At 43.0% G+C, this 144,179-nt stretch overlaps 2 protein-coding genes and 1 long non-coding RNA gene across 4 annotated transcripts; 1 reads left to right on the top strand and 2 right to left on the bottom strand.

The window, feature by feature from the left end:
* Positions 1 to 44,098: 44,098 nt before the first annotated feature.
* On the bottom strand, positions 44,099 to 73,723 carry LOC129812001 (prostaglandin E2 receptor EP2 subtype-like). The gene is made up of 2 exons (XM_055863870.1): positions 72,425 to 73,723; positions 44,099 to 49,680 (listed from the first exon to the last, which is right to left on the bottom strand). The coding sequence occupies exons 1-2, from the start codon at positions 73,238 to 73,240 to the stop codon at positions 49,411 to 49,413; spliced, it is 1,086 nt and encodes a 361-aa protein (XP_055719845.1). The 5' UTR covers positions 73,241 to 73,723; the 3' UTR covers positions 44,099 to 49,410.
* Positions 73,724 to 78,727: 5,004 nt separating this feature from the next.
* LOC129812000 (uncharacterized) lies at positions 78,728 to 101,104 on the top strand. Its single transcript, XR_008752969.1, has 2 exons — positions 78,728 to 80,006; positions 83,045 to 101,104. It is a non-coding gene; the product is annotated as an uncharacterized LOC129812000 (long non-coding RNA).
* A 1,129-nt stretch (positions 101,105 to 102,233) lies between these two features.
* On the bottom strand, positions 102,234 to 125,548 carry LOC129811999 (RNA transcription, translation and transport factor protein-like). Of its 2 annotated transcripts, none has more exons than XM_055863869.1 (8): positions 125,368 to 125,548; positions 124,664 to 124,788; positions 123,610 to 123,709; positions 122,884 to 122,961; positions 112,818 to 112,906; positions 112,503 to 112,571; positions 111,844 to 111,892; positions 102,234 to 106,095 (listed from the first exon to the last, which is right to left on the bottom strand). In XM_055863869.1, exons 1-8 carry the CDS (start codon positions 125,426 to 125,428, stop codon positions 105,941 to 105,943), a joined length of 726 nt encoding a protein of 241 aa, XP_055719844.1. In that variant the 5' UTR covers positions 125,429 to 125,548; the 3' UTR covers positions 102,234 to 105,940. The 2 variants fall into 2 exon arrangements, with proteins under 2 accessions (XP_055719844.1, XP_055719842.1); XM_055863867.1 differs by having other exon boundaries at positions 122,884 to 122,972; positions 123,612 to 123,709.
* Between the last annotated feature and the right edge of the window lie 18,631 nt (positions 125,549 to 144,179).

The following is a 144,179-nucleotide window of genomic DNA, read 5'->3' as shown; positions in this document are numbered from 1 at the left end:
AAACATCATAAGGTAGTTAATTTAAACCGTTTTATAGCAATTTATATCCGTTTAGGGCGATTTTATGGCATTTCTGTGTGACGCACTTCGAGGAGCTGGGCACTTTTCTAGTACATGGTGAACGTTAGTGGCCATTTCGACGGGACAAGGGGACATATTTCGACCAAAAGACGATTAGACCCGCGAAAGGATTCATTGCCCAAGATTCTGATGGCAGTTCAGCTAATAGTAAGAACTATTTATGATGATAAATCGTTGTTCTGTCGAAAAATGTTAAACGCTTATGCCGCCATTTTCTTTGGGGTAGCTTCGCTTTGGCGCAACCTGTATTGAACAGTAAGGATAATTTAAAAAATGTAATTCAGCGATTGCATTAAGAACTAAATTGTCTTTCAATCGCTGTCTACCCTGTATTTTTTTGTCAAGTTTATGAGTATTTATGCATTAGACAAGATCACTGTCCAATATGGCGCCCGACATTTTCTGACCAGCTTGGCTACTTTTCTCATTGTATAACCACGATTTTGGTGGCTAAATATGCACATTTTCGAACAAACTCTATATGTATGTTGTAATATGATGTTACAGGAGTGTCATCTGAAGAATTCTGAGAAGGTTAGTGAAAAAATTAATACATTTTGGTGGTGATAATGCTATCGCTCTTTTTGCCGTGAATCAATGCTGGGGTAATGTTTGCACATGTGGTATGCTAATATAACGATTTATTGTGTTTTCTCTGTAAGACACTTAGAAAATCTGAAATATTGTCTGGATTCACAGGATCTGTGTCTTTCAATTAGTGTACGCTGTGTATTTTTAAGAAATGTTTTATTATTAGTAATTAGGTAATACACGTTGCTCTCTGTATTTATTCTAGTCGAGTTGTGATGGTGGGTGCAATTGTAAACTATGATTTCTACCTGAAATATGCACATTCTTCTAACAAAACCTATCCTATACAATAAATATGTTATCAGACTGTCATCTGATGAGGTTTTTTCTTGGTTAGTGGCTATCAATATCTTTATTTGGCCGAATTGGTGATAGCTACTGGTGGAGAGAAAAAATGGTGGACAATGAAAAATGGTGTCTTTTGCTAACGTGGTTAGCTAATAGATTTACATATTGTGTCTTCCCTGTAAAACATTTTACAAATCAGAAATGATTGCTGGTTTCACATGAAGTGGATCTTTCATCTGGTATCTTGGACTTGTGATTGAATGATATTTAGATGCTACTATTTACTTGTGACGCTATGCTAGCTATGCTATTCAGCTTTTTTACTGGTGGGGGAGGTGGGGGGTGCTCCCGGATCCGGGTTTCTGAGGCGGTAGAAGAGATATGTGATTCTGCGGCTCGCCTTGCTCAAACTGATCCTTTCTTACACATTAAGTCTATTTGTATCCAGGACAGATATTCCAAGCTCAGGTTCTGTCGTGTAATGAATTGTGCCTTGCCACATGGGAACAGAAAAGGATTTTTGGAACATCTGTGCATCTACCAGAAAATGTATACACAGACCTATCCTGATAGTTAAGGCTACAACTACAACCACAATGGTGCCGGAGGAGATGGCTGCCATTTTACGGCTTCCTAAACAATTGTGCTATTGTGTGTGTTTTTTCATATTATTTGTAACTTATTTTGTACGTAATGTTTCTGCCACCGTCTCTTTTGACTGAAAAGAGCTTCTGGATGTCAGGACGGCGATTACTCTCCTCGTACTGGACAAAGATTTTTTCTTTAACGAGTCAGACGCAAAGGATTTACTTCAGACACCCGACAAGGCCCAAATCCCAGTCATTCGCATGAGAAAGAGAGATCGGGTAAGTAGGTTGGTGTGCCTTGTAAGGATCCGACGGCGACTGGGTAATCTGCCTCTACCATCAGTCCTATTAGCAAAATTAGCAAAATTAACAAAATAGATGAGCTACTATCACAAATATCCTACCAACGGGACATTAAAAACTGTAATATCTTATGTTTCACTGAGTCGTGGCTGAACAACGACATGGATAACATACAGCTGGTGGGTTTTACGCTGCATCGGCAAGATAGAACAGCTGTCTCCGGTAAGACAAGGAGTGGTGTATTTGTAAACAACAGCTGGTGCACGAAATCTAATATTAAGGAAGTCTCGAAGTTTTGCCCGCTGGAGGTAGAGCATCTCATGATAAGCTGTAGACCACACTATTTACCAAGAAAGTTTTCATCTGTATTTTTCGTAGAATTTTATTTACCACCACAAACCGATGTTGGCACTAAGACCGCACTCAGTGAGCTGTATAAGGTCATAAGAAAATAGGAATACGCTCATCCAGAGGCGGCGCTCCTAGTGGCCGGGGACTTTAATGCAGGGAAACTTAAATAATGAGCCTTTTGGACCTAGACTTGACGCTCCGGTACCGCGTGTCATGCGGTAGCAGAGAGAACAGTCTATGACTTGGGTGACTGGAGTCTTTGACTTTTTGGGGCCTTCCTCTGACACCTAGTATATAAGTTCTGGATGGCAGGAAACTTGGACCCAGTGATGTACTGGGCCATACGCACTACCCTCTGTAACGCCTTAAAGTCAGATGCCGAGCAATTGCATACCAGGCGGTTATTCAACCGGTCAGGATGCTCTCGATGGTGCAGCTGTAGAACTTTGAGGATCTGGGGACCCGTGCCAAATCTTTTCAGTCTCCTGAGGGGAAAAAGGCATTGTCCTGCCTTCTAAATGACGTGTTTGGTCCATGATAGTTTGTTGGTGGTGTGGACACCAAGGAACTTGAAACTCTCGACCCGCTCCACTACATCCCCGTCGATGTGAATGGGGGCGTGTTCGGTCCACATTTTCCTGTAGTCCATGATCATCTCTTTTGACTTGCTCACGTTGAGGGAAAGGTTGTTGTCCTGGCACCACACTGCCAGGTCTCTGACCTCCCTATAGGCTGTCTCATTGTTGTCGGTGATCAGGCCTACCACCATTGTGTCATCAGCAAACTTAATGATGGTGTTGGAGTAGTGCTTGGCCACGCAGTCGTGGGTGAACAGGGAGTACAGGAGGGGGCCGGTCATGCACCCCTGAGGTGCACGCAACCCTGAGAGGCCAGTCAGGAAGTACAGAATCCAGTTGCAGAAGGAGGTGTTTAGTCCCAGGGTCCTTAGCTTAGTGATGAGCTTTGTGTGCACTATGGTGTTGAACACTGAGCTGTAGTTAATTAACAGAATTCTCACATAGGGGTTCCTTTTGTCCAGGTGTGAAAGGGCAGTGTAGTGCGATTGATTTTACGTCATCTGTGGATTTTCCGGTGGCAGTATGCGAATTGGAGTGGGTGTAGAGTTTGGTGGTACGCTTGAAACATGCAGGTAATACAGACTCAGAGGTTGAAAATGCCTGTGAAAACACTTGCCAGTTGGTCCGTACATGCTCTGAGTACACGTCCTGGTAATCCATCTGGCCCTGGGGCCTTGTGAATGTTCATCTGTTTAAAGGTCTTGCTCACATTGGCTACGGAGAGCGTGATCACACAGTTGTACAGAACAGCTGGTGCTCTCCTGCATGCTTCCGTGTTGCTTGCCTCGAAGCGGGCATAAAAGGCATTTAGCCCGTCTGATAGGCTTACGTCACTGGGCAGTTCTCGGCTGGGTTTCCCTTTGTAGTCCGTAATAGTTTGCAAGCCCTGCTACATCCGACGAGCATCAGAGCCAGTGTAGTAGGATTAAATCTTAGTTCTTTATTGATGCTTTGCCTATTTGATGGTTCGTCTGAGGGCATAGCGGATTTCTTATTAACGTCCGGATGAGTGTCCCACTCCTTGAAAACGGCAGCTCTAGCCTTTAGCTTGGTGCGGGTGTTGCCTGTAATCCATGGCTTCTGGTTGTTATATGTACGTACGGTCACTGTGGGGACGACGTTGTCAATGCACGTATTGATGAAGCCGGTGACTGAGGTGGTATACTCCTCAATGCCATTGGATGAATCCCGGAACATATTCCAGTCTGTGCTAGCAAAAGAGTCCTGTAGCGTAGCATCCGCGTCATCTGACCACTTCCATATTGAGCGAGTCACTGGTGCTTCCTGCTTTAGTTTCTGCTTGCAAGTAAGTTTCTGCTTCTTTGTCCAGTTCGAGCTGAGTAATCACTGTTCTGATATCCAGAAGCGGTCTTTTCGGTCACAAGAGACAGTACCATCAACATTATGTACAAAATGATTTAAACAATGTGAAAAAACACACAAAATAGCACAATTGGTTAAGAGCTTGTAAAAAGAGCCTGCGATGAATCGGTTCAATGGCGTAATGGGCATTGTATGGTCAATTTTATGGTCCATTGTGGTATTTAAAGAAACACACTGGTAAGTAGTATTAGGGTTCTATTTAATCCATATTGCGGAAGGTGAGTGTTACAGTGAGATTGGAATTTAAAGGCAATATTACCACGCTTAAGGAGACTGCAGTCAAGGTAAACACTGCATATGTCGGCTCAATTGGCAATTACCTTTAAATTACTATCGCACAATCTGTAATGCTTCAGCGATACAGATTGAATAGAGCCCTTAGTCAGGCTATGAAACTCCAGTTTCTTTATTTTCTCTTGGGCCATCCTACAGTATGTCACCTCGGAGATCCTAGGGCTTTTTATAGGTCTGTGGTTCAAACTCAGGAATGAGGATTGAGAGGACATTCTTTGGCCCAGCTGGGTGTGTGTACTTGTGTGTCTAAGAGCACATCTTTTATTGGGTAAGCGGCACACAATTGTGGGAAAGAGAACACAATACCTAGGGATCAGTGGAGGCTCCTCAGAGGAGGAAGGGGAGGACCATACTCCTCAGTGAATTTCATAAAAATACAAATAGAAATATTAAAGAAACATTTAAGTTATCCTTTTTAGATAAAATTATACTAAATCTATTTACAAATAATTGCTTAAAACACACTGTTTTGCAATGAAGGTCTACAGTAGCCTCAACAGCACTCTGTAGAGCAGCAGCACGGTGTAGCCGAAGGACAGCTCGTTTCCGTTCTTCTCTGGGTACATTGACTTCAGTACAAAAACTTGGAGGCTCATGGTTCTCACGGCCTTCCATAGACTTCCGCTGATTCTGTTGAAAAAACGTTTCTTAAACAGAAGCAAACGGAGCGAAACAGAGATAAACATACCTACATTTGTCCAATAGAACTCCCCTTTGCAACTGTTGGACTAATGATTACACCCTAGATCGCCTCAATGCAGACAAGAGTGTGCAAGGCGGTATTGGAAGTGTCACTGTCTGTCACCTTGATTACTCCAATGTTTTTCTCGACATGTGCACCTACATTGTAAACTTTCATTCATAGGCTAGGTTGTACAAACCTCATGATGGGTATAGTAGCCTAAACCTATCGATGTTACATTAAGCTGGGTGAATGGAATATGAATGACAGTCATCCAATATGATGTAATAGAAATAAGACCATGCTCATAATTTTTTTTTTGCCCTCCCTTATGCCCTCATCTTAAACGTCACCGACCGCCACTTCTAGGGATGCAGGTGGGTACCTAGTGAGGAGCCTTGCTTCGAGACTTAGTGGCTGTGTGGGTACAGTAAATGGAAATCTGTACATTATTTCAGTGAGCTCACAGGGGACAACAAGTGCAAATAGACGTAAATATGATGTCACTTCCCGTCCCCGTGGTCAGTGTGGCTTATAATCACAGAGGATTTGAGCTGTGTCTGAAAACATGACTAGCTGTCAAATCCTTGCTTTCTCTATTATTTTTTCCTCAATTCCTCCCAAAGCTCATTGGTGGAGGATGTCCGATGGAGGGAACTTGGATCCTCTCCTCCAATGCGCTTTGAAATCAATAGAGGAAACAAAGACGGAGGAAGACAGGATTTGACAGCAAGCAAATCCTCTACGGGCTAGATGCAGTTTCCATATACCAGTTATTTCCTTTCAAATCAATCAAGGCAACTGAACAAGTGCACATTTTGGGAGAAAGGAGAGATTGGGATGCAACCAATGTCTCCCTCTAGACCAGAGGTGCACAATTGGCGGACCTCGGCCCGGGTTCGGACCGAGTGAAGGTTCTCTCTGGACCTCGACACATAACTCATAAATAATTGATAAATTAAATACTGATGAAACATCCCTTTTTTTCAATGTACACATATGCGCTGGCTCAGCGCAGCTGGGAAGGTCCCAGACAGCGCCCCATACTACTGTGTGTTGTCCAATCACGTGCATTATTTAAATCACTTCGCGAAACTGAGCCAATCAAAGCGAATGTTTACAATGCATGTTAGGAGACTGATGTCAAGAGAGAGAGACAACGAGAGAAGCAAAGGCGGAAGCGAGAGGAGAAATTATAGAATGGCGTGCTCAAAAGTCAGGAAAGTTGATACAGAAAATCGAGCTTTCAAAGAGGAGTGGACAGACAAATATGCCTTTATCCTTCCCACAGCGAGTGTCAAACCACTCTGCCTGATATGTTGAGAGACCGTGGCTCTAATAAAAAGTGCCAACGTGAAGCGCCCCTACGAGATAAAGCACAGATCTTTTGAGCAAACATATCCACAGAAGTCTGAGGTGAGGGCACGCAAAACAAACCAACTCAAAGCGCAGTATGATTGGTCCACCAGAGTCCTCTCCCATGCATTCACTGCCCAACAATATGCAAACGAATGTTCACTAAAAATAGCTTGGATTTTGGGTCAACACCAAAAGCCATTTACTGACGGGGGAGTGGTGATGTAGTGCATGAATGCTGTTGCTGAAACTTTACTTGACGGTAAACAAAAAGATGAGCTGTGTGAAAAGATCAAGCAAATCCCAATGTCACGTACAACAAAAAAGAGTGAAATACTAACAGAGGATGTTTTAACACAGCTTGATGAAGCTATACGGAGTGCACCCTGCATAGCATTAGCTGTAGATGAATCTATTGATGTGAGTGATAATGCCCAGCTTGTGGTGAATGTTCGATTTTACCACACAGAGAACAAGGAATTATGTGAAGAACTGTTAGGTACCACTCGAGACACATACAAGAGGAAAGGATATAATCATGTCCATAAAGGAGATGCTGAGAAAGAGGGGGATAGGTCTATAACAAGTGGTCTCTATCACCTCAGACGAGGTGGGGCCCTGCCATGATAGGAAGTGAAGGAGCTGTGGAACGGCTGAAAGAAGACAACCATGATCCTACAGCTTACCACTGCATCATTCATCAGTCTGTCCTGTGCACCAATCTGTCAGAAGAGTATGCTGAAGTGATGAATACAATGATGAAACTCATCAACTTCCTCAGGGCATCCTCATCTCATCAACATCGCCTGCTGAGAGAACTGAAAGAAGTTGAGGCAAATGCAAATGACCTACTGCTGCACAACAATGTAAGATGACTCAGTAAATGTAGGGTGTTGGAATGCTTTTGGTCCATTCGAAAGGAAATAACAGCTTTCCTAGTACAGCTCAAGAGTCAGAAGGCAACCAAGTTTTCACTTTTTTTGCAAGACGAGAGCAAAATGGATATTGTTGCTTTTTTGGTAAACATCACATCACACTTTAATGAGCACAACGTGAAACTACAGGGCAAGAACAATTCAGTTTGTGATTTGATGACATCTGTCCTCTCCTTCCAGAGGAAACTGGAAGTGTTCAATGAAGATCTTCAAGGAGACTGTGCACACTTCCCAAAAGTGCAGGAACAGATTCAGGGTGAGAGAGATGTTTCTCCTCATGTTGACTTCATTGATAAGCTGATTGGAAACTTCAGAAATCGCTTTGACAGCTTCAGCCTTGGACAGCAGCTCCTTCTTCTAATTGAGAATCCATTCCTCATCACAGATGTCAGGGGATTTTCAAAGGATGTGACACAGACCTTCAAGTGGGCACATGCTGGATCTCTACAGATGGAACTGATTGATCTGCAAGCAAATGTTGCACTAAGAGAGCACTTTCAACTAACTGATCATGACACTTTCTGGCTGCAGCCTGTGTCTGAGACTGTTTCCCCTTGTCTAACCAAAGTAGAACTACACACCTTGACCATGTTTGGCTCAGTTGTGAGTCTTCTTTCTCCACTATGAACATCATTAAAAATAAGTACTGTTTTAGACTCACCAATGAGCACCTACATACAGTATGTGCATGAGAATGGCACTGACTGATTCCATTCCAGCCAAGGTTCAAATTACTGGCAGGGCAAGCAAAAGCCTACTTCTCTCACTAAAGAAGAGAGATGGAGAAGTGAAGTGGGAGAGAGACGGAAAGGTAAATATTAAACCTGTGGTATATTAAACCTGTGGTTTTTTATTTGTAAAAAAATCTCAGCACTTTTTTCAGAAACAGGCACTTTTGTTATTTTTTTGTGTGAAGATGCTTGAAATAGTTTTATTTATGATTAGGCTGCATATTTATTTTATCTCATGTTTAATGTGTCTGCATTAAAATTTGCAATAAATATTGTTGAAATGTTATTGAAATGTAGTACTTTGCTTATTAGCTATACATATACAAGAACTACATATGCCCCCAAATCATAGCGCACGTTAGACATTTTAATGGTTTGGACCTATTGGGGAAGAAAATGTTAGTCACTGGACCTCTTTGAATTCTAATTGTGCACCCCTGCTCTAGACGTCCATGTTGACTCACTGTGATGATGAATATCTGAAGTGGAGAATCCTTGTCACTTCCAGAACGAGACATTAGTACTGTTATTCTTCCTGTGGCTAACCGCACTTTAGCCTGGGAAAACCACGTTTTCCAGCTGCTGTCCTCCCTTCGTCTTCCAAAATGTAATGTCAGAGATATTAACAGCCAAAGCAGTCTGGAGACGGTTCAAATGCTACTATAAATCCCCAAGGAGTAGTCAATGACTATTCATCATTTACACTGTGACTTTTTCCCACCTCTACTCTCCTATAATTGTCCATAACCCTGTTATTTCAGGCCCAGTTACATGTTTTACAGGCTTCGCACTGTGACTATTCTCTTTAAAACCCACGCCGAAACGCATGCACACATACACAAACACTGGGCACGTTCCTCTGCCCAGGCGTTGCTGAGACATGCCAGATCTTACTACACCTGGATAGCTCTGTTCGTCATAGTTTGTCAACATTGTTACATTCTACTCGCATTACTGGTCACAGTCACAGAATCACACAGACACAATTACAGGTTTAGTCCAAACGTATTATTTTGTTCAAGTTTACAGCCAATGTATTTCACTATAGTAAACACAGACACTACCGTTCAAAAGTTTGGGGTCACTTAGAAATGTCCTTGTTTTCCATGAAAACATACATAAAATGAGTTGCAAAATGAATAGGGAATATAGTCCAGACTTATAGTCAAGGTTATAAATAATTATTTTTAATTTAAATAATAATTGTTTCCTTCAAACTTTGCTTTCGTCAAAGAATCCTCCATTTGCAGCAATTACAGCCTTGCAGACCTTTGGCATTTTAGTTGTCGATTGGTTGAGGTAATCTGAAGAGATTTCACCACATGCTTCCTGAAGCAGGTCCCACAAGTTGGATTGGCTTGATGGGCACTTCTTACGTACCACACGGTCAAGTTGCTCCCATAACAGCTCAATAGGGTTGAGATCCGGTGACCGTGCTGGTCACTCCATTATAGACAGAATACCAGCTGACTGCTTCTTCCCTAAATAGTTCTTGCATAGTTTGGAGCTGTGCTTTGGGTCATTGCCCTGTTGTAGGAGGACATTGGCTCCAATTAAGCGCCGTCCACAGGGTATGGCATGGCGTTGCAAAATGGAGTGATAGCCTTCCTTCTTCAAGATCCCTTTCACCCTGTACAAATCTCCCACTTTACCACCACCATGGTGTCAAGTACTCCTCCAGCATCTTTTCATTTTTTCTGCGTCTCACGAATGTTCTTCTTTGTGATCCGAACACCTTAAAATTAGATTCGTCTGTCCATAACACTTTTTTCCAATCTAGCTTTGTCCAGTGTTTGTGTTATTTTGCCCATCTTAATCTTTACTTTTTATTGGCCAGTCTGAGATATGCCTTTTTCTTTGTAACTCTGCCTAGAAGGCCAGCATCCCGGAGTCGCCTCTTCACTGTGGATGTTGAGACTGGTGTTTTGTGGGTACTATTTAATGAAACCGCTTGTGAGGCATCTGTTTCTCAAACAGACTGTCCTCTTGCTCAGTTGTGCACCGGGTCCTCCCACTTCTCTTTCTATTCTGGTTAGGGCCAGTTTGCGCTGTTCTGTGAAGGGAGTAGTTGTACGAGATCTTCAGTTTCTTGGCAATTTCTCGCATGGAATCGCCTTCATTTCTCAGAACAAGAATAGACTGACGAGTTTCATAAGAAAGTGCTTTGTTTCTGGCCATTTTGAGCCTGTAATTGAGCCCACAAATTCTGATGCTCCAGGTACTCAACTAGTCTAAAGAAGGCCAGTTTTATTGCTTCTTTAATCAGAACAACAGTTTTCAGCTGTGGTAACACAATTGCAAAAGGGTTTTCTAATGATCTATTAGCCTTTTAAAATGATAAACTTGGATTAGCTAACGCAACGTGCCATTGGAACACAGGAGTGATGGTTGCTGATAATTGCCCTCTGTACGCCGGTGTAGATATTCCATTCAAAATCAGCCGTTTCAAGCTACAATAGTAATTTACAACATTAACAATGTCTACACTGTATTTCTGATCAATTTGATGTTAAAAACAAGGACATTTCTAAGTGACACCAAACGGTAGTGTACTTCCTGGTAGCCTCCACTGTGAATAGTAAATGCATGGCCGCCGGTCTGATGCAGGGTGTTGTCTAGAAGCTTTTGTCAAAATGTACTTTACGTAGCAGGTTTAGGAGAACTTACACAGCAGGTTAGGAAAATTAACTTAGCAGGTTAGGAGAATTAGGTTATGGTTATGAAAAGGTTTAGGGTTAACTAAAATTCTAAATAAATCAACTTTTGGTGTCAATTTGACAAAATCTGTATCCCATCTAGACATGACCTAGATGCTGTGGTTATAGGGAAGGTGACATTATCACTTTCTGTAAAACGCCATTAGTTATGCCAACTAAAGGCTTTTTCATAATTATTACAGTCTGGAAATGTTGGATATGCTTACCCGAATGTCGATTATTCCTGTTGTGTATTGATTATGTGTAATTGTGTTGAACTTACCTGTTTACTACTGTAGGGGAAGTTGAGTCGTCTGCTGTTTGTGAGACTGCATAGTCCTAAGAAGGAAAAGGCAGTCTCACTCTGTTATTTAACCAGTCCATTTCAGACCTTCAGGACATTGAGTAGCACTATGTTGTTGAAGCTCTGTCCCAACTCAAAGCTGTTATGAGCTAGATTCCAATGTGCTGTGTGAACTATAAATGTTTTCAGGCTGACTTGGTAAAGTCATTCTTTATTGTTTTTCATTTTTCCATTGTGAGATTTTTCACTGTAAATATTTTTGAAACGGATTATTTCACCTGGTACTAAAAATGGCAAACTAAGAACATTGTTGTCCTGCGTTTCTCTGACATCTCCCTAGGCTCTCAACATGATACTTTTCTATACAAACAAAGAGGAATTGTGTTAATAATTACCTCCAGGGAGAATCCGGCACCGCTTTAGACAAGAGAGGAAGTTGGCGAATGTTATTGTCCTGTTACCGCACTACTGTCACGTTCCTGACCTATTTCTGTTAATTTGTTATATGTTTAGTTGGTCAGGACGTGAGTTTGGGTGGGCATTCTGTTTTCTGTTTCTGTGTTGGTTTTGGGTTGCCTGGTATGGCTCTTAATTAGAGGCAGGTGTTTGGCGTTCCTCTAATTAAGAGTCATATTTAGGTAGGCGTTGTCACAGTGTTCGTTGTGGGTGATTGTCTTCCATGTCTGTGTAATTGTTTGCGCCATACGGGACTGTTTACGGTTTGTTCGGTTTGTGTAGCTTATGTTTCCTATTCGTGCGTTCTTCTTGTTTTATGTAAGTTCGTCGTCTAGGTCTGTCTACACCGTTTGTTGTTTTTTGTTAGTTTAATCAAGTTCGTGTTTTTTCGTTAAATAAATATGTCATTTCACTTCGCTGCGCCTTGGTTCCCTCAATACTCCTCCTCTTCCGAAGATGAAGAGGAGGAGGAATGCCGTTACAGAATCACCCACCAAGAATCCAGAACCAAGCAGCGTAATTTGGAGCAACGGGGAAGTATACAGGACTTGTGGAGTTGGGAGCAAATATTTAACGGAGAAGGACCATGGGCTAAAGTGAATCACCTTCCATGGGAACAGCTGGAGGCAGCTCGGAGAGTGGAGGAAAAGAGAGAGAGGAACCGGAGTTATGAGGGAACGCGTCTTGCACGGAAGCCCAAAAAGCCCGTGAGTAACACCCAAAAATTTCTTGGGGGGGGGGCTAAGAGGTAGTGGGCCAAGGGCAGGTAGGAGACCTGCGCCCACTTCCCAGGCTTACCGTGGAGAGCGGGAGTACGGGCAGGCGCCGTGTTACGCAGTAGAGCGCATGGTGTCTCCTGTACGAGTGCATAGCCCAGTGCGGGTTATTCCACCTCCCCGCATTGGTAGGGCTAGATTGGGTATTGAGCCTGGTGTCATGAGGCCGGCTCAACGCGTCTGGTCTCCAGTGCGTCTTCTCGGGCCGGCATACATGGCACCTGCCTTACACATGGTTTCCCCGGTTCGCCTACATAGCCCGGTGCGGGTTATTCCACCTCCCCGCACTGGTCGGGCAACCGGGAGCATTCAACCAGGTAAGGTTGGGCAGGCTCAATGCTCAAGAGAGCCAGTACGCCTCCACGGTCCGGTATTTCCGGCGGCACTAGGCTACCAGTGCGTCTCCTGAGCCCTGTTCCTCCTCCACGCACTCTCCCTGTAGTGCGTGTATCCAGTTCGGTGCCTCCAGTTCCGGCACCACGCACTAAGCCTCCTGTGCGTCTCCAGAGCCCTGTACACACTGTTTCTTCTCCCCCTACTAATCCTGATGTGCTTGTCCTCAGTCCGGTGTCACCAGTGCCGGTACCACGCACCAGGTATAGAGTGGGCTTTGAGAGTACAGTGTGCCCTGTCCCTGCTCCCCGCACTAGTATGAAGGTGCGTGTCCTTAGCCTGGTGCCTCCAGTTCCGGCACCACGCACTAGGTCTACAGTGCGCCTTATCCGGCCAGAGCCATCCGTCTCCCCAGCGCCATCTGAGCCATCCGTCTCACCAGCGCCATCTGAGCCATCCGTCTCCCCAGCGCCATCTGAGCCATCCGTCTCCCCAGCGCCGTCTGAGCCATCCGTCTGCAATGAGCCTGCAAAGCCGCCCGTCTGCCATGAGCCTGCAAAGCCGCCCGTCTGCCATGAGCCTACAGAGCCGTCCGCCAGACAGGAGCCGCTAGAGCCGCCCGCCAGACAGGAGCCGCTAGAGCCGTCCGTCAGACAGGATCTGCCAGAGCCGCCAACCAGACAGGATCTGCCAGAGCCGCCAACCAGACAGGATCTGCCAGAGCCGCCAACCAGACAGGATCTGCCAGAGCCGCCAATCAGACAGGATCTGCCAGAGCCGCCAGCGATCCATGAGCGTCGAGAGCCGTCAGCCTGCCATGAGCGTCGAGAGCCGTCAGCCTGCCATGAGCGTCGAGAGCCGTCAGCCTGCCATGAGCGTCGAGAGCCGTCAGCCAGCCATGAGCGTCGAGAGCCGTCAGCCAGCCATGAGCGTCGAGAGCCGTCAGTCAGCCATGAGCGTCGAGAGCCGTCAGCCAGCCATGAGCGTCGAGAGCCGTCAGCCAGCCATGAGCGTCGAGAGCCGTCAGCCAGCCATGAGCGTCGAGAGCCGTCAGCCAGCCATGAGCGTCGAGAGCCGTCAGCCTGCCATGAGCGTCCAGATTCGTCAGTCAGCCATGAGCTGCCCTTCAGCCAGAAACGGCTATATACCCAGAACTGCCCCTCAGTCCAGAGCTGTCTCTCTGTCCGGAGCTGCCTTTCAGTCCGGAGTTGCCCCTCTATCATGATCTCCCTCTCTATCTTGATCTACCTCTATTTTCTGAGCTATCCCTCTGTCTTGATTTATCTCTCTGTCCCGGTGCTGTCCATGTTATTGATGTTACTAAGAGGATTTTGTGGGGGTAAATTGAGGGTGGACATTTTTAGGGGGAGAGGGAGGTTAGGATTGATTATGGTGGGGTGGGGACCTCGCCCGGAGCCTGAGCCACCACCGTGGTCAGATGCCCACCCAGACCCTCCCCTAGACTTTGTGCTGGTGCGCCCAGAGTTCGCACCTTATGGGGGGGGTTATGTCACGTTCCTGACCTATTTCTGTTAATTTGTTATATGTTTAGTTGGTCAGGACGTGAGTTTGGGTGGGCATTCTATGTTTTCTGTTTCTGTGTTGGTTTTGGGTTGCCTGGTATGGCTCTTAATTAGAGGCAGGTGTTTGGCGTTCCTCTAATTAAGAGTCATATTTAGGTAGGCGTTGTCACAGTGTTCGTTGTGGGTGATTGTCTTCCGTGTCTGTGTAATTGTTTGCACCATACGGGACTGTTTACGGTTTGTTCGGTTTGTGTAGCTTATGTTTCCTATTCGTGCGTTCTTCTTGTTTTATGTAAGTTCGTCGTCTAGGTCTGTCTACACCGTTTGTTGTTTTTTGTTAGTTTAATCAAGTTCGTGTTTTTTCGTTAAATAAATATGTCATTTCACTTCGCTGCGCCTTGGTTCCCTCAATACTCCTCCTCTTCCGAAGATGAAGAGGAGGAGGAATGCCGTTACAACTACTGTCTGACGTGAGGTCATATCCACGGGGCGATAGCAAAGATTATGTATTATATTGACAAGATAGTCAAGTGACCACTCAAACAATGGAAATACATGTCCTCAAAGATGGAAGGCATGCGGGAGGAGGCGCGATTATGCGTGTGACCAACAGGCACAACTCTGATATAAAGTCGGATTTTTCAAAGTTGCCGAAAGGCCACGAGCCTGTACTTACATGAGTGAATTCATAACAACTTAACTATTACAAAACTTCTATTAGATCAAATAAGCCTCACGTAGCAAATTAGCAATTACATTTTTTGTTGACCAAATTCAACACTCTCTCATTGACCTCTATTAAAAAAGTCCTCACTTCGTGATCTTATTTTCATGGCCAGATTTGGAGTTAACTCTCTCGCTTTCCCCTTCTTCTCTCTGGTGATAGGAACTGAAGGGTCAAATGTCAATATGTCAGTTGATTTACCCAGGGGGGGAAATGTGTGGGAGTACGTTCTTTAATTATGAAGTGTTTGCGTTTCTGGTAATCACGTGAATAAACTATGAGTCATGATGTATGATGACATGTGTGAGTCAATAGCATCTTAACCAGTGACAGCATTTTACACAAGAGAGACATCTGGGCATGTTGAGAAAATACTGCACGAGCAGTGTGGGTGCAATGATTGAATAACATGTATGTGTACATTTATTTTGCAACGCTCGCGCACACGATGATAGCGGTGTAGGTCAGCATGTAACATGCGATGCGAGCGGTGTGGTCAGCCTGTTAAATGTACACATACTATACATGTTATTCAATCATTACACCTACACTGCTCGTAGGTGTCAACGAGCGTTTGCGTAGCCAGGCGCTAAAATAGAACTTGGTTCTATTTGTGACGCTTGACATGCTGCAAGTCCCGCCTCTCCCATCTCCTCATTGGTTTTCAGGAGCATATACCCATGTGGGTGATTGAAAGATGAACTGAGGTCCACACTCCAGTCCAGTTGTTAGTGGTAATGCACCTTAAAGTTGGTTGCCAACCGTCATATAAAGTTCAAAGAAGAAGAAGTAGCCTGAAGGAGGAGAGATCAATAGAAACGAAATCGGTTTACCCTTTCCTGTTTGAATTAATTGTCGGAGTAGAGGACATTGTGCATTTCAGGTAAAATAACAACCCAACATTTACATCCCAGGACAAATGATCTTAACAACAGCAAGCTAGCTAGTTAAATTGCCATAAATGTTTAATGCTTTTCCTAAGTTAATATAGTTGGTTCAGAGTTCATTTTGATATTTCAACCTGTGTGTCCTGATCGCGTCTGGTGTGGGTGGACAAAATCAACATGCGCGCCCGATGGTGCACACGGACTGTCTGGTCAGCATGTGAGGTATGGTACGGACAAAAGCAGCAGCCAAGCCAGCAGCACGGCTGTTGCGTGTTTACAGCCGTCTCTAACAAGCAGAAGCTGATGGGTTTCAGTGGGAGTTTTGTGTTAACATTTTTCCACCCCTCGAAATAACAGAAACCGAGAGGAGGGTTGTTTAGACAGGGTAATTTAATAAAATGAAACCTCAAGCTCTGGCAGTTAATGAATTCCTTGCTCAACACCCTGTAATCAACAAGCCTTTATTAGTAATTGTCATACAAGTACCCTGAGACTAAGGCCTCCCTGTGTTATAGAATGACTGAGACTGGAGAGAGAGTTATAAGGTCATCTTCGGTGGAATCCTCCGGTGAACTTTGTTTGGTAACACTTTATTAACTGTAAGTGTAATAAGGCTTTGGGCCCGCTTTCCTGATAGCAATGGAATTTAGGCTTATGAGTGCTTTAACAATGCGTCTTTCCCACAACAGCCAAAGATGTGACATGTGTTTCCCAAAACACCACGCAGGGAGAATGTTGTTAACTCTTTAGAACACGTGGCGGACGTCGACGGCCTTTCTTTAAATTACTATAGGGCCGCGAATGGCCTTGTTTTTCTAACAATAATATCCGTGTCAATATCGCAAAATGCTCAACATTGCCATCATAAATGCGTACATTGGCTCCTTCCCAAATGCTGCTGGCGCTGATCTCTGAAGGCATTCAAAATGCAGCTCCTGCATTCACTTTGTGATATGGCTACAGGGGCAGGAAGAGGGGAGCCAAGAGTGTGGCACCAGGGTGGACTGAGATGTAACTCGTTTGAAAGCAGGTGAAGTTTGAAGGGCGCAAGAGAGGGTGTGTGGTGTAGAGAGATGTGTAGAGACCTTATTTGGGTGCTCCATGTGTTCTGTGCCACTTTGCAGGATGGAGCTGTGCATCTTAGAAGTTCCATGACATGTTGCAGGCTAAATGTAAACATTGCATTTATCCTACAAATCTTTTATTGTCTCTGTTATTGTTATCTGTCTCTCTCATACTTGTTGCATTCACTGAATTGTCAAAGTGGGACACTATTTCAAAATGTTGTGTCAGGGCCTAGTCTGTACTAAATCTTATTGAGAGAGGTTATCTAGATTTTTAACGTCTCATTTTTACAGAAGTAAGACTCATTGTCAATCAAATCAAACCTACTTTGTGTGGGTTTTGAAATAGTTTGAATGTTGTCCTCTGGTCAAATTATTTGTTGATAATTTTTTAATATTTATATATAAATAATATAAGTATAATATATTATACTTGGTACATTTTGAGGGAATAATTTAGTCAAATTTACTACAATTTAAATACTCTAGGTTTTTTTGTTGTTAAGTGTTAATTATTTTTTGATGGTGTTTTTACACAATGGAAGACAACATGAGTGTCATTCCTATTGACATGAATGTGGTGTCATATTAAAACTAAGTTAATTATCATTTGTTCTTTGTTTTTGAGCTATGTTTGTTTGTTTGTTTGAAATGTGTGAGAAAATGAGATGAGCTTTATCTTGAACATTTTCAATAATCTACATCAGTATTCTAGAAGTCTATTGGGGTCTAAAGGGTCTGTCATTGGAGCATGTGTGGATACTGATAGGATCGAAAGAAAGCGAGCGCTGCTCTCGGATCAGCTTTTTCCATTAAAATATTTCCTTAACATTATAATTATTTCACAATACTGACACCGGATCAGCTCCCAGAGAGATGTTACCACCTACGGCTGCAAATATTGAGGCAGCTTATTCTAATGCTTACCCAATAACAAATGCACTAAACCACCGATTTGGCACATCATTGCACACACGAGTAAATATTTATTGCATTTTCCTTTTTCAAATGGGCGGTAATTTAGAATGCATTACAAATGCAATTTGTAATCAATGTATGATCCATTCTGTGTAGATGTAATTCTGTGTGATTATTTAGTAAATAAATAATTAAATAAAATGTTGTATTGCTGATTCAACTTGTTAGCCAGGGTTCGTGAAGATAATCAAGAATTTTACAACTTTCAGATAAGACTAAATAAAGTGACGATTAAATATTGACTGCTACTGATGTAAAAGATTACTAGGTCTTTAAGAGTTTATTCGGAAGATAACAGCTCTATAAACGTTCTTTCATGGTGTCCCGACTTTCTAGTTAATTACATTTGCATGATTAGCTTAATCAGGTAATATTAATTACAGAGAAATGATTTTATTGAATAGCATGTCATATCACTTAATCAGGCATTGTCAAAGACACGACAGCAGCCAGAACAAATCTATCCTTTGTCTGGATAGGCCAGAAAATTGTGACTTGTCGTTCTCCATGAAAATGAGGTGCTAGATTTAATTTCACAGATTTCATACACACTGCATCTCATAGCAGGGGACACACTGGGTGCGTTCCTCTGCACAGGCGTTGCTGACGCCTGCCAGATCTATAGCAATCTCTCAGTCGATGACACAGTCGATTACGTGGCACGCAACCATTGGTTGATGCATGCATTTTCTGAGCAGAGGTATGCGTGAAACCCATCAGGGTGGGTTTCAAAGTGCAAGGACTGTCCCATGCAGGACCACATTCAACCGAAAATCATCTGCCTGGGACCTCGTTCATAAATTAAGGTTTATACTTTATAGTTTACAATTGCGCTTTCATATTTGTACATCATTTTGCTTTATTTTAACTGATGATCGCTATCTACCAAGTAACTGGACGAGTTTTCCCAAAAGTGAACGACGTGTACAGTTTGTTTAGTTCATCAACAATAGCTATGGCGAAAAATACTCGTCAACTACAATAGCGAGACAAGATGGCCTGTGTAAAAAACGCTAACTATTAGAAATTACTGACGAGAAGCAAATGTCACGAGACGCAAATTTCACGTGAGACTAATAGACATTCATTTGACATGAAGCTCATTTTGATCAGTTTTGCCCAATCCTAAGCATGCATGCAGAGTACTGTATTTCATGCAATCTTTCAGTTGCATGGTCTGAATGAACTGATCTGCCTGCCTCTCCCACCCAGCTCCCAGGCAGTCATTTCAGTGATTTGTCAATCTTTTGAACTGATGCGAAGCCAAGACACTTGACTTGTAAGTAACCTCAACTAGAAACAAACACGTTCACTCTCTCTCTTACTTTTATGTTTTTTTGTTGCTTTGATCACATCAGAAGCTCTTTTCCCAATGTTCAATGTTATTCACTCATCTGTGTTGCTGCTCTCGCACAACGGTTGGCAAATGCGAGTGCTATTGAATATTAGGAGTACAATAATACTTTTAGCATTTTTGGAAAGCTCATTCTCCTCTTTTCAAGGAAACAACTTTTAATTACTCTCCTTGATGGTTATGATGGGGGAGAAAAATAGAGCTGTAAAATGGTTTAACCTGCAGCCAAGGCCTTATAGCCTATATAGTTAACAATGGCTGGCATTGGTTACAATCTGCCACAATATACATTTTGCCAGCTAAGGTATCCGAGGGGATAGTATGCCTAGTTGGACAAGGCTATTTGAATGTGCACATGATGGAAGTTAGAGGTAGCCTAGCTATTCATTATTTAATAATAAAAAAAGAACTTGCTAATATGTGACTTAAATGGTGTGACAGCCACAGTACATCACTGGGGCCAAGCTATCTGCCATCCAGGACCTCTATACCAGGTGGTGTCAGAGGAAGGCCCTGAAAATTGTCAAAGACTCCAGCTACCTTAGTCATAGACAGTTCTCTCTGCTACCACACGGCGAGCGGTACCGGAGCGCCAAGTCTAGGTCCAAGAGGCTTCTAAACAGCTTCTACCCCCAAGCCAAAAGAATCCTGAACATCTAGTCAAATGGCTACCCAGACTATTCACATTGCCCCCCCTCCCCACCACTGCCACTCTCTGTTGTCATCTATGCATAGTCACTTTAATTAACTCTACCTACATGTACATACTACCTCAACTAACCGGTGCCCCTGCACATTGACTCTGTACTGGCACCCTACTGTATATATTGTTATTTTTTACTGCTCCTCTTTAATTACTTGTTACTTTTATCTCTTATTCTTATCCATATTTTTTTAAGTTGCACTGTCGGTTAGGGGCTTGTAAGTAAGTAAGCATTTGTTGTATTCGACGCATGTGACTAATACAATTGGATTTGATTAAACAGTGTACAACTGGCGACCGTGTCAGCATGCATGCACCTGGCCCGCCACAGGAGTTGCTAGACCGCGATGGGACAAAGACATCCCGGCCGGCCAAACCCTCATCAACATACTCATTGATGACAAAAATAAATGAATATGTGAATTAAAAACTCCACGGTTCATCATTTTAGATTAGTTGGAAAGACAACAAAGCCTATTTATAAAGATTTGGGTTCCATCCCAAATGGCCTGTATAGTGTCGGAGTCACGATGATAGATAGCAGAAGGCATGGGATCAAGTTTTGATGTCGACGCTGTTCGACTCAACTCTCACCCATCCTTAATTCAATGAGCCACTACAGTCCTTTGAATTTCATCCACTCCCCTCTAATTTTTTTACATTTATGGCGTAGAATTTCTGCCACGTCTTTACCTGTTTAGTCTTTACCTGTGCTCCTCAGTCTTGGATGAGACAAACATGCTTTAATCCATCACACGCAGATTGCGCAATCTGTGTATTTTCACATGCCTGTTAATCTTCCGACAAGGGTATAGAGGGTACGTGTTCCCTCGACCTCGCTATCATCCTCCCTGACTACAGTGCGTTCTTCTATGTTGGCATGGTTTGTAGACTCTCTCTTTCTCTCTCCTCTCTCGCTTCTATCTATTATCTAAATCTTTGGACAATAAAATGGAGGTTTTATGTGTGCTCTCGATCTCAATAGCGTCCTCCCATTTAAAAAAATACTGTCGTTTATTCCTAGCGTTTAAAGAGGTACTTCATCCCTGTATTTATCCCCACCCTATTAGCCCACCCAATTCTAGGATTGGAGGAATGCACAGAAAAGCAAATCCGGTATCTTATTCGGTCAGTAACATATTTTTTCTCACACAGTGGTTTTGGCAAACCATACATCAAATCTAACGACTAACGAGTGCTGTCATGTTCCCTGGTGGAATGTTTTCCTATGGGTTTGTTGTGTATTCCTTAAAGAGAGCGTGAGCTACTTAAGTTTCTCTGATCATAAATCAGATGTAAAATTCAGGACATGTTTTGTTTTGGAACGTGTAAGATTCTAAATTAGTACCGTCTCTTGAGGGGAGGTTGAACTGTCCTACAGGATACAGTCGAGAGGTCTATCCGGACAGACAAACAGACAAACTGGGTAAAGAATTATAACCCCCTGAGAAAGAGGAAGCGGTACAGTCACTCGTAGTACTGTCTGTAATAAGGAATCAATTGTGTTAATAACATGAGTAGGAATTCATGAATTAATCATCATGCATTTACTCATTCATCATGACTATATCCTTATGTATCATAATGCATGAACAACATGCTAAACATATCTGTTTACTTTAGCCATTAATAAGGCAACTGGACCACTGGGCGAAGAGTGACATCCTCTCAGGAGGAAAGGAGGAGAGGGAAAGGGGACAAGAGGGGAGGAGAGGTTACAATTCAGGCTATTCCCACATTAATACACAGCATCTCCTCCCCTCTAACCCACATTAGTTCCCTTGCCACTTCCTCTGTTGTCTATTGAGATGCTTTGAAGCCACCGGTCGGCCATATTGGCACTCCCCAGTAGGAGCAGTCCTCCATAGGAATGAATGGAATTCTACAGTATTTCAATTAAATGTTTCAAGGACAAAATAACATGTATTTAAGTATTTTTTTGTTGTACTGGGGACAGTAACATTAGTAATCGGTTTAATATATTTTAAATGTGTATGCTTAGCTCACATAATATAATTTAAAAGTAGGCATTAAGGTGTCTGTAATAGAATACATATGTAGACATTAACAGCAAATACTACTGCAAAGCTGTAGACAGCAAATACCAATGTAGACATTAATAAATGCATTTCTATAGCTTCCAAAATGTTTTTTACTCTGAGGAGTACCAAGATGGAGGCGTGTTAGCTTCAGCACAGCGCCCCATAATAGTCATCTAGTGTATATATAAATGATTGCATAGACCTGACGCTATCAAAAGGAGAGAGAAGTATGGGAGCTAGGGGAGTTCTGTCCTGACATGAGCCCGATCTTATCTCAGACTCAAGAGTTCTCCCTGAAGCTTGTTCCCTGTTTAATTAGGAGCCAAAAGCATTCCATTGATGAGGTACTGGGGTGTAACCAATGAAATTCACCTCCATGTTAGATGCATCTATATTCAACATGAGAAAGACAGGTGATACGTCACCAATGTAAATTCCATTGCACATGTTTCATTCCGTCATCATGACTGGACATGTGACATGCCCTCTAAGCATGTACTTACTTAGTTGTTGGAATTACTCTTGTGAACTCCATGAGTGGACAAGCAATTCATTATAATATTATAATATAATAATAATAATATTATATTATAATAATTCAACTCTTGTCATACTGGTTTTCAAAAATGGATTTCAGATTTAAACATGGGGGTCATTGACTTCGCACCCTATTCCCTATGTAGTGCACTACTTTTAACCAGGGCGCATAAGGGGTAAAATGATCAGTTTAATGGATGCTTACTTGCTAAAGAAGTATTGAGAGTTGACCTTGTGATTGTTGTTTGTGAGCGTTGTTCCACCCGCGGGGAAACTGATGACGTCATCACGTTTTATTGACTAAAACTGTGCGTTTACACCAGAGACTTCCTGTTTTTTTGCATTGGCTGAGGCGCAGTCCCCTGATTCCACTGGTATAGCCCTTCGCCTATGCAGTAGACAGGCTTGTCAGACATTCAGTGTTGCTCTACGATGCCCACAAGCTTTACACGACTCATCTCAAGTTAACCCGGAACTGGGATGAAACATTTTATGGATCTGAATTGTGCATTTCCAAAGGTCCTTCCACTGAAAAAAAAAAATGTTTTTCTTATATTGCATATAGAACAGACACTTCAAAACATACCTTCTTTTTATATATTTTTTGACTCATTTTGCTATGCATGAATGTGTTTCTATGGGCTGATAGCAGCAAGGTCAAAGTCAATGTTTCATCAAATAACTACATTTTAGGGGTCCTACAATTCTAAACTAAATAGCTAAATGATCCATGGTATGATCATCTTAAAACAATTCCATATGTTTGCTGTATTAGTTCTTCTAAGCTGTCAGCCAACAAGTTAATACATTTAGAGGGACATTTAACAAGTCCACGAGCTTCACAGCCACTGACTCTCTAGACAGTGTGGTAGTTCAGTTGGGACACAGCCCCAATCTTTGGGTCATAGACATGTTTGAATTCCAGACTTTGAAACCTAGCCATAACCATGTGCCAGCTCTTTCATAGCAGTTTCCTAACCCGTGGTCCAGTTTCACCCCACTGTAGAAATGTCAAAGTCTGTTAGAAATAACACCAGGGGGACTGATATCAAAAGCAGACGTGGCTGTTTCACGCTTGTTTGTTGTTCCCGTCAAAGTCTAGCCTTCATTTAGTTGAAATCTCACCAAAGGTTCTGCTAAAGTCCTTCAAAAACAGTGAATCATTTGTTTCCACCTTCTGACTTAGCGTGTCGCTGATAACATCCTCATTAGCAGGTTGTAGTTAATGGTCCCCATTACATCTGTGGCAGGAATGCTGTTTTCCATGTGAGGAAATGTGGGTATGTGTGTGCTTGTGATGAATTTTTTGGTGTGCTGCTCTACAGATGGCTAAATAGGTCCAGTAATACAGGACTAGTAAAGGTCCAGTGCACTACTTTTGTGAGAGAAAAAAAAAACATTTCTATTTACACATTTGTATAATTTTTTATTCCGATTTTTCAGGGGGTGCTGCAGCACTCTCAGCACCCTTACTTCTATGCCACCGTTACCTATAACGAAACTATGATTAAAGTCTAGCGAACCTGCCGGTTCTAAGTGGAAAAAGCATCTACTTAATTTTTTCCCCCATAGAAAAAACAGCATTCTCCATGCACTGTAATTTATACATTCATAAGAGCTATTGATAAGAGCTAGTTAAATGAGTAATCAGTTTGGAGAAGGGGATTGTAAATACACATAGCGATTGTTTTTGATGTTTTTTTCCTTATGATCCCCTGGAGACAAATGTAAAAAACCGCCATGACTGAAAATCACATCAACATTACATATATTGCATCCTCTTTTCCACAGTGAAATAGGTACGATTTAAATAGCTGTGCAGCTATTTCGAATTTGCAATGTGTGCCCTCAATTAGCGTGGAGGAAATTTGGAGACCCAAGCTATATGCTTCTGTAAACTGAACCTGCCGAGTTGATGTGTGCGTTTTAGATTTTTTTAAATGATACGCCTATGCTTTTCATGTTAAATATTTTCCGCTATCGGGAGCCCCCGCCAGTAATACCCACGTTTATTTTTCAATCATTACATTCACCTTGGTCACGTCCTTGTAATTTGTTCCTGAGGGTCGCTATCATTGGTGGATCACAATAGGCTAACGTTGTGCAATAGTTCGGGACATGTAGCCTATTTGAATCATTATGGAACTCAGACAACACGAAGCAGTTTAAACCTGGAGCCTGGCGCTCGTTTCACGACGACTGGACCGTTGTCGTACAGTTCCATTATTAGTTACAATTAGGGTATATTTATAGGATTATTGTTCATTCTCTATTGTACACTTTTTCCCACCTTCCAATCTTTTATGGGTTGAACTTCAACATGGCAACTTTCAGATTGAATCAAACCACTGTATTTCTTATTAGTCAATACATTTTGTGCATAAATGCTCTCCTAACCATTTTTCTTATATACTTTCCTAACCCTAAAATGTGTCTAAATAATGTACAAGTTGGTGCTAAAACTGAGACGAATGTGCATAGATGGCTTTCTTTCATTGATCCTATATTCTGACCCAGTTCTCTCAATGTATTCTATTGAATCTGTCAACAAAATTAAAATTATAGGTACATGCTGCTCACTGCATCAAGCTACCTTTGAACTGCACATAATTACTGCCCTATACTGGAATTGCACTCGATTCATCTGTACAAAACACTGCATACACCGTACATAGGCACCTATCATTATACGTTACGGAGCATCCCTACCTCTGCATATAACTGTATTTATACTGTAAATGTGTATATGCCATCTATGTTCACTTTATCTATTTTGTATATAATGTACTGTATATAAACTTGGTGTAAATTCCTCTGTCTGTATGTGTCTAAATGTTATCTATCCCTTGCAGCACCATATCCCCATATACAATTCTGGGTATGTTTAAATGCACTTGACGAATAAAGGTGATTCTGAATCTTATAGAATATTGGTTTAAAAATATGATGAGTACAGACACCTAAAGATGAAGAGTACAGGTGTTGTGCCAAAAATCTCTCCCCTGCTAGAATCCCCCCCCCCCCCCTTCGCGTTCTTCGTTGCTGGGACTTGCTTGCTAGTTGAGATTTCTGCTCTTCACTCCGTTGCCAGTTAAGCCTACATTTCACTGCTCTTAGTAGCAGGAAGCATTTGTCACGGCAGCCTTCCCTCTCTTCACTAAAAGAGGGGGTGAAACAGGGATCTGACCAACACGCAGCGTAGCCAGTGCTCAACATGTTTAATTAAACAAAAAAACAGTGGACACTTACAACGAACAAAAAATAACAAAGTGTGGCAAACCGAAACAGTCCTATCTGGTGCAGAACACAAACACAGAGACAGGAAACAACCACCCACAATCCCCAACACAAAACAAGCCACCTATATATGATTCTCAATCAGGGACAACGATTGACAGCTGTCTCTGATTGAGAACCATATTAGGCTGGACACAGAAACAGACAAACTAGACACACAACATAGAATTCCCACCCAGCTCACGTGACAGTACCCCCCCCCCCTGAGGTGCGGACTCCGAACGCACCCCTAAAACTCAAGGGGAGGGTCTGGGTGGGCATCTGTCCGCTGTGGCGGCTCCGGCGGTGGACGAGGACACCACTCCACCGCTGTCTTTGTCCCCCTCCTTAGCGTCCTTTGAGTGGCGACCCTCGCCCCCGACCATGGTCCAGGAACCTTCAACAAGGCCCCTCCTAAATATAGACAACTCAGGACAGAGAGGTAGCTCAGGACAGAGGGGTAGCTCAGGACAGAGGGGTAGCTCAGGACAGAGGGGTAGCTCAGGACAGAGAGGTAGCTCAGGACAGAGGGGCAGCTCAGGACTGAAGGACAGCTCCGGACAGAGAGGCAGCTCTGGACTGAATGGTTGCTCCGGACTAGATGCAGCTCATGACTGGAGGGCAGCTCATGACTGGAGGGCAGCTCATGACTGGAGGGCAGCTCATGACTGAAGGGCAGCTCATGACTGGAAGGCAGCTCATGACTGGAAGGCAGCTCATGACTGGAAGGCAGCTCATGACTGGAGGGCAGCTCATGACTGGAGGGCAGCTCATGACTGGAAGGCAGCTCATGACTGGAAGGCAGCTCATGACTGGAGGGCAGCTCATGACTGGAGGGCAGCTCATGACTGGAGGGCAGCTCATGACTGGAGGGCAGCTCATGACTGGAGGGCAGCTCATGACTGGAGGGCAGCTCATGACTGGAGGGCAGCTCATGACTGAAGGGCAGCTCATGACTGGAGGGCAGCTCATGACTGGAGGGCAGCTCATGACTGGCTGGCGGCTCTGGCAGCTCCTGACTGGCTGGCGGCTCTGGCAGCTCCTGACTGGCTGGCGGCTCTGGCAGCTCCTGACTGGCTGGCGGCTCTGGCAGCCCCTGACTGGCTGGCGGCTCTGGCAGCCCCTGACTGGCTGGCGGCTCTGGCGGCTCCTGACTGACGGACGGCTCTAGCGGCTCCTGACTGACGAACGGCTCTGACGGCGCTGGACAGACGGGCGGCTCTAACGGCTCGGGGAAGACGGATGGCTCAGATGGCGCTGGGCAGACGGACGGCTCAGATGGCGCTGGGCAGACGGACGGCTCAGATGGCGCTGGGCAGACGATGGCTCATATGGCGCTGGGCAGACGGATGGCTCAGATGGCGCTGGGCAGACGGATGACTCAGATGGCGCTGGGCAGACGGATGGCTCAGATGGCGCTGGGCAGACGGATGGCTCAGATGGCGCTGGGCAGACGGATGGCTCAGGCGGCGCTGGGCAGGCAGGCAGCTCAGACGGCGCTGGGCAGACGAGCAGTGCAGACGGCGTTGAGCAGATGAGCAGTGCAGGCGGGGTTGGGCAGACGGCCGACTCTGACCTGCTGAGGCGCACAGTAGGCCTGGTGCGTGGTGCTGGAACTGGTGGCACCGGACTGGAGACACGCACCTCAAGGCTAGTGCGGGGAGCAGGAACTATGCACACGTACAGGAGACACCGTGCGCTCTTCCGCATAACACGGTGTCTGCCCGTACTCCCGCTCTCCACGGTAAGCATGGGAAGTGGGCGCAGGTCTCCTACCCGACTTCGCCACACTACCCTTTTGCCCCCCCCCCCCCCCCCCCCCCAAGAAATGTTTGGGATTTCTTCTCGGGCTTCCTGGCCAGCCGTGTTCCCTCATAACACCGGTTCCCCTTCTCAGCTGCTTTCGCTCTCCTAGCTGCCTCCCCCTGTTCCCATGGAAGGCGATCCTTACCAGCCAGGATCTCCTCCCATGTGTAGCAACCCTTTCCGTCCAATACGTCCTCCCAAGTCCATTTCTCCTGGTCCCGCTGCTGCTGCTGCCCGTTGCTACGCTGCTTGGTCCGGGTTTGGTGGGTGATTCTGTCACGGCAGCCTTCCCTCTCTTCACTAAAAGAGGGGGTGAAACAGGGATCGGACCAACACGCAGCGTAGCCAGTGCTCAACATGTTTAATTAAACAAAAAAACAGTGAACACTTACAACAAACAAAAAATAACAAAGTGTGGCAAACCGAAACAGTCCTATCTGGTGCAGAACACAAACACAGAGACAGGAAACAACCACCCACAATCCCCAACACAAAACAAGCCACCTATATATGATTCTCAATCAGGGACAACGATTGACAGCATTTTTGTCTGCAGTTTTCTGTTTGGCTATTTGTCTCAAGTGTATGTGGCAGTTCTAGCTTGTATGGCGCCCTGGGCGAACCCCCCCTTCATCGCCCGCTTCTGCCCGCACCCTGGGGTACCCGGAGCCGCCCCCGGCAAGATGCCCTCCCGGGCGGCCGCCCATGTCGCCCGTAACTAAATCCGCTACTGACTGTATTAGTCTATATATAAATCTCATTGCCAATATTCGTCATCTCTCCCATGTCTTATTCGAATTGTATATTTGAATGTGTAAGGATAATAATTCAGCCATAGTTATTCTGAAATGTTTATTGCTTGCCAACATTTTACTCCCTCTGTGTTTAATATAACACATATACATTAATTATTAATTTTGGTTGCCTATTCTGACGTGAAGTGTGTTCTATAGAAAGTATTTGTATACTCTGATGTTTGTCACATAAAGTATTTGACTCTAGCCACAAAACTAAGGAAATTAGAAGGTGGGGGGGTTCTGGCAGGGGGAAGGTTTTCGGCACAACAGCGCAACCCAAAATTTGTACGGCACCTATTTCAGTCCACTTCAAGCACTGGGTACAACACGTCAGTTCAGGCACCGGTAAAACTTTATAATAAAGTTCAGTAATAAACCATTTATTATGTATTCACAAACAGTTTGCTCACCATTTAATAATTATTATACACACATTTATAAACAACTTTTTAATTATGTATGAATTATTCATAATTTCATTCATAAGATGTTTAGGTCCTTATAACCCATTTACTAATCAATAATAAGTATTTTTGCAGTCCCTAATTTAATGTGAGGGCTATTAATACTTTATAAATGTCTTGAGTGACCAGTGTTATTTCTCACAAAAAGATAGACATGCCATTGGTAAACATTCTAGAAGTACCTGATGATCCTTAACGTTTCAAAATGGCCCCTAGAACATATCAATGGTTAAATATGCACACGATATAGAGGCTGTTCAAGAAAATATTGTGAACATTATATTCCAAAACAGTAATAGTGTGATGTGCAACTTCACACACACTCTAGCTGAGTAAAAATGCGAACATACTATTGCGGACAAACATATAGTCACCCTTGCCCATTCCTCCTGACAGAGCTGGTGTAACTGAGTCAGGTTTGTAGGCCTCCTTGCTCATACAGGCCTTTTCAGTTCTGCCCACAAATTTTCTATGGGATTAAGGTCATTACTTTGTGATGGCCACTCCAATACCTTGACTTTGTTGTCCTTAAGCCATTTTGCCACGACTTTGGAAGTATACTTGGGGTCATTGTCCATTTGGAAGACCCATTTGCGACCAAGCTTTAACTTTGTGACTATTGTCTTGAGATTTTGCTTCAATATATCCACATAATTTTAATTCCTCATGATGCCATCTATTTTGTCAAGTGCACCAGTCCCTCCTGCAGCAAAGCACCCCCACAACATGATGCTGCCTCCCCCGTGCTTCACGGTTGGGATGGTGTTCTTCGGCTTGCAAGCATCCCCCTTTTTCCTCCAAACATAACGATGGTATGGCCAAACAGTTCTATTTTTGTTTCATCAGACCAGAGGGCATTTCTCCAAAAAGTACGATCTTTGTTCCCATGTGCATTTGCAAACCGTAGTCTGGATTTTTTATGGTGGTTTTGGAGCAGTGGCTTCTTCCTTGTTGAGCGACCTTTCAGGTTATGTCGATATAGGATTTGTTTTACTGTGGATATAGATACTTTTGTACCTGTTTCCTCCAGCTTGAAATTCACTGCTCGACTGAGGGACCTTACAGATAATTGGATGTGTGGGGTACAGAGATGAGGTAGTTATTCAAAAATCATGGTAAACACTATTATTGCACACAGAGTCCATTCAACTTATTATGTGACTTGTTAAGCAACTCTTAACTCCTGAACTTTAGGCTTGCCATAACAAAGGGGTTGAATATTTAAAGACTCAAGACAAGCATTTCATTTTTAATTAATTTGTAAAAACTTCTAAAAACATAATTTCACTTTGACATTATGGGGTATTGCGCGTAGGCCAGTGACACAACATCTCAAATGAATACATTTTAAATTCAGGCTGTAACACAACAAAATGTGGAAAAAGTTTGATACCCCGCCAGCTTCTCTCTGAACTGCACCCGTGGGTGTCACATCAATATCGGTCCCCTGATAACTTTTGGCGTTGAAAGACAAACACCTGATTCACTGTCCATAACTGTGGATACGCACTTGCACTTCCTGTTAGATGAGACAACCAAAAATGCGCATGACAAGTTCTGACACGTTCCCTTCCATGACACACTCCTCCACTAAAGATTGAGTGGTTGCGGTTGATTAACACCCACCTAACGTACCTTTACTCCACTGTCAGAACCATTTATGTAGGAGAAGGGAGGGAGAGGTATGCCTAGGCAAGGATCTAAGAAGATGGGAGATACCAACTATGAATAGTGTGAAGCTCAGAACGTGTTTGGACAAGGCTCTAGTGATACTCTAATAAAAGGGCTTGGTGAGTAAGGAGTCACATCTGTTCAAATAATACATGTTTTAACTGCTCTGCCACTCAGCTGACCTCACGTTCCATTACTCAATATCTAAGCTATTCTGTAAAATGATTTACATTTTTTTTTAAAGTATTTCTTATAAATAATTTCCTGAAAACGCTGAAAAAGATCATAAGACTGTAGACTGGTACTGTCAACATCTATGAATTCAACATTACGGATGGCATTCATATGTCTTTCTAATCATTTGCTTCCCAACATTTCTAGAAATGTTTCATTAACCTAATCAGTCTTAGCCATTCCTCGTGAGACACAGAAACAGAAAAATATGATACAGAAACGATACCAAATCTCATATTTCTGTAACATACCTTCCATTTCTGTTCCCATTGTTAGGTCATCGGGAATGCCCAGCCTGCTGTGTATAACACTGCAGACTATCAGCTGACTCAATGGGCTGAATTGATTTGTAATGGTCCCAGTGGTCTTTGGAGAGGGGTTGTTCTCAGACCCATTTTGTGGTTCAGTAGAGGGAGCTTGGAACATTTTTAGAAAGTTACGACACTGTGCACTGACTCAACGAAATTTAGTTTCAGTCACGTAATAATACATAACTAGGAGTAATACAGAGAGTGACTTTCTTTATTTTTCGTAGTTTAGGGTCTAGTCTGCCCCATGTGAATTTTATTTGTGTGTCTCCAGCTTCTAGTTCAGTAAAAGAAGAAGCCATATTGCCTGTCTGAATAAATTAACAAATTTGCTACATTGGTGTCAGAATTGGGACGGGATCTCCCTGCTCGTATGGTTCCCATGGAGACGAACACAAAGCTAGTCTCAGCCTCATGAGGTCACAGTGCTGTAATGTTGGGTATTTGTGAAATGGACAACTGTATGTTATTTTTTTTTTTACCTGAGGGGAACTTCCTTTCTCTGTGAACGAAATAAGGAGGAGTGGGTTGGTTTTGAGCGGTTTGGTAAACAGGGGTGGTTTGGTCAAAGGAATTGGTTTGGTGAATAATAAATGGTGAAAGGAGTGGGTTGGTTTAAGTATCTTTCGAAGGTTTTGGTGGTTGTAGCATGGTGTTGGCAACACCATGGTTGTGGGTTCAACTCCCTCATTTGTCACTTACAGTATGTACAGTAACTTTAACTAACCTGCTATAGACACGGTCTAATACATTACCATGTTACTGTTTTAGATGAGTGCCAAACACTCCTTTCTCTGCCTCATCTGAATCCAATGTTTTCACTTTCTGTAATTTGCCTTCAGCTCCTTTTGGTGGTGGAATGTTGTTTTAGCTTCGATTAGTAGTACTCAGATCCAGCTAATTGAAAACAGATGCCACACACATCTGGTATTTAATTCACCCCTCTGTTCACATGAGCTGGGCCCGTATTCATAGTGTCTAGTAGGAATGCAGATCTCCCCTGCCTATGTAATGTTATTCATTAAGATCTAAAAGTCAAAATTGATCCTGGATCTGCACTCCTACTCTGAGACGCTTTATGAATACGAGCCCCAAAGTGGTTGGCCTTTCATCAGCCTTGATTGACAAAAGCCAGTCAAACCATCTCTCTCCCATGTTTTCTCTGGTATGATACGATGTTAGTGTTGGAGCAAAAGGGAGAATGTTTGGACGTGAGGGATTGTGCGTGGGAGGAATGAAGATATGGGAGGACCTCTCAGATCTTTTAATTTAATTTTTTTGATTTAACCTTTATTTAACAACTTCTTAGGGATCCATGGCAGTGTTCAGATGTTCGGATAGTCTGACGTGCCCAAAGTAAATGGTCTGTTACTCAGGCCCAGAAGCTAGGATATGCATATAATTGGTAGCATTGGATAGAAAACACTCTGATAATGTCTGTGAGTGTAACGGCAGTCTACTTCGTCCTCCTCAGACGAGGAGAGGCGAGAAGGATCAGAGGACCAATGTGCAGCGTGGTAATTTGACATAATGAATTTAATGGACAAAACAAAAACACTATACAAAATAACAAAAGAACATACCGTCACAGTCCTAGCTGGTGCAGAACACAAACACAGAGACAGGAAACAACCACCCACAATCCCCAACACAAAACAAGCCACCTAAATATGATTCTCAATCAGGGACAACGATTGACAGCTGTCTCTGATTGAGAACCATATCAGGCTGAACATAGAAACAGACGAACTAGACACACAACATAGAATTCCCACCCAGCTCACGTCCTGACCAACACTAAACAAGCAAAACACATGAGAACTCTGGTCAGGACGTGACAGTACCCCCCCCACCCCCCCCCCCACCCCCCCGAGGTGCGGACTCCGAACGCACCCCTAAAACTCAAGTGGAGGGTCTGGGTGGGCATCTGTCCGCGGTGGCGACTCCGGCGGTGGACGAGAACACCACTCCACCGCTGTCTTTGTCCCCCTCCTTAGCGTCCTTTGAGTGGCGACCCTCGCCCACGACGTTGGCCTAAGAATCCTCCCCAAGGCCCCCACATGATTTAGGAGGTAGCTCAGGACAGAGAAGTAGCTCAGGACAGAGAGGTAGCTCAGGACAGAGAGGTAGCTCAGGACAGAGAGGTAGCTCAGGACAGAGAGGTAGCTCAGGACAGAGGGGCAACTCCGGACAGAGAGGCAGCTCAGGACGAATGGCAGCTCCGGACTGGGTGGCAGCTCCGGACTGGGTGGCAGCTCCGGACTGGGTGGCAGCTCCGGACTGGAGGGCAGCTCCGGACTGGAGGGCAGCTCCGGACTGGAGGGCAGCTCATGACTGGAGGGCAGCTCATGACTGGAGGGCAGCTCATGACTGGAGGGCAGCTCATGACTGGAGGGCAGCTCATGACTGGAGGGCAGCTCATGACTGGAGGGCAGCTCATGACTGGAGGGCAGCTCTGGCAGCTCCTGACTGGCTGGCGGCTCTGGCAGCTCCTGACTGGCTGGCGGCTCTGGCAGCTCCTGACTGGCTGGCGGCTCTGGCGGCTCGGGACAGACGGGCGGCTCTAATGGCTCGTGGCAGACGGATGACTCAGACGGCACTGGGCAGACGGATGGCTCAGACGGCGCTGGGCAGACGGATGGCTCAGACGGCGCTGGGCAGACGGATGGCTCAGACGGCGCTGGGCAGACGGATGGCTCAGACGGCGCTGGGCAGACGGATGGCTCAGACGGCGCTGGGCAGACGGATGGCTCAGACGGCGCTGGGCAGACGGATGGCTCAGACGGCGCTGGGCAGACGGATGGCTCAGACGGCGCTGGGCAGACGGATGGCTCAGACGGCGCTGGGCAGACGGATGGCTCAGACGGCGCTGGGCAGACGGATGGCTCAGACGGCGCTGGGCAGACGGATGGCTCAGACGGCGCTGGGCAGACGGATGGCTCAGACGGCGCTGGGCAGACGGATGGCTCAGACGGCGCTGGGCAGACGGATGGCTCAGACGGCGCTGGGCAGACGGATGGCTCAGACGGCGCTGGGCAGACGGATGGCTCAGACGGCGCTGGGCAGACGGATGGCTCTGATGGTGCTGGGCAGGCAGGCAGTGCAGGGAACTCAGATGGCGCTGGACAGACGAGCAGTGCAGGCGGCGTTGGGCAGACGGCCGACTCTGACCTGCTGAGGCGCACAGTAGGCCTGGTGCGTGGTGCCGGAACTGATGGTATCGGACTGGAGACACGCACCTCAAGGCTAGTGCGGGGAGCAGGAACAGGGCACACTGGACTCTCGATGCGCACTATAGGCCTGGTGCGTGGTATCGGCACTGGTGGTACTGGGCTGGAGCGGGAAGGTAGTGCCGGATATACCGGACCGTGCAGGCGTACTGGCTCTCTTGAGCACTGAGCCTGCCCAACCTTACCTGGTTGCATGCTCCCCGTAGCCCGTCCAGTGCGGGGAGGTGGAATAACCCGCACTGGGCTGTGTTGGCGAACCGGGGACACCATGCGTAAGGCTGGTGCCATGTACACCGGCCCGAGGAGAAGTACTGGAGGCCAGATATGTAGAGCCGGCTTCATGGCACTTGGCTCAATCCTCACTCTAGCCCGCCCGGTGCGGGGAGGTGGAATAACCCGCACCGGGCTATGCACCCGTACAGGAGACACCGTGTGCTCTTCCGCATAACACGGTGTCTGCCCGTACTCCCGCTCTCCACGGTAAGCATGGGAAGTGGGCGCAGGTTTCCTACCTACCTTCGCCACACTACCCTTTAGCCCCCCCCCCCCAAGAAATTTTGGGGGTTTCTTCACGGGCTTCCAGCCACGCTTCCGTGCTGCCTCCTCATACCACAGCTCCTGGGCTTTAGCTGCCTCCATCTCTTCCCGAGAGCGGCGATATTCTCCAACCTTAGCCCAGGGTCCTTCTCCGTTCAATATTTGCTCCCATGACCATTCCTCCTGGTACCGCTGCTGCTGTCGCTGCTGCAGGTTCTCACGCTGCTTGATCCGGGTTTGGTGGGTGGTTCTGTAACGGCAGTCTACTTCGTCCTCCTCCTCAGACGAGGAGAGGCGAGAAGGATCAAAGGACCAATGTGCAGCGTGGTAATTTGACATAATGAATTTAATGGACAAAACAAAAACATTATACAAAATAACAAAAGAACATACCGTCACAGTCCTAGCTGGTGCAGAACACAAACACAGAGACAGGAAACAACCACCCACAATCCCCAACACAAAACAAGCCACCTATATATGATTCTCAATCAGGGACAACGATTGACAGCTGTCTCTGATTGAGAACCATATCAGGCTGAACATAGAAACAGACGAACTAGACACACAACATAGAATTCCTACCCAGCTCACGTCCTGACCAACACTAAACAAGCAAAACACATAAGAACTCTGGTCAGGACGTTACAGTGAGTATAACAGAACTGATATGGCAGGCGAAAACCCGAGGAAAATCCATCAGGAAAATTATTTTTTTGAGCTCCCAGGCCATTCCTATGTTGGCCTATTGAATTTCCAACCAAAAAGCACCCAGATTGCAGCACCTATGGCTTCCACTGTATGTCAACAGTCTTTATAAAATGTGTCAGGCTTGTTTTTTGAAAAATGAACAAGTAGTTGTAGTTTTTCCAAGGTGTACCTCATTAGAAAATTAGTCTTGATGCACGCGTGAATGAGGTGCGCTCTTCGTTATTTATCTTCCCTATTGAACATACTATTCTTCGTCTTACATTTGATCTTTTATTTAGATATTAGAGTACCTGAGGATTAATTAGAAACATAGTTGGACTTGTTTGGACGAACTTTACCGGTAACTTTTTGGATTCGTTTGTATGCGAGGGGATTAGTGAAGTAAATGGCGCCAACTAAACTGACCTTTTTGTATATAAAGAAGGACTTTATCAAACAAAACGACCATTCCTTGTGCAGCTGGGACCCTTGGGATTGCAAACAGAGGAAGATCTTCAAAGGAAAGTGATTTATTTAATCGCTATTTGTGATTTTGTGATGCCTGTGCTGGTTGAAAAATGATTTTTATGTGGGGCGCTGTCCTCAGATAATCGCATGGTAAGCTTTTACCGTAAAGCCTTTTTGAAATCTGACAACGTGGTTGGATTAACAAGAAGTTAAGCTTTTAAATGATGTAAGACACTTATATTTTCATGAATGTTTAATATTACGATTTTTGTATTTTGAATTTCGCGTTCTGTAATTTCACCGGATGTTGTCGTAGGTCTCCCGCTAGCGGTTCATGCGCCCTAAGATTAACTAGGCAAGTCAGTTAAGAACAAATTTTTATTTACAATGACGGCCTACCCCGGCCAAACACGGACGGCGCTGGGCCAATTGTGCGCCGCGCTATGGAACTTCCAATCACGGCTGGATGTGATACAGCCTAGATTCGAACCAGGGACTTTAGTGAAGCCTCTTGCACTGAGATCTTGTGGTCCTCTCGTGAGCTAAAATAACATTGAGCCTCGTCCAAACAATTTGGATTTCATATTTTGGGGGATTTCATTGTTTTTTTATGACATAGCCCGTAAGCTTACATGCTGATTAGACTGGGCAAGCACGTACGTCTGCATGCGCCATCGCGCGCATGTTGATTTTGTCCATTCACACCAGACGCGATCAGGACACGTATGTTGAAATATCAAAGTGAACTCTGAACCAACTATATTAATTTGAGTACACGTCAAAGCGCATGAAACATTCATGGCCATTTTGTTAGCTTTCTCTTACTCACTAATTTGTCCTGGGATATAAACATTGAGTTGTTATTTTACCTGATATGCACAAGGTCCTCTACTCCGACAATTAATCCACAGATAAAATGGTAAACTGAATTTGTTTCTAGTAATCTGTCCTCCTTCAGTCTTTTTCTTCTTCTTCTTTGGACTTCATATGGCGGTTGGCAACCAACTTTAAGGTGCATTATCACCACCGACTGGAGTGTGGAAATCAGTTCAGCTTTCGATCACCCACATGGGTATATGCTCCTAAAAACCAATGACCAGATGGGAGAGGCGGGACTTGCAGTGTGTCAAGCTTCAAAAATATAACCAAGTTTAGCACTTGGCTATGCAGATGCTCGTTGAGATGAGCACAGTTTGGATGACATTATTGGATAACATGAATGTGTACATTTATTTTGCAATGCTCCTGCACCTAACTTGAGCGGTGTGGTCAGCATGTTAATCTCATAGATATGACCTCACTACCATCTAGTAATCATGCTCTGAGAAACGTAATTGTTTATAATGTTGGAAAATGAAAACATTTTAACTTCAAAAAGTTTGTTTTGATTGAGGAAGTACAGTGCATTCGGAAAGTATTCTTGACGTTTTCCACATTTTGTTACGTTACAGCCTTATTCCAAAATGTATTGAATAGTTTTTTCCCCCTCATCAATCAACACACAATAACCCATAATGAAAAAGCAAAAACAGTTTTTTTTATAAATTTGTGCAAATTTATTTAAAAAACCCGGAAATATCACATTTACATAGGTATTTAGATCCTTTACTTAGTACTTTTTTGAAGCACCTTTGGCAGCGATTACAGGCTCGAGTCTTTCTGGGTATGACGCTCCAAGCTTGGCACACCTGTATTTGGGAAGTTTCTCCCGTTCTTCTCTGCAGATCCTCTAAAGCTCTGTCAGGTTGGATGGGGAGCGTCACTGGATAGCTATTTTCAGGTCTTTCCAGAGATGATAGATCGGGTTCAAGTCCGGGATCTGGCTGGGCCACTCAAGGACATTCAGAGACTTGTTGCGAAGCCACACGTGCGTTGTCTCGGCTGTGTGCTTAGGGTCGTTGTCCCATTGATTCTTTGACCCAGTCTGAGGTCCTGAGCGCTCTGGAGCAGGTTTTCATCAAGGATCTCTCTGTACTTTGCTCCATTCATCTTTCTCTTGATCCTGACTAGTCTCCCAGTCTCTGCCGCTGAAAAATATCCCCACAGCATGATGCTGCCACCACCATGCTTCACCGTAGGGATTGTGTCAGGTTTCCTCCAGGTTTCCTCCAGACATTTCCTGGCATTCAGGCCAGAGAGTTCAAACTTGGTTTCATCAGAATCTGGTTTCTCATGGTGTAATAGTCCTTTAGGTGCCTTTGGAAAACTCCAACCGGGCTTTCATGTGCCTTTTACTGAGGAGTGGCTTCCCGTCTGTCCACTCTACCATAAAGGCCTGATTGGTGGAGTGCTGCAGTGATGGTTGTCCTTCTGAAATTTTCTCCCATCTCCACAGAGGAACTCTGGAGCTCTGTCAGTGACAATCGGGTTTTTGGTCACGTCCCTGACCAAGGCCCCACTCCCCCGATTGCTCAGTTTGGCCAGGCGGCCAGAGTCTTTGTGGTTCCAAACTTCTTCCATTTAAGAATTATGGAGGCCAATGTGTTCTTGGGGACCTTCAATGCTGCAGACATTTTTTGGTACCCTTCCCCAGATCTGTGCCTTGACACAATCCTGTCTCAGAGCTCTACGGACAATTCCTTCGACCTCATGGCTTGGTTTTTGCTCTGACATGCACTGTCAACCGTGGGACCTTAGAAAGACAGATGTGTGCATTTCCAAATCATGTCCAATCAATTGAATTTACCACAGGTGGACTCCAATCAAGTTTTAGAAACAGGATGTACCTGAGCTCAATTTCAAGTCTCATAGCAAGGGTCTGAAAACTTATGTAAATAAGATATTTATGTTTTTGGTTTTTATAAATTTGCAAACATTTCTACAAAACTCTTTTTGCTTTGTCATTATTGGGTATTGTGTGTAGATTGATGAGGAAAACAATAATTTAATCAATTTTAGAATAACGCTGTAATGTAACAAAATGTGGAAAAAGGGGTCTGAATACAGTACTTTGGTTTCAGAATTTTTATGCCTACATTGATTGCATTCCTTCACAAGTAACAAAGCAAGTGAGAGATGTCTTTATATGGCATATTTTAAACGGGATGGATCATGGGAGACTGAATGACACAAAGTATTCCTTGACTGTATAACGCTAAATTCAATTATGAGTAAGTTTGGAGTATGTATTACTCATATGCTTAAACGCCCATACCAGTAGAAATCCACTTTTTTTATTTGATTTGATGACCAGAGCTTACCCATGATGTTGCACAAAAATGTAAGTCAAATGTTCATCGTTTTAGTCAATGCATGATATACACTACATGGCCAAACGTATGTCAACACCCCTTCAAATTAGTGGATTCGGTTATTTCAGCCACACCTGTTGCTGACAGGTGTATACAATCAAGCACACAGCCATGCAATCTCCATAGGTTAACATTGGCAGTAGGATGGCCTTACTGAAGAGCCTTACTAAAAATTGTCTGTCCTCAGTTGCAATACTCACTACCGAGTTCCAATCTGTCTCTCGAAGCAACGTCAGCACAAGAACTGTTCATCGGGAGCTTCACGTAATGGGTTTCCGTGGCCGAGCAGCCTCATCCTACGCAATGCCAAGCGTCGGCTGGAGTGGTGTAAAGCTCGCCACCATAGGACTCTGGTGCAGTAAAAACGTGTCATCTGGAGTGATGAATCACGCTTCACCATCTGGTAGTCCAACGGACGAATCTGGGTTTGGAAGAAGAACGCTACCTGCCCAAATGCATAGAGCCAACTGTAAAGTTTGTTGGAGGATGAATGATAGTCTGGGGCTGTTTTTCGTGGTTAGGGCTAGGCCCCTTAGTTCAAATGAAAGAAAATCTTAATGCTACAGCATACAATGAGATTCTAGACGATTCTGTGCTTCCAACTTTGTTGTTACAGTTTGGGAAGGCCCTTTCCTGTTTCAGGATGACAATGCCCCCGTGCACAAAGAGAGGTCGCCAAAGAAATGGTTTGTCGAGAGAGAGTCCTGACCTCACCCCCATCGAACACCTTTGGGATGAATTGGAACACAGACTGTGAGCCAGGCCTAACTTCCCAACATCAGTGCACGACCTCAATAATGCTCTTGTGGCTGAATGGAAGCAAGTCCCCGCAGCAATGTTCCAACATCTAGTGGAAAGCCTTCCCAGAAGAGTGGAGGCTGTTATAGCAGCAAAAGGGGGGCCAACTCTGTATTAATGCCTATTATTTTGGAATAAGATGTTAGACGAGCAGGTGTCCACATACTTTTGTGTATTTGGGCTTGAAGTGCCAAATCTGAATGTGTGATGTTTTCGTGAGTCTTATGTGTCTATTCTTATGAGATAATGTGCAAATTATTTTCAGCCTACGTTTCGTTTAGGGATGGGTTTTATTTAAAACTTGCCACCCACGAGCATGGCAATGTTAATTAGTCAGAAACACCTGATACAAAGTTCTTCCCATTCGCGAGTTGGCTGAGAGCCAAACACGTTTTCTCTGTAGCCTACACTAGATAAAACAGCCACAAAGTCAAAATTGGCTATATCTTGAAAACAACTTGAGCTTTTTGGTCTTAATTTAAGCTAAGCGTTAAACTAAGGTTAGCAGTGTGGTTAGGGTTAAGGTGAGAGTTAGATTTAAAATCCGATTATAAGAAGAGAAAAAGTAGAAATAGACAAGGTTCATGACTTTGTGGCGGTGTTAACTAGTGACAACCTTATACTTGGGCACCTTGTCATGGAGCAAATTAAAATAGGGAGTGCAAACTAATGTTTTTGCACCTCCCCTTTTTTACCAGCAAATGATCATAATCAAGTTTCACTTATTGTGTGATATCAAATCAAATCAAATCTGATTGTATTTTAGAACCCTGCTCCCCCAGTCGCCTCAAGATGAATGGTTTGGACCACTAACGTTTAAGGCAAATTTGTTTTGCATGGCCCGGTGCCCCGGGGTTGCTCATTTTCGACCATCCCATTGATCCTAAAGAGAACTCTCCACCCAGCCGGTGCACCAGGCCATACAAAATGGACTGGCCCATTGCTCCAAACCGTTCAATAGATAAGCTTAATGTCCACCAGATGTGTCAAACTCTTTGTGTTCTGGTGGAAGTCATTGTACACGGAGCAGTCCACAAGTTCATAAAAGTTCCCCATGGTGGGGGTGGCACCATACACAGACCAAATGATAATGGCTATTGTGTAGTTAGAGATGAGAAGATACATCTAGAAATATGTCTCCAGTAAGAATGACACGGTGACAATTCGTCACTACTACACTTGGGTAGTGCGCCCTGTTGGCTAGTTTTCCCGAAACCAGCCAACAGAATGGCGTGCAAAATACATATGCACAGAACTGTTCTGTTCATGCCATTGTAACAGTATAACTTTACGGCGTCCCCTCGCCCCGAACCGGGCGCGAACCAGGGACCCTCTGCACACATCAACAACAGTCACCCACGAAGCGTCGTTACCCATCGCTCCACAAAAGCCACGGCCCTTGCAGAGCAAGGGGCAACACTACATCTAGGTTTCAGAGCAAGTGGCGTAACTGATTGAAACGCTACTAGCGCGTACCCGCTAACTAGCTAGCCATTTCACATCCGTTACACTCACCCCCCTTTCAACCTCCTCCTTTTCCGCAGCAACCAGTGATCCGGGTCAACAGCATCAATGTAACAGTATAACTTTAAACCGTCCCCTCGACCCGACACGGGCGCAAACCAGGGACCCTCTGCACACATCAACAACTGACACCCACGAAGCGTTGTTACCCATCGTTCCACAAAAGCCACGGCCCTTGCAGAGCAAGGGGCAACACTACATCTAGGTTTCAGAGCAAGTGACGTAACTGATTGAAATGCTACTAGCGCGTACCCGCTAACTAGCTAGCCATTTCACATTGGTTACACCATCATGCACGGCAAGCTAGTGATTTGAAATCAGTACTCAATATGGAAACAACCAGTTAAATGTATTCATGTTGATAGAGATGTGTGACAGAGGAATCGACACAAACTATATTAATTGTTCTAATGTGCCCTTGTGCGCCAGTCTGTTGGTAGCACAGCCAGCCAGTAGGTCAATAGGAGAATAACTTTAATATTTTTCTTATTATTAGCTTTGGTTGAACAGGGCAAAAATGATATTTTCTATGATGCAAACCGTTCTGCAGCCTTGCAAACGCACATGTGCATAAAGTACGGAAAATGCAGCCTAGACATTTCGCAAAACAACATACGGCAAAACGCACGTGGATCTGGTGGACATATGGCACTAGGCTATCCATATTACAGGAGCTTATATTCTTTCTATTTCTATGGCGGATTCGCAGCCTCAATTTAGATAGTGGATTGATATGAAGCTGCGCAGTTTACATAATGCATTGATATACAGTGCATTCGGAAAGTACTGACTTTTACACATTTTGTTACGTTACAGCCTCATTCTAAAAAAAAATATTTATTTTTTATCATCAATCTATACACAATACCCCATAAGGACAAAGTGAAAACAGGTTTTTTACCACATTTCTAAAAAAATAAAAAACAGAAATACCTTATTTATGTAAGAATTCAGACCCTTTGCATGATACTCGAAATTGAGCTCAGGTGCATCCTGTTTCCATTGATCATCCTTGAGATGTTTCTATAACTTGATTGGAGTCCACCTGTGGTAAATTCAATTGATTGGACATGATTTGGAAAGGCACACACCTGTTCACATAAGGTCCAGCAGCTGACTGCATGTCAGAGCAAAAACCAAGCCATGAGGTCGAAGGAGTTGTATTGAGGCACAGATCTGGGGAAGGGTACCAAAACATTTCTGCAGCATTGAAGGTCCCCAAGAACACAGTGGCCTCAATAATTCTTAAATTAAGAAGTTTGGAACTACCAAGACTCTTCCTAGAGCTGGCTGCCCGGACAAATTGAGCAACTGTGGGAGAAGTATCTTGGTCAGGGAGGTGACCAAGAACCCGATGGTCTCTCTGTCAGAGTTCCAGAGTTCCTTTGTGTAGATGGGAGAACCTTCCAGAAGGACAACCATCTCTGCAGCACTCCACCAATCAGGCCTTTATGGTAGAGTGGCTACTTCTCAGTAAAAGGCACATGACAGCTCGCTTGGAGTTTGCCAAAAGGCACCTAAAGGACTCTGAACATGAGAAAAAATATTCTGTGGTCTGATGAAACCAAGATTGAAGTTTTTGGCCTGAATGCCAAGCTTCACGTCTAGAGGAAGCCTGACACCATCCCTACGATGAAGTATGATGGTGGCAGCATCATGCTGTGGGTTTTTATCAACTGCAGGGACTGGGAGACTAGTCAGGATCGAGGGTAAGATGAATGGAGCAAAGTACAAAGAGTTCCTTGATGAAAGGCTGTAATCTCCGCCAAATGTGTACTGAGTAAAAGGTCTGAATACTTATGTAAATGTGATATTTCAGCTTTACATATTTTATAAAATTTGTTAACATTGAGGAACAAAAACTATTTAATCCATATTAGAATAAGGCTGTAACATAACAAAATGTGAAAAAAGTCAAGGGGTCTGAATACTTTCTGAATGCACTGTATAGCTTGCTTACTGAAATGATGAGAGAACAAAGAATATAGCTTAGAATAACTTTATGTATCTATGTACCATGTCTTCATTCATGAACAATATATCTATCTTTGTGTATGAACTGTATATTTGTAAAGTGTGTGTCACTTTTGAGTTGAGTTGTTTGGCCTTTGGGATTGGCCTCTTGTGCTCCTCTCCCATTAGCCCTCCCCTATCTCACTTGAGCTGCATGTGTGTGTATGTTTGTGTAACTCGCCACACTATCTCTGAACATGCCACATAGGCATAGCCAGGAAAGCAGCTGCTCTCTTGATAAACGCAATAAACACATCAACATTGCGAATTTCCTCCCTCCTCGCCTATTAAACCCATGGCTGCCAAGAGATAATTCTATTAACAAGGACATCGTAAATAAAGTGAGATTGAATTGGATTATCGATGAAGGACGGAACAGTGCTGACATTTTGGTCGTGACTCGTGATGAGGTCCTTGGGTTTAGGTGATAACCATCACACAGGAAATGGTAGAGCTGCTGATGAAAGCGGGAAAAAAGGAACATGGCACAGAAATAATCTTTAGTGGTACCAGCTTTATTACGACACGTTACCAAAACATTGTTCATTTTGACAAAAAATTTACAAGAGTCAGCAATTGAGACACAATAGGTAGCATATAGTACCTGCTGCAAGCGACAAGACAAAAACAGCACATACAATGACTATTTTCAAGCTGCCTTGCTTGAAATAATCATAGACCCCAATGGTACGTAGGTACAAGCGCCTGGAATGTGTCATGTTGGGTTTACGTCAAGCCAACCACGTGTACATTTGATATGTGTACTAGTCAGCTAAACCCAAATGGAACCAGACAGGTTAAGTGAGTGGAATGGAACAATCACGTCTGGGAGGATGTCAGCTCTTGGCGACGAGTGTCAGTTTGGCAGACAAGGCATTGCCGTTGGTGATAAACGCGTTTCTCTCCAATGGGTGTCTGGCGTTCTCTGTCTCTTGTCAGAGCCCATGACTTAATCACATTCCCTCAAATTAACCCGCTGTGTGTGTGTGTTTCTGTTTGTATGTTCAGGTGGAGGGACAAGGTGGAGGCCCTTTGAAATGTGTTGAAGAAGTCTAAGGTGAGGGGAGAACGAACAAGGTAGTGAGAGAAAAAAAGGAGGGAGAGGGACTAAGAGAGGGTGGGTGACTGAGATAAATAAAATAGAGTGTAGATAACTGGCTTGTGATGGAACTCCACATGGGCAATGTCAACAGCAATCATAAAACTTCAGTTATTTTTTGATGCCTTAAAAATCAACATTGAACTACATAATTTATCTAAACAGAAACACATTGGCATTTGTACTAATATCATAGGCAAGGCTGTGTCCCAAATGGCACCCTATTCTCTATATATTGCACTACTTTTGACCAGAGAGGAGGTATGTGCCTCTGTACTCCCATGCTTCTTTGCAGGAACTTGATTATATGAAACCAAACATCCTCCCACCACAAGGCAGGGGGCCTTAGGCCGTATTACCAGACCAGACTTTAGCTCCGGCATCTCCAACCTTAAAGCCTAGACAACTTCTTTGGGTGATGTTCATTAGGGCATGCAATGGAAAACGTTTTGCAACAAAAAACAAAATTGAGAAAAGTTCATGTTCATGTTGTCCCTCCCTGTTTCAGTTGGTTTTCTTATATTTGGTGCCTAATCAACACGACCCAGGACTGACACGAGACACGATATGTTTCAACAAAGTCATTTCCCTCTGACTAACCACCTTCATTAAATCAATCGCAAGAGTAAACCGAATGAATCACGTTTGTAATCAAAATCGCATGCCTGTTCCTGTGGAGCCATCTCCAATGTAATTAATGCTATATAATTATGTTTATTTCGTTAGTGTTTGTGACTAGGGATCAATTTAAAGGGTCTGCATGTTGTTAATTCAATATGCTCTCCCAAAGGCAATTTAAGTGTCTGATTTGCTTGTGTAAGTTATATTGGTGGAGCTAGTGAAATCCCTGTTTGTTTTCATTATGAGAGAGTAATAGCTTTTTTTAAAGGTCTGGTTGGGAGTCTAACTTAGTTAACATACACATCTGGATGTCATCCACGACGTGGGTCTATGACAGGAAGTGGCGCTCCAGAACAGGTTTGACGGATAAGGGCTAGATGGATGCGCCAGGTGCATATTAACAGAAGCGTTAACACACGCATATAGACACACGCACACAGGCATACACATACGCAGGCACATGTACATAATCACACATGCCTGACAAAGTTTAAAAGCTCAGTGCAATCAGCCATCTTCCACAGGGTCTGACTGTCTACATGTAAATGAGAATTTGTTCTCAGTCAACTTACCACGACATCCCAACTTACCTGCTAAAATAAGGGTTAAACAAATAAACATTAACAACAGGTATAGGTACAGTTGAAGTCGGAAGTTTACATAAACTTAGGTTGGAGTCATAAACACATTTTTCAACCACTCCACAAATTTCTTGTTAATTAAGAAACTATAGTTTTGGCAAGTCAGTTAGGACATCTACTTTGTGCATGACACAAGTAATTTTTACAACAATTGTTTACAGACAGATTATTTAACTTATAATTCATTGTATCACAATTCCAGTGGGTCAGAAGTTTACGTAGACTAAGTTGACTGTCATGGCTTTAGAAGCTTCTGATGGGCTAATTGACGTCATTTGGAGGTGCCTCTTTCCTTGACATCATGGGAAAATCAAAATAAATCAAATTGCTGACCTCCAAGTCGGGTTCATCTTTGGGAGCAATTTCCAAATGCCTGAAGGTACCACATTCATCTGTACAAACAATAATACGCAAGTATAAACACCATGGGACCACGCAGCCGTCATACCGCTCAGGAAGGAGAAGCGTTCTGTCTCCTAGAGATGAACGTACAGCAAAGGACTTTGTGAAGATGGTGGAGGAAACAGTTTCAAAAGTATCAATATCCACAGTAAAACGAGTCCTATATCGACATAACATGAAAGGCCGCTCAGCAAGGAAGAAGCCACTGCTCCAAAACCGACCATAAAAAAGCCAGACTGTACTTTTTGGAGAAATGTTCTCTGGTCTGATGGAACAAAAATAGAACTGTTTGGCCATAATGACCATCGTTATGTCTGGAGGAAAAAGGGGGAGGCTTGCAAGCCGAAGAACACCATACCAACCGTGAAGCACGGGGGTGGCAGCATCATGTTGTGGGGGTGCTTTTCTGCAGGAGGGACTGGTGCACTTCACAAAATAGATGGCATCATGAGGAATTAAAATTATGTGGATATATTGAAGCAACATCTCAAGACATCAGTCAGGAAGTTAAAGCTTGGTCGCAAATGGCTCTTCCAAATGGACAATGACCCCAAGCACACTTTCAAAGTTGTGTCAAAATGGATGAAGGACAACAAAGTAAAGGTATTGGAGTTGCCATCAAAAAGCCCTGACCTCAACCCTATCGAACATTTGTGGGCAGAACTGAAAAAGCGTGAACGAGCAAGGAGGCCTACAAACCTGACTCAGCTACACCATCTCTGTCAGGAGGAATGGGCCAAAATTCACCCAACTTATTGTGGGAACGTTTGTCCAAAGTTAAACAATTTAAAGACAATGCTACCAAATACTAATTGAGTGTATGTAAACTTCTGAACCACTTAGAATGTGATGAAAGAAATGAAAGCTGAAATAAATAATTCTCTACTATTATTCTGACATTTCACATTCTGAAAAACTGAGTTTATATGTATTTGGCTAAGGTCCGACTTCAACTGTAGAGGTAGGATTTCTTGCTGATATCATGTTTTTTCAGTGCCATCTCTTTGACATTAGCTAGGTTTCCATCCAATTGGCGACAGATTTTCATGCAAATATTCTAAAATCCATATGAAAACAACATGCGCATTTTCCCACCAGAGATGTGTTTCCAACAAATTGACTTGTTACGGATAAAACAATGTGTGTATTCCCCTGTACCAAATAAAAAGTTAAATGGGTTTCCATCGCATTTTCAACTCTACTGATGGTCTTGTCACAAAAAAGTTACGTTATATAGCGAATGTGTCCACTCTGGTCTTGGCACGTACACACTCGCTAATAGCTCGCACTCGCAGATACAGTGCGGGTATAGCCTAAATTATGACATTATTATGGACAAAATAGCAAGATTGTTTTTTATTTGTCTAACGGCAGCCAAGCATGAATCACCATGTCACCAGAATAAGACCCTCGATATGTATTGGAAATGGAAAAAGCGTTTCCACTGCCATTCCTTGCATAATAAATGTTACCGACACAAAAAAAATCCCACATTGTCTGGCGTATTGTCGTGTCGACATTTGAAATGTTTACCAACAAATATTATTTTTCCATCAGGCCTGTCGTGACATTGTTTATATGACATGTACTTTAGTCACATAAAAAGGTTTACTGACACACACACACGAACGACACATTTACAAATGCGCACTGAACATTCATGAGTACCTTGTCACCAGGTACACTAACACATCAATGAGATCTGAGAGCTGGGACACATAATAAATACTCAAGCTGTCCTTTCAACTGGCCTACCTGGTTAAATAAAGGTGAAATAAAACAAAACAGTAAGGTACCTCATAAGAGTACAGGCGAAACCTCCTTTCATAGCACAATTCTCATAACATAACCACATTCATTTGTTTGATAAAAAATGTAAACGTTACAAGACGAAATGTCACTCTCGAGCTATTACCCTTTGACCGTTTGAGGTGAGTACCCAGTGGGGTGAATGGGGAAAGGTCAACGGGTCATAGCTGCAGGGAGAGGGGATAGTGTATGTGTGTGTCAGACCTGGGCTAAAATACATGTATTTGATTATTTGTTATCTGTGTACCGTATTTTAGTATTTTTTACTCAAATACAGTACAAATACAGTACTAATATTTTAATGTGTTCCGAATCAACTACTTCTATTGGATAGCCTACTATAAATAGCCTACTATTTGAAAGTATTTCCAAATACCTATTTCCAAATACATTATTTCAAATACCAAACAGACCTGGTTGAAATGCATGGTAGTATTTAAATATTTATTTACGAAATACATGCAAATACTTTCCAAGGTTATTTCCAAATACATTACAATATTATACTACGTGGAAGAAAATACCAAATGCTTACATCCAAATGTCTTTGAAAGTATTTGAAATACCCTAAATAGTATTTGAACATAGGTCTGGAGTGTGTGAATCTTGCTTGGATTACATGGATGACTCTGACTTTTCTGATAACAATTCCCAGAACCACAAGGATTCCATTGGATAGCTGAAGGAACATCTCAATAGAAAGAATTCATGTAAACTTCTCTGGGAGTCCCAGGGTGTGGTAACAGGGCACGGTGGCAACAATGCATGCATCTGGAGCATGATCAACTCACATAGAATAAACAGTCCTTATCTGATTTAGTCCCTTCAGTGATGTGAATCCTGGTTTGCTGTCCTTGTAGTGGCCTCTGATTTGAGAGTCCAGGCTGTAAAAACAAATAATGGGCAGTACTTTTAAGAACGTGACCCTGTACTGCAACTCCATTCTCCTCAGAGTTGGAGTCTAACTGCCAGTCAAATGTCTGTTGCTGGCCTCCGGAGGCTTCCAATATGAGCCTGTTCCAAAACAAGCAAGCAGCTAGCCTACGTTTGCAGGAATGTGTAAGTTGCCGCTCCACTTGTCCAGAAGTTGCCCCTAAGTAGCTACACACACACACCCCACATCCCTGCAATGTAACCAAACCACTAGGCAGGCAGCACATTTGGGCAGTGGCACTATTCTGAGTGGCTTCTCCCTTCAGAGACAACATACAAGGCCCCAATTAGGTCCAGTACATCAAAGGGTGAACTCGGAGACAGCACTGGGATGGCACAGCTCCAGCTGGGCGTGCGTCTGCTTCCCCAGGGAGGACTTGAAGAAAGAATCCCTGGACCGCAGGAGGGGCGTCTTGCACAGGGCTCCCCAGAAGAAGCGCAGCACTGACGGGCTGAGGAAGATGAACACCCAGGGGTCCACGATGGAGTTGGTTGAGAGAAAGAGGAGGGCGATGAGGTCCATCTTGTGGCTCTCCTTCCTCTGCCCCGTGGAGTTGATATAAACACGGATCTAAGAGACAAAGAGAGGAAGAGAAGAGACTGAAGAACGAGTCCTGATCAAATGACTTACTGAGGAGTCCCACCGCTGCCACCAACATCCTAAACAAAGGTCATGTGGTTTGGTAAGAAGAATGCCCCTCTCCCCACCTGTGTGATTACTACCTTTTGAGGGTTTAGAGGTTCAGGTAGTCACCTCATATAAGCACTTGGGAGTATGGCTAGACAGTACACTGTCCTTCTCTCAGCACATATCAAAGTTGCAGGCTAAGGTTAAATCTAGACCTGGATTCGTAATCTCTCCTCTTTCAACCCAGCTGCCAAACTAACCCTGATTCAGATGACCATCCTACCCATGCTAGATTACGGAGACATCATTTATAGATCGGCAGGTAAGGGTGCTCTCGTGCGGCTAGATGTTCTTTACCATTCAGCCATCAGATTTGCCCCCAAAGCTCCTTATAGGACACATCACTGCACTCTATACTTCTCTGTAACTGGTATTCTCTGTATACCCGTCGCAAGACCCACTGGTTGATGCTCATTTATAAAACCCTCTTAGGCCTCACTACCCCCTATCTGAGATACCTACTGCAGCCCTCATCCTCCACATACAACACCCGTTCTGCCAGTCACATTCTGGTAAAGGTCCCCAAAGCACACACATCCCTGGGTTGCTCCTCTTTTCAGTTCGCTGCAGCTAGGGACTGGAACGAGCTGCAACAAACACTCAAACTGGACAGTTTTATCTCCATCTCTTCATTCAAAGACTCAATCATGGACACTCTTACTGACAGTTGTGTCTGCTTCGCGTGATGTATTGTCTCTACCTTCTTGACCTTTGTGCTGTTGTCTGTGCCCAATAATGTTTGTACCATGTTTTGTTGCTACCATGTTGTTGTCATGTGGTGTTGCGACCAAGCTGTGTTGTCATGTGTTGCTGCCCTGCTTTTGTTGTCTTTGGTCTCTCTTTATGTAGTGTTGCGGTGTCTCTCTTGTTGTGATGTGTGTTTTGTCCTAGATTTTTAAACCCAGCCCCCGTCCCCGCAGGAGGCCTTTTGCCTTTTGGTAGACCGTCATTGTAAATGAGAATTTGTTCTTATTTTAATTTTGAAAAACGGTCTAAGTGCCTGAAGCTGGTGCCTGAAGCTGGTGTAGTGGGTACAACACATACTGCAGCACATATTCCCCAACCCAGCGTGGGTACTAATCACAGTCCCACCACTATTCCGCATCTCCCCATCTGTTTCCCCACTCATTTAATCCTCTCTGTCTGAATACAATTTAAATACACAAAACATTATCTTTAAAACAAAGTGTGTGATCCCACCGATGCCACCGGCCGTCTCAACATGCTGTCACCACCAATCACTAGCAAGGCTTAACATCTGATTCTCCAAGCTCTCGCAAACATCTTTGTTCTTCCATTCTCCCAACAGTCAAAGAGACCAGAATGTAATCCTTGCCTGCTCCTAACCAGCCAAACCACATTCCTTGAATCCTTTTTGAAACCCTTGTTTTGGAGATTAGCGTCAATGTCAGATTATTGAAAACGGATCGTCTTTGGTGGAAACAAAAGCTTCAGAAGCTAATAATTCATTCAATCTGGAGTTATGCGAAAAAATAACAAGTTTGTAATAAATAAATATTGAAACATATTTGATGTAGTGGGTCGGGTCACTTGACCCGAAATACAGAAAGTATTCACACCCCTTGACTTTTTCCACATTTTGTTGTCTTACAGCTTGAATTTAAAATTGATTAAATTGTGTCACTGGTCTACACACAATAACCCATCATGTCAAAGTGGAATTATGTTTTTACAAATTAATAAAAAAATGAAAGCTGAAATGTCTCGAGTCAATAAGTATTCAACCCCTTTGTTATGGCAAGCCTAAATTATTTCAGGCGTCAAAATTTGCTTAACAAGTCACTTAATAAGTTGCATGGACTCACTCTGTGCAATAATAGGGTTTAACATAATTTTTGAATTACCTCATCTCTATACCCCACATATACAATATCTGTAAAGATCCCTCAGTTGAGCAGTAAATTTCAAACACAGATTCAACCAAAAAGACAAGGAGGATTTCCAATGTCTTGCAAAGTGCACCTGTAAAATGTAAAATGTAAAAAGAAGACACTGAAAAACCCTTTGATCCACATGGAAAACTAAAGGCATAGAAACCGCAAATGACTTGGTAACAGGAAATACATTCATTTACATGAAAGAAATTAAAAAGTAATTTTGGACTGATCAATGTAGATAGTTTCAAATACATGCAATGTAAAAGTTACATCACAAAACTTATACACTGCTCAAAAAAATAAAGGGAACACTTAAACAACACAATGTAAGTCCAAGTCAATCACACTTCTGTGAAATCAAACTGTCCACTTAGGAAGCAACACTGATTGACAATACATTTCACATGCTGTTGTGCAAATGGAATAGACAAAAGGTGGAAATTATAGGCAATTAGCAAGACACCCCCAAAAAAGGAGTGATTCTGCAGGTGGTGACCACAGAACACTTCTCAGTTCCTATGCTTCCTGGCTGATGTTTTGGTCACTTTTGAATGCTGGCGGTGCTCTCACTCTAGTGGTAGCATGAGATGGAGTCTACAACCCACACAAGTGGCTCAGGTAGTGCAGTTCAACCAGGATGGCACATCAATGCGAGCTGTGGCAAGAAGGTTTGCCGTGTCTGTCAGCGTAGTGTCCAGAGCATGGAGGCGCTACCAGGAGACAGGCCAGTACATCAGGAGACGTGGAGGAGGCCGTAGGAGGGCAACAACCCAGCAGCAGGACCGCTACCTCCGCCTTTGTGCAAGGAGGTGCACTGCCAGCGCCCTGCAAAATGACCTATTCCATTTGCACAACAGCATGTGAAATGTATTGTCAATCAGTGTTGCTTCCTAAGTGGACACTTTGATTTCACAGAAGGGTGATTGACTTGGAGTTACACTGTGTTGTTTAAGTGTTCCCTTTATTTTTTTGAGCAGTGTATTTGAAATATTTTGGACATTACAGCAACCTAGAGCGAATCTTATTTGAATCAGAAAATGATGTTATTATGATAGGGAAGATAAATACAATCTTGCAGAGAGCATATTCAACTGACAATCTCAGAAAAGAAAAGAACTATTGGAACCAAGACTTTAAAATAACTCATGTTGGCACAAGATGGAGGGAAAGTTTGAGCATAACTAACAAAATTACAGTTAACTAAAATGTACGCTTAATCCAGTATAACTAAATGTATAGAATTTTTTTATACAAGAGACAAAATGCACAAATTTTACAGCACAATGGGAAAACATTTATTAATTAAAATACTGAAAGTGCCGGGGCTACGGAGAGAAACAAAATGGTGCAGTTACAGACCATGTAGCAGAAAGTGATGGGGGTGTGTGCTAGTGGGTCTGGGCAGGTGGGATGTAGTTGATGTTTGTATGATGTGTGTGTGTGTGTGTGTGTTTGTGTTTTGTATTGCTTATAAAAGATCTAATAAAAAAGTACAACAAAAATGAATTAATAACCCTTTGAGTGTGGTGAAGTTATTATTTACACTTTGGATGGTATATCAATACACCCAGTCACTACAAAGATACAGGTGTCCTTCCTAACTCAGTTGCCAAAGAGGAAAGAAACCGCTCGGGGATTTCACCACAAGGCCAATAGCAAAAATAAGGGAATTAGAGCTAAACAGGCAAAATCCTAGAGGAAAACCTGGTTCAGTCTGCTTTCCAACAGACACTGTAAGACAAATTCACCTTTCAGCAAGACAATAACCTAAAACACAAGGCCAAATATACACTGGAGTTGCTTCCTAAGACAACATTGAATGTTTCTGAGTGGCCTAGTTACAGTTTTGACTTACAAACCTCTTAAGGACCTTTTTTTCAATTTTCGCCTAAAATGTCACACCCAAATGGAAACACTTTGAAGTTTGCTGAAATGTGAAATTAATGTAGGAGAATATAACACATTAGATCTGGTAAAAGATAATACAAACCAAAAAATGTGTTTTCAATTAAGTTTAAGTTTACACACTCCCAGGAATGTCATACATGATGGATCATTAGCTTAAACACTGGCCATCTAGATGTGTGAAAGTTAGACGGGGTGGCTGTGGAGCCAGAGAGCAGGGGTTCAAACTGTAGAACCCAGTTCTTATGTATGATTTTATCAAACAAAACTATGCTACATTTTATCTCTGGGACCCTCGGGATGACAAATCAGAGCAAAATTACTGATGCACATTATTTACCTTCAGAGGGGAATGTATCAAACCAGTTGCCGTGAGAAAGGTTTTTTGCTGTTGTGCACTCTCCTCAAACAATAGCATGGTATTTCTTCACTGTAATAGCTACTGTAAATTGGACAGTGCAGTTAGATTAACAATAATTTAAGCTTTATGGGCATATAAGACATGTCTATGTCCTGGAAAGTTTGCTGTTACTTACAACGTCATACTAATCACATTAGTGCACATTAGCTCAACCGTCCCGGTATAGCGACACCGATCCCGGAGAGATTAAATCGGCTTGAAAATCTATAGCAAGAAAATGGCTATCTACAGTAGCGATAATCAACAACCAACTTCTCAGAGCTTAAAGAATTTTTAAATAATAATTTTGAATTCAGGCTGTAACAACAAATTGTAGAATAAGTCAAAGAGTATGAATAGTTTCCGAAGGCACTGTAGCTATTCCACATGCTAAATGGCAAAGAGCCGAAAAGGTATTTACGGGAATGAAACAAGATTTGGTCAGGTACACATTTCCACCGGACTGTCTGTCGCTAGATACCTTATAACAGTTGCTATTTTCTAAATTAAAGTCAAATAAAGTATATTATTTTTTGGAGAAAATTACATCAATTTCCCTCTTAAGTAATTCCACAATAATGATCGGAAAATGTAACCAACCATCTCACAGGTTTTTATTACTCTTGGCATTAGTGAAACAGTGGAGATGCACATTCCTCGACCGAGCACACACACACAAAAACTGTATGCTGCTAAACTCTGTGTACTGTTGGGGTTTCCCAGTGTGACTCAAGAGTGCTGTGTCCAGTAAAAGTGAAAGTATTCTAGACTCTTTCGGGGCAATTTCCTGAAACATCTATCATTACGACAATATCCTGTGGGTGGAACTAGCAGTGTGAACAACCCTGAGTAGAGTGGAAAAACACCACAGCCATGCCTGTACGAGACCTTAGATTACACAAATTACAATGGGGCAACATAATGAGCTGAACTCTACTGTGTGAATTGTTGACACAGAGTTATTTAGTGTTTTAAATGCATTCTAATATCAGTCTGCATTATGCAAACGCAGTAACACCTTTATAAGTACCTCCAGATGAACATTTTGTGTTGAACTTGTTGATTCTCCAAGACTCTTTCTCAATAGCCTTCCATGGTGTCCTTTCTCCATGCCCTCTCGGAACACATTGGGGAAGAACACCCATGGCTCCTCCCTCCTGACCTCCTTCAATGCATTTTGAGTAGGAAGCGATGAGTTAGGACTTGAGAAATCGAGCAAAGATCATTGAGAAATGGCTAACATGTACATTCGTTATCTCCCTCCCTCAACCGAGTTGCCATTTTGTTTGCCAATAATCAGGCTGTTAGGGAACACCACCTTAATCCCAGGGTTTAATACTAAATAACAAATATTTCAGAGAACTCCTTTATATTCTCTACTAATTATGTTTGTCAGAACCCTATGTGCCCTCGATCTGGAACAAACTGTCTGGATTGTGTAATTATTGATTAGGTAGAGAACACTTTGGGCAGATATTGAGGAGACATGCAGAAACCTGTATTCGCAGTCAGTGTCTTATTGCACCAGTGAAATGCTGTTTAATTATTAATCGTTTCATCGGTGCCTGAGGGCACAGTAACGAGGGAAAGTCGAGCAAGCAGTGCTCTCACAGGCAGGATCCGGTTTCATCGACAGCAGGCAGACGTAGAGTATAGGCGCCAACCCCACAGGGGGGGTCTGACTGTTTGCATTACCATAGAGTGCCCTATATTGCCTATAAGACTACCTCTGAGTGATAAGATAGACATTAACCAAAAAGTGGGAGATAAGTTTTAAAAAAGCCTAAGATTCTCATTTATCCCCATTTACCACCTTCAACGTATTGGTTGTTATCAATAAGTGTCACAATAGGGTGTCCGAACTAAATGGTATGTTTGAAATGAAAAAAAATGATGACGTTATTGACGACAACCTATACAAGTTGCGTGGTTAACAAGCATACTTTTTTTGTGGGATCCTATGTTTTGCCTGATAAGCCAGGCCGATGTTCCGCTTGATTTATGTACGGTGGGTTGGAGCGTCATTGGGCATCCATGTGTTTGTGTCCTGGGCTTTTTTTTGCTTTGTACACACCCATAGGGGCAGGCACCTTGTAAATTTAGCAGTAGAGCATTTCTTGGTAACAAGACTATTTAATATATCGATGCATCTCTTCCATCATATGAAGCTGGGGTTGGTTTGAGATGGAAACTTGGTCCCACTGTTAGTTCACCGGCCTCTATGTGACCCTGATGAAGCTCTAATTGAAGATGAGAATGCTAGATCTTCATTGGTGTTGTGCATTCATAGATATAATGCATTATGATATGGTAATAATGCATTCACTTGTAATAATGTATTGACCCCATCGGCCATGTTTGAATACCCTCACTTCTATTCTAAATAGTACCCAAAATAAAACGTTTTATATTATAAGAAATTTTGCACGGTTTAAATGCTAGGATATCATACTATTTTAGGGTTTTAATCTAGTAGAATTGTCTGCATAGTATGTGGGATGATTAGTATGTTGTTTTAGTAAGCAAAGTAAGACAGATTTAGGAAGCACCAATCATTAAAAGGTCGAAAGTCAACTTTTTTTACAAAAGTGTTTAGGTTTTGTGAGGGAGTGGTGGGTGTCATTTGGTTTCCTGCCTACATGACGCATAATGTGACCTACTAGAGGATACCATTCCGCCCACCTCATTGCTGTCTACTTTAATTTCTCTCCTATTAAAGTGTATTTCAATACACTAATACACTTCATGTAAGTGTTGAACTTCATACACTTGTGTAATGTGTTTATATCATAGCACAACTGGGTCCCTATAGGAATAGCGTAAGTTGGTGAAGAAAACTGGGAAACAGACATGAAGAGCACATGTTCAACTTAATAATAAAAAACATGTTTTCCCCATCTCAAGGAGGTTAAATTAAAAAAATACAATAGTAAGTCGAAAATCAAATCAAATTTAGTCACATGTGCTGAATACAACAGGTGTAAGACCTTACATTGAAATGCTTACTTACAAGCTCTTAACCAACAAATACACTTTAATAGGAGAGAAATTAACTTAGGGATAGGCCCCTTTTTTCTCCATTTCCTGTCTGAATAACGTGCCCAAAGTAAACTGCCTGTAGCTCAGGCCCTAAAGCCAGGATATGCATATAATTGGTACCATTGAAAAGAAAACACTTTTTGTAGTGTTTGTGGAAATGTTAAAATAATGTAGGAGAATATAACACAATAGATATGGTAGGAGAAAATCCAAAGAAAAACCAACCAGAATTAAGAGAGACCATCCTTTTAGAAATGCAAGAGAACAGTCATATTCTAAATTAGTTACTCCCTGGATGCAATTCCTATGGCTTCCACAGGGTGTCAACAGTCTATGTTCAAGGTTTTAGGCTTGTAACTTTAAAAACGAATAAGAAATAACATTTTTAGTAGACACAATCTTGGAAATTCGTGTTTGAGCACGCCATGAAGAAATTACGCACCTGCTAAAATCGGCTTCCTATTGAACATACTTCTTTCCGAAATAAATTTTATATTTTGATTACATTTTAGGATATCTGAGGAGTAAATAGAAACGTATTTTGACTGGTTGAAACAAAGTTTAGGGGTAGATTTTTAGATTCCTTTAACGACAAGTTGAACAAGTGGATTACTCAAATCAATGGCGCCAACTAAACAGACTTTTTGGGATATAAAGAAGGATTTTATCTAACAAAACGACACTACATGTTATAGCTGGGACCCTTTGGATGACAAATCAGAGGAAGATTTTCAAAAAGTAAGTGAATATTTAATCGTTATATATAAATGTATGAAACCTGTGCCGGTGGAAAAATATTTTGTTAAGTAATTTAAAAAAAATTTAAGTAACAAATAATTAAACAGCCGCAGTAAAATAACAATAGCGAGGCTATATACAGGGGGTACCGGTACAGAGTCAATGTGCGGAGGCACCGGTTAGTCGAGGTAATTGAGGTAATATGTACTACATGTAGGTAGAGTTAAAGTGGCTATGCATAGATAATAAACCGAGTAGTAGCAGCGTAAAAGAGGGGTCTGGGTAAACCTTAGATTAGCTGTTCAGGAGTCTTATGGCTTGCGAGTAGAAGCTATTAAGAAGCCTTTTGGACCTAGACTTGGCGCTCCGGTACCTCTTGCTGTGTGGTAGCAGAGAGAACAGTTCATGACTAGGGTGGTCGGAGTCTTTGACAATTTTTAGGGCCTTCCTCTGACACCGCCTTGTATAGAGTTCCTGGATGAAAGGAAGCTTGGTCCCTGTGATGAAATGGGCCATATGCAGTACCCTCTGTAGTGCCTTGCGGTCGGAGGATGAGCTGATGCCATACCAGGCAGTGATGCAACCAGTCAGGATGCTCTCGATGGTGTAGGTGTAGAACCATTTGAGGATCTGAGGACCCATGTCAAATATTTTTTGTCTCTTGAGGGGGGAATAGGCTTTGCAGTGCACTCTTCACGACTGTCTTAGTGTATTTGGACCATGTTAGTTTGTTGGTGATGTGGACACCAAGGAACTTGAAGCTCTCAACCTGCACCACTACAGCCCCGTCGATGAGAATGGGGTTGTGCTCGGTCCTCCTTTTTCTGTAGTCACAATCATCTCCTTTGTCTTGATCACGTTGAGGGAGAGGTTGTTGTCCTTGCACCACACAGCCACATCTCTGACCTCCTCCCTATAGGCTGTCTCATCGTTGTGGTGATCAGGCCAACCACTGTTGTGTCAACGGCAAACTTGATGATGGTGTTGGAGTCGTGCCTGGCTATGCAGTCATGAGTGAACAGGGAGTACAGGAGAAGACTGAGCATGCATCCCTGAGGGTCCCCCGTGTTGAGGATCAGCGTGGTGGATGTGTTGTTACCTACCTTTACCACCTTGGGGCGGCCCATCAGGAAGTCCAGGATCCAGTTGCAAAGGGAGGTGTTTAGTCCCAGGGTCCTTAGCTTAGTGATGAGCTTTGAGGGCACTGTGGTGTTGAACCCTGAGCTGTAGTCAATGAATAGCATTCTCACATAGGTGTTCCTTTTGTCCAGGTGGGAAAGGGCAGTGTGGAGTGCAATAGAGACTGCATCATCTGTGGATCTGTTGGAGCGGTATGCAAATTGGAGTGGGTCTAGGCATTCTGGGATAATGGTCCCATGACCAGCCTTTCAAAGCACTTCATGGCTACAGACATGAGTGCTATGAGTCGGAAGTCATTTAGGCAGGTTACCTTAGTGTTCTTGGGCACACGGACTATGGTGGTCTGCTTGAAACATGTTGGTAATACAGTCTCAAATAGGGACAGGTTGAAAATGTCAGTGAAGACACTTGCCAGTTGGTCAGCACATGCTCAGAGTACACGTCCTGGTAATCTGTCTGGCCTTGTGAATATTGACCTGTATAAAGGTCTTACTCACATTGGCTATGGATGACATTAATGCTGAAACTAAGGAATAGATAGATGAAGGAGGCAATCAATAAAGTGATGGAGTCCAGGTGAGTCCAATGAAGTGCGTCCAATTAATGCGCGTAACGATGGTGGCAGGTGTGCGTAATGATGGGCAGCCTGGCGCCCTCAAGCACCAGAGAGGGAGAGCGGGAGCAGGCGTGACAGTACCCTCCCCCCTCTAGGGGCGCCACCCGGCGTCCAACCTCGGCGAGCCTGACAGAGGCCAGCAGAGGCGTGGGAGCCTGACAAGCTGGCTGAGGCATGACGTGGGATGGGAGCCTGCCGAGCCAACCGAAGCAAGAAAAGCTCTCGAACCAGCTAAGGCATGGAAGCCTGACAAGCCAGCTGAGGCATCCCCGGTTCCTTTGGCAGCGGCACCCGAATCCAACCAAAACAAAAAACTCCCTGATTCCAATATTGGTGTCAGCATTCTATGAGGACAGATGCTGGGAGACGCTCACGAAACGTCAACTCAGCTGTCACACAGACAAACAGCTAACTAGCCACCGAAATGAAGGCTGGAGTAATTTGTGTTTTCTGTTGTGTTTAGGTTATGGTTTGTCATGTTTGCTAGGTGCAGATATTCAAATGCTATATATTGCCTCGTTTTCATATTATTTGACAGCTTAGCTTTCGTGTTAGGGTAGATGCCCGTGAAGTGGAGCTCATATGATGAGTTGGATATATGTTTACATAGCTAGCTAACAAGTTGCTTGTTTTGTCCTGTTTCTACCAATGCAATTCATTTGAAAACGGTCCCAGCTTCGTAATTAATCAGCTAAAATTGGCCATCTTTATAGTTAATCTGTTAGGCAAGAAAGCAAGTGTTGATTGTGGGGGGAGGGGGGGGGGGGGGGGATTGGAAGGTGTGTAACTGTAGCACAAAATTTATTATGGAAACCCCTTACTAGGAAGAGTGTCTATGGTTGATTTAAAGACAGGAAGGAAGACAGACAGCGTGAGAGAGAGAGAGATTATGTTTCTGACCACAATTGTACCGTATTTGTTGATCCTCTCCTCTCCCTCTGTTACTCAGTTACTCTGTTCCTCTAAGTCAGTGAAAGCAAATGAAGGGATATGGAGAGTAAGGGCTCAGGGGAAAAAGGCAGGGAGGATGAGGAGTTAGAGATGATTGGAGGGATAGAGATGTGGAGTGAGGAGGGGTGCGAGAGGAGAGGAGAGTGTAGGGAGAGGAACATGGAGAGGAAGAGGGAGGGCACACCCAAGAGGGGAGCCTATGTTTCCATGGACTGTGTCTGCCCCAAGTCCCACCATTGACCCTTGTACCACCATTCACCCGTGTACCACCATTCACCCTTGTACCATACTGCCTAGGCCTGAAGTGACAGTGGCAGGGGTTTTGAAGTTATTTTAAAAAATGGTAGGAACTTACACTGTATGACTAAAAGTATGTGGACACCTGCTCGTCGAACATTTCATTCTAAAATCATGGGCGTTTAAAAAAAAATATATATTTATTTCACCTTTATTTAACCAGGTAGGCCAGTTGAGAAAAAGTTCTGATTTACAACTGCGACCTGGCCAAGATAAAGCAAAGCGACACAAACAACAACACGGAGTTACACATGGAATAAACAAACGTACAGTCAATAACACAATAGAAAACAATCTATATACAGTGTGTGCAAATGAGGTAAGGCAATAAATAGGCCGTAGGGGCGAAGTAATTACAATTTAGCAATTAAACACTGGAGTGATAGATGTGCAGAAGATGAATGAATATGGAGTTGGTCCCCCCTTTGCTGCTATAACATCCTCCCCTCTTCTGGGGAGGCTTTCCACTAGATGTTGGTACATTGCTGCTATAACATCCTCCCCTCTTCTGGGAAGGCTTTCCACTAAAAGTTGGAACATTGATCCGGGGACTTGTTTCCATTCAGCCACAAGAGCATTAGTGAGGTCGGGCACTGATGTTGGGTGATTAGGGCTGCCAAACCCAGATTGGTCCGTTGGACTACCAGATGGTGAAGCGTGATTCATCACTCCAGAGAACGCGTTTCTACTGCTCCAGAGTCCAATGGCGGCAAGCTTTACACCACTCCAGCCGACACTTGCATTGTGCATGGTGAATCTTAGGCTTGTGTGCGGCTGCTCGGCCATGGAAACCCATTTCATGAAGCTACCGACGAACAGTTCTTGTGCTGACGTTGCTTCCAGAGGCAGTTTGGAACTCGGTAGTGAGTGTTGCAACCAAGGAAAGACGATTTGTATGTGCTACACGCTTCAGCAGTTGACGATCTCATTCTGTGAGCTTGTGTGGCCTATCAGTTCGTGGCTGAGCCATTGTTGCTCCTAGATGTTTCAAATTCACAATAACAGCACTTACAGTTGACCGGGGCAGCTCTAGTAGAGCAGAAATTTGACAAACTGACTTGTTGGAAAGGAGGCATCCTATGACGGTGCCATGTTGACAGTCACTGAGCTCTTCAGTATGGCCAATCTACTGCTAACGTTTGATTGTATACACCCGTCAGTAACAGAATCCACTCATTTGAAGGGCTGTCCACATACTTTTGTATATCTAGTATGTATCTGTTCCAGAGCTTGTAATGGATTACAACAAGAAAATGGGCTGGGTTGTCCATCTCAACCAACTGAGGATCTATTACAATGTTGGATGCACAGGCAGAAAATGGTGGAAGTATGTGTTTTGGGAGGATGCTCAATATTGCCATCATAACATCGTGCTTCTACACCTGCATTGCTTGCTGTTTGGGGTTTTAGGCTGGGTTTCTGTACAGCACTTCGAGATATTAGCTGATGTACGAAGGGCTATATAAAATAAACTTTATTTGATGATAACATATTGCATGTAGCAAACAGTTACAGTTGAAGTCGGAAGTTTACATACACCTCAGCCAAATACATTTAAACTCAGTTTTTCACAATTCCTGACATTTAATCCTAGTAAAAATTCCCTGTGTTAGGTCAGTTAGGATCACCACTTTATTTTAAGAATGTGAAATGTCAGAATAATAGTAGAGAGAATTATTTATTTCAGCCTTGATTTCTTTCATCACATTCTCAGCGGGTCAGAAGTTTACATACACTAAATTAGTATTTGGTAGCATTGCCTTTAAATTGTTTAACTTGGGTGAAACGTTTCAGGTAGCCTTCCACAAGCTTCCTACAATAAGTTAGGTGAATTTTGGCCCATTCCTCCTGACAGAGCTGGTGTAACTGAGTTAGGTTTGTAGGCCTCCTTGGTCGCGCACGCTTTTTCAGTTCTGCCCACAAATTTTCTATAGGATTGAGGTCAGGGCTTTGTGATGGACACTCCAATACCTTGACTTTGTTGTCCTTAAGCCATTTTGCCACAACTTTGGAAGCATGCTTGGGGTCATTGTCCATTTGGAAGACCCATTTGCGACCAAGCTTTAACTTGGCTCTGTCGCAGCCGGCCGCGACCGGGAGGTCCGTGGGGCGACGCACAATTGGCCTAGCGTTGTCCGGGTTAGGGAGGGTTTGGCCGGTAGAGATATCCTTGTCTCATCGCACACCTGTGGCGGGCCGGGCGCAGTGCGCGCTAACCAAGGTCGCCAGGTGCATGGTGTTTCCTCCGACACGTTGGTGCGGCTGCCTTCCCGGGTTGGATGGCTTGGATGGCTGTGTTAAGAAGCAGTGCGGCTTGGTTGGGTTGTGTTTCGGAGGACGCATGGCTTTCGACCTTTGTCTCTCCCGAGCCCGTACGGGAGTTGTAGCGATGAGACAAGATAGTAACTACTAACAATTGGATACCACGAAATTGGGGAGAAAATAAAAAATAAAAATATAATAATAATACTTTTCATGATGCCATATATTTTGTCAAGTGCACCAGTCCCTCCTGCAGCAAAGCACCCCCACAACATGACGCTGCCACCCCCGTGCTTCACGGTTGGGATGGTGTTGTTCGGCTTGCAAGGCCCCCCTTTTTTCCTCCAAACATAATGATGGTCATTATGGCAAAACAGTTCTATTTTTGTTTTATCAGACCAGAGGACATTTATCCAAAAAGTACGATCTTTGTCCCCATGTGCAGTTGCAAACCGTAGTCTGGCTTTTTTCATGGCGGTTATGGAGCAGGGGCTTCTTCCTTACTAAGCAGCCTTTCAGGTTATGTCGATATAGGACTCGTTTTACTGTGGATATAGATACTTTTGTACCTGTTTCCTCCAGCATCTTCACAAGGTCCTTAGCTGTTGTTCTGGGATTGATTTGCACTTTTCGCACCAAAGTACGTTCATCTCTATGAGACAGAATGTGTCTCCTTCCTGAGCGGTATGACGGCTGCGTGGTCCCCTGGTGTTCATACTTGCGTACTATTGTTTGTACAGATGAACGTAGTACCTTCAGGCATTTGGAAATTGCTCCCAAGGATGAACCAGACCTGTGGAGGTCTACAATTGTTTTCTGAGGTTTTGGCTGATTTATTTTGATGTCAAGCAAAGAGGCACTGAGTTTGAAGGTAGGCCTTGAAATACATCCACAGGTACACCTCCAATTGACTCAAATGATGTCAATTAGTCAATCAGAAGCTTCTAAAGCCATGACAACATTTTCTGGAATTTTCCAAGCTGTTTAAAGGCACAGTCAACTCAGTGTATGTAAACTTCTGACCCACTGGAATTGTGATACAGTGAATTATAAGTGAAAAAAATCTCTGTAAACTGTTTTTGGAAAAATTACTTGTCATGCACAAAGTAGATGTCCTAACCGACTTGCCAAAACTATAATTTGTTTACAAGAAATTTGTGGAGTGGTTGAAAAATGAGTTTTAATGACTTCAACCTAAATGTATATAAACTTCCGACTTCAACTGTACATTACCCAAAGCATGGTCAAACAAGGTAATGTTTCCAACATTTTCAGACTACTAAACAACTATTGATTTAGAACCACAGCGAGTTACCGCAAGTAGCAAAGAAAACAGGAGCTGCCTTCACAAATCAACATCATCTAATCACCTATGCTTGGTATAAAACAGTGACAACGAAAATATACCAAAAACTATTTAGTCCAGTCAGCATAAGCTAAATATGATGTGGCTGTCCATGGTACTGATTTGTGTTAGTGTGTGCAAAGAAAAAACATGTTGACTCACCCCTATGCCAATGCCATCCTCCTCTTTCATGTTGCCTAAACGGTCCACTGTTATACAGTAAACACTTTTCGTTTATGTTGTCCTAGGCTACTTGGCTAAACTACTTGCTCGCTACCCTAACTTCCTTTCATGTGCAACGATACGCCACGCCAGCTAGTTAACTTCTTATGGCTGCAAGGGGCAGTATTGAGTAGCCTGATAAAATGTGTCCATTTCAAACGGCCTCGTACTCAATTCTTGCTCGTACAATATGCATATTATTATTACTATTGGATAGAAAACACTATCTAGTTTCTAAAACCGTTTGAATTATTTCTCTGAGTGAAACAGAACTCATTCTGCAGCACTTTTCCTGACCAGGAAGTGGAACGTCTGAAATCGATGCTCTGTTCTTCTTCATGCCTATACATGGGCACAAGACCTATTAGTATACATACACGTCATACACCTTCCTCTGGGTGTCAAGAAGGCTGTGAGAGAAGAAATGAGGTGATTATCTCGATCTGGGAGGGAATAAATCCTCTTGGAATGACGTGTACCCAATTTCCGGTACTCTGAAGAACGCAATTTGCACAGTGGGGTTGCCTTTTGTTTTGCTGACGTTATATGCGACTATTATTTCCGGCTTTGATTTTATTTGATACATGTCACCATATCATCGTAAAGTGCTAAATTGTAATTATTCGATTTATTGCCTACCTCATGCCTTTTGCACACATTGTATATTGATTCTCTTTTTCCTACCATGTTATTGACTTGTTTATTGTTTACTCCATGTGTAACTCTGTGTTGTTGTCTGTTCACACTGCTATGCTTTATCTTGGCCAGGTCGCAGTTGCAAATGAGAACTTGTTCTCAACTAGCCTACCTGGTTAAATAAAGGTGAAATAAAAAATAAATAAAAAAGTATGTTTTTTCAATATAGTTTCATCAGATTATTGAATTTTTTTCGGGAGTTTTGCCGTGTTCCGTTCTCTTCCGTTTGTTTACATGGAGAGATCCGTGCAACCCAGCTAGCGCGCTTGCTAAATGGAGAGAGAAAGTTGCCATTCTGAATCCAAACAACGACTCATCTGGACAAAGGACACCTTGTTCAACATTCTGATGAAAGATCAGCAAAAGTAAGACCCAACTTATGATGTTATTTCATATATCTGTCGTAGTCGCCGGCGCCCAAGTGTTTCTGGCTATTGTGCTAAGCTAATATAATGCTACATTTTGTTTTTGCTGTAAAACACTTAATAAATCGGAAATATTGTCTGGCATCACAAGATGCCTGTCTTTCATTTGCTGTACACTATGTATTTTTCAGAAATGTTTTATGATGAGTAATTAGGTATTTGACGTTGGTGTCTGTAAATATTATGGCTGCTTTCGGTGCAATTTCTGAATGTAGCTGCAATGTAAACTATGATTTATACCTGAAATATGCACATTTTTCGAAAAAAACATGCTATACAATAAATATGTTATCAGACTGTCATCTGATGAGGTTGTTTCTTGGTTAGTGGCTATTTATATCTTAATTTGGCCGAATTTGTGATAGCTACTGATGGAGTCAAAAACTGATGGAGTAATAAAAGTGGAGTCTTTTGCTAACTTGGTTAGCTAATAGATTTACATATTTTGTCTTCCCTGTAAAAGATTTTAAAAATCGGACATGTTGGCTGGATTCACGATATGTGTACCTTTCATATGCTGTATTTGACTTGTTAATGTGTCAAAGTTAAATATTTAAAAAAAATATATTTTGAATTTCGCGCCCTGCACTTGAAGTGGCTGTTGTCATAAATGTACCGACGTCGGGCTTGCACGCCAAACAGGTTAACATTAGCCTACTACATCTTGTAGTTGTTGATCTTCATCCTCTCAGGCCAGGGGCAGAAAGTTCACAACACAACGACATGCAACAATTAAATTTGTTTCTGTCAATAATGGCATTTGGCTTGTGATGTGATTGGTCTGAAGCCAAATCCAAACTGGCTTCCCTGACATTTTTTTTTGCAATCGACACTACAGGTGGCAACAATGTCATACTCTTTTTGATCAGACAGCATCAGATAGATACTCCACACATAATAAGACAGAGGGGCGCTGTTTCGTTCGCTCGGATGGATGCTTTCTCAGCTGAGATACACTTCAATTTGCATGCTGAATGTATGAAACAAAAAGTTACATTGTGTTTTTTTCTTGGTATATTTTCTTGGTAAATTCTTCTTTTGGCATCCATGAATATACGCCACTGATAGATACGCATTGGGCGTATTTTTGACAGATATCCTTAAGGATATTACAAGGTTAAAAAAGGAACCTTAAACCTCTTAGATGTAAAGTCCCCTGTTTTGGGGACCTGTGTGGTTCTGGTACCGGTTTCGACTGACATTTTTCAGTTTCGACCGACACCCGAGATTGAAATGGCTTGCATTGAGCGGCAGCCATGATTCTCATGGACACAGGAGTATGTCTGACACCAGGATGTGAAACCTGACACCACATGAAGCTGGGATCTCCCTCCAACCATTTAATTCGCTATTCCGATTGTCCATCAACTCCTGGCTGAACCCACTAACAACAATATGCCTGAATGTCACAGCGACTAACAACAATATGCCTGAAATCCTTACCTGGTAACCCAGCAGGAGATTGCAGTTTCGTCGCTGTAACACATTCAGAGATCGATTCATAGCCATTCATATAAAATTATTTATAGACTTTAAATGAACACCACTTTCTGTTCATCATAGATGGAAATTATTCATATGAAAGGCGGGTTCCTAACAAGTTCAGGAAGCCTAGGCTCTGAGAAATTCACAGCGATGGGGGCAGACGGTTTGATCAAGAGAGACCTTTAGAAAATATGCACATTTTCTCTAACACTCAATACACAAATATGTATTTTAAAGTTATAAGGATAGTGATTTTTTTGTTGTCATTTTATATATTGATTATACTCTATTTAGGAAGAGAAAAAAAGCCTTATTCATAGTTTTGTTGAATAGGAAATACATCAGATACTTATATCATATTTGTACTGTGTACTTGAGCTTTTGTCCTCAAAAGTAACTACACTTCAGCAATTTAAAACAATTTTTTACCAGAAAGGTGAAATTTTATCCTTTCTTGGAGTATTTAGAATTACTAGTTATTTTTTATGGCCCTCATGATAAATAATTATGTTTGGGGAGTACGTAGATTATATTTTTGATTACATTTAAGAGGTTTTAAGGTTAATTTAAGAACCCATACTCTGCCATCAGTTTGTTTTTAAACGTTTGTAGACTTAAGGTGTGCTTTTGGGAACCCTTTTAAAAAAGAGTGGTTTGTTTGCTTTGGAACCGGCAGTGAGCTCGTGATTACAGGGCGCTTGTATGTATAACTCGAATGGAGACCATTGGTTCAAAGACGCACTGGAGGTGGGAAGTGCACGGATGGTTGGAGACACGGCAGGTGAGAGACGACTTGCAACGGATCGACGTGAAAGGTGGGTAAATGGTAGCTATTCACTAGCTAACAATAATAATTCAAACTATTATAAAAAAGAAAACAGTACAATCAAATCAAATGTTATTTGTCACATGCGCCAAATACAACAGGTATACAACCTTACAGTGAAATGCTTACTTACAAGCCCTTAACCAACAATGCAGTTAAGAAAAATAAGTGTTAAGTAAAAAATAAAATAAATAAAATAGAAAAACAACAAATAATTAAAGAGCAACTTTAATTCAGCACTACGGTACCGAGTCAATGTGCGGGGGCACAGGTTAGTAGAGGTATACGTACATGTAGGTAAACTGACTGCATCGATAATAAACAGAGTAGCAGCAGAGTAAAAATGGGGGTGAGGGGGGTCAATGCAAATAGTCCAGATAGCCTTTTGATTAACTGTTCAGGAGTCTTATGGCTTGGGGGTAGAAGCTGTTAAGAAGCCTTTTGGACCTAGACTTAGCGCTCCAGGTACCGCTTGCCGTGTGGTAGCAGAGATAACAGTCTGACTAGCGTGGCTGGAGTCTTTGGCAATTTTTAGGGCCTTCCTCTGACACCGCCTGGTATAGAGGTCCTGGATGGCAGGAAGATTGGCCCCAGTGATGTACTGGTCCCGAGGGGCTCAGCGGTCTAAGGCACTGCATGCTAGAGGCGTCATTACAGACCCTGGTTCGATTCCAGACTGTATCACAACCGGCCGTGATTGGAGTCTCGAAGGGAGGCGCACAATTGGCCCAGCGTCGTCCGGGTTAGGGTTTGGCCGGGGTAGGCCGTCATTGTAAATAAGAATTTGTTCTTAACTGACTTGGCTAGTTAAAAAAATTTTTTTAGCTAGCTAGTGACAGTTACTGTAATGTTAGCTAACTTTAGCTAGCTAGATTCAATATTTAGAAATGTTAGTCCTGAAATGTTAACCCTGATACACTCTCACCATCTCCTTCCATCCTCCTCCCTTCAAGACTTTAGTCCCTGTCTTATTCTGCCTCTGTCCAGTTACAGCATTAAAGCAGCAATGTGTAACTTTTTGGGTGACTTGACCAAATTCACATAGAAATGTGTTATAGATATGTGATTATCATTGAAAGCAAGTATAAAAAGTGGTAGATCTGTTCTATGTGTGCTGTTTCTATGCTTCACGTTCCTAAGTTTTTTACTTTTGGTTTTGTACACCAGCTTCAAACAGCGGAAAATACAATATTTTTGTTTATGGAAAATATATTTCACAGCGGTTTAGATGGTACAGTGACTCTACACTATACTTGCTTGTTTTGTCACATAAACTGAAATTCAGAAAACTATTAGAAGTTTAGCAACCAGGAAATGGAAGAGTGATTTCTGCATAGTGCATCTAAGTTGTTGAGAGTTTGGGTGCTGTGAGAAACTCAGCCTCCATAAACAGGTAAGACACACACACACACACACACACACACACACACACACACACACACACACACACACACACACACACACACACACACACACACACACACACACACACACACACACACACACACACACACACACACAATCTAGGTTGTTAAACTTGCAACACAGGATACTGAGTTGTAAACTTGACAAAATATTTTAAACCCATGATAGACTCTCTCACCATCTCTTTCTATCCTCCTCCCTTTAGTCCTTGTCTTATCCTGCCCCTGCCCCTGTCCAGTTAAGTTGTAGAGAGTTTGGGAGCTGTGATAGAGAAATGTATCAACCTCCACAAACAGGTAAGACACACAGAGAGAGTGGGATGACCCAATGTAGGTCATGTTAAACTTGACAAAAAGAAGAATAAATAAATCACATCAGTGATTTAGCATTTGATATTGAAGACTCATGTTGTGTTTGTGTCTAATTTACAGTATGCCTATCAGGATGGTGCATTGGGGTGGCCTGTTCGGCCCTCAGCATTTCAGACCAAAGCAAGACAATGTTTAAAGCTCACTATGGATTTAGAGAGCTTAGCCTCTATAAAGTATTTGGATGTATTTGCACTGTGATTGTGTGTTCTGTGTTATCCCTTTTGTCTTTTCCAATACTAACTAAATGGTGCTCATTCAAAAGTACTCCTCGTTGAAAGACCAGACGGGGAAGGGATATGTATGGAATTCTTCAATTTTCCTACTCACATAAATTCACACACTAATAACCTTTTAACACCATTGTTCCTACCCAGACCATAACGTGCTGGCTTGGGTATTTTCTTCTCACATTGTTAATTCCATCACATTTCCAGCAGCATAACAAGACCAGTAAAATCAGCTCCAATTGATTTTAATTTTGGAAATATGTTCCCGAAGAATTCCCATGCATTATAGAGAGACACGTGATCTTACAAAAACCCAAAGCAAGGTTTGAAATGATTAGGTTAAATATTCTATCTGTTTGGCCTTCTTGCGGTCAATTTGCAATCTACAAATGATTTGTGATTACGTTCCCGCCCCCCCAACCATCCACTTAAGAGAAGAAGAAAAAGAAAGCAAAAAAGATCAAATACATTTCAAAATCGTCCTGCGGTTGAATCTAGTTGATTATCCCTGCTCTATAATATTCTAATCCTGCCTTTTTATTACACACCCTCCAATTTAAGGTATCAAGGTCAGTGCAGCCATTTTGCTCCTCCCCTACCTCCTCAAAGAAGATAAAAGTGGGCTGTATATCACAGACAGGTTATGTATTTGCCAGCAGACGAATGAATAAATGCAAGGTTAGTAGTAATACTGTGTAAGGTGTGATCAGTTGTTAACTTTAACTGTTTGAAATATGACCTGAGTAAGCGTATTTTTTTTAAATTTGTATCTTTTATTTGTTTTCTTCTTAGAGCGTGTAAAATTCCCTATACATAATCCCTTTGCCGGATGAGAGCCATGTACAGCTCTTCCTGGATGGAGAGCAGGTCCTAACTGAAGAGCCTAACCCTAAACCTGGGAATTTATGAGGGGGGTAAATTACCAACAAATGTTGAATGGCAAACTTTTTGCTGTAGAGAGGGATAGGGAAACCAGACTACATAGTAAGGCGAGGTCGGTTGTAATAGCTAAATGACTCAAATTAGAAACCACTTAGAAAGCTCTTATTCGATGCGCTAATGCTTTGTTCGTGGCTCTACATGCCTATGAGTTTTAATATTGACCCATGAAATATTCTCCATGTATCTAAACATATCATTTTTATCAGTAAGATTAGTATTTTGATTGGTATGGTTGATAACAATAATTATTATTGTATTTTTAGTATACGTTCCTATCTTGTTGTTGATACATGATCAACTATGAATGTTTGTCAATGGTTGACATTGTATCGGGGATGCAAACTGGTGAGGGTCCAAAAAGGCAACAAAAAATGTGCATATCATTTGCATATTTGCAGAGAATAACAAGTACATAATAGATATTTGTACAATCTTAACAGTCTGGAAACATGTTTACGGTAGGCTGGCATTGCTTAATTTATTACGTTGGTCAAATTTAATCCACAGACGTGTATTGTGCCATATCACAAAGTGTTGCTGTACTCATGAGCGGGACTATAGGCCTATTTGTTTGGCAAGACAGCTGTGCATGGCTGCATCTCGCTGTTGGCTATGTTTTGGTTATTTGGATCTCCATTCGCCTTTTGTTTACTGCTTTTGTTTACTGTTAATTGATGAGAAAGCCAGAGTTCCCTCCCCTCTGACCTTCTCCAATGGGTTTGGAGAAGGGGGCGAGAAGAGGACACGAGGAGCATGCAACTGAGATTCTTCCAGGGAGAATATCTGTCTGCGCCTCTCTTTTATAGCTAAATGGGTGATACACTCTGCGTCTGCATACTTTGTCAGACCCCCCCCAAAACTTTTTTTTTTTTTTTTACAAATATACACAATTCACATGGATGACCTATTTTGAGATCAAAATGCTGAATATCACTGAACAATGGCAGGTTTGTATCCCTGAGTACTTAATTTATTGATTGCATATTTTGGATTTGTATTACCTTCAAAGTTAATAAAATGAATTTGTGACTTTACAAGTTTGCCACTCCATGTTATTTTATTATTATTCTTGTTATGATTATTACTGCTATTATGCATAATAGAATACATGCAACATAAAAGGTTCCTACAGGAACTTTAATACCCTAGAAGGTTCTTTGAGTAACCTTTTTTAAAAGGTTCCTCAGGGAAAAGGTTCCTGGAGGCCCTTTAGGTGTTCTGCTGGTGTTGCAATCTGAAAAACCCCTAAAGGTGCCTCGAGGAACCTTTTTTTAAGAGTGTAACTACCGCTTATCAATTGAGAAATAAAATGTTGCTTGATTCAATTGTGCAAAAAAAATATATCAGTGTTAGTCAAGTAAGTGAACACCCGGGAGGAGAATACTATAACTTTTAGAAAAACAATTGTTTAACTTACCACCAGAGGAAGGGAGCAAATCACAAATATCACCGTCATGAACACCAGTACTATAAGATGTTCGACCTCTTCGGCCATGGAGAGGACTCTCCGGTCCTTCTTACTCCGAGTTGTCACGCATCCCCCGTTTAGTTTGCGCCTCCGGTACATCAAAACCAGATGGTAAACAACAAAGGCGTTACAAGCCGATATAGCGAGGACTAGGATGAGCATAACGGTTGCGTAAAGGACGGGATAAACTCGGTCTTCCGGCATTAACGGATTCATGTCAATGAAACACCACGTCCCCGGGCAGTACTGCACGTAGTCCCCAAAACCCAAAAAAGGCATGAGGCAAAACACACCGCAAACTAAATAGATGAAAGGAATGGTGATGTATCCACAACGTGTGGTGATGTGCCGCCCGTAGAAGTATGGACATCCGATGGAGAGGCATCGCTCAAGCGCCATTGCGAAGAGGACAGATAACGTGGCCAAGCTGAAAAAAGTCATACAGAATCCAAAATACTCACACATTGCGGGAGGGTTACTGTCAATCATAGAAATAATGGTGGTGTTAAAGGAGTAGGCTGCCAGGACGAAAGGGCTGACCAGACAGGTGCCCATCAAGTCAGTGACGACCAGCGTGGTGACCAGGACGTGGAAGAGCGACAGTCGCTGCCGGCTCTTGTCCTTCCTGCGACGGATCTCCAGAAGGATCAAAGCGGCCAAGTTCCCTATCACTCCGGCAGAGAACATTATCGCGCTGGTGCGCGGGTTCCCATTGTCGATGTGCAGGTTGCTGTGGCATGGGTCCTTCTCGGTGTCGTTTGCCATAGGAAGAGTTTTGCCTCCGTCCAAGACTTCAGTGCTGATTGGGTGAGATTCCAAAACGATTCACTGTTCCTGAGAATAAGACAGTGCTTTTGTTTCAGCACGTCAAACATAAAAAGCGCAAAGTGAAGTATACCAACTTCTATTCCTCTTATGAAATAAAGTTTGTGCCTTTGTTTTGCTTTGCTGTGATCCGGAGCTTGTGATGCGAGATCATGCTACAAGTTGGTCGAGTATGGAGCCGCGCGCCTTCTCTCTCCACCTTTTCTTCACACAAATTACAACTCTGGCGAAGTCTTGATTCAAAAAATATAGGCACACTTTGCCCTACTTCTATATTGTTTCCTGTCCAGAGAAAAAAAGGACAAAAAAGTCTGAACCAGCCCATGTGTTGTCATTCCGTCCATTATTTAAGGGTCTATGTTTTGCCGGCGTTTGTTTTTCTTTGGTAAGGATAACGCGGGTGTTCCGCGTGAGTGAGCCATGGGTTCCTCTCCCTGAATGAGCTGTTTGAGCGAAGTAATGCAGGGACGTCACCGACATGTCGACACACCCTCTCCTCCAATACAGAGGTGGAAATATTTTATTCAGAAGAGTGCCAAACTCAAGTACAGTTGGAGCTGATTGAGCTGAATGTCATGGTACTGTGGATTACTCTTATTCAATGCATTTTAACATGGTCTTTATGTTTGAGAAGTTCTTATTTCTAGACAAGATCATTGATGACTAGCCTAGTTCTATTGTAAAGCCAATAGAGGGGATTAAATTAGATTAAGTAAAAGGCTTCAAGGGTAATTTAATTCATCAAAGTATGACTATAACCTAATCTATATAGCCTCACAATTAAGCTAAAAGACCTGAACTGCTTGGCCTACAAAACGGCAACTCAGAAGTCATGTGCAAAGGGAAACATAATAAACTGTTTTGACTTGAGCCATCATTTGACTTCTGAGAGAACAGAGAATAGTATTTTTCTACTTTTAATGATGCCCAAGCGACCATATTCCCTCCAGTGTGCCCCTTTCCTGCCCATCTCGCCTTTTCCTCTCCCTTTCTTTGTCCTTTCCCCTACCCAGCTCCCTCTTAAACTGATAGACCACACTCGCTGCATGTTACCCACTCCATGACTTGAGCCAGAGGATAAGAGGATTCCTCCCTCACTGAACCTCTCCTATGCTTTTACGTCTACATCTTCTATTTGCCTATTTCAGAGACACACTACATATCCCTGTCCTTATCCTTGCCAATGGAATGGCCAGTTTATCCAGGCACAGATAGAATGTATGTCTTAGATTAAAAATGTATGTATCTGTGATGTGACGTCTATACTGGAGGGGACAGACACATGGTCTCCTTGACGAGGTGTCAGGGTTGTGACAGTTACTGGATCCCCCTATGATTAGTAACATGGATAATGTTTTCTTCTCCATCCTCCCCACCTGCTTCCCCACCCGTCTGTCTGTCACTCTCTCTGCCGGTCTCTCGACTCGGCACAAACAAGCTGTCAATGTGTGGGTGTTTTTTGTCATGAGAATTTGAAGTGTTTCATTGCTAGTGCTGATACAATTCACACAGGGTCATTGCATTGCCCTTGTGGCCACGTGACAATGAAAGACCATGAGAGATGTAGTCCTGACCCGCTGACACCAATTTTATGTTCCAACGGGATGTCTGACTAAGAGTTTAAACACATCTTCTGAAGTACTTTGATGGGATCAATCATCTATGGCCTGATGTACAGTGACTCCCATTCATAATTAATTGTGAGTGAACCGGTCAGATTGGCTTTCAACACGGAGGCTAATACCTTAACAGAAAGCATTCTGGACATTTACCCTCATCGCTTTCTCTGTAATTCGATTTCAAGGCACTTACCATGGTGAATAATGCAGATTATTGTCAGAGCCAAAATAAAACTGTCACACTAATGAGAAACAAAATGGATCATATAAATCATAAGTCGTTATTTTATTTGGATTTGCAGAAACTCCATAGAAAGCATTTTAATGGAAATATAAAACCAATATTAATACAAATGGCCTGGGTAAGACGAGCCATTTTTATTTTTGGATTCTCATCAACAAACAGGATGTTTATTGTAACAGACATAAAGGCACCTACAGTAACCGCGTGTTCATTCAACATGTTTTGTGGCAACACTGGAAGATGTTCATTTTTGTAAATTGGAAACGTCGTTATGCCCCAAACCAAAGAAAACTGACAGAAACAGGACTTGTCCAATAAGAAACACAAATTTTTGTTTTCAGATTCAAAAGGTTTCACTATGGTTTGCCCTACTGAACACAACCCTGGTTACGCTCCTTTTTGTTTTTAGTTTCAAAACGCTTTGCCCTTATGAACATAACAGGTTACTGGTTTTAACTGAAAAGGCCTGGTGTTATAGAAAACTGCCCTTGTGAAAAACGTGTGATCTTTTTCAAAAGGTCCCATAGAATGTGATCACTGGAACCGAGATCTACACAAGGGCCAAAATAGGAAATCGGGGTTGTATGGACTGCCTGTGTAAAACGTAACGTTATGACTATAACTACTGACCACGGAGAAGGAGAGCCCGCAGTCCTTGGTAGCTGGCCGCGTCGGTGGCACTGTGTTATCCTCAAAGCTGGCAAAGAAGGTGTTTAGCTTGTCTGGGAGCAGGGCATCGGTGTCCGCGACGTAGCTGGTTTTCCTTTTGTTGTCAGTGATTGTCTGTAGACCCTGCCACATACGTCTCGTGTCTGAGCCGTTGATTTGAAACTCCACTTTGTCTCTATACTAACGTTTGATTGCCTTACAGAGGAAATGACCACTCTGTTTGTATTCTGCCATATTCCCAGTCACCTTGCCATGGTTAAATGCAGTGGTTTGCGCTTTCAGTTTAGCGTGAATGCTGCCATCTATCCACGGTTTCTGGTTAGGGTAGGTTTTTATAGTCACAGTGGGTACAAAATCTCCTATACACTTCTTGATAAACTCAGTAACCGTCTCGGTGTACACGTCAATATTATCATCCGCAGCTACCCCGAACATATCCCAGTCCGTGTGATCAAAACAATCTTGAAGCATCTGATTGGTCAGACCAGCGAGGAATAGTTCTTTGCACGGGTACTTCCTGTTTGAGTTTCTGCCTATAGGAAGGGAGGAGCAAAATGGAGTCGTGGTCAGATTTGACGAAAGGAGGGTGGGGAAGGGCCTTGTATGCATTCCGGAAATTGGATTAGCAATGGTCGAGTGTTTTTCCAACATGAGTGCTACAGTTTTTATGCTGATAAAATTTAGAAAGCCTTTTCCTCAAATTTGCTTTGTTAAAATCCCCAATTACATTAAATGCAGCCTCAGGATATATGGTTTTCAGTTTGCATAAAGTTCAGTGTAGTTCCTTGAGGGCCGTCGTAGTATCGGCTTGAGGCGGGTTATACACGGCTGTGACAATAACCAAAGAGAATTCTCTTGCGAGATAATACGGTCGGCATTTGATTGTAAGGTATTCTAGTTTGGGTGAACAAAAGGACTTATGTTCCTGTATGTCATTACAATTATACCATGAGTCGTTAATCATGAAACATACACCCCCGCCCTTCTTCTTCCCGGAGAGATGTTTATTCCTGTCGGCGCGATGGACTGAGAATCCAGGTGACTGGACCGACTCCGACAGTATATCCCGGGAGAGCCATGTTTCCGTGAAACAGAGTATGTTACAATCCCTGATGTCTCTCCGGTAAGAAACCCTTGCTCGGATTTCGTCAACCTTGTTATCCAGGGACTGAACATTAGCGAGTAATATACTCGGAAGCAGTGGGTGGTGTATGCGCCTCCTAAGTCTGACTTGAAGACCGCTCCGACTACCTCTTCTCCGCTGGCGTTGTTCTGGGTCAGCCTCAGGAATCAGTTCAATTGCCCTGGGTGGTGCGAACAAAGGATCCGCTTCGGGGGAAGTCATATTCCTGATCGTAATGCTGGTAATACGTGTGAGTTATCACCGTTCTGATACCCAATAGTTCTTCCCGGCTGTATGTAATAACATTTTCTGGGCTAACAGTGTAAAGAAATAATACATAAAAAAAAATTATACTGCAAAGTTTCCTAAGAACTAGAAGCAAAGCAGCCTTCTCTGTCGGCGCCATCTTAGAACACCACTGACTCTTTTGAATAGTAACCAAGACCGGCGGGTGCGAGTCGGAAACTGGTCATAGCTAGAGTTTGTAGATGGAGATTTTTCGACCATCTCCACTCTGCTAGAGAAGGGCCTAAACATTGCATGGATTTTTCTCCTCAAACTCCACAGGGGATGTGTGGTGAGGGATGCAATGGGAAATAATTTTCATTTAGGTTTTTGTTATTTTAGATTTTGCACCTAGATGTTCAGGGTTTGAATGTTCTTTGTTACTGGGGTTCCAATATCATCTTGATGTACAAAAATAACGCAACATATGACTATTGACATTAAGTTTGTGTCCCTAAATGTGAATGGTTTGAACAATGCTATTAATAGAAGTAAGGTTATTGCAAAAATAAAAAAGGAGAAAGCACAGGCCATATTCCTCTCAGAAACATCATGACGGTTTGCGTCACTGCCTGGTATGGCAACTGCTCGGCCTCCGACCGCAAGGCACTACTGAGGGTAGTGCGTACGGCCCAGTACATAAATGGGGCCAAGCTTCCTGCCATCCAGGACCTCTATAACAGGAGGTGTCAGAGGAAGGCCCTAAAAATTGTCAAAGACTCCAGCCACCCTAGTCATAGACTGTTCTCTCTGCTACTGCACGGCAAGCGGTACCGGAGCGCTAAATCTAGGTCCAAGAGTCTTCTAAACAGCTTCTACCCCCAAGCCATAAGACTCCTGAACATCTAATCAAAAGGCTGCCCAGACTATTTGCCTTGCCCCCCCATTATACGCTGCTGCTATTCACTGCTATTATCTATGCATAATCACTTTAATAACTCTACCTACATGTACATATTACCTCAATACCGGTTCCCCCGCACATTGACTCTGTACCAGTACCCCCTGTATATAGCCCAGCTATTGTTATTTACTGCTGCTTGTTATTTTATCTCTTACTTTTTGGGAGGGTATTTTCTTAAAACTGCATTGTTGGTTAATGGCTTGTAAGTAAGCATTTCACTGTAATACCTGTTGTATTCGGCACAAGTGACAAAAAACAATTTGATTTGAGAGAGACAGAGTATCTGCCTATGTTTTGACGCACACCACCACTGACATATTGTCAGTCCCGTGCCTTTTCGTAACCAGGAATACTGTCTGTACCAGCAGTCCCAGAGCTTTGACATAGGAACCACTGGGATTGCCTGTTTCTGGAGACGGAGGATATTTCCTCCCTCAAAACGGGCACTGAGGCCTCAGGAACAGTCGACGTGATGATACGGGAGAAGCGTGGGTGACAAACAACAAATGAGCCTGTACCCTGACGTCACTGTTCGCATGATCCAGGGTGACACTAAGCATTGCGCGCCATTGGTCGGAGCAGACAGCAAGACTCCCTGGGAGTGGGCTGGAAGAGATAGGTTCTTCTTCCATTTCAACCACTCTTGACAACCGTGTGTCTGCACATGGAGAAGGAACACTTTTCATCAAACTCACATACGGAAGACACACTTTTAACACCCGTGGGCACTGTGGAACTTGGTTGAGTGTGCTAAGGTTTGCTTAAAGACCGGTCTACTCTGGGTACACGGGTTCCGGTGATCAGTGACGTACCCTAATTGGTCATGCCACTTGGGGGTACTGTTGTCATAACAAGCTTTATCTGGTTAGGCGGTAAGATGCGTTCTGGCACACAGTGCTGGACCGCACCAATAAAAAAATAGACCCAGGGGAAAAAATGCAGTTATGGAGATTACCTTACCAACCGGTCATACGTACTAGCGCAAAGAGCATTGTAACCTAGCTGGAAATGTGACAGACAGCTCTGAAAAACGGACCTCTTCTGTTGTAACAGATAGGGGCGATTCGTAATTTAATCTAATTCCCAGGAATGAATAGCGTTGTGCTGGAGACAGACAGCTCATTTCGGGGCTCATATGAACCATGTGTGGGATAATAGCGTGGTCGTGTCCTACCCTGCTCATTCCCTCGACTCCGCTAGCAACAACTAATCACCGAAAGAGCCCATGACCATGGCCGCAAGAAGATGTTTCGGGGTGGTGATGCAGCAGAGATTTTTCTCCGCTCTGCTGACGAGTATTTGTCTCCATTAATAAAGGAGCATACAGTTTTGCAGCACCCCCAGCACTGTGGCTATGCCCATAACCTGTATCACTAGACACCTCATAGGGGACTAGTGAGCTGCAGACAGTAATCAGCAATGAATCCCAGTAATAAGACACCTATACGGGAGGGGCGCCCCCTTGAAGACAGTGACGAAACTGGTCACTCTCACTCTGGAAGATTGATATACCCCTTGAACACGGTGGAACGTGGGGTAACAGAGGGGGCAGCATTAAACATGGACAAGCTTCCAACGTACGCTGTGCTTCCGTGAGACTGTATAGCCTGCATGAAGGGGTCTCTGGCAATGGCTGATGTAGTACCCCGTTTGCCAAATGTGGGAGCACTGCTGTTTGTCACCGTAATGTTTTTGCGGAGGGGTGTACTGGTCACTCAGACCCGTGCCAAGGACCGACGCTCCGGGGGTTACCCCAATCAAGTGCTCGGGGGGCTGCTTCTTCATTGGAGGTGCAGGCAAACGCCCTCCAACTCCATGAACTGGAAATAGGAATAGGGTTACATAACACAGAGGGAAATCTAGTAAGTATCACTCACTGGAAGTTAAGCATGCTAGCCGACATTAGCCAGGAGGCTTTTTAGCATACACTTGGCTAGCTAGCCTCTTTGACCACAGCATGGCCCATTTTAGAATAACCAAGTGACCTAACACTATGCATATCGAACAAGAGAGCTACCCCAGCAACTACACCGTGGGGAGGCAGGAATAGCTAATAATAGCTAGCGCGCCTCTGCGAGTTACCCAACCTGGCTAGCATGCTATGCAGCACTCATTTAGCTAGCCCAGTTTTGAAAATGCCATCAACTGTAGGTTTGTTCATTTAGCTGATAAGATATGCTTATAAGTCCCGTGCCATTATGTTATATTATATGATTTTATAGTAAGAACAATATAATTGACCTTAGCTGACTAAAATAGGATATTTTTTTCCCATTCCGGAGCAAGTGCGCATATGAAGTGGCTATGTTCAGCATAAAAGTCATCATTTGAAACAGGTCTTATATGCTAGATTTAGATTTATTTGGCAACTTTAGTTGTGAATGATACAAACAGAATGTTTTAGAAATTAAAACATATAGGGGCTGCATGATGCGACTCTAGGCTGTTGATGATTTTGAGAAAGTCACAAAATATTATGTTTACACCCGCTTCCCCTCTGTCAGCAGTGTATTCTTTATTACGCACACCTGCCACCATCGTTACGCGCACCTGCGCTTCATGAGACTCACCTGTACTCCATCACCTTCCTGATTACCTCCCCTATATCTGTCACTCCCTTTGGTTCTTTCCCCAGGCATTATTGTTCCTGTTCCTGTGTTTCTTGTCTGTACGCTACTTGTGTTTCTTATGTTTCATTCATTCATGTATTTATTTAATTCACTCCCTGTACTTGCATCCCGATTCTTAACATACACGTTACACAAAAAAAGCTTGCGCTCTGTTCCTAGTCTCAGGCTGCACAGCTTTCATCAAGTGATCATATTTTCACCCATCAGACTATTCTCAATTGAATCTTGTCTTTACTATGTGAAATTAGTTTTGATTTCGACTGGCTCATTATCAAATGGGCAGGAACAGTAGCAGGGGAAAAAGACATGTAATCTGTATGCACTTGAATAGTGAATGGAGGCTGCCTGCTTTCCCACCGGTCCCATTTTTTTAATGATGCCTGGTAGGCTACTTCGGTTTTATAGCGGAGCTGTGCTTAATATGAGCGGCACTCAACAAACACTGTTTGAGGAGCTTGCTTTCACGCAACAGCTGATGCCCTATTTCGCCCAAACTGTATGCCATGGGCTCTCCAACCCTGTTCCTGCAGCTACCCAGTGCTAAAATTGGGAAACCATGTGAAATCTGTTTGGTAACATCAATGGTAACATGTTCTCGCAATTAAACATTTAACTAAACTGTTGACAGCTACTCTGCATGCTCGAGAAAGCAATAAAGAAGGAGCGAGAGGAGGAGATGAAACACATGGTTGTGAGATATTCTGTGTCGCTAAAGGTAATGTGCCACCCAATTATTATGATGATATTTAAAAAATCAAATACAAATTCACTGTAATTATAGGCTAACTGTAAGCCTCCCTGCACAACCAATGAACCAACAGCATCGCCTAGGGCTATACGTTCTCTCCCAGACTCACGTATAAAATGTTTGGAGCGTAGCGTAAGGTTACCAGTCCATCCAGTATGCATAATAATACAGTACACACTCAAAGGCGATTACTCAAATTTGATACATTTTGGAGTATAGGCTAGAGACCAATTATGTACCAAAGACATCTTAATTCGGTTTTGTTTTAAGTTTTTCTGCCTGTGTAATATGTGGTAGGCTATGTATTGTTTAAGGCACAATCATCATTTGTATATATTTTTTTTCGGGGGGCTTGGGCTCATAAGTCTATGCGTATGCAAAATCTCTATGTGTATAGGTGTTTTGAATTAATCATCACCTTAGAAAGCTGTCCATTTCTTTGTAGAAAAATGAATCCATGATTTTGTCACTTCCAGGTTAGACTACTGCAATGCTCTCCGTTCTGGCTACCCGGATAAAGCACTAAATAAACTTAAATTGGTGCTAAACACAGCTGCTAGAAACTTGACTAGAACCAAAGAAATAATAATTTGATCATATTACTCCAGTGCTAGCCTCTCTACACTGGCTTCCTGTTAAGGCTAGGGCTGATTTAAAGGTTTTACTGCTAACCTACAAAGCATTACATGGGTTTGCTCCTACCTATCTTTCCGATTTGGTCCTGCCGTACATACCTACACGTACGCTATGGTCACAAGACGCAGGCCTCCTTACTGTCCCTAGAATTTCTAAGCAAACAGCTGGAGGCAGGGCTTTCTCCTATAGAGCTCCATTTTTATGGAATGGTCTGCCTATCCATGTGAGAGACGGTCTCAACCTTTAAGTCTTTATTGAAGACTCATCTCTTCAGTAGGTCCTATGATTGAGTGTAGTCTGGCCTAGGAGTGTGAAGGTGAACGGAAAGGCACTGGAGCAACGAACTTGCTGTCTCTGCCTGTCCGGTTCCCCTCTCTCCACTGGGATTCTCTGCCTCAAACCCTATTACAGGGGCTGAGTCACTGGCTTACTGGTGCTCTTCCATGCCGTCCCTAGAAGGGGTGTGTCACTTGAGTGGGTTGAGTCACTGACATGATCTTCCTGTCCGGGTTGGCGCCCCCCCTTGGGTTCGTGTCGTGGGGGAGATCTTTGTGGGCTATACTTGGCCTTGTCTCAGGATGGTAAATTGGTGGTTGAAGATATCCCTCTAGTGGTGTGGGGGCTGTGCTTTGACAAAGTGGGTGGGGTTATATCCTGCCTGTTTGGCCCTGTCCGGGGGTATCATCGGATGGGGCCACAGTGTCTCCCAACCCCTCCTGTCTCAGCCTCCAGTATTTAAGCTGTAATAGTTTGTGTCGGGGGGCTAGGTTCAGTCTGTTATATCTGGAGTATTTCCCCTGTCTTATCTGGTGTCCTGTGTGAATTTAAGTATGCTCTCTCTAATTCGCTCTCTCTAATTCTCTCTTTCTCTTTCTTTCTCTCGGAGGACCTGAGCCTTAGGACCATGCCTCAGGACTACCTGGCCTGATGACTCCTTGCTGTCCCCAGTCCACCTGGTCGTGCTGCTGCTCCAGTTTCAACTGCGGCTATGGAGGTGCACAGCAGGTGTGGTAGAGATACTCTGAATGATCGGCTATGAAAAACCAACTGACATTTACTCCTGAGGTGCTGACCTGTTGCACCCTCTACAACCACTGTGATTATCATTATCCATTATCATCTATGAACATTTGCACATCTTGGCCATGTTCTGTTATAATCTCCACCCAGCACAGCCAGAAGAGGACTGGCCACCCCTCATAGCCTGGTTCTTCCTATGTTCCGGCCTTTCTAGGGAGTTTTTCCTAGCCACCGTGCTTCTACACCGGCATTGCTTGCTGTTTGGGGTTTTAGGCTGGGTTTCTGTACAGCACTTTGTGACATCAGCTGATGTAAGAAGGGCTTTAAAAAATACATTTGATTGTGTTAGGTTTTGAAACATCATCCACAATGACCATGTTTTACACTCAGTTTCAACCTGGTGTTGAACTTTTGTCAAATTGATCATCATAGTGAGGTGAGTTTTAAAAGCAGGATACTGTTTTCATGATAAGTCTTTGATGTGATTGTTGATTGCATTTGCATTGGTGTCAGAGGGTGTCAGAGTTGTTAGAGGGACAATAGAGCCCCGAGTACCAGGCCATTAGGACATGATGGTCATTAGCAAGTTGGGGTGGCAGGTAGCCTAGTGGTTAGAGCGTTGGGCCAGTTGCCAGAAAGTTGCTGGATCGAACCCCTGAATTGACAAGGTAAAAATATGTTGATCTGCCCCTGAACAAGACTGTTCCGGTAGGTAGTAGGCTGTCATTCTAAATAAGATTTTTTTCATAACTGACTTGCCTTGTTAAATAAAGGTGAAATAAATACAGATAAATAAAAAAATTATAATAATACTACCATAGCATGTCCAGAGTGCATAAAAGGAGATTACCATGACTCAAAGGTCACGTGGAATTTTACTGTAGTCATGACTCATGACAGCTGGTGTGGTGGTAACAGCCCTAGCTGTGGATCCCTTACAAAAAAGATTGCAGTATAACTGCAGTACACTTTTGTATAACTGAAAATACTGCATCCAAAATACCTTTTTTTACTGCAGTAATTTTGCAATGTATGCAGTTACAGTGCAGTACAACTGCAGTTCAACTACAGTACACTGCAGTTATTCTGAAATCACTGCATCCAAAATGCCACTGTCGACTGCAGTTACCGCACTTTCAAAACGGCAATCTTTTTTGTAAAGAATGCAAGGACTGACCATCCATGAGCTCAAAATGATAGTTTTAACTATGTTTTGAAGCTATACAGTGTTTGTTTACAATCACATTATTTACAAACAATGGTGTGCAATAAGCTTATAGTTTGGGTCTGCTGGGGCACAACAATTACACTAAGGCATAGTCATTCATTTCAAGCGTTAACTGGTGATAACAGGCACCCACATTGGCGGTTTTTACTGCCTTGGAGCCTTCAAATAGGTAAGCAGCTGCTCTTTTGATTGCTTGGAAACCATCCCGCCCCACTCATGTTAGAAGTTCAGAACGAGAAAGTGTAGGCTAGATACAAATAATTACCCAAATTGAATATCATTAAACAAAATAATGAGGATTAATAGAGGTGTAGATTACATCTCACATTCCAGTGTTCGAATTTGTTAACAAGGCTGCATGGGATTTCTCTTAATGCGACTCCGTGCCGCCAATGGCAATGTCTGCTTTAGGTATAATGCCGGGAGCCACTTCAATCCGATTGCCCCTTTTCGGCTATGCACCTTTTTAAAGCAATGTTCCTGCGTTCGCGGAGACCGCATTCACAGTATTTAAATGATCTTTAAATGTCAAGTGCGCTATTAAGCAGATCTAGCGTAGATCGAAATGAATCCCAGCCTAAACTCAAGTCGAGTTATATTCTTCAAGAATCAATGGCTAAAATATATAATTCATTCCAAAAATGTATGCACCAATCACAGACTGACCCTTTAATCATGGCTTGGGTCCAGCTATTTGATACAGCATTCCAGATACCATGAGGTGTGCTATTATATATGAATTCAATATCTTTCTCTTCCGCCCCCTGTGGATGTTTAGGGTAACTACACCTAACACGTGTTCAGCTTTGTTGGACAGTTAACAAGACAGCACCATCCACCTCAACCGCTGTAGTATGCAAGTAGTTTCCCCAGATTCATTACTTCCAGTGGTTAGCTGATTCAGAATAAAGATAGAAAAGCTATAATTCATTCATGAGGTGGATGGATCTTATGTAAACATACCTGTTCATTCCACTGGTTATTCCAGCAGGGACACGTGATATTGTCACCATCCATGCAACATTACTGTCATTCAGTTTGACAGAATGTAGTCCGTTTCTCGGTGTGTCAAACTGAGTGTCAAAGTCATGATACATATCTGACCTGGACATATTTGGATTCTCACTGACAGAATGTGTCAAAATGTGTCTCATTCTCTCACTACATTTCTTGTTTTTTCCATTTTCACAGGCTTTTATTCAACGAGTGAGGGAGCTCACCCTTAACGACAAGGGGTGAAAAGGGGTCACATAAAAAAAAATCTGAAGCCCTACAGGGCTTTGTGATATATTTACCAGTGTGGCGCTCTGAAGAATTAAACAAATTAAGGACAAGGGACTTGTGACTTGGGGAGAAAAGGCATTGCGCAAAACACCAGAATAATTATCACTGTGAATCATTGCAATGTTTGTTTGTTTGTCAATTAATCCTGTAAGGTATGGGTTGCCAACTGGCTATTTGACACGGAAATAGTGTTTTTTATGTTAATTAAAGTCTCAGAAATAAAGATTTACATGTATTCTTAAAGGGGTACAAACGCTTGTCACTTTAGTATGTTATATGGCCAGTATACCACACCCAAGGGCTGTTCTCATGCATGATCTAATGCGGAGTGCCTGAATACAGCCCTTAGCCGTGGTATATTGGAAATATACCACAAACCCGAGGTGCCTTATTGCTATTACAAACTGCCTGAATATAAACAGTGTAGTTATTCCCTCCGCAAGGCAATCAAAAAAGCGAAATGCCGGTACAGGGACAAGGTGGAGACGCAACGGCTCCAACACAAGACGCTTCCAGACAAACTAAACACCTTCTTTGCCCGCTTTGAGAATAATACAGTGCCACCGTTGTGGCTCCCTAACAAAGTCTGCGCCCCCCCCCCCTCCTCCTCCTCAGTGGCTGACATGAGTAAAACATTTAAACATGTTAACCCTTGCAAGGCTGCTGGTCCAGACGGCATCCCTAGCCGTGTCCTCAGAGCATGCCCAGACCAAAATATGACGCAATTACCATTGCCATTGCACTGCACACTGCTCCATCCCATCTGGACAGAAGTAATACCTACAGTTGAAGTCGGAAGTTTACATACACTTAGGTTGGAATCATTAACTTGTTTTTCAACCACTCCACAAATTTCTTATTAACAAACTATAGTTTTGGCAAGTCGGTTAGGATATCTACTTTGTGCATTTATAATTCACTATATCACAATTCCAGTGGGTCAGAAGTTTACATACACTAAGTTGACTGTGCCTTTAAACAACTTGGAAAATTACAGAAAATTATGTCATGGCTTTAGAAGCTTCTGATAGGCTAATTGACATAATTTGAGTCAATTGGAGATAACTTGTGGATCTATTTCAAGGCCTACCTTAAAACACAGTGCCTCTTTGCTTGACATCATGTGAAAATCAAAAGAAATCAGCCAAGACCTCAGAAAAATAATTGTAGTCCTCCACAGGTCTGGTTCATCCTTGGGAGCAATTTCCAAACACCTGAAAGCACCACGTTCATCTGTCCAAACAATAGTGCGGAAGTATAAACACCATGGGACCACGCAGATGTCACACCGCTCAGGAAGGAGACGCGTTGTCTCCTAGAGATGAACGTACTTTGGTGCAAAAAGTGCAATCAATCCCAGAACAACCACAAAGGACCTTGTGAAGATGCTGGAGGAAACTGGTACAAAAAGTATCTATAGGAAAACAAGTCCTGTATTGACATAACCTGAAAGGCCGCTCAGCAAGGAAGAAGCCACTGCTCCAAAACCACCATAAAAAAGCCAGACTACGGTTTGCAACTGCCCAGAGAAATGTCCTCTGGTCTGATGAAATATAAATTGAACTGTTTGGCCATTTTGACCATCGTTATGTTGGGAGGAAAAAGGGGGAGGCTTGCAAGCCGAAGAACTCCATCCCAACCGTGAAGCACGGGGGTGGAAGCATCATGTTGTGGGGGTGCTATGCTGCAGGAAGGACTGGTGCACTTCACAAAATAGATGGCATCATGAGGTAGGAAAAATGTGGATATATTGAAGAAACATCTCAAGACATCAGTCAGGAAGTTAAAGCTTGGTTGCAAATGGGTCTTCCAAATGGACAATGACCCCAAACATACTTCCAAAGTTGTGGCAAAATGGCTTAAGGACAACATATTGGAGTGGCCATCACAAAGCCCTGACCTCATTTCTATGGAACATTTGTGGGCAGAACTGAAAAGTTTGTGCGAGCAAGGAGGCCTACAAACCTCACTTACACCAGCTCTGTCAGGAGGAATGGGCCAGAATTCACCCAACTTATTGTGGGAAGCTTGTGGAAGGCTACCATGAATGTTTGATCCAAGATAAACCATTTAAAGGCAATGCTACCAAATACTAATTGAGTGTATGTAAACTTCTGACCCACTGGGGATGTGAGAAAAGAAATCAAATCTGAAATAAATCACTCTACTATTATTCTGACATTTCACATTCTTAAAATAAAGTGGTGATCCTAACTGACCTAAGACGGTATTTTTACTGAGTTTAAATGTATTTGGCTCAGGTGTATGTACACTTCCAACTTCAACTGTATGTAATACCTACAGCTCAGCATTCAACACCATTGTACCCTCCAAGCTCATCATCAAGCTGGAGGCCCTGGGTCTCAACCCCTCCCTGTGCAACTGGGTCCTGGACTTTCTGACGTGCTCCCTCTGCTGTTTCCTGAAGTCCACGATCATCTCCTTTCTTTTGTTGACGTTGAGTGAGAGGTTATTTTCCTGACACCCTACTCCGAGTGCCCTCACCTCCTCCCTGTAGGCTGCCTTGTCATCGTTGGTAATCAAGCCTACTACTGTTGTGTCGTCTGCAAACTTAATGATTGAGTTGGAGGCATGCTTGGCCATGCAGTCATGGGTGAACAGGGAGTACAGGAGAGGGCTGAGCACGCACCCTCGTGGGGCCACAGTGTTGAGGATCAGCGCAGTCGAGGTGATGTTTCCTACCTTCACCACCTGGGTGCGGCCCGCCAGGAAGTCCAGGATCCAGTTGCACAGGACGTGGTTCAGACCCATGGCCTTGAGCTCTGTAATTTTGCCAAAAAGTTCCCAAATGGCCCACCCAGTAAAGGAAACACACCCTGTTTGAAATATCCTGTTTTCCTGTGGGTTTTTTTAGGAGTTTTTCTGTAGATTTGTCTGATTTTCACTCTCAAAATCACACTTTTTTTAATAGACAAAAATACAAAAATGTGATGTCTAAGTCCACAACAATGCTGAAACCACATCAATCTGATCGGGTGGCCCAGTCAGGGCTTGGCTTCCCTGTGTCCACCTAGGCCCATCCATGTCTACGCCCCTGATGCAAACAGCCCATGATGACAATTGCACATCACAAATAGCCTACTAACCAACACTTCGACTGAACTTTTTCAAAAACTGGTTTGCATACCCATTGTTGCTTTAGTTAGCATTTACCAGCAGATATAAGTTGAAACATCTTTCCTACCGTACCGGCTACCGATGTCATTCTTCTGTGAGCTGTTCCATGCCAAAACCAGTTGAGAGCTGCACACTCTTGCTGCTGCTGAAACTAGGCTGTGTGCGGTGCGCATGTGAATATATTTCACGTGCTTTGCGATTGTGTAGGCTACTTTGTACATGAGTTCTCTCTTGTACTACATAATTGATAAGTTGTATACATCAGTAGGGATTAAGGTGTATTGGTAATGACCACTGAAAAAAAAGTATGTATACGGTTTATATCTGTTGTATGCCCTCCACTACACCACTAGTCCGTTATTGTGTGACAGGTTTGTGATTCGGAAAGGACCAGTGCACTCATATAGGAGAGTGCACTTCTTGTAAAACACAAAGGCCTATAGGTTCGGCACTGGGAAAACATGTCTATAATAGATGAGGCCGTTAAGATATTAATGGTTCAAGAAAGAAGTATATATTTGGCCTGGCGAAGCGGTTTTATGCGCTGACTGAATGGATTTTATAATAGTGAGTTTTCTACGCCACTGGTCTCGGGAAGAAATTATGAGTCCTTACTGTTCGAGACCGAGTCAAGACCCAGTACAAATGTATCTGACACAAGACCGAGTCACTCTATGTGTACTTCAACACTGGTCGTAAGTCTGAAGCTAGCTAGCCAGGTAGCGAGATGGTCATATCTTATGAAATTGTTTTCTAGCTAGCTATCAAGGTTCAAACTTTGTTGTCTCTTGCTAGCTAGGTAGCATGACAAATTACTAGTTAGACATTTTACAACTTCAGGTGTGTTCTTAAACTTGGTACTCATCTCGGATCCGGGAGCACCCTCATCAGTAAAAAAGCTGACTAGCATAGCCTAGCATAGCGCCACAAGTAAATACTAGCATCTAAATATCATGAAATCAAAAGTCCAAGACTCCAGATGAAAGATACACATCTTGTGAATCCAGCCATCATTTCCGATTTTTAAAATGTTTTACAGCGAAAACACAATATGTATTTCTATTAGCTAACCACGATAGCAAAAGACCCAACTGCATATTTTCATCATTTTTTTACTGCATAGGTAGCTATCACAAATTCGATCAAATAAAGATATAAATAGTCACTAACCAAGAAACAACTTCATCAGATGACAGTCTTATAACAGATTTATTGTATAGCATATGTTTTGTTCGGAAAATGTGCATATTTCAGGTATAAATCATAGTTTTACATTGCAGCCACCATCACAAATCTCACCAAAGCAGCTAGAATAACTACAGAGACCAACGTGAAATACCTAAATACTCATCATAAAACATTTATGAAAAATACATGGTGTACAGCAAATGAAAGACAAACATCTTGTGAATCCAGCCAATATTTCAGATTTTTTAAGTGTTTTACAGCGAAAACACAATATAGCATTATATTAGCTTACTACAATATCCAACCACACAACAGCATTGATTCAAGGCAATGGTAGCGATAGCGACAAAACCAGCAAAAGATATTAATTATTTCACTAACCTTCATAAACTTCATCAGATGACAGTCCTATAACATCATATTACACAATACATATATGGTTTGTTCGAAAATGTGCATATTTAGCGGTACAATTCGTGGTTGAACAATGTGAATACGTAGCCAAACTGCACAAAATTATCCGGATATTTTTCTGATACTCACCTAATCCTAATCAAATAACTAATCATAAACTTTACTAAAAAATACAGGTTGGACAGCAAATGAAAGATACACTAGTTCTTAATGCAACCGCTGTGTTAGATTTTAAAAAATAACTTTAGTACGACATACAGCTTACGTTATAGCGAGACAGCGCCCAAAATCAGCGCCCAAATTACGACGACACATTTTCGATAGAAATACGAAATAACATCATAAATGGTTCCTACTTTTGATGATCTTCCATCAGAATTTTGTACAAGGGGTCCTTTGTCCAGAATAATCGTTGTTTGGTTGTAGAATGCCCTCTTCATCTGTAGACTTTGCAGCCAACGCTAGCCATGTGGCGCAGCAGTGTCCAAATCACCATAACGCAAGACAAAGAAATTCCAGAAAATCGCAATAAACTGATATAAGCTGATATAAGTCGGTTTAAAATAACTAGTTTATGATGTTTTCAACACATATATCAAATAAAATCAGAGCCGGATATATCTAACGTCTATAACGAAAGCTTTTCAGAACGCCATCCTGAGCTCCCTCTCGCGCCAAGCTGAACGGTGAAAAGACTAGACCCACTGTTCCAAGAGCTCTTGTTCGGCCTCAGATAGAGCTATACACCCCATTCCAATTCTCACTGCCTACTGACATCTAGTGGAAGGCGTATGCAGTGCATGTAGACCCATAGATTTCATGCAAATTAATAGGCTGACCCTGGAACAGAGCCCCCGATTTCAGATTTTTCAGTTCCTGACAGGAAGTTTGCTGCAAAATGAGTTTGATGTTTTGATGTTTGATGTTTTACTCACAGATATAATTCAAACGGTTTTAGAAACTAGAGAGTGTTTTCTATCCAATAGTAATAATAATATGCATATTGTACGAGCAAGAATTGAGTACGAGGCAGTTTAATTTGGGAACGATTTTTTACAAAGTGAAAACAGCGTCCCCCCCTATTGAGAAAAGGTTAAATTCATTTCTGGAGTACCAGAGTTCGCTCGTAAATTCAGAGCATTGTCAGATTGTCCGTTTAGAAATTCAGAGCGTTTCGCTCCCGGAGCGCACACTGGACGGTTGATTTGAGCGTTCTGACCTTACAACGGCAGTAAAGCACCCAAGCTAACGTTGGGTAGCTTGCTAGCTACTTCCAGACACAAATGAGAGTGACCATTCTGACCATTTTACTCGCCCTAGCAGAGCTTGTTTGGCAGTTTTCATGTTATCCAGAGTGATGGTGACTAACTGTGTTGCTGGCAACAATTTAATTACGCTTTTTTGCTGACGTTAATTGACATCGACCATATTCAACTGGTGTTGAGTGCTCGTAAATTCAATATTCTGCGCTCTGGGACACTGAGACGAGAGTGCTCTGAAATCGGAGTTGATAGCGAAGGCGAATTTACAAAAGCATCTGAATGTCCATTGAGAACGCACAACGACTATACCATTTAGTTCAGCTAAGAATGACGGGACTAATCAAGTCAATAAACGTGGGGTAGTTAGTTAGATAGCCTATAGTTAATATAATGGCCATGTTGATGTATACGTAGCCATCTAATGTTAGGTAACTAGCTAACATACCGGTACATACTGCTGTAATGATATATGTGGTTTGTAAGGACAGCGTAGCTAACAAATTGTCAGCCAACATAACGTGTAAGGTAAGGTAAATTTGAAAAGAAATTACTTCATTACATTGCTGAACATTTTCTTAACATTTGTCCTAATCAGTTAAACCAATGAATTTGTATTTGCTATCGTTGGTTTTCGGCTGCATATTTTCTGCCATTTTCTAAAGATCTGTAAACGATGTGAAGCCACACGCATTTCCTGAAGAATTTCATCATGGGCCCTAAAGTACGGAAATATTGTCTTCTGCGTGTATACTTCATATTTTGGCTAATTTAGTACGATATCCAGAAAATTTTGGCATACTAACTATATCCATAATATGACCAATAAGAATACTATAATATTATGGTGTTTCTATTCCGAGAAAAACTAAAAACTAAACCCTCAGGGTTTCCGTTAGGATGGAATGGAAAATATTGTGCTGTACAATGTGATGGTCGGTAGTAGGCTACAGCATTAGAGGATTTAGGATTCTAAATGATCTAAGGGGCATAACATTTCCACACCCTAATTGTAGTGTAACCAATACTCATTTCGCCTATGGTAGGCCTACAGTGTATCTAAAAATATTATTTTCAATGACATGACTCTCCACCAATAATTACATTTGGTTGGGGGATTGGAGGATTCCAATGTCTTTCTGAAGAAATTGTTTGTCCTTTCCTAGGCCACGCATGTTTACACCGGCTGCTGATAACTCGACGTCTAGGAGGTATCACTTCTTTAGTGAAGAAGAGTTCAAAGTTCATACCAAGTTGCCATACTATAAGCTCCTGCTATATTCTGGCTGGTATCGTCGAAATTCATCCTTCCAGCGTGGTGATCGTCACCTCCACGTTGAAATTCGCCCTTCTAAACGTATGGACATCAGTCTTCACGTCATCGGGAACACAATGTTAATTTCGTTAGGTTTAAGTCGTTCAACCATTCACAACCAGAGCTCACGCTGAGGTTGGCTTAGTTCTGTAGTTGATATTGACTTTCGTCAATGGGCTTTTGTAGTGGGGGAGAGAATGGCGTGTTTCCTAGTTCACAACCAATGCCTGTTCTCTTGGGCGGGGCCACTGAGTGAGCATAGTTCACTTGTGAAAACAATTCTCTCATTTCGAAGCTAAAATTACATTTAATCTTTTCACAAATAGTTTCATATTTAAACATTTAAATTGCACAACAATTCCATGTGAATCTGATAACTAGAATGTGTAGACTTCCCAAGATACACTTTATGTCATCCTATCATCAGTAATAATGTCTCAGACGACAACTGGTCTGACGTCATATTCTTTAAGTACCGGATACTTTCAACTGGTTGGATTACCCTCCATAAATACATTTCCCCCTTTTTCTCTCCACTCTACATAATGGACTCTTGGAAAGCCCTTTGTGAACATAGAGAGAGTATTTTAACATCAAAAGGTTGGGGAAAAGAACAATCTTTAGGTCATAAACCTCCCGCAACAGGGCAACATCATGACATTGGAGGATTGGAGGATATTTCTCTTATTCAGTGATATTTATTCCCATAGTAATTCGTTATGGATCCATAGATAAATAAACATCGGCATTTTGAAAGAGTATTTTTATCATCATTTTATTAATGAAAGCATAAAGATGCCATTATTAGTTACATTGTTTTAGTTTGAACGTGCAGACGCACTAAGAACAGAACAGCTGGAACGTTTCCCTAGTCAGAGCCATTATTAGTGCAATGACCCTTAAATATTTTGGAGATGATTTCGTTTTCGAATAACGTAAAATGAGCGAGAAAAAGGCCATTCTTGAACATGGGGTGAGACGTTGTTACTAATTTGTAAATAAAGCCAGTTTGATATTTAGAATGATTTATTTCCGTTTTTTTTATAAAGCACTACTGAAGTCGTGCACAATTATCAGTTTCTATTTAGGTTTATGTCGCCCATTCATTGTCAGCTAGAGACACAGTAGGACCCAAAAGCATAATTGGTGCTCTAACTCCTCCTTGTGCCGGTCTGGAGCAATGAAGTGGTGACTGCAGGGTACCATACTAAACCACAAATTACCTCTAAGTCCTGCGGTGTAAGCTTGCAACTTTTAAAGTAGGAACCACTGTACATACTCAATTCACATCACAGATAGCACGGTAGGTGTCACTCCCTGGCCATAGAGAGGTTTTTATTCTCTATTTTGGTTAGGCCAGGGTGTGACTAGGGTGGGCCTTCTAGTTCCTTTATTTCTATGTTGGTGTGGTTCCCAATCAGGGGCAGCTGTCTATCGTTGCCTCTGATTGGGGATCATATATAAGTTGTCCTTTTTCGTTTGGGTTTTGTGGGTAGTTGTTTTCTGTTTAGTGTCTGCACCTGACAGGACTGTTTCGGTTTTCCCTCTTTGTTATTTTGTTCGAGTCTTTTGAGTAATACATTTATCATGAACACTTACCACGCTGCGCTTTGGTCCACTCATTCCGACAAGAGCCGTTACTACCCACACAGTTAGTGTGGGTAGTATGAGTATTTGAACACAGCTCGTCTCAAAAACTCACTCAGGAAACAACCACACACGGTAAACAATTCAAGCTTCTGCAAAGGAGCTCAGAAAACCTATTTTAACAGGGACAGAATTATTAAATAATAAGACACACCTGAGTCCAGTAAAAGTCTCTAGGGTGGTCTCTGTCGGCCTCTGGTGCCAGGAAGAACCATGACAGGGAGGATGGAACTCCTTCTCTCAAATTTCCTGTAGATCTTCATTAAAATCTCTCAAACCCAAATATTTCTCTGCTGCTACAACTACCACATCTATCTTCTGTGATTTTCGCTCCATCAGTGCAGTGCAGTTGATCACCATGGCTATAAATGCAACCTTACTAAAACTCATCCTCTCTGGCTTGCTCTCTTCACGCCTACTCACTGGGGGCCTCCCAGTCGACTCACTCAACCTTGAGCTATCCTTTACTCTCTTCACTGCCTCAGAATAGGACACTTTCTGCCCCACTTGAACACTGGCTACCTTAACATGTCTCTATCTCACAGGGCACATTGGATCCCCAGCTGCATTTTTATTCATTTTATTTTTTCACCTTTATTTAAACAGGTAGGCTAGTTGAGAACAAGATCTCATTTACAACTGCGACCTGGCCAAGATAAAGCAAAGCAGTGCAACACAAACGACAACACAGAGTTACACATGGAATAAACAAACATACAGTCAATAATACAATAGAAGAAGTCTACACACAGTGTGTGCAAATGAGGTAGGATAACGGAGGTAGGTCCCGTGTGGCTCAGTTGGTAGAGCATGGCACTTGCAACGCCAGGGTTGTGGGTTCGATTCCCACGGGGGGCCAGTACAAAAAAGTATGAATGTATGTACTTGTAAGTCGCTCTGGATAAGAGCGTCTGCTAAATGACTTAAATGTAAATGACTTAAATGTAAGGCAATAAATAGGCCATAATGGTGAAATAGTTACAATATAGCAATTACACACTGGAGTGATATATGTGCAGAAGATGAGTGTACAAGTAGAGATACTGGGGTGCAAAGGAGCAAAAATAAATAAAATTGATAACAGTCTGGGGATGAGGTAGTTGGATGGGCTAATTACAGGTGGGCTATGTACAGGTATGTGCAAATTAATTACTTAAAAATCATAGAATGTGATTTTCTGGATTTTTTTAGATTGGAAAGATAGAGATAGATTCCGTCTCTCACAGTTGAAGTACCTATGATAAAAATTACAGACTTCTACATGCTTTGTAGAAGTAGGAAAACCTGCAAAATCAGCAGTGTATCAAATACTTGTTCTCCCCACTGTAGGTCTGTAGCAGTTTGGGTCTAGAGTGTCTCCTCCTTTGAAGAGGGGGATGATCGTGGCAGCTTTCCAATCTATGGGAATCTCAGACGATACGAGAGGTTGAACAGGCTAGTAATAGGGGTTGCAACAATTTCAGCAGATCATTTTAGAAAGAGAGGGTCCAGATTGTCTAGCCAGGCTGATTTTTTAAATCTTTATTTATTAACTAGGCAAGTCAGTTAAGAACAAATTCTTATTTTCAATGACAGCCTAGGAACAGTGGGTTAACTGCCTTGTTCAGGGGCAGAACGGCAGATTTGTACCTTGTCAGCTCGGGGATTTGAACTTATAACCTTTCAATTACTAGCCCAACACTCTAACCACTAGGCTACCCTGGCGCCCCAGATTTTGCAGCTCTTTCAGAACATCAGCTATCTGGATTTGGATGAAGGAGAAGTGGGGGAGGTTTGGGCGAGTTGCTGTGGGGAGCGCAGGGCTGTTGACCGGGGTAGGGGTAGCCTGGTGGAAAGCATGGCCAGCCGTAGAAAAATGCTCATTGAAATTCTCAATTATTGTGGATTAATCGGTAGTGACAGTGTTTCCTAGCCTCAGTGCAGTGGGCAGCTGGGAGGAGGTGCTCTTATTCTCGATGAACTTTACAGTGTCCCAGAACTTTTTGAGTTTGTACTACAGGATGCACATTTCTGTTTGAAAAAGCTAGCCTTATGCTTTCCTAACTGCCTTTGAATATTGGTTCCTAACTTCCCTGAAAAGTTGCATATCACGGGGGCTATTCGATGCTAATGCAGAACGCCACAGGATGTTTTTGTGCTGGTCAAGGGCAGACAGATCTGGAGTGAACCAAGGGCTATATCTATTCCTGGTTCTACATTTTTTGAATGGAGCATGCTTGTTTATGATGGTGAAGAAGGCACTTTTAAAGAATAACCAGGCATCCTCTACTGCCCGGATGGGGGCCAACAACGCAAAATGGGAGGAACTCTGTGTGCGGGAGACCTTCACCTCCTACTTCCTTGAAGAGGGTGCTGTTCCCGGGCAACACCTTGTGCCATAGACTACACTATGCACAAACAAAGACTCTTTTAAGAGCCATCCACATTGCAATAAGAGTATTCTTCCATTTACTTAGCTATGTCAACTGCAGTTATTCAATTCCCAGTTTCTCTCCGTTTGAAATTCTACTCTCTGGTGAGGGCCTGTTCAGGTAAGGGTGATACCTGCTCATAAACAAAACAGGCTATTTTAAGAGTCACCCATATTGAAAAAATGTAGAACAGTTAGACACCCTACAACACAAACACTTGTGTATCAATGTGATGGATGGATTGTGTTGAGCAGTAAGCAGGCTCAGATGTATAACTGTGGCTCCTTCCATCTTCAAAGAATAGACAAAAGGACCGACCATGGAGAATAGTTTATATTCATGTTACTACGCTATATTGTTTGTCTATGCATGTTTTTCAGTAGAAAGTATTCTGCAGCCACTCAGTGTGGACACCAGGTGAGGCCACACACACACACACACAGATTCCTGTTGAACACTGTCTCTTTAACTACCTAATTTTCTCAATAACAGTCTCCCTAACTCACTTCATCCCTCTCCCCCCTTCTCCCTAAATCCTCTTGGTCAGGTATTAAACTCTTACCCTACAAGGTCCAGAGCCTGCTGGTTTTCTGTTCTACCTGACAATACATCGCACCCACATGATGTCCCAGTTCTAAATCAGTCCCTGATTAGAGGGGAACAATGAAAAAACGCAGTGGAACTGGCTTCATGGTCCAGAGTTGTGTTTGAGGGCTGTAGGTTATATCAGCTGTGCTGGTGAACCCCTCCCGCTTCTGAAATGCCTGACAAATAGAGGGCACAGCATGATCAGATGTGAGAGGTCACTTGGTCGCAGGGTTGCCAGATCTATAAAAAAATTCTAGCCCAATGACTAATTCAAACCCACCCACAAGACCTAAAAACTAGCAAAAGGAGTTGCCACATTTAGCTAAAAAAAACTTTTTCCATAACGTTATCGAGCGAATTAAGAAGGAATCTCGATTTAAATTCTAAGGTCCAAAGAAGCAAAATTAGTTTTTCTATCAAAATCATAATTCTTGCGAGCTAATGTGACTAGTAAAGGAATTTGATTATGTCGCAAGAGAAAAGATAATTCACCCTTATTAGATGCAGGTAGCCTATAGCCCCCTACATCTAATTTCAGATAGCCTAAAATAGCCTTGGGCAAGATGTAAAATAAACAATTTGGCAGCTTACTTAGTAGATTTTTATTACAACATGAACGGCGAGGCGATTTTGAGGTAAAAAGTTCTTCCGTTTCCCAATTGCCTGCTGGAATAGGCTACTGTGGATAGGATCGTAATTTAAATCACTGCATCAAATATTAAAATATGGATATGAACTGAATAGGCCTATGCTTGTCAACAACAGCCAGGTTGTTTTTTTTTTACCAGTAACCTAGTCTGACTGACTGTTCCCTTCAGTCGAACGCATTCTAACAACAGCTAAACTGTGACCATGATCAGAATTGATAACTTCCAATTTCATTAACTAACATGGCCATTAATAATTGCATAATAACATTAAGGCTACAAGAACAATAAACTGAAGTTGTAGGCTATTTATTAAATATGTTTGCCAGCTCCAGATAGGCTGCTACACAAGTGGAACAAATTGATTTGCAATGACTCCAGTGATATCGTGATTTCAACATATTTCTTGTATAAAATGGTTGCCTACATAGGCAGAGAAATGAATAGGTTGATTGATGGCCAACAGATGCAAATGTATTATTCTTCACATTTAATGTCAGTTTAATTGTGGACTTTTCCCCATAACAGAAGCATGCGAGGAAGTTGGATAACTTCCATTTTAAATTTCTACTCGCTTGACATGGTTTTCCATAAGCAAAGTGGACATTAGAATGCAGTTTAAACCACCTCTGAGCTATCTAATGCACTCTAGAGCGCCAGAAGTTATTTTCCTGTGCTTTGTCATCATTATCTTTTTTATGCACATCAGTTCTAATGGATGGGTTACACCTACATGGATCAACTCTTAAACTGGGTTAAATCAAAGTTTATCTATTCGTCTTGTTGCACCAATTGTTAAACCTAGTTTTAAATAAAATCCTTCCTCTAATCTAAGTTAATTTTTCTCTTTAAACCTGGATTAATTATAAATCTGTTGCTAAAAAATATATAATAATTGAATATAAACTTAGATTGGCGATTAATTATAAACTGCCATTTGAGGTGGTTTAACTGATGCAATGGCAGCATATCTCCTGTGGAGAGAACAAAACGACAGAGTTCCTCCGAGACTAGATAGTAATTTGAGACTAGTTGAATCCTGTTGAGTTTTATGATAACGATGAGTTTTCAAGGAGATGATGCTTCTCCAAGCACTGTAATGCAACTGGAAAGAAAGGTTGGACTAACCATTAAGCATGGGAGTGATAGGAACAAGGCTGTAACCCCACTACTGCAGCTCCTGGTGGCCCTACGGTTCTACGCAACTGGAAATTTCCAGATGGTGGAAGGGGACCTTTTTGAACTCCACAAGTCCACCGTCTGCAGGATTGTAGCCAGAGTCTCCAGTGCTATTGCTGGTCTGAAGGAATCAGTACATATGGTACAATCCTACAGAGGAAACAGCAGCTGGATTTGACAGGAGAGCTATATTCCCAGGTGTACTAGAGGCAATAGACTGTACACACATTCCTATTACCAACCCTAGTGGCGAGAATGGAGAACTATTCCGTAATCGGAAAGGTTGCTGCTCAATCAACGTGCAGGCAGTCTGCGATGACAAAGGTAAGCTCACCAACATCGTAGCTAGATGGCCAGGATCCACCCATGACACCAGAATATTTGACAATAGTCGTTTGTGTGCAAGGGGGGCATATAAAGGCCACCTACTAGGTGACAATGGATATGCCTGTCGTGGGTACCGCTTTTAAACCCCCAGACACCTGAAGAGACACAAACCACCAATCTCACACTCAATTTGTGCAAATATGTACTCAGAGTATTTCAGCAGATTTTGTGAATTTTTTGTGTGGCTTAAATCGAGTGAAAATACACATTTGTGTGTGATTTACTTCGTAGGAAAAGACTGTTTTTGTGCAACTTCATTCTTAGCAAAAAATAAGTAAAATGGTGGCAAACGGAACAATCTTTTAAAACGTATTAAAGCAATGCATGATGGGCAATTTATTTTATTTTACCGTTATTTTACCAGGTAAGTTGACTGAGAACACGTTCTCATTTGCAGCAACGACCTGGGGAATAGTTACAGGGGAGAGGAGGGGGATGAATGAGCCAATTGTAAACTGGGGATTATTAGGTGACCATGATGGTTTGAGGGCCAGATTGGGAATTTAGCAATTGGCAATGGTGCTCTACACTGCCTTTTTTTTGTGTCCCACATTTATTTATATAAAAAAGCAAACGTGATAACAACCCAATATTGTTAATCAACCAGGTTGTCACCTAAATAATTTTATATAATAGTGGCCTTACCTTATTTTTTAAAATGTATTCATGCCAATACTGTTTTCTATGCTTGTTTTCACTTATACTTTGGGATACTGGTGTACTTTTCGTGTAGGCAACAGTAGGCCTTCATAATGCATTTCATATTTCGTGTACATTACACCATTTCTTTCATAATGCATTTTATACAAGTCTATGTTGAATTTTATGAGGGTTGCCAGATTGAAGAAAAAATACATATTTTTTTTTGTGTTATTGATGATGGAATTTGATTGGGGAATGACGATACGTTTTCATGGTGGGAATGGAATGGTTTCATGGTTTTCATGGTGGGAATTATAATACACACGCACACATACACTTACACACATATACACACACACCTTGTTTGTACTCATGTTATCGCCAACTCTTCAGTTTCTTTGAATAATTTTTTATATAATACTTGTATGCAGTTGTCATGTATTCATGTTTCAATAATGATTAACATGGTTAAAAAGTCGTAAATCTCGGCTTGATTTAGCTTTTGGTATATTTGCCATTTTTATACATATTCTGTATTCCACTGAAGAAAGAAGTAATAAACACACTACTGTAAATAAATGGTGTTATAAAACGGAAAATTCTCTCCGTAAATAAATGGTGAGAAATGCTCAATCTGAAGCCATTCAGCTTTGGGTTTCGCAGTCCTATAATAATGATACCAGTTATATCACCTTAAAAGGGTTTATTTACAACCTATGGGATATAAAATGTTGGGAATAGTGGTATAGGAGATCCTGAAATGAATTAATTACCCTAACCATAAGCTATGTTCAATGTCAGCAGCAATTTCCAGTGAAAAATGCTCAGTCTGAAAGCCATTCGGCTATGGGTTTCACAGCCATATAACAATGATACAAGTTATATCACCTTACATTTTTTAAATATACAACCTATGGGGTAAAACATGTTGGGCAAGTGGTATAGGAGAGTCTGACATATAACCCCTAACTTTAGTTCGGTCTTCGCCAATGAGATCCAAGAGGGGCCTAGCTTCGTCCTTCATGAATGGGAAAGGCCTCGATTCAGGTCGTAGAAAATCCTACATCCATCTCATTAGATCAGAAGAGGATGGATCAACAGTGACTCATGTTACTGGTTTGCAATCTACAAAAAGGATAGTTGTGTTTTGCTGCATAACACATTATTTGTCCACCCAAATGATGTGGATCATTGTCAAGTTATTAGATATATACGCTTCAGTAACAAAATAACACGATGGTTGTAATAGCACTTTAAACAGGTAGTTTGTAAATGTGTAGAATGTGTTTGTTTTGGGTCCACACTGGTAAGTTAACTTATGTAAATTAGACAGTCACAGAGGATATTCTTCTGAATAACTAGTCAAGGAATAGAACTTTCCATTCAGCTTCAGGCAACTTTGATGTAAGGCTTGATCACACCTGTAGTGACCACTTCTATCTGTCACTCCCATTGCTGCTTATCCATTGTTTACTAGATATATCAATGTAATTAAACCCAACACAATGTTGAAAAACAGAATGCTTCCCACAACTAGATTACATAAGTAGACGTGAGCTGGACGTGACTTAGGGACTGTAAACAGGGCTAATACGTGGCAAAGTGAACTCTTAATGTCCATGGCCATGAAAGCCCAGTAGGCCTCTGGGCAGAGGCAGTAGGCCTACAATGCTGACATATGCCTTCTTACAATAGCCTTAGTAAACTCAGCAAAAAATAAACGTCCTCTCACTGTCAACTACATTTATTTTCAGCAAACTTATTATGTGTAAATATTTGTATGAACATAACAAGATTCAACAACTGAGACATAAACTGAACAAGTTCCACAGACATGTGACTAACAGAAATTGAATGTGTCCCTGAACAAAGGTGTGGTCAAAATCAAAAGTAACAGTCAGTATCTGGTGTTGCCACCAGCTGCATTAAGTACTGCACTGCATGTCCTCCTCATGGACTGCACCAGATTTGCCAGTTCTTGCTGTGAGATGTTACCCCACTCTTCCACCAAGGCACCTACAAGTTCCCGGACATTTCTGCGGGGGTTTCGACCTAGCCCTCACCCTCCAATCCAACAGGTTCCAGACGTGCTCAATGGGATTGAGATCCGGACTCTTTGCTGGCCATGGCACAACACTGACATTCCTGTCTAGCAGGTACTCACGCACAGAACGAGCAGCTTGGCTGGTGCCATTGTCATGCTGGAGGGTTATGTCAGGATAAGCCTGCAGGAAGGGTACCACATGTTTCTTTAGACCTCTCTAAAATAAATAATGTATTTATTGTGAGGATGTAGGCTATATTACATGGATTTAATTGACTTTTTAGAATGTAGATGTTCCAAAGGTCTGCGTCAGTAGCTTGAAGAAACCAAGAGATGCTAAAATGCCTTATTCTAAAATGGATTAAATATTTATTTTAAATCAGCAATCTACAACACAATACCCCATAATGACAAAGCAAAAGCAGGTTTTTAGACATTTTTGCAATATATATATTTTTAAAGCATTCAGATGCTTTGCTATGTGACTCGAAATTGAGCTCAGGTGCATCCTGTTCCCATTGAACATACTTGAGATGTTTCTACAAATTGATTGGAGTCCACCTGTGGCAAATTCAATTGATTGGACATGATTTGGAAAGGCACACACCTGTCTGTATAAGGTCCCACAGTTGACAGTGCATGTCAGAGCAAAAACCAAGCCATGAGGTCGAAGGAATTGTCCGTAGAACTCCGAGACATGATTGTGTCGAGGCACAGATCTGGGGAAGGGTACCAAAAAATGTCTGCAGCATTGAAGGTCCCCAAGAACACAGTGGCCTCCATCATTCTTAAATGGAAGACGTTTGAAAACACCAAGACTCTTCCTGGAACTGAGCAATCAGGGGAGAAGGGCCTTCGTCAGGGAGATGAACCCAATGGTCACACTGACAGAGTTCCTCTGTGGAGATTGGAGAACCTTCTAGGACAACCATATCTGCAGCACTCCACCAATCAGGCCTTTATGGTAGTGGCCATACGGAATACACCACTCAGTAAAAAGGCACATGACAGCCCGCTTGGAGTATGCCAAAAGGCACCTAAAGACTCTCAGACCATGAAACAACAGTCTCTCATCTGATGAAACCAAGATTGAACTCTTTGGTCTGAATGCCAAGTGTCACATCTGGAAGAAACCTGGCACCATCCCTACGGTGAAGCATGGTGGTGGCAGCATCATGCTGTGGGGATGTTTTTCAGCGGCAGGGACTGGGAGACTAGTCATGATCGAGGCAAAGATGTACGGAGCGATCCTTGATGAAAACCTGCTCCAGAGCGCTCAGGACCTCAGACTGGGGTGAAGGTTCTCCTTCCAACAGGACAACGCAGGAGTGGCTTCGGGATAAGTCTCTCTGAATGTCCTTGAGTGGCACAGCCAGAGCCCGGACTCAAACATCTCTGGAGAGACCTGAAAATAGCTGTGCAGTAACACTCCCCATCCAACCTGACAGAGCTTGAGAGGATCTGCAGAGAATGGGAGACTCCCCAAATACAGGTGTGCCAAGCTTGTAGCGACATACCCAAGGCTTTAATCGCTGCCAAAGGTTCTTCAAGAATGTACTGAGTGCTTATGTAAATGTAATATTCCAGTTTGATTTTTAATACATGTGCAAACATTTCTAAAAACCTGTTTTTGCTTTGTCATTATGGGGTGTTGTGTAGATTTATGAGGGGGGGGGGGAAACATTTTAATCTATTTTAGAATAAGGTTGTAACATAACACAATGTGGATAAAGTCAAGGGGTAGGAATACTTTCTGAACGCACTGTACTGGGGGCCATACTTCATTTTGATGTTACGTATCAGAGCGGACACCTGCAACAAACAAAAAGACGCCAAATGACCGAGGGCTGTACAAAGAGCCTTAGCATAGAACCTGTCAGGTAGCAAGTTCCTCAAGTAGAAGGCAACTGCTGCCAAATCACTGTACTAAAGACCCAGGTGAAGAAATATGACCGGTCTTCACCCTGACATCAAAGCCATAGAAACCTAGTTGCAAGAGCCCTATGAGCTCAGCCTTGCATGATATGATTGGACAAAGCCATTGATCACGTGACACCATTCATTCCTATATGAAGACTCAATAGAGCATTGAAGCTAAATGCAGTCAGTTAAGATGGCGTCTCATGAAGACATGCGCACTTTGAGCAACTCCAGGAAATGAGGTTGCAGGCTAGCTCAGTGTTGCCCCATCTCATTGAGTAACTCAAGTTGAAGGCTGACTGGGGTACTGCAGGCTGCCATTAGCAACTCAATTATCCTTCGTGTGAGCATTTTTTGATAATCGGTTCAAGGACATACAGCTGGTGTATTAGAAGCAATTATTGGTACTATAATTGTCCTTTTTTTACACTTTGAATGACAACAAAGATTTCCACTCACGATAATGGGGATCCTGTTTGCTGCTAACAATGCCCGAAGTTGGCCTTGAACTTCAGTGGCTTCAATGAGAGGGGGCAGTCATTCTCCCCTGGTATTTACGAAGGTCAAGAATAACACGTTTGGAAAGTAATGTTTGTTCTGTGACTGATGATAGCCGAGTGTGGTGTAGTTGTCAAGGATGTTCACTGTCCTGTGACCTAATGTAGTTATCTGATGCAGGGACACTAATGATAGAGGACCGTTTTATGGTGCTATTTCGGACGAGTCTTGAAGTGCTTTCCCCTGTGAGAACCCTTCTGTCAGACTTCGAATGAAGGACACTTGAGACAAAGCAAGGATTTCACCAACCACCACCAAAGTAAATTTCCAAACGTCAACTGACTTCCCAGTCCCTGCAAATAAAGTTTTGTAAATTGGTTTTACCTCATTTCATACTTTGGCTTCCTATAAAAATTAAAAATAAACTAGATCTTTGAGGCACAAGTCCAGTTATATCTGTCCATGTGTATTGAATGAACACACAGCAATGCAGTATTTGAGTATTCTGTGCACTAATCATTTTGTATTTCACCACATGGTCGCCAAATATTTGTTCACCAGTTTTTTAATGCTTTATCTTTCCTAAGATGTAATTCCTGACTTGTTTTATCGCTCATTCCATCTCAAGGGTAATTTCAGCACAGAATCTGATAGCACTTCCCATTTCTTATGAACACAAACCAAAGTTTCTTTCTCCCCAATGTATTTCAGACATTCTCAATCCACTCATGCCACAAAAATGCATTTCTTTCTCAAAACAAAAAAACTAGTCCATTTCATTCCAACCGTCCCAAATCCTTCACACACACACAAAAAAAATGAAAACCAAAGGCTTAGTCCTAGTTGTTGAGGGACAAAAATAAAATAAGGACAAGGTCTTGGACCAATATCCATGTATAGTTTGTGTGGTACTTCTTTTTCACAGACTATGTTGGGGGTTAAAGGCAGAGGTCAAGGGGTCAGGCAGGCCAGGTCATCTGCCGACCTTGCCCAGGCGGTGGTCTGTCTTCGGGTCTGCGATTATGGCCTGGACGGCTACGATGGCCTCATTGATCCGGGTCTGCAGGTCTCGTAGCTCCTCGATGTGGAGCAGACGTAGGATCTGAGCCGCTTCGTTCAGGGTGGCGTCTGCAGAGAAAGGAGGCACACACCGTTAGAGGCCATGTTCCAGAGGAAGAGATTATGCTCAGTCGTGATCAGCGACTGAGGCCACAGTAAAATTCATGAAGGACCACATGTATGAAGTAGGATGCATGTAATTGTGCTTTTGTTTCCACCATGATATCTACTACCAAAATAATGGGGTTTAATAAAGCCATATTGCATCTTTGTAGTGATCCATCAAAACACTTCCACACATCCTTCTCAAGAAGACACAACCCCTGACATTGCCTGATATTAAGTTGACATGACAGGCCACTTCAAACAAAGTGGTTCGCGGGGAAATGACACACTAGTGGTTCCTCAATTAAAAGTTGAGATTATGCCGCAGGATTTAGAGGTAATTTGTGGTTTAGTACGTTACCCTGCGCCACTGCTTCCATTGCTCCAGACCACCGCAAGGGGGAGTTAGAGCACTGATTATGCTTTTGGGTCCCAAGGCCTAATGTGTCTCTACCTGACAATGAATGGGCGATATAAACTTATAATTGTGCATGACTTCAAAATTGAATTTCAATTAACTGAACGATAAGGATGAAGGTGATTGAATTTAGAACAATAGTGTAAGAATTGCTATTCCTCTGTCCTGCACACCTGAAAAAAATACACTTTTGTTTCTATTTGGTCAGAAGAAGCTGTAACTGCAATGTAGCATATTACTTACTAAAACTGCAGCATATTACTTACTAAAAAACTGTTGTTACACAAAGGTTTTCATTCAAAGAGAAACAAAAATGTTCAGTTATATTCCATGATATTCTTAAGAAATGTGTTGACTGAATACAAGCAAGTGATGTCTGCTAAATAATCAAGTTGATGGCGCAGTCATATAGCCTCGGCACCTACATAAAGCTGAGTGACTCACTCATTCATGGCTTTGGATCAAATTAAATAAGCATCAACATTCTTTCTGATAGTCTTTAATAAAGACATGTTTTGGATATCTTGACCTGGACACCATGTATTATAGTCTCTAAAAGGAAAAATATTACCACAGTCTCTTGCGCATGTCGTTTTCCAGATTTGCCCTAACGAAAAATGCCCCATAGATATTCATTTTAGAATCCTCCAAATGTAACTATTGGCGAAGAGCCATATAGATTGCAAAATAGTTGGGAAGAGATTCGCGATGGGACATGGCTTATGAATTGACGCAACTTCCCGTGTCGCCCACACGCACATTAAACATTTGGATAATAAAGCATTTAAAGGCTGACATTGGTTGATTTGATGCATTCATGAATTAAAGTCGCTTTAGTTGACATGTTGCGGTTCATCTGATGAAGATGCACATGGGCATATTTATATAATGAGTAAGAATTCGGAGTGCTGAAATTATTCTATATTAAAGCATTAGACCCATCACTAAAGGCATCAGTCATGCAAAGAGTTGACTTAAATCCGAACTGGTTTTGCAGGACGCAGATTCCAGATTGCCTTTGCCGATCGCTCATCAACCATCAGTGAGTCGATGGCTTGAATAGTCTCGCTGGAAATGGTAGATGCTGTGTTTTCGGTTGATTGCCAGGCGGCATTGGCAGAGAGTCAGGCGGAGAGCGACCTGTTTAAATTGTATGAGCAAAAAAAATTCAATTTTATTTGGAATGGCAAGCCAGGCAAAATTAAAAGGGCCTATTGTCTCACCCCATGTTCAATGGCCTTTTCCCCTTTTTTCAGATTACAACCGCTCACTTTCGGTTATTTGAAAACAATCTACAAAATATCGTTATTTTTTTAAACAAGGACTTCAAAATGAGATTGTGAACTCTGCAAACAACGTTTCCAGTCAGAATGAGAATGGTAAATGACTGTAATTAATCCATCCACCCATTATGGGACTTTAGTTGGACAATAGACTCTTGCCAAGAAGGAGGGTCGGGGGAGAATTGGATCATTACGGATTAAATATTTTCAGTTGATGCCAAACAAGTTCGATCGGGTTTAAGTCAGGATAACTACATGTATATTTTTAGATATACTGTAGGCTTACCATAGGTGGTTAGGTATTTAATCTTTATTTTACTACATAAAGGTCTACTTACTCTGCTTGGGGTGTGGACCCAGTTTATGCCCTCATTTGCAATGCAAAGCCAAGCGGCAGAGGACTTGAAAATGAGCCGGAGCTGAGAGGATCACCAAAACTAAGAGGTATTTTGGTTTCAGTGCATTTTCTCTAAATTAATTATATATCCTATCAATGTGTAGGCATACTGTGTAATAAAATTGATAATTGTTTACTAAAAACGTGAATGTGTTTTTGCAGAGCATACAACGATGCCGACAACCATTCGTTGATATCAGTGGAAAAGGGCTGCACCGAAGAAAAAAAACTCATGAATACCAACTAGGATGGATCCCGAGGCAAATGTGGCTTCTTCATCAACATCTTTATGCTTTCGTTAATAAAATAATGATTAAAAAAATACTCTCATCAGCTTTGATCCATGTCTGGGCCTGAAGGACGCAAAGTTATTTGTTTGTTCACTTCTAAATTGGTGAAGTGAAATAAAAATTTGTTTCAAAAAAATTCTAAAATAAATAAATAAACGGAAAAGTGGTGCATGCATATGTATTCACCCCTTTGCTATGAAGCCACTAAATAAGATCTGGTGCAACAATTTACCTTCAGAAGTCACAATTTGTTAAAGTCCACCTGTGTGCAATCTAAGTGTCACATGATCTGTCTCATGATCTCAGTATATATACACCTGTTCGGAAAGGCCCCAGAGTCTGCAACACCAAGAAGCAAGCGGCCCCATAAAGACCAAGGAACTCTCCAAACAGGTCAGGGACAAAGTTGGAGAAGTACACATCAGGGTTGGGTTATAAAAAAATATCAGAAACTTTGAACATCCCACAGAGCATTATTAAAAAATGGAAAGAATATGGCACCACAACAAACCTGCCAAGAGAGGGCCGCCCACCAAAACTCACAGACCAGGCAAGGAGGGCATTAATCAGAGGTAACAAAGAACCCAAAGATAATCCTGAAGGAGCTGCAAAGCTCCACAGTGGAGATTGGAGTATCTGTCCATAGGACCACTTTAAGCCGTACACTCCACAGAGCTGGGCTTTACGGAAGAGTGGCCCAAAAAAAGCCATTGCTTAAAGAAAAAAAATAAAAAGCAAACATGTTTGGTGTTTGCCAAAAGGCATGTGGGAGACTCCCAAAAGAAGGTACTCAGGTCAGATGAGACTAAAATGTAGCTTTTTGGTCATTAAGGAAAATGCTATGTCTGGCGCAAACCCAACACCTCATCACCCCGAGAACAACATCCCCACAGCGAAGCATGGTGGTGGCAGCATCATGCTGTTCGGATGTTTTTCATCAGTAAGGACTGGGAAACTGGGCAAAATTGAAGGAATGATGGATGGCGCTAAATACAGGGAAATTCTTGAGGGAAATCTGTTTGTCTTCCAGAGATTTGAGACTGCGACTGAGGTTCACCTTCCAGCAGGACAATGACCCTAAGCATACTGTTAAAGTAACACTCGAGTGGTTTAAGGGGAAACATTTAAATGTCTTGGAATGGCCTAGTCAAAGCCCAGACCCTCAATCCAATTGAGAATCTGTCGTATGACTTAAAGATTGCTGTACACCAGCGAAAGCCATCCAACTTGAAGAAGCTGGAGCAGTTTTGCCTTGAAGAATGGGCAAAAATCCCAGTGGCTAGATGTGCCAAGCTTATAGAGACATACCCCAAGAGACTTGCAGCTGTAATTGCTGTAAAAGGTGGCTCTACAAAGTATTGACTTTGGGGGGGGAGAATAGCTATGCACGCCCAAGTTCAGTTTTTTTGTCTTATTTCTTGTTTGTTTCACAATAAAAATTATTTTTGCATCTTGAAAGTGGTAGGCATGTTGTCTAAATAAAATGATACAAACCCCTCCCCTAAAAATCTATTCTAATTCCAGGTTGTAAGACAACAAAATAGGTAAAATGCCAAGGGGGTGAATATTTCCGCAAGCCACTGTATATAAAAGGTTAAATAAAATAAAAACAATTGGTTTAGCCGACATGTTGTGGTTTATCTAATGAAGGATTAACTCGATCTATAAGCCCAGGACGAGAGTAAAACGGGCAATAAGATAAACTGCAAGAAAGGGAACACATATGTAACCGTAGAAAACAATTGCAGGTCGGGGAGCCATCTAACAATTGCAAATCGGAGGGCCATCAGGCGAAACAGACCAATAAAGCACAGTTAAACAGCGGGAGTATCTATGACTGAGGACTGGGTAGGGTATGGGGCCCACGCCCTCCGCTTCTACTTTCCCTCAGCGCAGGGCTCTGTGCCGGGAGGGTTGCTTCATCTCTCGCCCAAGTTCGGATCCCCGCATCTCATGTCGCCTGGGTTGCACCCGACCGGCTCCATCCCCCCTTTAGGCACGGCCGCATGGCGCACCCCCAATATCAAGGTGCACATGGGCCTATTTATATAATGAATATGAATTCAGAGGGCAGAAATGATTGAATGTTAAAGCATTAGACCTCTCACTAAAGGCGTCAGTCATACAAAAATTATACTTAAATCCAAACTGGTTGGAGATAGAGTACATGGCCATGAAGGCTAGATCATTTTTCACGCTGTTCAAACATTCATAGATGACCAGCAGGGCCAAATAATATAAACAGTGCTTATAGAGGGGGCAACCGGTCAGCACCTTAGGAGTAAAATGTCAGTTGGCTTTTTATAGCCGAGCATTCAGAGGTCAAGACAGCGTGTGAATGAGTGAGAGAGAAAAAGAGGATCGGATCACTAACTCATGGAATATAGCAGTAAGAATGTCAGTTTAATAAGCAGTGCAGATCACCTCCTATTATCCTTCTCAGAATTAAGAATTGTGTGTTTAATTATTTGTGACATTGTAGCATTTAAAGCATATTGAAGATAGAAGCAATAGGATTTGAAGCAATAGCTTGTGGCCAACTATTTCAGCACCGTTTCGTGCTGCTCTGCAACAAGTATGGTCTTGATAAATCAATTTTATTTTTATTTTCACTGAATCTGTTTTGGTATTGGTTAGACTACAATGAGGGTGTGGAAATGTTAGGATTATTTTGCTCTTAGTACTGTAGCCTACTCCCGACCAATCATGTTGTACAGCGCCATATTTTCCCAACGTTCATTTTTTTTCTTGGAATAGAAACACCATAATATTAAGCAAATTAAGCACAATGCTCTTACAAAAAAAGGTTTTAAATTCTCTAGTACAGCCAATATTACAGACTGTCAAATGCTTCTCAAAGATGCCCTCTAGTGGTCAAACTAGCACCAACTAGCATTAATGCAACAATGGCTGACACTTAAATAACGTGCCACAGAATTCTGCGGCAGCCCGCGAGGTGTGCTGCGACTTCTACATGAAGAACCACAGTAGTCTCCACAATGACACGTTCCATGCCTCGTTTCCTTTGTGCAGATGTGTCTCCAACTGATCTGGAACAGATCTTGACACAATGTGATGGCCATACCATATCCACCCAAGCAATCCTACAGAGTATTACATCAACAGTAGTCAAGATAAATGCCATGTCTATCATATCAATTGGACAAAATGTTTGGAGACAATTTAGATGATTAGAATCGCCTTGGGTACAAGAAGATGGGAGAATTCAGTGTTTCAAAATGTAATTTAGTCAAAGTTCATTTATGAGGAAATTAAGGATGACAAGGCACATTGTTTAAAAATGAGTTTGTGTGTATTACTCACCTCCGGTATCAAAGCCGAGGATGTGCTTGTCCAAGGCCACAGGGAGACCCTTGAGACAAGGCAAAAACAGGAAGAAATACATCACGGCAATTAAAAGCAAATCGGGTCACATTAAGTGCCAATATACTGTATGTCCGGCAGCTTAAAATACCATAGCCACCTAGACTCCCCCCAGACCACTGCACACAGGCCTTACCTATCATACTGTGGGGCCGTATATATCAAGCACCTCAGAGTAGGAGTGCTGATCTAGGATCAGGTCCACGTTCGATCCTATTCATTGTGATTCAAAAAGCAAAACTGATCCTGAATTAGTAGTCAGATGCTTGATACATACAGGCCCTGAGCAGTAACGTGTGCTGAGAGTTCCCATGTATGATCATGTCAGATTGAAAGAATAGAAATATGCCAGACTTGGGATCAATTTACATTTGTTTTCTTTCAAATACACTCTGCGCTTAATTGAGCTTTCCCAGTGCAAAACCTGTCCATCTGGCACACCAGGCAGGCTCAATTCAACGTAAATGACATTTGGACCCAGGTCTGAAATATTGTGGGTACTCTTTCGGATCACATTTCAAAACAATGCATTTTGATGAAGCCTAAATGTGTAGGTGGATCTCCATCAGTCAAAGACTCAATCTTCAAAAGTGAATCACCTCTTTAGACTGGCTGGCCTTGGCTATGGCTTCTGGGGTCAGCCGCTCTTGGATAAGGATCCTTATAGCCTGTTAGACAAGGGAAATGACCACACCATTGTTATCAAACCTGAAATCAGCACAGGTTCGTCATTTATAACCTGTTCATAAGAAATGAGTAAGACCCTTTTCAAAGTAAAGTGCCGATCTGAACTGTACTGGCTCAGATATTTTGGGTGAGTAACCAGGCCCTCGCACTACAGCTAGGCTTGGCTCAGTAGTGTGAAAAGGATATTAGTACGTCTGATATGGGGCTCGGTTGCCGCTGGTTCTCACCTTCAGCATGACCAGGTAGTCGTCGTGACGCTGGATCTTCAGCAGGCTAGCCAGGCCTAAGACGCCAGCCTTAAAGTCTGGGTTGCTGCCTTGAGGAGCACACACACTTATTGTCAACACAACATGGAGGCTGTTGACGCAGTTACATTCATGAAGTCAGCTAGAGTCACAACTGTCCCTGTTGGTGCGATTCTGTGTGTGTGCGTGGTGTGTAATATATATATATAAATTACACAGACACGTCAAAAGTTTGTACACACATACTCATTCAAGGGTTTTATTTCTTTTAACTATTTTCTACATTGTAGACATCAAAACTACGGAATAAGGTATGTTGGGTCATTGTCCTGTTGAAAAACAAAATGATAGTCCCACTAAGTGCAAACCAGATGGGATGGCATATCGCTGCAGAATTCTGTGGTAGGTTAAGTGAGCCTTGAATTCTAAATAAATCAATGACAGTGTCAAAAGCAAAGCACCTTGGGTTGCAAAGGGTCCGAAACTTTCCTGTCAACTTCCGGAAATTTTCCATGGGAAGTTAAGCCCGGGAATTTGGGGAATTTTTATTAAAAATTCATCAAAAAAAGTTAGCTTATAACAGTGAACCTTTTTTTGTGAGATACACATAATTCTAGGTCATGGCAGCATCATGTTGTGGGGTGCTTTGCTGCAGGAGGGACTGGTGCACTTCACAAAATAGATGGCATCATTTGCAGGGAAAAATGTGTGGATATATTGAAGCAACATTTCAAGACATCAGTCAGGAAGCTGGGTCTTCCAAATGGACAATGACCCAAAGCATACTTCCAAAGTTGTGGCAAAATGGCTTAAAACCTTTTGTCAATAGGGGGGCGCTATTTTCACTTTGTAAAAGATCGTGCCCAAATTAAACTGCCTCGTACTCTATTCTTGCTCGTACAATATGCATTATTATTACTATTGGATAGAAAACACTCTCAAGTTTCTAAAACCGTTTGAATTATATCTGTGAGTAAAACAGAACTCATTTTGCAGCAAACTTCCTGACAGGAAGTGAAAAATCTGAAATCGAGGCTCTGTTCCAGGGCCTTCCTATTAATTTGCCTGAAATCTATGGATATACATGCACTTCATAAGCCTTCCACTTCATACGCCTTCCACTAGATGTCAACAGGCAGTGGGAGGTGGAATGGGGTGTCTAGCTTGATCTGAGGTCGAACAAGAGCTCTTGGAATGACGTGACCACTATTTCCTTTGTCTAGCAAGGCGCGGGAAGGACATCTGCATTGGCTTCTGAAAAGCGTTTGGTATAGACGTCTAATAACTCCGGCTTTGATTTTATTTGATACATGTGATAATATCATCGTGAAGTATGTTTTTTCAATATAGTTTTATCAGATTATTGAACGTTTAAATCGGGAGTTTTGGCGTTTTCCGTTCTCTGCGTTTGGTGAAGATGGACATCTTCGCGCCACTTGGCTAGCTAAGGTTGCTAATTCGACAGGCGAAGAGGACATTCTAAAACCAAACAACGATTTATTCTGGACAAAGGACTCCTTGTACAAGATTCTGATGGAAGCTCAGCAAAAGTAGGAACCATTTATGATGTTATTTCGTATTTCTGTGGAAAATGTTTAGTTCTATTTTCCGCCCTCATTGCAGGCGCTGTCTCGCTATAACGTAAGCTGTATGTCGTACTAAAGTTATTTAAAAAAAAAAATCTAACACCGCGATTGCATTAAGAACTAGTGTATCTTTCATTTGCTGTACAACATGTATTTTTTTGTAAAGTTTATGATTAGTTCTTTGATTAGATTAGGTGACTGTCCAAAATATCTCCGGGCCTCCCGGGTGGCGCAGTGGTCTAGGGCACTGCATCGCAGTGCTAACTGCGCAACCAGAGTCTCTGGGTTCGCGCCCAGGCTCTGTCGCAGCCGGCCGCGACCGGGAGGTCCGTGGGGCGACGCACAATTGGCATAGCGTCGTCCGGGGTAGGGAGGGTTTGGCCGGTAGGGATATCCTTGTCTCATCGCGCTCCAGCGACTCCTGTGGCGGGCCGGGCGCAGTGCGCGCCAACCAAGGGGGGCCAGGTACACGGTGTTTCCTCCGACACATTGGTGCGGCTGGCTTCCGGGTTGGAGGCGCGCTGTGTTAACTTCTTGAGAATACAGGGGGTGCTGTTTCGCATTAGCATAATTGCCTCTACAGATTAAACTGCCTCTTATTCAATTATTGCTGTTACTATATGCATATAACCATATACCATTGGATAGAAAACAAGCTATGGTTTCTAAAACCGTTCCAATTTTGTCTCTGAGTGAAACACAGGTCATTTCACAGCACTTTCCCTGAGCCAGAAGAAGATTGCAAGATGTGTATGCTCGCTTCAACGCTCTGCCTATATATGGTCATGCCACCTATGACCCGAAACACACTTCATTCGTCTTCCTCTGGGTGTCAGGAAGTTGTCAGAGGAGAATTTTTTTGTTTATCTTGTACTGACGTGAAATAAGACCTATTTCTTTAGCGTGACCGACAACTTCCGGTTTTCTGAAACGCGCGTTTTAGAGGTGCAATTGTCTTTTGTTATGCTGACGTTACGGATGAAAACTATCTCCGTCTCGAAGTTTGTTTGATACATGTGACCATATCACCGTAATGTATGTTTTTTCAATATAGTTTAATCAGATTATTAGAATTTTTTCGGGAGTTTTGCCGTGTTCCGTTCTTTGAGTTTTTTAACTTTGGACAGGGGCCGTGCCAGTCGACCAGTACCCAGGCTAAATGAAGAGGGGAAGTTGCCATTGTGAATGGATTGAACGACTCATCAGGACTAAGGACACCTTGATCAACATTCTGATGAAAGATCAGCAATAGTAAGACCCAATTTACGATGTTATTTCATATATCTGTCGTGCATGTGAACTGGTCGGGCGCGCCCAGCTGGTTCTGGCTGTCCTGGTTATGCTAATTTAGCGCTACATTTTGTTTTCGCTATAAAACATTTAAAAAATCTGAAATATTGTTTGGATTCACCAGATGTTGGGCTTTCAATGTCTGTACGCTGTGTATTTTTTCTGAAATGTTTTAAGACAAGTAATTAGTTATATAACGTTGGTCTCTGTAATTGTTCTAGCTGCATCAGCACTATATCAGATTGCAGCTGCAATGTAGAACTGTGATTTATACCTGAAAAATGCACATTTAAAAAAAAAAAACTATGCTATACCATAAATATGTTATCAGACTGTCATCTTATGAATTTGTTTGTTGGTTAGTGGCTATCAATATCTTAGTTTAGCCGAATTGGTGATAGCACCTGATGGAGTAAGAAACTGTTGGAGTAAGAAAATGGTGTCTTTTGCTAACGTGTTTAGCTAATAGATTTACATATTGTGTCTTCCCTGTAAAACATTTAAAAAATCTGAAATGGTGGTTTTATTCACAAGATCTGTGTCTTTCATTGGGTGTCTTGGACTTGTGATTTAATGATATTTAGATGCTACTATTTAATTGTGACGCTATGCTAGCGATGCTAATCAGTGTGGGGGGGGGGTGGGGGGTGCTCCCGGATCCGGGTTAGGTACTCTGTAGAGGAAGCAGTACGGCTGGTTGGGTTGTGCTTCGGAGGACGCATGGCTTTCGACCTTCGTCTCTCCCGAATCCCGTACGGGAGTTGTAGCGATGAGACAAGGTAGTAATTACTAGCGATTGGATACCACGAAAAATTGGGGAGAAAATGGGATAAAATTAAAAAAATAAATAAAAATAAAAATATCTCCGGATAATTTTGTGCAGTTTGGCTACGTATTCACATAGTAAAACCCCGATTTGTACCGCTAAATATGCACATTTTCGAACAAAACATATATGTATTGTGTAACATGATGTTATAGGACTGTCATCTGATGAAGTTTGTCAAGGTTAGTGAATAATTTTATATCTTTTGCTGTTTTTTTGCGATCGCTACCTTTGCGGTGAATGAATGCGGTTGTGTGGTTGGCTATTGTGGTAAGCTAATATAATGCTATATTGTGTTTTCGCTGTAAAATACTTAAAATCTGAAATATTGGCTGGATTCACAAGATGTTTATCTTTCATTTGCTGTACACCATGTATTTTTCATAAATGTTTTATGATGAGTATTTAGGTATTTCACGTTGCTCTCTGTAATTATTACGGCTGCTTTGGTGATATTTCTTATGGTAGCTGCAATGTAAAACTATTATTTATACCTCAAATATGCACATTTCCGAACAAAACATAGATTTATTGTATAACATGTTATAAGACTGTCATCTGATGAAGTTGTTTCTTGGTTAGTGACTAATTATATCTATATTTGGACGGTTTTCTGATAGCTACCTATGCGGTAAAAAAATTGTGAAAATATGCGGTTGAGTCTTTTGCTATTGTGGTTAGCTAATAGAAATACATAGTGTTTTCGCTGTAAAACATTTTAAAAATCGGAAATGATGGCTGGATTCACAAGATGTGTATCTTTCATTTGGTGTCTTGGACTTGTGATTTCATGATATTTATAAGCTAGTATTTACTTGTGGCGCTATGCTAGGCTATGCTTGTCAGCTTTTTTGCTGATGAGGATGCTCCCGGATCCGGGATGGTGACCAAGTAGAAGTTAACTAGTTAACAATTTCTGCTCGTTAATTTTTTCTACCATGTGGGTTTTTAGCTTGCTTAAGCCTGCTAACTGAGGAGTGTTAATTCACCAGTTTCATTTTAAAACATTTATCTTACAAAGGAGTTGTTTAATCTAACTGCTTAACTATTCATATGTACATGGACTTTCATTTGTTTCTTTCTCATTTTTTCCTAATCTTTACATGAAAATGCCACAGGCACTATCTGTAGAAGGAAAAGCTGTGTACATTTGCAAATACTGTGTCCAAATCATCATGTGTCATCTTCGGATGGGGCCACTGTGTCTCCTGACCGCTCCTGTCTCAGCCTCCAGTATTTATGCTGCAGTAGTTTATGTGTCGGGGGGCTAGGGTCAGTTGGTTATACCTGGAATACTTCTCCTGTCTTATCCAGTGTCCTGTGTGAATTTAAGTATGCTCTCTCTAATTCTCTCGTTCTCTCTTTCTCTCTGAGAACCTGAGCCCTAGGACCATACGTCAGGACTACCGGGCATGCTGACACCTTGCTGTCCCCAGTCCGCCCGGCCTTGCTGTTATTCCAGTTTCAACTGTTTCTGCCTGCGGTTACGAAACCCCTACCTGTCCCAGACCTGCTGTTTTCAACTCTTAATGATCGGCTATGAAAAGCCAACTGAGATTTATTCCTGATTATTATTTGACCATGCTTGTCATTTATGAACATTTTGAAAATCTTGGCTCTCTCTAATTTTCTCCTTCTCTCTTTCTCTCGGAGGACCTGAGCCCTAGGACCATACGTCGGGACTACCGGCCGTGGTGACTCCTTGCTGCCCCCAGTCCGCCTGGCCTTGCTGCTATTCCAGTTTCAACTCTTCTGCCTGCGGTTATGGAACCCCTACCTGTCCCAGACCTGCTGTTTTCAACTCTTAATGATCGGCTATGAAAAGCCAACTGAGATTTATTCCTGATTATTATTTGACCATGCTTGTCATTTATGAACATTTTGAAAATCTTGGCTCTCTCTAATTTTCTCCTTCTCTCTTTCTTTCTCTCGGAGGACCTGGGCCCTAGGACCATGCATCGGGACTGCCGCCCGTGGTGACTCCTTGCTGTCCCCAGTCCGCCTGGCCTTGCTGCTATTCCAGTTTCAGCTGTTCTGCCTGCGGTTATGGAACCGCCACCTGTCCCAGACCTGTTGTTTTTCAACTCTTAATGATCAGCTATGAAAAGCCAACTGAAAATTATTCATGATTATTATTTGACCATGCTTGTCACTTATGAACATTTTTGAACATCTTGGCATAGTTCTGTTATAATCTCCACCCGGCACAGCCAGAAGAGGACTGGCCACCCCTCATAGCCTGGTTCCTCTCTAGGTTTCTTCCTAGGTTTTGGCCTTTCTAGGGAGTTTTTCCTAGCCACCGTGCTTCTACACCTGCATTCTAGCTGTTTGGGGTTTTAGGCTGGGTTTCTGTACAGCACTTCGAGATATTATCTGATGTACGAAGGGCTATATAAAATAAAATTGATTGATTGATTGATTGATGTGTCAAGAATGCAACAAAGATGCAGAATCATCTGGCCAAGTGCATAAAGTTCCCTCAGCGCTCACAACAAGCAACCTCTGACAAAAGTCCCTCTACTTCTATTTGAGGTGAAAATTATGAATCAGACACCTTATCAATAGCAACAGCTCATGTTCTCCTGGAATCAGAAGTTTTTTTTGACTCAATGGAGGGACGAAGTCAGAGAAATGCTGAGGAATGTCTTGCTCGAGCTGTGTATGCAACTGGTTCACCTCTGATGCTCACAGGCAATGTGTATTGGAAGAGATTTCTGAATGTTCTTCGCCCAGCATACACCTCTCCAACCAGACATGCTTTATCTACTCAATTGCTGGATGCAGAGTTCAACAGAGTTCAAGTGAAGGTCAAGCAAATCATAGAGAAAGCCGACTGTATTGCAATCATCTCTGATGGGTGGTCGAATGTTCGTGGGCAAGGAATAATTAACGACATAATTTCCACCCTTCAACCAGTATTCTACAATAGCACAGACACAAGGGACAACAGACACACCGGTCTCTACATTGCAGATGAGCTGAAGACAGTCATCAATGACCTTGGACCACAGAAGGCATTTGCACTGGTGACCGACAATGCTGCGAACATGAAAGCTGCTTGGTCTAAAGTGGAGGGGTCCTAACCTCACATCACACCCATTGGCTGTGCTGCGCATGCATTGAATCTGCTCCTCAAGGACATCATGGCACTGAAAACAATGGATACACTCTACAAGAGAGCCAAGGAAATGGTTAGGTATGTGAAGGGTCATCAAGTTATAGCAGCAATCTATTTCACCAAGCTAAGTGAGAAGAAGCTTGAAGCTGCCCAGCAACACCCGTTGGGTTGATGTTGTCATCATGTTTGACAGTCTCCTGGAGGGGAAGGAGTCTCTCCAAGAAATGGCCATATCAGTCTGCCGATGTGGACAGCCCCATCAAGAGGATCCTCCTGGATGAGGTATTTTGGGAGAGTGGTAAGCAGCCTGAAACCTATAGCAGTAACCATTGCACGGATTGAGGGAGACAATGCCATCCTGTCTGATGTTTAGACTCTGCTTGAGGATGTAAGAGAATAAATCCGTACTGCCCTGCCCACTTCACTGTTGCTCCAAGCAGAAGAAACTGCAGTTCTGAAAAGCACCAAAACGCGTTTAGACTTCTGCCTGAAGCCCATAGACGCCGCAGCATACATGTTGGACCCCAAGTATGCTGGCAAGAGCATCCTGTCTGGTGCAGAGATCAACAAGGCCTATGGTGTTATCACTACCGTGTCTTGCCACCTTGGCCTGGATGAGGGCAAGGTTCTTGGCAGTCTGGCGAAGTACACTTCCAGGAAGGGCTTTGGGATGGAGATGCAATATGGCAGTCATGCCAACATATCTCATCTGCCACCTGGTGGAAGAGACTTTGTGGATCTGAGGCTCTTTTCCCGATTGCCTCCATCATCCTCTAAATCCCACCAACATCAGCCACCTCAGAGAGCAACTGGTACTTGTTTGGGAACACCCACACCAAAGCATGCAACAGGCTGACCAATACAAGGGTTGAAAAATTGGTGGCCATCCGGGCAAATTTGAGGCTTTTTGAGCCTGACAACGCGCCATCCTCAACAAGGTTGGAAAGTGACAGTGAAGTTGAGGCCTCAGAGTATGATGGTCAGGAGGTGGACATTGAGAAGGTCCAGGGAGAAGACATGGAAGCCTGAGAGGAAAACAACAATAGCTTTAGTTTCTAGACTATCATTTTATAGATGTATGTTGAAAACGTTTTTGGGAGATGCGATGGATTATTGGGGATCATTCAATATTCCCCTTTGTTGTTCTGTGAAATCATCCCATGTGAAGTCAACTCATTTAATTAAAGTTCAATTCATAACTAAATTGTTTTTTAAAATGTATATTGGAAGGATTTAATCATTTGCAATTATGTCTACTTATTATAAGGTAAAAAAAGGTTTCTGTTTCTGTCTCCATATGATATGGTAATTATTTCCAATGCAAAAGAAATCTACATTTAATGGTATTAATATTAATTTGCATATATTTCTGTTAATTCCCACGGAAAGTTTCCACCTCTGAATATTCCCCACACATGCGAAGATCATCCGTTCACCTACTCTACGTCACACAAAGGACAGATTTCCACCAGTCTAATGACCATCGCTCGTGTTTCTTGGCCCAAGCAAATCTTCTTACTATTGGTGTCCTTTAGTAGTGGTTAATCTTTTAGCAATTCGACCATGAAGGCCTGATTCACGCAGTCTCCTCTGAACAGTTGATGTTGAGATGTGTCTGTTGCTTGAACGCTGAGAATAATTTATTTGGGAAGCAATCTGAAGTGCAGTTAACTCTAATTAACTTAGAGTTAACTGCACAGCAGCAGAGGTAACTCTGAGTCTTCCTTTCCTGTGGCGGTCCTCATGAGAGCCAGTTTACTCATAATTTTCCAGATTGACTGACCTTCATGTCTGAAAGTAATGATGGACTGTCGTTTCCATTTGCTTATTTGAGCTGTTCAAGCCATAATATAGACTTGGTATTTTACAAAATATGGCTATCTTCTGTATACCACCCCTACAACTGATTGGCTCAAATGCATTAAGGAAAGAAATTCCACAAATATACTTTTAACAAGGCACACCTGTTAATTGAAATGCATTCCAGGTAAAAACCCCAAGAAGCTGGTTGAGAGAATGCCAAGAGTGTGCAAAGCTGTCATCAAGGCAAAGGGTGGCTACTTTGAACACTCAAATATAACATTTTGATTTGTGTAACACTTTTGGTTACTACATGATTCCATATGTGTTATTTCATAGTTTTGATGTCTTCACTTTTATTCTACAATGTAGAAAATATAAAAAATAAAGAAACTCTTGAACGAGTAGGTGTGTCCAAACTTTTGACTGGTACCCCCCCACACACACACACTACTGTTCAAACGTTTGGGGTCACATAGAAATGTCCTTGTTTCTGAAAGAAAATCACATTTTTTTGTACATTAAAATAACATAAAATTGATCAGAAACACAGTGTAGACATTGTTAATGTTGTAAATGACTATTGTACAACATTAACAATGTAATGGAATATTTACATAGGCCCATTATCAGTAACCATCACTCCTGTGTTCCAATTTTATTTAAAACATTTTATTTTACCTTTATTTAACTAGGCAAGTCAGTTAAGAACAAATTTTTATTTTCAAAGACGGCCTAGGAACAGTGGGTTAACTGCCTTGTTCAGAGGCAGAACGACAGATTTGTACCTTGTCAGCATAATGGCACGTTGTTTAGCTAATCCAAGTTTATAATTTTAAAAGGCTACTCATTGATCATTAGAAAACCCTTTTTGATTATTAGAAAACCCTTTTGCAATGTTAGCACAGCTGAAAACTGTTGTTCTGATTAAAGCAGCAATACAACTGCATTCTACAGACTAGTTGAGTATCTGGAGCATCAGCATTTGTGGGTTTGATTACAGGCTCAAAATGGCCAGAAACAAGTCATTTTCTTCTGAAACTCATCAGTCTATTCTTGTTCTGAGAAATGAAGGCTATTCCATGCGAGAAATTGCCAAGAAACTGAAGATCTCGTACAACGCTGTGTACTACTCCCTTCACAGAACAGCACCAACTGGCTCTAACCAGAATAGAAAGAGGAGTGGGAAGCCCTGATGCACAACTGAGCAAGAGGACAAGTACATTAGAGTGTCTAATAAGTCTGGTGGTCTGGCCCAGACACGGTTGAGTTAACCCACTTTAGTACTACGTTGTTCACTGGTTTCTATAATCAAACGATTCTATCACAGAACATCAGGGAGAGAGAAAGGAGTAAAGAGGATGAGAGAGGAGTAGAGAGGTAAGTAGAGGGGGATAGACATTTAGAGGAAGGAGTGGTTATGCTCACTGTCCAGATGGATGAGGGGATCCGAGGGTTTCTCCGCCTCGGTGGTTGTGGCTGGCGGGCAATTCTTGTACTTCTCAACTGGGGAGCCAGTAGGGCACACAACATCCAGACAGTGACCACTTAGTCCATGCCCCCCACTAACTACATACTACTACCATCAAACTGTTTTTACAACAAAGACTTGCTTTAGTAGTGTATAAGCTCATATATTTAACATTCCTGAACAATGACAATACAGCGTATGGCAAGTGAGGGTGGAACCACAACTAGATTATCCCTTATGGTAGAGCCACCCAAGATGCCACTGTTAAGACAATGCTGCCATCTAGTGGCTAAAGGACGCATGATCACCACAACAATACTATACAGTACAGCCCTCAAACTCAACTCAGGACCTCGAAGCCAGTTCCACTGCTTTAAATTTAAAAAATAATAATAATAATAATAATAATGTTGGGACTGATTTAGACCTGGCACACCAGGTGGGTGCAATTAATTATCAGGTAGAACAGAAAACTAGCAGGCTCTGGACCTCATTGGGTAAGAGTTGAATACCCCTGCTACACGGTATCTCCAAGGTTGGTTGAAAATGTACTGTATTGTCATATTCAATGTACTACAATAGTTAAAGTAGTAATATGCCACAACAAGTAGCCCAAGTACAAACAATGGGCACCGAATCATAGCAACATTTTTTTCAATAAAGCAAAAGAGAAAATACTGTACCATTGTCTCCATATTCCAACCGAACTGCTAGACCCAGCAACCAGTCCACTGACTCCTGTCTCTCTTCGACAGTGAATGGGCAATTCACATCTCGAAGATACTGCATAGGAAACAGAGTCAGGCTCATGTTCCGTAGGGAGAAAACTTGCCCCAGTGTGCCCTCCTGAATAGGTGTACCGTGTATACGAGGTGCCTGGGATCATAGCTGTGATACACTCTTCTTCAGTGGTTCACCTCCATCGGAATGTTGTTGTTACTAGCTGTCCCCTGGTAGCTCTTTCTTTCAGAGCACTTGGGGCCAGGGGTGTATTCATCAGCGCACACCGTAGAAAAAGGTTTTGCACTGGAAAAACTAAAAACAATCTCGTCCCATCCTCCCCTTGCCTCATTCTCAAAAATGTCAGTTGGAGGCGAGGATTCGAGTGCACTTCCCATTCAAGGAACAGGGATGGTAACTTCACAACCCCAATGGAGGTTCTTCAATGAAAAAGAGTGTATCACAGCTATGGAGACCAGTGATGAGGGTGGTAAATCGGCTTACTATGAGCATTTAAGAATTTATAGGCCTACTGACTGATCTTGGGGCACGTTGAACAGGACACAGCGTTTTGGGATGTTCAGATAGATGTAAGCTAACGTAGAACAAACATGCCTCTCCAACATTTAGAGTAACTAATTATGTCAGTTCTTTTCATGGCATTTCGATCTGCAACATTCCTTTTCACATTCGACAACTGAACTGGCTTGATTGTTTTGCTCATGATGTAAACAGTTAGGGAAGGGGTTGAGAGAACACATTGATAATTGATATGGTAATAAAGTGGGAAAAGAGCCCCACCATGGTTCAGTAAGGAGAAAATGTTATAACACATGGAGATACTACATACACTTCTCCAATAAGAAAGGACACAGATACATTGCAAAACGTATTGCTACAGTGCACACTACTGAACACAATCCATGTCGTGTTACTTGGCTGTAATATGAACACAACACTTTTTCTGACCCAAGGGTTGATTCCAGTATAATAACTGTAACTAGCCTTGCTGCTCACCTGCTCAAAGGACTTGTGCCATCCCGAGGTGGGGATATTCCTCAGGTTGCCCCGGTCTTCAATTTTGTAATGTCTGATTTTCTGGTCCTCCAGCCACACAATGAAATTCCTGAACTCTGTCTCATCTGTGCAAACAGAATATTAGCTAAGTCAGTGGCTGGATTCTAAGTCTAAGTCAGCTAGATTCACGCTGCAAAGCTAACTGACCTGCACAAATGTGCCAGTGGTAGTATATTTTCCTTTAACATGAAATTATAGTTTGTATATACAACCGGCTGAAATTCACATACGACTAGTCACAATACAAAAAAACAAGGCATAGATACTGTATCAATTTCCGATGCCACCCCTAACCTAGTTACGTTCTCGGCCTCCACTGCCTGTTTGGCACTGTTAGTAAGCTCCCAAAAAGCTAGTTAATTAGCTAACGTTACCTGAGCTAATGCACAAAAGTACAAGACCTGACCACCTAACACGAATCACATGTTAATAATTTTTAATTACATAAACCCAGCCAATATAAACAAAGCCGACATACATATTACAGGCGTGGATGTATTGAAATGTTTTAGACCGAGTTAGAGCTTGTTAGTTAAAAGGTAACGTTAGATCCTAACTAACATATTTGAGCATGGCTATGGCTAGCTCTGAAAATGCACGTCATTCATTAGCAGATAGCTCGTTTATCGTGGTTTTGTAGCTACCTTTACAGTCAAACCCAGCGGGGTTATGGTAATCCAAAGCTGTCAGTTTTCTTCGAAACATGTTGACAAGTTGTTCTAGCTAGCTTTATAACTGACGTTAGAGAAACTTTAGCCCAAAAGCGAGACACTTCTTCTACTGTGGCTTAACCTGCAGACGTCTTCTTCTGTGGGGTTTAACGGCGGTTGGCATCAAGTGTTTGTGGTGCATTACCGCCACCAACTGTACAGGGGTAAAACAATAAAGATAAGGCGGTGGGGTTGCTTAATTCACACAAACTAAAACATATCCCATACCCACACGGGCTCCCGGGAATGAGATGGTGGTACTACTTGTGCCAGTAGCTCAAGTAAATCCTTTGCCGTAAAATGGAACCGCTCTGCTGCATCCTGGCCCGGGTACATGGCTCAGGTACCGTCAGTAGAGGATGCCTGGTTATTCTTTAAAAGTGCTTTCCTCACCATCTTAAATAAGCATGCCCCATTCAAAAAAATGTAGAACCAGGAACAGATATAGCTCTTGGTTCACTCCAGACCTGACTGCCCTTGACCAGCACAAAAACATCCTGTGGCGCACTGCATTAGCATCGAATAGCCCCGTGATATGCAATTTTCAGAGAAGTTAGGAACCAATATACACAGGCAGTTAGGAAAGCAAAGGCTAGCGTTTTCAAACAGAAATTTGCATCCTGTAGCACAAACTCCAAAAGGTTTTGGGACACTGTAAAGTCCATGGGCAATAAGAGCACCTCCTCCAAGCTTCCCACTGCACTGAGGCTAGGAAACACTGTCACCACTAATAAATCCCCGATAATTGAGAATTTAAATAAGCATTTTTCTACGGCTGGCCATGCTTTCCACCTGGCTACCCTACCATAGTCAACAGCCCTGCACCCCCCACAGCAACTTGCCCAATTTCTCCTTCACCCAAATCCAGATAGCTGATGTTCTGAAAGAGCTGCAAAATCTGGACCCCTACAAATCAGCCGGGCTAGACAATCTGGTACCTCTCTTTCTAAAATTATCTGCCGGAATTGTTGAAATCTCTATTCCTAGCCTATTCAACCTCTCCTTCGTATCGTCTGAGATCCCCAAAGATTGGAAAGCTGCCGCAGTCTTCCCCCTCTTCAAAGGGGGAGACACTGTAGACCCAAACTGCTACAGACCTATATCTATCCTACCCTGCCTTTCTAAGGTCTTCGAAAGCCAAGTTAACAAACAGATCACAGACCATTTTGAAATCCACCGTACCTTCTCCGCTATGCAATCTGGTTTCAGAGCTGGTCATGGGTGCACCTCAGCCACGCTCAAGGTCCTAAACGATATCATAACCGCCATCGATAAGAGACAATACTGTGTAGCTGTATTCATCGACCAACTACTGGTGAACCAGGCGAGGCAGTCAAAACAACGGCGCCGCAGAAGGGGCAGACAGGGCGGTCTTCTGGTCAGGCTCCGTAGACAGGCACATCGCCCACCACTCCCGAGTATACTACTTGCCAATGTCCAGTCTCTTGACAACAAGGTAGACAAATTCTGAGCAAGGGTTGCCTTCCAGAAAGACATCAGAGATTGCAACATTCTCTGCTTCACGGAAACATGGCTCACTCGGGATACGTCATCAGAGTCGGTATAGCCACCTGGTTTCTTCACGCATCGCGCCGACAGAAACAAACATCTCTCTGGTAAGAAGAAGGGCCTTATAATTAACGAGTCGTGGTATGATCATAACAACATACAGGAACTCAAGACCTTTTGTTCACCTGACATAGAATTCCTTACAATCAAATGCCGACCGCATTATCTACCAAGAGAATTCTCTTCGATTATAATCACAGTCGTGTATATCCCCCTCCCAAGCAGACACCTCGACGGCCCTGAAAGAACTTCATTGGACTCTATGTAAACTGGAAACAACATATCCCGAGGCTGCATTTATTGTAGCTGGGGATTTTAACAAGGCTAATCTGAAAACAAGGCTCCCTAAATTTTATCAGTATATCGAATGCTCGACCAGGCTGGCAAAATCCTGGATCCTTGTTACTCTAACTTCCGCGACGCATACAAAGTCTCCATCGCCCTCCTTTCGGCAAATGACCTCGACTCAATTTTGTTGCTCCCAGCCTATAGACAAAAACTAAAACAGGAAACGCCCGTGCTCAGGTCTGTTCAACGCTGGTCTGACCAATCTGATTCCACACTTCAAGATTGCTTCGATCACGTGGACTGGGATATGTTCCGGATAGCGTCGAACAACAACATTGATGTATACACTGATTCGGTGAGCGAGTTTATTAGCAAGTGCATCGGTGATGTTGTACCCATGGTGACTATTAAAACCTTCCCCAACCAGAAACCGTTGATTGATGGCAGCGATCACGCAAAACTGAAAGCGCGAAGCACTGCTTTTAATCAGGGCAAGGCGACCGGAAACATGACTGAATATAAACAGTGTAGCTATTCCCTCCACTAGGAAATCATGACTATCACCCTGTAGCACTCAGTTCCGTCATCATGAAGTACTTTGTGAGACTAGTCAAGGATTATATCACCTCCACCCTACCTGACACTCTAGACCAGGGGTGTCAAACTCATTCCACGGAGGGCCTAGTGTCTGCAGGTTTTTGGTTTTTCCTTTCAATAAAGCCCTAGACAACCAGGTGTGGGGAGTTCCTAACTAATTAGTGATGTTAATTCATCAATCAAGTACAAGGGAGGAGCGAAAACCCGCAGACACTCGGCCCCCCGTGGAATGAGTTTGACACCTGTGCTCTAGACCCACTCCAATTTGTTTACCGCCCCAATAGGTCCACAGATGACGCAATCGCAATCACACTGCACACTGCCCTAACCCATCTGGACAAGAGGAATACCTATGTAAGAATGCTGTTCACCGACTACAGCTCAGCATTTAACACCATAGCACACTCCAAACTCGGCATTAAGCTGGGTCTCGACCCCGCCCCTGTGCAACTGGGTCCTGGACTCTCTGACGGGACGCTCCCAGGTGGTGACGGTAGGAAACAACATCTCCACCCCGCTATCCTCAACACTGGGTCCCCACAAGGGTGCGTTCTCAGCCCTCTCCTGTACTCCCTGTTCACCCATGACTGCGTGGCCATGCACTCCTCCAACTCAATCATCAAGTTTGCAGACAACATTACAGTGGTAGGCTTGGTTAACAACAACGACGAGAGGGCCTACAGGGAGGAGGTGAGGGCCTTCAGAGTGTCGGGTCAGGAAAATAACATCTCACTCATCGTCATCAAAACAAAGGAGATGATCGTGGACTTCAGGAAACAGCAGAGGGAGCACCCCCCTATCCACATTGACGGGACAGTAGTGGAGAAGGTGGAAAGTTTTAAGTTCCTTGGCATACACATCACGGACAAACTGAAATGGTCCACCCACACAGACAGCGTGGTGAAGACAGTGCAACAGCGCCTCTTCAACCTCAGGAGGCTGAAGAAATTTGTCTTGTCACCAAAAACACTCACAAACTTTTACAGATGCACAATCGAGAGCATCCTGTCGGGCTGTATCACCGCCTGGTACGGCAACTGCTCCGCCCACAACCGTAAGGCTCTCCAGAGGGTAGTGAGGTCTGCACAACGCGTCACCAGGGGGCAAACTACTTGCCCTCCAGGACACCTATACCACCCAATGTCACAGGAAGGCCAAAAATATCATCAAGGACAACAACCACCCGAGCCACTGTCTGTTCACTCCGCTATCATCCAGAAGGCGAGGTCAGTACAGGTGCATTAAAGCTGGGATCGAGAGACAGAAAAACAGCTTCTATCTCAAGGCCATCCGACTGTTCAACAGCCATCACTAATATTGAGTGGCTACTGCCAACATACTGACTCAAATCTCTAGCCACATTATAATTAAAAATTGGATGTAATACATGTATCACTAGTCACTTTAAACAATATAACTTTATATAATGTTTAAATACCCTACATTACTCATCTCATATGTATATACTGTACTCTATACCATCTACTGCATCTTACCTATGCTGTTCGGCCATCGCTCATCCATATATTTATATGTACATATTCTATTCATTCCTTTACACTTGTGTGTATAAGGTAGTTGTTGTGAAGTTGTTAGATTACTTGTTAGATATTACTGCATGTTCGAAACTGGAAGCACAAGCATTTCGGTACACTCGCATTAACATCTGCTAACCATGTGTATGTGACTAATAAAATGTGATGTGATTTGATTTGATTTACTTCTCAGACAGAGTTCAGTGTGTCAAATCGGAGAGCCTGTTGTCCGGAACTCTGGCCGTCTCTATGGGGGTGCCACAGGGTTCAATCCTCGGGCCGACTCTTTTCTCTGTCAGAGCAGCTCACAGATCACTGCACCTGTACATAGCTCATCTTTAAATAGCCCATACAACTACCTCATCCCCATACTGTTATTTACTCTATTTATTTTGCTCCTTTGCACCTCAGTATCTCTACTTGCACACTCATCTTCTGCACATCTATCATTCCAGTGTGTAATTGCTGTATTGCAATTATTTCGCCACTATGGCCTATTTATTGCCTTACCTCCCTTATCCTACCTCATTTGCACACACTGTATATAGACGTTTTCTATTGTTTTATTGACTGTATGTTTTGTTTATTCCATGTGTAACTATGTGTTGTTGTTTGTGTTGCACTGCTTTGTTTTATCTTGGCCAGGTCACAGTTGTAAATGAGAACTTGTTCTCAACTAGCCTACCTGGTTAAATAAGGGTGAAATAAAAAATAAAAATAAATAAAAATACACAATATCGTCCATCCCTCCGGACCTTTTCTCCACCTTAGCCGTGCCATTGACCACCATTGCCATTTAAACCACAAAGTCCGGCGGGGCCTCCCGAATGGCGCAGCGGTCTAAGGCACTGAATTGCAGTGCTTGAGTCGTCACTACAGACCCAGGTTCGATCACAACCGGCCGTGACCGGGTGTCCCATAGGGCACACAATCTGCCCAGCGTTGTCCGGGTTAGGGGAGGGTTTGGCCGAGGGGTTTTACTTGGCTCATCGCGCTCTAGCGACTTCTTGTGGAGGGCCGGGCTCCTGCAGGCTGACTTCGGTCGTCAGTTGGGCAGTGTTTCCTCCGACACATTGGTGCAGCTGGTTTCCAGGTGCAACTGGCTTCCAGGTTAAACGGGCGGGTGTTAAGAAGTGTGGTTTGGCTCGTCCTGTTTTGGAGGACGCATGGCTCGACCTTCACCTCTCCCGAGCCCGTTGGGGAGTTGCAGAGATGAGACAAGAGTGTAATTGGATATCACGAAATTGGGGAGAAAAAGGCGGACATTTTTTATTTTTTTTTACCATTGCTCATGTTTCTTGGCCCAAGCAAGACTCTTCTTCTTATTGGTGTCCTTTAGTAGTGGTTTCTTTGCAGCAATTCGACCATGAAGGCCTGATTCACACAGTCTCCTCTGAGCAGTTGATGTTGAGAAATGTCTGTTACTTGAACTCTGTGAAGTATTTATTTGTGCTGCAAATTCTGGGGCTGGTAACTAATGAATTTATCCTCAGCAGCATAGGTAACTCTGGGTATTCCATACCTGTGGCGGTCCTCATGAGAGCCAGTTTCATCATAGCGCTTGATAGCACTATCGCACTTCTGACCATAGTTCTTTTGTATTTTCTTTGTTTTAGTATGGTCAGGGCATGAGTTGGGGTGGGCAGTCTATGTGTGTTTTTCTATGTTGGGGTTTTGTGTTCGGCCTGGTATGATTCTCAATCAGAGGCAGCTGTCTATCGTTGTCCCTGATTGAGAATCATACTTAGGTAGCTTGGGTTTCACTTTTGGTTTGTGGGTGTTTGTTTCCGTGTCAGTATTTGTCGCCACACGGTACTGTTTCGTTCGTTCACTTCGTTTGTTGTTTTGTTCCAGTGTTCTGTTTTGTTTATTAAAAAGACATGAACACTTACCACGCTGCGCTTTGGTCCGATCCTTTTTCCACCACAGACGATCGTTACAGTTCTTGAAATGTTCCGTATGGATTGACCTTCATGTCTTAAAGTAATAATGGACTGTTGTTTTTCTTTGCTTATTTGAGCTGTTCTTGCCATAATATGGACTTGGTATTTTACCAAATAGGGCTATCTTCTGTATACCACCCCTACAACTGATTGGCTCAAACGCATTAAGGAAAGAAATTCCACAAATATACCTTTAAAAAGTCACACCTGTTAATTGAAATGCATTCCAGGTGACTACCTGCTTTTTGTATATTTTTATTTATCCTTTATTTAACTAGGCAAGTCAGTGAAGAACAATTTCTTATTTACAATGACGGCCTACACCAGTCAAACCCAGACGATGCTGGGCCAAATGTGCGCTGCCCTGTGGGACTCCCATAGGCCAATTGTCATACAGCCTGGATTTGAACTAGGGTGTCTGTAGCACTGAGATGCAGTGCCTTAGACCGCTGCGCCAATCGGGAGTCCCCCAAAAGTTTTGATGTCTTCGCTATTTATTATTCTACAATATAAAGAAAAACCCTGGAATGAGTAGGTGTGTCAAAACTTTTAATTGGTACTGTATATATTTTTTATTTGGGGCTTTGCCCCACCTGCCCTGAATGACCGGTCGCCACTGCCTATGCATGATTGACAAATGAGGCCCCAGGTTATTTGTAATCCCCAGAACACACACACAACAGCAGACAGGAATGCAGGTAAGTCTCAAAGTTTTATTACAAGTAAAATCATGAAGGAGTGCTATTACACTTGTGTAGACTAGGACTGAAAACAAAAGCAAAAAGAGTACATTATAGCCAGGGACTTGGTTTTAGAAGTGGGCGGGACACAATCTGGCGGGGGGGGGGGGGGGGGGTCTGGGGATCCTACCGCTGATTCTTTTGGGGCATCTAAAGCTAATTTCTTGCATTTTTACATAATCCAATATGTTGTCTCCATTTAGAACAAAAAGTAAACAAAAATGCCCAGTCATCAAGCTAGGTAAGAGATCATTATTAAATATGTTTAAGTGATTAATAAGACTGAACTAGATAATTCAAATAAAAGGTCATTCAATAATAAATATTGTGTTGCACCTTTAACCAATAGCGTAACAAATTAACAACTCTTGAAAAAAATGTAAAAACTTTTGATTGTCTTTATTAAGACATCCTCTATGTCAAATTTCAGTCAGACCGACCAACCAGCCCGAGCCGCCTGCACGCCTGACCCTTACCAGTCTAGTCCATAACTCTCCCAACACAATTTCCTTCACAGCTCACACCTTACATTTTTTTGTATTCCCATGGTAAAGGTTTGGGAAAAATAAAAGAAACCAAAAAAAATCCCCACACACATCAAATAAATAATAACACCTCCAGCAGAGGAATAACATTACTGAGTGCATGTAATTCAGTTTCACTGGCATATACTACATTCTCTGGATGGCCTTAAACTGCAGTAAATAATATCTGAGATGATATGAACATGACTGGGCATTCAAACATGTGAGAATAAAGTGTTTGATCTGCAAAAATGTAATCTCATGTCACGTATACTCCCTCTCTGGCCTCTAGGTCATCAGGCTGCTGATTATCCCGCACACCTGTCACCATCGTCTCTTGCACCAGCGCCTCATGACACTCACCTGGACTCCCTCACCTCAGCCGGCTCGTCGGGCTATCATGCCTCCGCCGGATTGCCAGGCTCCCCTGCTTCCACCGGCTCGTCAGGTTCTCATGCCTCAGCTGGCTCGCCAGGCTCCCCTGGCTCAACCAATCTGTCAGGATCCCCCACCCCAGCTGACTCAACAGGTTACCATGCCTCAGCTGGCATGACAGGTTCTCGCACATCGGCAGGGGTGACAGGTTCTCGCGCATCAGCAGGGGTGACCGGTCCGCTCCTGATCCCCGGGTTCGTCCCCTTTGATGGCGTCCTGCGGCTGGAGCCGCGCGTCGGGAAGGGGGTACTGTCACGTATACTCCCTCTCCGGCCTCTAGGTCATCAGGCTGCTGATTATCCCGCACACCTGTCACCATCGTCTAATGACACTCACCTGGACTCCATCACCTCCTTGATTATCTTCCCTATTTCTGTCACTCCCCTTGGTTCTTTCCTCAGGTGTTATTGACTCTGTTTCATGTCAGTGCGTTGTTTTGTGTTTTGTGTTTATTTATTAAAACACTCACTCCCTGTACTTGCTTCCCGACTCTCAGCGCACTTGTTACACCTCACCTCCATCACAGACTGGTCTTCCCTGGCTGCCCTACCCTGTTGAGACCACTGTCACCATCTGATCCTCCAATAATGAGGCATGACAAATAATGACCTTGGTGTACATTCATACATGATATTATCCAAGAATAGAATCAATGGTCCAATAGTTGAAATGACCATTATTCCCAGATCCCGGACAGTAGCTTTAAACTTAAGCTGCTGTCCTGTTCAAAATGGAACTTAGTGTCATTCACTGATATTGTTAATATAGGCCTACTGCAAAATTCACCTGAGCTCCGTAGACTGGTCTACCATGGCTTTCTGACACTGCTGGGAGCCCTGTCACCATTTGATCTTGCTAAGACATGATGAGCATAGTGTTGTGTACTGACTGCACTAGAAGGCTGCATTCTTGCGGGATCATTGCTGCGTGGTCAGATTTTTGTGGCTGGGAGTGGGCGGTCAGACAGGCGACTTTGGGAGGACATTTTTTGGGGAGTTCGACAGATTATTTGGAAACGGTCCTCTTTCCGCTTTGTGTGCGTTAGTCAACCTATTGTATTAAAAGCAAATTTTTTGCATCATTCACAGAGTCACTTCACTGCTTCTACTTCAGTAGCCTACCTCGCCTAGTTGGGCGTGAGAGTTCAAGCGTCAAGATTGAGTCCAGGTGAGTCCAATGAATCGCTGATGACGTGATAAGGTGTGCATAATGATGGTGACAGGAGTGTGTAGTGCAGGGCAGCCTGGCTCCCTTGAGCGCCCAGGAGGGAGAGCGATATCAGACGTGACAGTACCCCCCTGTAGGGGCGCCACTCGGCTACCCACCTGGGTGAGCCTGACGGGCCGGCCGAGGCACGGGCTCTGGACAAGCCGGCTGGGCGTAACATGCTGACGAACCGGCAGAGGCGTGGGAGCCTGGCGATCCGGAGGAGGCGTGAAAGCCTGTCGGTCCCGCTGAGGCGTGGGAGCCTGATGAGCCGGCTGAGGTGTAAAAACCTGACGATCCGGCTGAGGCCTGACGTGGGATGGGCGCCTGCCGAGCCAACTGGGGCAAAGAAACCTCTCGAGCCAGCTAGGGCGTGGAAGCCCGACGAGACAGCTGAAGCACCCCCGGTTCAATCGGCGGCGGCCCCCGGACCCGGCGTCACCACCAACAGAAAGGCCAGCACTCCCCGATGCTTCATTTGGTGGCTTTGCATTCTGTAAGAACTGACGCTGGAGTAGAGAAGCAGGTACAGAGAGTGAACATTTAATATAGCACAGACATGGAACAGGAACCGGGTAACAGAACCGGGTAACAAAACAACAAACAACAATTAATGATGAAGCTGGGAACAGAGCTGGGGAACAGACAGATATAGGGGAGGTAATAGCACAGTTCATTGAGTCCAGGTGAGTCCAATGAATTGCTGATGCGCGTGACGAGTGAAGCAGGTGTGCGTAATGGTGGCAGGAGTGCTTAGGGCAGGGCAGCCTGGCGCCCTTGAGCGCCGGGGAAGGAGAGCGGGAGCAGGCATGACAAGAGTAGGATGCCTACATTGGCAGAGAATCAAGTGGCAGTTAACTTGAAAATGAAATGAACTTAAATATGATTACACTGTTGTTTACTATAGTGTCTGTAAATACATATTGATAATGGAAAGAAGTGGAGTGCGCTCAACCAATGTGAGTCGAAGTGCAATCAACACATGTAATCACTAAAAGAAAAAGGCACAACGCGCACATAGGTTAGGCTACTATGGTGAGAGAGCCTTTTCATTTTCAATGAATATTGATTACCCATTTATTTGTCTCTGCTTGCAAATCCTCCTCCTAAAAGGTAGGCTATAGCCTATAGGCCTATGCAAAACTTAGCAAGTGTTGCTGTCTTCATTCTTGCTGCTTCCAGTTCAGTAGCCATACCCGTGAGATCAGGTGCGAGTGTGGTCTCAATTAAATAGAGTAGGCTATAGCCTAGGCATGGGCGGAGAAGCCGGAGGCAGTTATCGTTCCAAGGAAATGTACTTCCTAAATAGGCCTATGATTAGGCTATAGTTTACAACATGACAAATAAGCTTAAATATTGATCACCCATATTTCTCAGTCTGAAAACCTTCCCACTCCTAAAAGGTAGGCTATAAAAATAGGTCAAGGGAAAGTGCAAGTCTCTCCAACTCTGCTCTCTTTAAACTATATCTAGCATATTGGCAGATATAGCCCAGTAATACAATACAAGGGCCAATCTCTGGTAATTTAACCCATATTTTTTGTTATTTGTGCGAGTTTGATATTGCCTGTAGGGTGCAAAATTGCTGGAACCATGGCTGGCAAGTGAGCTGCATCACATACACCTAAAATAACATTGCGTGACCAGTTCATGCGCTAGCGGGTGGGAGTCGAACAGAAAGCTAGCTGGTGCAGGCGTCAGCAGGAAGAAGAAATCGGTCAGTGCAGAACTCAGTCTGTGCACCATGATAGTGACGCCTGTAACGTTAGAGCTGTTTATTACTGTGTCAGTGTGAAAAGTAGGGAATTAGCTAGGGAAACTGACAGATCAATAACGTTACATTGCCATACAGATGAATAAAACTCACATTGCAGTGAAAAAATATCAGAATATCAATTTTCAATTGTTTGGCCGATGGTTTAGCCAAGTTAATTTGCTTCTGAAACGGGACAAAACAAAGGCTTCAAAACATTGGCAAGTGCTGACCTGGCTGTGGTAGCTACTCGCTAGCGTAGCACTGCAAATAAACACTTTTTTCTGTTAAGTTAAACAGCAGGTACCTCAGTCAACTAAAGAGTAGCCAGTTTCTGCTGTGCTTGCTTTTACAACTCAGTGAAAAAGTGCAACACACACACACTGAACTATGCTCAACTCTCCTGTGCTGGTCCAGCCAGCCTTCCAGAAGCTTTGCCTTCACACAGCCTGTCGCCCGCTCCTAAATCCAGCAGGCTGAACACTCCAAACAGCCTACCCCAACACTAGGAGGCATCCGGTTGGTCGTAAAGCACATTGATGTTGCTTTTTGTATCACATTACAATGATAAGACTGGGGGGGGGAACAAAAATGCCATTTCAGAATGGGGGCGGGACATGACCCCCACCACAATATCTACATACACTATTGTTGTAATGAACATGAGGGGAGATAGAGAGCTGGTTTCAAGCGCAGGAAGCAGTAGGTGTTGATTGCAAAGGACCACAGGAGGCAGGTAGCTGGGTCCAAGGGCAGGCACAAGGTCATACACAGGGCAACAGTACAGGCTGGGAAAAGGCTAGTAACGTAGTCCGGGAGATCAGGCAATAGGTAAATAACAGGAAATCCGATAGGCTAAAGTACAGGCAGGGAATAGGCAAAAGGCATCATTAGTGAGGCAGGCAAAAACTATCATACACGGGAGGAGTAAATCACAGGGGAAAACCAGCACTCTGAAAGATGTGTCAAGCAAACAATACCTCACAGTGATGGGGTGCAAAGAACTGAACTAAATAGTGTGTTATAATGACATACAGGTATGTGAACAGGTGATTCGAATTTTGGGATCTGGAGAGTGAGCTACGTTCAGGGGATCTAGGTGTTTGAGAGTGTGAGCTGGAAAGTGAGCTGCGTTCAGGGGATCTACGTGTTTGAGGGTGTGAGTTGGAAGCAAACGTTACAATTGCCTGGCCAGTTAATATCACCACACTCTGTAATAAGCTCCACTAGACAGCGACAGACTACTCTTCCCTGGCCAAAAATACAAATATATAGTGACAAGTTTAAGGTCTGTTCTTTACACACAATAAAGCTTTAAAACAATTAATCCCCAAATATCATGTAATAGTTCAGCATTGTTCTGATAAGACATTGACATGCACACAATTTCAACATGCTGTATAGTTTTGTGAACCCATCCTCTTAGGGAAGAACAGTAAATTAGATATCCAAAATAGTTAGTAAGGATACCTGGGGCCTATAAGTTGGATAGCAAGTAACATGAATGCATAGGCTACTACTACTACTAGGCAGATCAATGGATGTGCTGCAGGCTAACCCCGTGGCCTAGCTTAACATGTAAATGAAACACAAATAGATACATGTCCGTTTTGATTCAGAGCCCGATCTGACCAAGAAGGAATAAAACAATAAAATAAAAATGGCCCTTCTCACCACACTGACGGAGCACAGAGTTAGCAGTTATGGACGGACAGTTCCTAACTGCCCCGGGTCATACCTGTCCCCTTAGTGGTTCCTGTGGTCGGAGAGTTTTGGCAACTGATGTTGACATCAGCTGTAGGTCTCAGTGGAAACCGTGAATTCAGTAGATTGACAGCAGCTCTGTTCCTGCAGGGCAACAGGAGGGACACACAGACAGAGGGGGGGCTGAATCCCAAATCACTCCCTTCCCCTTTGCCTCTCTATTTGCGTGTCTTCGCCATATGCACAAGTGTCCCAAAGCTGAGGGAGTGAAAATGATCAAGTGTGTAGGGGCTAGTTAGACCCTCCAATAGCCACTTTGGCCAAGGCTGCAGGCTTCAGAGAGAAGTGCTATCCCGACACGCACCGCGATATGTTTGCAGTTTGTGCAATTTGATACAAAAATAATTGAGAGGCATGCCTAATTATATTACACATGCATTTGTTTATGTCTAATTTTCGAGACGTGACACATGTAACAGAGGAATCATTCAAGTCATGAGTGTGTTCTGAAGTTGATGGGTTTATTGATCCCCTCGTCACTCTTTGGAAGTGACTCTGAGTTTCGTCACTAAAACATGACAACAGAGGGCCCTCTGAGAGAGTTGGTAGAGGCGAGGTGGTGGTTTGGGATTCATCAGGGGAATCAGTGACAGGCCTGCTTTTACATAAGAGACTCATGCAGAAGCTTGTAGGAGTATGGTACGGCACAGGGGCGCAACTTTCACTGGGAAAGAGGGGTCATGTCCCCCCCTGTAACGTCCTGACCAGAGTTCTTATGTGTTTTGCTTGTTTAGTGTTGGTCAGGACGTGAGCTGGGTGGGAATTCTATGTTGTGTGTCTAGTTCGTCTGTTTCTATGTTCAGCCTGATATGGTTCTCAATCAGAGACAGCTGTCAATCGTTGTCCCTGATTGAGAATCATATATAGGTGGCTTGTTTTGTTTCCTGTCTCTGTGTTTGTGTTCTGCACCAGCTAGGACTGTGACGGTATGTTCTTTTGTTATTTTGTATAGTCTTTTTGTTTTGTCCATTCAATTCATTATGTCAAATTACCACGCTGCGCATTGGTCCTCTGATCCTTCTCGCCTCTCCTCGTCTGAGGAGGAGGACGAAGTAGACTGCCGTTACACCCCCCACATTCTGAAATTGTTCCCCCCCCCACACACAGTTTTATCATTGCATTGTGATACATAAAAAGCGACATCAGTGTGCGTTAGGACTATGCGGACGCCACAGAAAAGTCGGGTAGGCTGTTAGATTTAGGACCACGTGGACACCACCACAGAGTGTTCGGACAAGATGTGGAAAGGTAATGCTTCTGAAAGGCTGGCTTAGAATTGGCAAGGGAGAGTTGAACAGAGGCAGCAGCTGACAGTGTGTATGTGTTGAGCATCATTCAGTGTGTATGTGTTGCGCTCTTTCTCTGAGTTGTAAAAGCAAGCAGAGCAGAAACGGGCTACTCTTTAGTTGACTGATGTTAGCTAATGTTTCATCTCTCAACTGAGGTAAATGAATTTAGCCAGTTCAGTTCTAGCCTCTAGCTATCTGTCAGATAATAGCCACCTCATTTCGCTATCTAACAGCTCTTGTGTGTATGGAAATTTTGTTTTGTAACCTTTGTTTTGTCCCGCTGCAACAGAAGTAAATTCATTTCGCTAGTTTTCGCCAGTTGATGTACCACCAAATGTACTAGCCAAAAGTATTATTGCCTCAATTACACTAGACCTGAATCAAACCAGCCAAACGATTGAAGACCGATATTCTGACGTTTTTTTACCAGCACAATGTGAGTTTTTATTAGTCAGTATAGCAATGTAACGTTATTTGTTATTTGGACTTTGTTAAGACTACACTGAAGGCAACGAGATCAGAGGTCCAATTTCAACAGATCTACAGCAGAGTGACAGAGTTGATTGCCAAGATCAAAATCCAGTTTATTCAGATGCCCCACATCTGTAATCCCCCAAAGAGCTTCACTGGCAATGCTGCTTCGTACTCACCCACATCCCCAGAGGATTTTTACAGGGCTAAGTTATTCAATGTGCTCGACATAGTTGATGTGCAGCAATCGGAGAGGTTCAAACAGGGTGGCCTGGAAACTCTGGCTAAGCTGGAGGAAGTTCTTCTCTCTGGGGAGATGGATGCTGCAGTGGTGGACCAGTATCCAGAGTAGAACAGGAGATCACTTGAGGTGCAGCTGGCCATGGTTCAAGATGCAATACCAGTACAAAACAAGTACAGAAGCTGCATCTGTTCTCAGGAATCAGCTGCGGTCTATTTGACCAGGCAGAAGCCCTCCTACTAATGGTTGACCCTGCATCCTCTTCTGAAGCCAAGAGGAGTTTCAGTAGTCTAAGGCTGAAGAACTGGCTCAGAAGTGCATTGGTGTAAAGCAGCTTGAACCATGTGGCAGCCTGTCACATTCATTGGGACAGTCTGGATGAACTAGACATGGAAAAAGTCTGCCAGCTGTTTGTCTTTGCAAATGACCACTGGAAACATGTGTTTGGAGCTTTTGATTAGATTGAAAAGATAGAAGTAAGAACAGACAGGGTGAATACCTAACCCTGGGATAGTTTTACTTTTCACTGGGACAATACACACATTTCAATGCCAAAGACACCAGAATGGCTTTCCAAGAGATGCTGAGTGTTCCTAAGGGGTCCAGTCCTAAAACAAGGTTTGAATAATCCTGCCAAGTAATGGTTCCCAACCAAATTTACTGAGCTTGAGCAATTCTGACAAAAACGAAATATGCTTCTCTAAGAGTTGCACAGAATGATTTACAGCTATAATTACAGCCAAAGGTTCTGCCAACACTTTTATTTTATTTTTATTTAACCAGGTAAGTCAGTGGCCTACACTGGCCATCATTGTAAATGATCAGGGAACACCTGATGGGGGTGGAGACAAGCACAAAGACAGGTGAAACAGGTCAAGGTGTGACAAGGGAGTCATCCGTTGATGATTGTCTAACAATATATGCACAAACGGTCCGTCTTTTGACGGACAAACCCATCTGAGAGTAGTTGACTTGAGTTGTGCTTTTGAAGGAACAAAAACAGACAATGACGTATGTGTTCATGTGTCTGAATGTGGCCATAGCCTAAGGATGTTTTCTTCTTCGTTATCACTGGTATTACACTTTATATTATATGTGTATAGTCTGGCTATATGATTAAGGGAATGTTTGGAATTAATTTAAGCCCAAATATCTGACTTGATTACATGATGATATCTTGAAAATATAGTATGACTTATTGAGACGAATGCTGCCTCTCAGTCCACACATTCTCCTTCATATAGTATCTATTGACTGTGTATTGGATATAGATAACATGTCCTGAGAAAATGACCCAGTATGCTATGGAAATATACCACTGGAGTCATAGCCTTATCTCAAGCATGTACAGTATATTTGACTGACTGTTGTGTGTGTATGATTTCCTTGAGCTGCTGCTCTTCCCCTAGTTTACTGATGTGCTTCCCTGACTTCAACAGATGTGTTGATGATACACCCAGTAACATTGTTAAATAAGTGTGTGTGTGTGTAAAGATGAAAGATAAACAGGATATCTGTCAGCATCCCACCCATCCTGTCCCAGCCACACCCAGATTCCAGCCCCCCCCCCCCCCCCCCCCTGCAAAACAGGGTCACACAACCTTTGCCCTGTGCCCCTTAAAATGTCATTTTGGAACCTACAGTATGAGTAAAGGTGATCCGTGACGAAAATAATTGCTTTCGGATCTTGTGTAGCTTTCAGGCCTTTATGTTCACTTTGCCTTACTACTGAGCTAGTAGGAAATTAACTATGTGAAAAAGGTGTTCTTTGATGTCCCTCTGGCAGCCAGTCAGTCAGTATCCCTTACGGATAAAGCTTGCTAGGAGAACTAAAGGGGTTAATCCCTAAGGGCATCACTTACAAGAGAATCACACTGCCGTCTGCCACCAGATCCTGTGTTGTCATGAACTATCTCACTTGTCAAATAGAAAAACCACTCAGGTCTTTTCCAGACTGTCACGCCCTGATCTGTTTCATCTGTCCTTGTGCTTGTCTCCAGCAGTCGCCCTCCAGGTGTCGCCCATCTTCCCAATTTTTCCCCTGTGTGTTTACACCTGTGTTCTCTGTCTGTTTGTTGCCAGTTCGTCTTGTTTGTTCAAGCTTACCAGCGTTTTCCTGTCAGCTCCTATCGTTTCCCAGCCTCTCTTTGCTAGTCCTCCCAGTTTTTACCTTTGCCTGTCCTGACCCTGTACCCGCCTGCCTGACCATGAGCTTGCCGTCCAGTACCTTTGCTCCACCTCTGGATTACTGAACCGTGCCTGTCCCTGACCCCGAGTCCACCTGCCGTCCTGTACCTTTGCCTTAACCTGGATTTTCGACCCCTGCCTGCCTTGACCTGTCTTTGCCTGCCCCTGTTGCTACAATAAACAGTGTTACTTATGTTACTTAGTGTCATTTATCGCCCTCCAGGTTCCCTTGGAGAGTTCATCAATGAGCTTGACGCCCTGATAAGTTCCTTTCCTGAGGATGGCTCACCTCTCACAGTTCTGGGTGACTTTAACCTCCCCATGTCTACCTTTGACTCATTCCTCTCTGCCTCCTTCTTTCCACTCATCTCCTCTTTTGACCTCACCCTCTCACCTTCCCCCCCTACTCACAAGGCAGGCAATACGCTTGACCTCATCTTTACTAGATGCTGTTCTTCCACTAATCTCATTGCAACTCCCCTCCAAGTCTCCGACCACTACCTTGTATCCTTTTCCCTCTCGCTCTCATCCAACACTTCCCACACTGCCCCTACTTGGATGGTATCGCGCCGTCCCAACCTTCGCTCTCTCTCCCCTGCTACTCTCTCCTCTTCCATCCTATCATCTCTTCCCTCTGCTCAAACCTTCTCCAACCTATCTCCTGATTCTGCCTCCTCTCCTCCCTTTCTGCATCCTTTGACTCTCTATGTCCCCTATCCTCCAGGCCGGCTCGGTCCTCCCCTCCTGCTCCGTGGCTCGACGACTCATTGCGAGCTCACAGAACAGGGCTCCGGGCAGCCGAGCGGAAATGGAGGAAAACTCGCCTCCCTGCAGACCTGGCATCCTTTCACTCCCTCCTCTCTACATTCTCCTCTTCTGTCTCTGCTGCTAAAGCCAATTTCTACCACTCTAAATTCCAAGCATCTGCCTCTAACCCTAGGAAGCTCTTTGCCACCTTCTCCTCCCTCCTGAATCCTCCTCCCCCTCCTCCCCCCTCCTCCCTCTCTGCTGATGACTTCGTCAACCATTTTGAAAAGAAGGTCGACGACATCCGATCCTCGTTTGCTAAGTCAAACGACACCGCTGGTTCTGCTCACACTGCCCTACCCTGTGCTTTGACCTCTTTCTCCCCTCTCTCTCCAGATGAAATCTCGCGTCTTGTGACGGCCGGCCGCCCAACAACCTGCCCGCTTGACCCTATCCCCTCCTCTCTTCTCCAGACCATTTCCGGAGACCTTCTCCCTTACCTCATCTCGCTCATCAACTCATCCTTGACCGCTGGCTACGTCCCTTCCGTCTTCAAGAGAGCGAGAGTTGCACCCCTTCTGAAAAAACCTACACTCGATCCCTCCGATGTCAACAACTACAGACCAGTATCCCTTCTTTCTTTTCTCTCCAACTCTTGAACGTGCCGTCCTTGGCCAGCTCTCCTGCTATCTCTCTCAGAATGACCTTCTTGATCCAAATCAGTCAGGTTTCAAGACTAGTCATTCAACTGAGACTGCTCTTCTCTGTGTCACGGAGGCGCTCCGCACTGCTAAAGCTAACTCTCTCTCCTCTGCTCTCATCCTTCTAGACCTATCGGCTGCCTTTGATACTGTGAACCATCAGATCCTCCTCTCCACCCTCTCCGAGCTGGGCATCTCCGGCGCGGCCCACGCTTGGATTGCGTCCTACCTGACAGGTCGCTCCTACCTGGTGGCGTGACGAGAATCTGTCTCCGCACCACGTGCTCTCACCACTGTTGTCCCCCAGGGCTCTGTTCTAGGCCCTCTCCTATTCTCGCTATACACCAAGTCACTTGGCTCTGTCATATCCTCACATGGTCTCTCCTATCATTGCTATGCAGACGACACACAATTAATCTTCTCCTTTCCCCCCTCTGATAACCAGGTGGTGAATCGCATCTCTGCATGTCTGGCAGACATATCAGTGTGGATGACGGATCACCACCTCAAGCTGAACCTCGGCAAGACGGAGCTGCTCTTCCTCCCGGGGAAGGACTGCCCGTTCCATGATCTCGCCATCACGGTTGACAACTCCATTGTGTCCTCCTCCCAGAGTGCTAAGAACCTTGGCGTGATCCTGGACAACACCCTGTCGTTCTCAACTAACATCAAGGCGGTGACCCGTTCCTGTAGGTTCATGCTCTACAACATTCGCAGAGTACGACCCTGCCTCACGCAGGAAGCGGCGCAGGTCCT

Source organism: Salvelinus fontinalis, chromosome 15, assembly GCF_029448725.1.
Source record: "Salvelinus fontinalis isolate EN_2023a chromosome 15, ASM2944872v1, whole genome shotgun sequence".
Classification (NCBI taxonomy): domain Eukaryota; kingdom Metazoa; phylum Chordata; class Actinopteri; order Salmoniformes; family Salmonidae; genus Salvelinus; species Salvelinus fontinalis.
Note: the sequence above shows the minus strand (reverse complement) of the source record. Positions and strands in the feature narration are given on the sequence as shown.

What these genes read in the sequence shown, in the direction of transcription:
- LOC129812001 (XM_055863870.1), bottom strand. Translation starts at nt 73,240, where the DNA reads ATGGCAAACGACACCGAGAAGGACCCATGCCACAGCAACCTGCACATC. An exon ending in TTTGCTCCCTTCCTCTGGTG is followed by an intron (nt 49,681 to 72,424) that starts GTAAGTTAAACA and finishes TTTGTCTCTTAG; the next exon opens with ATCCGTGTTTATATCAACTC.
- LOC129811999 (XM_055863867.1), bottom strand. Translation starts at nt 125,428, where the DNA reads ATGTTTCGAAGAAAACTGACAGCTTTGGATTACCATAACCCCGCTGGG. An exon ending in CGGTTGGAATATGGAGACAA is followed by an intron (nt 122,973 to 123,611) that starts TGGTACAGTATT and finishes TGTGTGCCCTAC; the next exon opens with TGGCTCCCCAGTTGAGAAGT. An exon ending in CCTCGGCTTTGATACCGGAG is followed by an intron (nt 106,096 to 111,843) that starts GTGAGTAATACA and finishes CTTTCTCTGCAG; the next exon opens with ACGCCACCCTGAACGAAGCG.